This window comes from Sturnira hondurensis, unplaced genomic scaffold (assembly GCF_014824575.4).
Source record: "Sturnira hondurensis isolate 20B ecotype Veracruz unplaced genomic scaffold, ASM1482457v3 Scaffold0008723, whole genome shotgun sequence".
NCBI lineage: Eukaryota > Metazoa > Chordata > Mammalia > Chiroptera > Phyllostomidae > Sturnira > Sturnira hondurensis.
The window spans coordinates 5,228,893-5,364,055 of NW_028081354.1; the positions used below are offsets into that span (position 1 = coordinate 5,228,893).

General features: G+C 52.4%; 4 protein-coding genes across 5 annotated transcripts; 2 read left to right on the plus strand and 2 right to left on the minus strand.

Moving 5' to 3' along the window:
- Positions 1-9,285: 9,285 nt before the first annotated feature.
- On the plus strand, positions 9,286-85,531 carry DNAH1 (dynein axonemal heavy chain 1). Its single transcript, XM_037055722.1, has 78 exons — positions 9,286-9,372; positions 13,076-13,376; positions 14,405-14,477; positions 16,586-16,760; positions 17,202-17,358; positions 18,277-18,409; positions 22,526-22,687; positions 23,280-23,532; positions 33,692-33,849; positions 34,655-34,866; positions 35,461-35,759; positions 37,172-37,322; positions 38,091-38,284; positions 38,377-38,602; positions 39,161-39,280; positions 39,726-39,808; positions 40,885-41,026; positions 41,450-41,605; positions 41,995-42,193; positions 42,272-42,525; positions 43,069-43,281; positions 45,046-45,210; positions 45,705-45,826; positions 45,975-46,080; positions 46,675-46,854; positions 47,513-47,653; positions 48,236-48,399; positions 48,640-48,753; positions 49,472-49,660; positions 49,948-50,053; positions 50,727-50,840; positions 51,533-51,682; positions 53,175-53,261; positions 53,372-53,558; positions 55,609-55,700; positions 55,894-56,048; positions 57,167-57,344; positions 58,174-58,368; positions 58,457-58,576; positions 58,843-59,001; positions 59,155-59,259; positions 60,347-60,487; positions 60,607-60,767; positions 61,207-61,364; positions 61,719-61,892; positions 62,678-62,716; positions 65,301-65,479; positions 66,582-66,812; positions 67,507-67,703; positions 68,163-68,298; positions 69,209-69,417; positions 69,637-69,808; positions 70,729-70,920; positions 71,281-71,391; positions 72,123-72,308; positions 72,725-72,916; positions 74,142-74,309; positions 74,413-74,604; positions 74,836-74,967; positions 75,745-75,870; positions 76,496-76,615; positions 76,741-76,890; positions 77,017-77,177; positions 77,982-78,207; positions 78,329-78,524; positions 78,845-78,996; positions 79,426-79,622; positions 79,858-80,002; positions 80,214-80,372; positions 80,447-80,578; positions 80,908-81,078; positions 81,158-81,337; positions 81,406-81,582; positions 82,091-82,261; positions 82,421-82,551; positions 82,891-83,242; positions 83,555-83,789; positions 84,322-85,531. Exons 2-78 carry the CDS (start codon positions 13,110-13,112, stop codon positions 84,441-84,443), a joined length of 12,729 nt encoding a protein of 4,242 aa, XP_036911617.1. The 5' UTR covers positions 9,286-9,372; positions 13,076-13,109; the 3' UTR covers positions 84,444-85,531.
- Positions 85,040-94,693, minus strand: BAP1 (BRCA1 associated deubiquitinase 1). 2 transcript variants are annotated; one of them, XM_037055721.1, is made up of 18 exons: positions 94,541-94,693; positions 94,415-94,444; positions 94,251-94,305; positions 92,935-92,977; positions 92,330-92,462; positions 91,848-91,967; positions 91,308-91,369; positions 91,091-91,233; positions 90,742-90,820; positions 90,169-90,292; positions 89,734-89,881; positions 89,071-89,255; positions 88,461-88,594; positions 87,421-87,899; positions 87,142-87,302; positions 86,816-86,908; positions 86,614-86,686; positions 85,040-86,396 (listed from the first exon to the last, which is right to left on the minus strand). In XM_037055721.1, exons 3-18 carry the CDS (start codon positions 94,273-94,275, stop codon positions 86,263-86,265), a joined length of 2,136 nt encoding a protein of 711 aa, XP_036911616.1. In that variant the 5' UTR covers positions 94,276-94,305; positions 94,415-94,444; positions 94,541-94,693; the 3' UTR covers positions 85,040-86,262. The 2 variants fall into 2 exon arrangements, with proteins under 2 accessions (XP_036911616.1, XP_036911614.1); XM_037055719.1 differs by lacking the exon at positions 92,935-92,977.
- Positions 94,694-94,721: 28 nt separating this feature from the next.
- PHF7 (PHD finger protein 7) lies at positions 94,722-106,835 on the plus strand. The gene is made up of 11 exons (XM_037055723.1): positions 94,722-95,747; positions 97,302-97,410; positions 98,116-98,168; positions 98,566-98,657; positions 102,861-102,962; positions 103,542-103,666; positions 104,133-104,292; positions 104,851-104,957; positions 105,386-105,502; positions 105,932-106,049; positions 106,270-106,835. Exons 2-11 carry the CDS (start codon positions 97,367-97,369, stop codon positions 106,504-106,506), a joined length of 1,155 nt encoding a protein of 384 aa, XP_036911618.1. The 5' UTR covers positions 94,722-95,747; positions 97,302-97,366; the 3' UTR covers positions 106,507-106,835.
- Positions 106,836-122,007: 15,172 nt separating this feature from the next.
- On the minus strand, positions 122,008-133,434 carry SEMA3G (semaphorin 3G). The gene is made up of 16 exons (XM_037055724.1): positions 133,243-133,434; positions 131,407-131,567; positions 131,226-131,288; positions 130,858-130,977; positions 130,473-130,563; positions 130,248-130,364; positions 129,890-130,035; positions 129,548-129,662; positions 129,383-129,452; positions 128,943-129,087; positions 128,428-128,659; positions 128,242-128,333; positions 127,513-127,554; positions 126,543-126,771; positions 126,107-126,246; positions 122,008-124,818 (listed from the first exon to the last, which is right to left on the minus strand). Exons 1-16 carry the CDS (start codon positions 133,349-133,351, stop codon positions 124,378-124,380), a joined length of 2,313 nt encoding a protein of 770 aa, XP_036911619.1. The 5' UTR covers positions 133,352-133,434; the 3' UTR covers positions 122,008-124,377.
- Positions 133,435-135,163: the final 1,729 nt, after the last annotated feature.

Below are 135,163 nucleotides of genomic sequence, written 5' to 3' on the forward strand. Positions count from 1 at the left end.
AAGCATCCCTCCAGCCCCTGAAACCCAGAGATCAAAGGAGCCAGATCATCTGAAGGCCCCCAGCAGCTGGGGTGAGGGGGAGGAATACAAGGGCACTAACTGGTAATGGGGGAAAAAAACACAATAAAGATTAAATTAAATAAATAAATAAAGACAGCTCCCTCCAGCAGGGTCAAGGCAGGGGCCAATCGGAAAGGACCCCATCACAATGCCTCTCTCCTATCTGCTGAGTGAGCCAAGACCACCCCACCCTGCCTCAAAGCTAGAAAGTTGATTAGACAAACTTGGCTTTTCTCAGCCAAGGCCCAACTAGGAGTGTAATGTGTTGTCCGGGAAATCCTGGAGACCAGCCATCCAGGTGATCCTCTGCCCACCCTAACCCGGCCCAGTGTTGGAAAGGGCTAGACCCCATCCTTACAGGACCCTATCGGCTTAAAAGGCTCCTTCATAGGGTCTGAGGACCTCCATCACTACCAGTTAGCTGTGTGTTCTCAGGCAAGCCCCTTACTTCTCTGAGCCCAGCTCCCCATCAGAGACAGCTGGAGGAACAACTCTCTGAGCCCAGTCCTCCCCCGTGAGAGGTCTGTGAATGCAAAGCCGGCCACCACACTCTCAGCACAGCAGCCAGAGTGATGGGGCTGGCTGGGGCGGGGGGATGCTGTTCCCACAGGTATGGCCCTTGGCTCTGACCTCACCCCCCACTCCAAGGCTCTCAGCTCTCTGGGGCCTGCTCCTTCTTGGCAGACGGGCATCACTCCCGGGGATCCTTTCTACAGGGAGAGGAGATGGCTGCCAGGGCCACCGCCAAGGCCATCCTCCAGGACCCACGCTCCTCCATGCAAGCACATTAAGGGATAATTAAGTAAAAATAGGCCTTCTAACCAGTGTAGCTCATTAAGACCTAATTAAGTTAATTAGTTCCAGGTGTGAATGGCGCGGCTCAAGTGAGGCAGCGGCTGTTTGCTGTAATTGCATTTTCACAGAAGCCGTGGTGGCAGAGACAGTAATGGTGGTGGCAAAGGCGGTGGCTTCCCCGGAGGTCTGGAAGCCTGCCAGGGAATTCAGGAGACTGCCACTCAGCTGGGAGGGGGATGCAGCAGCCAAGCAGGCCAGGGACCACACATGGAGAGTGAACAGTAGCTGAAGGTTCAAGGTCAGTCAGGCCCAAGAAAACCTACTGCACTCTCAAATGTGTTCCCTCTCTGTCCGGGTGTCAGGGGCTGGGGTGTGGGGTGTACAAAGCCACCAACAGGCGTCTTTCCCCTCTGGGTGAGCAGGGTGGGCACACCATGGCTGGAACTTCTAATTCCCTCACATCACATGGCAGTCCTCAGAAAGACTGTAAAAGGACTTTGCTGAAAGGAAATATGTGACTTAGAGGCAGTGGGCGATTTGAGACCTCACATGCCCCAGGCCTCTGCAGAGGACCTGCGGGCCCAGTCAGTCTCTTGCCCCAGCTTCCTACCTTAGCTTCTGCGCCCAGATGACCTCAGTGTGTGGGACCGTCCTCCCTGCCTTGGTCACACTCCCATTCATTCATCCATTCAGCTGTCACTCACTGAGCATCTCCTCCGTGCCAGGCCAGGACCAGGGCTTGGGACACAAGGCTGGGCGAAACAGGTTGGACCCTGCCCCATGGTGCCTTTGGTCTCTCTGAGGAGGCAGACACACAGTTTTGTCATGGCTATGGGAGCACAGGGGGGCTTAACCCAGACCTGAGAGGAAAGACATCTCTGGACTGCAGCGAATACGATCCGAGAGAGGAGGAGCAGGCCCCTGGTATGTGACAGGAACTAAGTGGGCCTCCCTCTGGCCAGAGGGGCAGCATGAGGTGCCAAGTGGGGGAAATGAGGAGCAAAATCAGGCAGGATTGAGGGGCCAGAAGGAGTCTAAGCAGGGCTGCTGGGTGGAAAATGTACTGGTGACTAGCAGCTAAGAGGCCAGGGCTGGACTGTGGGTCTGGAGAGGAATGGCTGAGTGTGAGCGATGAGCAGCAGAGCTGATGTCAGCCCCCTAGGGAGGAGCCTTGGGAGTGCAGTTGGGCTCTGAGACATTCCCCCAGGGCTGGGACCAGGTGCGGGGAGTGAAGTGCCTAGGATGCAAATTCCGGGGGGGCTTACTCCCAGCCTTGTGTTCCCACCTGTGCCCTAGCCCCATCCCTCAGATTTGTCACTAAGAGAGACATCTCAGAAAGTGAAAGCCACCCCTGGAGACGGGGTAATAAAGTGCTAGTTCTGGGCAGACTGTCCCTACTCTGTCCTTCAGCCCCTTCCTGACTAGGGGGGACTGGGCGGGGGCTGGGATCGATACCTTAGGGTCTTACATGCTCTGGACAGGTACTCCATTTCCATTCAGGTGTTTGAATGACAGGCACCCCAGCCAGCTTGCATGTCTCTCATAACAGAGAGTTCCCTGCCACCTGCAAAGCCTTCACTTGGGTCTTTATAAAAAGCTTTCCCACCCTGGCTGGTGTAGCTCAGTGGACTGAGCGCGGGCCTGCCAACCCCTCGATCGTGGTTCGATTCCCAGTGGGGCCATATGCCTGGGTTGCAGGCCAGTTCCCAGTGGGGGACACAAGAGGCAACCATACATTGATATTTCTCTCCTTCTCCCCTTCCCTTCCCCTCCCCTCTAAGGATAAATAAAGATAATAAAATCTTAAAAAAAAAAACAAAAGCTTTCCCCTCAGCTAAAGTTCCCTGAGCCTACCAGTGGCCTCAGCTCTGCCTCCTACCTTCCCCACCCCTCAGGTTGGTCTGCTGATCTCCTTTCCCAAGACAGCTTAACCTGTCTGGGCTGGTGCGATGATTAAATGACATGTTGTGTATAAACCTCAAGAACACAGGCTAACTCCTCAGTTATGGGTTATTCACCCATAACAAGAATGAATAACTACAGAGGTGGACACTGTCCTTCTCCTGGCATGAGCTGCCCAGTGGTGCAGCCTCAGCCCAGACCCTGCATCCATCTGTTGGCCTCACGTACCAGACCCCACTGCTTCCCCCTCTGACATCCAGCGCAGGTGCAGAGCTAATCCCAGAGGGAGATGTTTGTGAGGAAGAGGAAGCGACATTTTCTCGAGATGGCCAAGCTGTGTTTCAATGTGGGGCCTGCCCTGTTGTTTAAATTGGTTCTCGGCTCATCATTCCCTCCCGTTACAGGTGCAGCCCCAGACCCTTCCTTGAGGCCCCTTGCTCCTCAGGTCTCATTCAGAGGGACCAGTGGTGACTGAGAAGGGGGGATGCAAACCCACCCCGACTGAACTGTCTGCCTGGAGGCACCTCTGGGGCCTGTTACCAGAGCCCACCATGTCTGTGGTCTGTCCGTGAGGTGGGAGTCTGTCCTGAGCCGGAGGGGCCTGCAGAACCCCAGATCCCATGGGTGGGGGCAGACCTTGCCGAAGCTCACTCGGAACAGGCTAGGTTCCCCCCAATGGGGGTGTCAGAAGGAGGGATGACCTTGGGGCCAGATTTGCATTTGCTTTGAGGGTCAGATGCCTTGAGGTCCTGGGTGCCCTGTAGGCCTGGCTCTGCCACTTGTTTACTGTGGTCTAATCGAGGCCAAGGCCCAGATTTGCTCTGTGCCTCGGTTTCCCCTGTTGTACAGGGGAGTTATCAAACTCCCGTTTGACCCATGCTCTTTCACATCCCAGGGCCACAGGGCACCAGGGGAGAGGGGCTGTTCACAGCTCCACTCACAGGAGGAAAAATGAGATTCAGAAAGAACAGGACGGCCTGGGCCCCAGGCCACTCCCAGGCCCACAGACCCAGCCACTGGAGGAGGAGGCTGCAGGGGTCAGTGGCCAGCAAAGCCCAGCCTTTTTGGCCTCTCCAGTTTTCTTTCACCTGCCCTCCAGCCCCCTCTGCTACAGCTCACAGCTCCACCCCAGCTGAGTGTGTCCTGAGGCAAGGCCCCCTTCTCCATACCCCCCAACTATGTCTGGTCCACAAAAGCTGGACCATGACCAGACAAAGGGACAGGGATGAAAGTGCTTGTTGTCATGACAACCTGGCGGTTGCTGGGACCCAGGGGAGGGGTTTGGATGTGTGCCTGAGCCCAGGCATCTGGACGACCTTTGAGCACCAGCCAGGGTGGCCCAGGGGCTCATAGGGGTCCCCCTCCAGAGCTGGGCATACAATGACAACCTCATCCCCTCCACAGCAGCACCTGCTCCCTGGGCCTCCCTGGTGGCCCCATTATCCTGCACCTGCTATCTCCCCCCACACCACACCTGCTCCCCGGCCCGGGCACCCTCCCCAAGGCAATCCCTGCCCATCCTCAGGCCCAGCTGCCTGCTTTAAAGGCCAGCCAAGAGGGGCTGTGGAACCAGGAGAGGTAGCTGGGGAGGACCCCAGTCCAGAGCAGAGGATCCAGCTGCCAAGCCAGCTCTGCCTGGCCAGCAGTGTGTGTGCCCCTGACAAAGTCTGTACTTCAGGGCCTCAGTCTCCTAACCTCTAAGATGGGAGCAGCCATTCCCTCCCTTGGGGCCTCCAAGACTAAGTTTCCCTTTGCTTGGGATGTCCCCAAAGCTGGTCCAGGGTGGGCAGGTAGGTTGTTAAAAGAAGAGGGAAGGGGTTGTCTCAGGCCCACCTCTGTTAGACCACCTGGAAACCTGATGCCCTCCTGCACAACTAAAAGTCACAGCTTGGAGGTAGAGATGACGTTTTCTACAGGCCCCTTCACTGTATAGAGGAACCGAACAGGGGACCCACCAGTGCCAGGTTCTTGAGGGAAGCTATGGGGGAAAGAACAGGACACTAGGGCAGGGACACCGCCCAGCCTTCCACAGGGAGAGTGAATGCTGTGAAAGGGTGGCCTGGGGGGATCTCTGGTGATCCCACAGTCCCGTTCAGGTGGGGAAACTGATCTGGGAACTCTCAGTGTCTGGCTCTCTGACACCACCTACCAGATGGGGAAGAAACAGAGGGGCAGGAGAAATGGGAGGCCCTGGCAGATGCCATCCTCCTAGAACAGGAAGGAGACTCCCGTGGGAACTGGTCTCTGTCTCGTGGCCCACATTCTGCTTCCTAAACCCTGCAGAACAGCCCCACATTCCGATATTACTCTGCTGCAACCTTGTCGCCACCTCAGTTTGCTGACCTGCAGTGAGGGAGCAGATTGTCAAGGAGACCGACAGCTCCAGATGCCGCCCTAGCGGTTGGAATGCCCCTGCCTAGTGCACGTGGGCCACTGCAGCTGCCTTAGCTCTGGTAATGAAGAATCCTTCTCTTGAACAAACCACCCTCCATCACAGAAATCTGGCAAGGGCAATGCTTTTTGCTAGATATGGAGGTATTTGGGGCAGGGTAACAGTCCTGGTGCCCTCAGGTCACTCTGTACAGGTGGCCCCAGTACAGGGCTAGGCAAGGTTTATATTCCCCACTGTGCAGATGGGAAATCTGAGGCCTAGCAAGAGACTTGCCCAGTAAGTTGGCAGCAGGACCCATGCCTCCTGCCTTGTCATGGACCTTTCTAGGGGTGGGCAAAAGGTCAGAACGGCAGTTTGGCCCCCAGACCCAGTTAACTTAGGATCCCTGGAGTGCAGGCGTGGAGGCACTTGGTGGGGCTCAGGGCTGAGATGATGAGGCCGCTCACTGCCAAGAGATCACTCAGCCAGTGCTCACCAAGCTCCTTGGGGTTGCAGGGAAGTCGAAGGCACTTAGAGCCTAATTATGATGAACAGCTCTCCGTGCGGCTTCTCAAGGCCCCGTGGAAATGTCTTTCGGAAGACATCACCTGGAGCTTTGGCCCAAGTAGGAAGGGGCTGGTGGGAATCCTTTCCTGGCAGCTGCTTCTGGAGAGCAGAGCCTTGGCATCCTGCGCCCTGTCCCTGGCGTGGTCTGGAATTACAAGTCAGAGGGAGGTGGACTGGGGAAGAGGGGCGTGTGCAGCAGACACCATCTCCAGGTAGTGGTTGCAATGTGGGTGCTCTGCCTCCTGGTCATTTCCTAAGGGCCTTTCTAGGACTGATGAATTGGCAGGGCTGCTGGGAAAGGCAGTAACCCCTGGTCCTATTGTTCAAGTCTACCCTCCAGTTGGGGACACAACAGTGACCACTGTATGGTTGCCTACCAAATGCTAATAACCATAGTCCTCCGGGACCCCTGAGGAGAATGTGAATGTGTTCTGTGGGCTGAGGGAAGGCTTGCTGAAGAGGTGTAGCCTGAGACGGGATGGAAAGCTGTAGAAAAACTGAAAGAGAGAGGAGATTCCAGCCGGGAAGCTGAACGTGAGTACATGTGGGAATGGGTTTTGGCTGGGGACCGGCATGAGAACTGGGCATCCATGGGCCAGTGGTTCTCAATCCTTCTCCTCCTCCTTGTGATCTGGACTGTCAGGCAGGCCATGTGGATCAAAGCAGGCCAATTGTCTCCATTTTTATTTATCAGGAAAAATTCTGGTCAGAGCTGCTGAGGCCAGTTGGCCAATGGCAGCATGAGGGAGGGTCAGGGGAGGCAGGGGGAGAGAGTGAATTCCAGACCTCACTCTGCCCTCTCTGACACACCTCATGCCTATGACTTGGTTTCACTTGGCGGCAGCTTAGAGCCCCTGGCCTAGCAACCCAGAGAGAGATCCTGGGGCCCCAACAGGCCTGCTGGGGGCAGGCAGAGAGCAGGTAGCTCCAGCCACCTCGCCTGGATGTCTGTTGCTCTCTGTTCCAGTGGGCCAGCCACGTGAAGGGTCTGTTCTGTCTCCCATTCACTTGGGACCTTTCATCTCTGTGGCCGGTGAAGCAGTGCTCCTGCCTCAGCATTGCCAGCAAGAAGGCACGGGGAGAGGGAGCACGGGTCTGTGATGCCCTCACACCCCTTGCCTGAAAGGCATGGTCTGGGGCAGGGCACCCTCAGCAGTCTGTCTGCCAAAGCCCTGAGCTTCCGGGCCACCAGAGATGGACAGAGAACTGCCCCCTACAAGCACTGGCAGAAACCTGTTCTCCCCTCATTTCAACAAGAGCAAATCTGACCTCCTTTTTAGCCTGTACAGGGCAGGAGACTGCCCTCCTGTCATAGGAGGGGCAAGGAGCTCAGGGTGGTCTCATGGCTCAGCTCCTTGTTCTTCTCCCAGGGAACAAGTAGATATGGTGGCCTCCAGGCAGGGCAGGGACACCAGAGCCTGATCCCATGCCCAACCATTGAATTAGATGGGGGCTTTAGAGGGTGGGCACCTGAGACAGAGACTGAGCCACAGTCTCCTGCCAGGGAGAGAGGGAGGCAGTCACACCCATTGTCCACACATGTGGAGGTATAAGGTGGAGCTGCCAGGGCTGCTGGGGAAAGCAGTCCCTCCCTGGTCCCCACTACTGAAGTCCACCTGCCAGCTCACGGGCATAACAGTGATCATTGCACAGTGGAGGATGAGTGACCCTGTGAGCTGACCCTCCTGAGAGTGCATCCTGTCTGCAGTGGCCTGTTTATGTGTCCAACAGCCATGGCCCCCATGATGTCACCAACCCACTGTGTTGCTTGGCAACTTTTCAGGATCAGCACTCTGCCCCTGTCATCCCTGACGTCCCACCATGGGCTGATGTTGCCCTGGCAACTGGATGGGTACTGCAGCTTTTTGGACAGCTGTACCCAGTATGGGAAGTGTCAGACAAAAGCAGGGAAGCAAGTGCCTCTCCACAGGTTGAGTGGGGTACACAGCCTATCCCCAGATCCACAGAGGAGTCAGGCTGCCCAAAACAGGGCTTTGGGGGGGTCTCTTCCCCCTGGAAGCTATAGCCACCCTTGCTTCCAATCCTCTTCACCCTCCTTCCTTCCTCCCACAGTACGCACTGAGTACCTATCGTGTGAATGCCAACAAGGAAAGCAAATAAAACCATGGTTGGGGCTCAGGAAAGGTTGCACCAGCATAGGGTCTTGAAGGATGGAAAGGAGTTGGCCAAGAGTAGGAGTGGAGACGTTCCGGACAGAGGAAGCAAAAGCCTGTGCAAAGGCTGAATCACCATCTCCCTCTGAGTTCCTGAGGCCTGGCCTCTCTGGCTCTCCAACTGAACAGACATTTTATGGCAGGGACAGGGTCCAGTTCAAATCTGGACATTTAGTGCCCAGCATAGGCCTGGCACCAAGCCAGCATTACTAAAATGTCAAATAGGACATTTATGTAATAAGTGAGGCCCTGTTACCTCCTCTAATACCAACCTGTCTTACCAAGCCTCAGTTTCCCCACCTATAAAATGGGACCAATTCTGAGAAGGTTCTGGGCAGGGGTTCTCAGGTTAAGGTGGGGTGATTTTAAAATTTTGTTTTGGTTTGTAAACCACCTCTTTTCCTTACAGAGAAATTTAAAGACTGGTAGCGTAGACATCTGTAAACCTTCAGACCCCCTAATTCTTGGACCACTTTTGCTTTATCCCCTAACTATATATTTTTTTAATTTTATTGATTTGAGAGAGAGAGAGATACACTGATTTATTGTTCCACTTTATGCATTCATTGGTTAATTCTTGTATGTGCCCTGACCAGGAATCAAACCCCCAACCTTGGCACATCTGGATGATTTTGTCACCAAGTGAGCTATGTGGCCAGGAGCTACCTATACTTACCTATATATCAATTTTGCAGAACTGCTTGAAAGGGAAGTCACAGCAGAAGACATTGTGACATTTGTCCTGAAAATTTTCAGTCCACATCAGCTAAGACACAGACAGTCTCCTATATAACCACAATACCATTATCACATCTAAGAGAATTAAATATAGTTTAATATCCAGGACAGGCAGGAGTATAAAAGCCTGAACCCATGCGAGGTCACTGGAGCAATGGGATGCCTGAAACTAGGGAGGGGGTGCAGGCACGCCCACCGCCCACCTTGAGGAGGCACAGGAGGAGGAGTTGCCACGGGTGGCTGTTCCGCTGAGCACCCCCTGGAGAGAACCAGAAGCCACCCTTTCAGCAATAACTTAGCCACTGGTCCTGCAGCTGTGGCTTAAATGCAAACTCCCAGTTTGTAAATTTCCCCTATTATTCTCCCCAAATTATTTACAAAGCTAAAAAAAAAAAAACAGGATTCACTGCATTTGGCTGTATTGTCTGCTATTTTAAAAGAGTCTGAGAGGGAAGAGGGACTGTGGGGCCTGGATCTGACAGCCTAGAGGGCTGACACTTTCCCACCCCTCCAAAGTGGCCCAGGTCCAGGAAGGGGAGGCAACAAGTGGGGGCGGAGGGCGGGGGGGGGGGGGGGGGGGGGGNCGGGGGGGGGGGCAGAGGGGAGGAACCAAGTTGCGGAGGGTGCGGGGGAGGCTGGTGCAGGCTTGGAGGTTCCAACGGAAGCTCCGACCCCACGGAGCCGGATGGTCCGGCCCCTTAGCAACAGGCCCAACCTACCTCCCTAGAGACCTGCCACCAGACGCGACGTTGCTTGGTGCAGCGGGTAGGTCTGTGGGGCGGAGGTTTGGCAGGGCGAGCACGGGCAGGGGGACCCCAAAAGGCGCAGAGGATGAATAGGCATGACAGTAAGGAGGACGTCCTCCCAGCCCCGGTTCCACATCCCTGCCCCCGAATTTGAGCGCAGTTTCCTGAGCCTTAGCAAGTGAGAAAGGAGTGGGCGCATTTTAAAACAGCGTTGGAGATAAAGTCCTGTATTTACCGGACCGGTTTTGGGGACCCTGCTCCTCTCTTCCTTCCTCCTTTGGAAGACCCAGGCAGGGAAGGAGCCGAGATTCTGGTCCTTATTAGCCAGCCACCCGCTTTCTCTCCTGATCGTGACCACATCCAGTCTCCTTAGTCCTCCGTGTCCCCATCTCTAAATTGGCAGAGTATTATGCCACCTATCTCACCAGTGGTTACAGAGATCAACCGCCTCCCTTTACTCACTCCATTCATTCAGTAACTAGGCAAACACTTTCCAGGCACCTACTCACTCACTCTCACACACTCACTCACACTCTCTCTCTCTCTCTCTCTCTCTCTCTCTCTCTCTCTATATATATATATATATATATATATATATATATGAAGGCTGTGTCAGCCCCGTGCTAAGTACAAAGGTTCTAAAGATCAATGTTACTGGAAAATTTCTGCATTTTCAGCCCTCATGCTCAGCACACAGGTGAGACAGATGTTTACATTTATAATAAGGGGAGATGTTCACGGGAGGGAGGAGTCTCAGCGGCAGGAACACAGATCAGGTCACATCAGGTGAGTGCTCCGAAAGGGCGGAGAGAGCCAAAGTCTGTGGGGTTATTAGCATCCACAGTATCATTTGCCAGGTGGCCCCACAAGGACAGAGACTTTCAAAAACCCTTAAGCCACAGACCTATTTGTCAAATGAAATCCTACACAGGACCCTGGGACCTGAAACATGAAGGAACAGGGCCCTTGTTGAATCAGGGGTGGGTGGCTTAGAGGCCCTCCTGCTTAGGCCCTTCTCCCCGCAGGTACACACTTTGCAGAACCTCAGGGTTCCTTGGTACACAGTTTGAGAACTGTGTAGTGGTGCTAGGGACACGGACCTTGGACCTTGACATCAGCCAGAGAGGAAAACTTCAGTTTCCATACTGGTTGTGTGTCCTTCATAAGTTTCTTACTTCTCTAAACCTTAGCTTCCTTGCTTGTGGACTGGTGATTAAAAAAAAAAAAACAAAACCCTGTTGTGAGGATCGAATACCCTGGTTCATCATGTCCATCCAGTGCAGTGCCTGGCCGGGGTGGCCACATGGTGTTGAATGTCAATGAGTTCAACCTGAAGCTTCCTCTAGCTCCAGATAATAGGGCTCTGACTAGGGCTGGTTGATCTGACTGGGGGGAAAATAACTTGGTTTCCAATTCCAACTGTGCCTCTTGCTGGCTGTGTGACCTTGCATAGGTTACTTAACCTCTCTGAGCCTTGTTTTTCCCACCTCTGAGCAGTGAAGATGGTCTCTGTTTCTACCTGAGTTTTAAATGAGATGATGCATGAACTACATCCAAACCTCTTAATAATATTTACCATTCCCAACACTGGATCACTCATGGCATCTTACTGGCCAACTCCGGCACACAAATGGTCTGGATGGGAACCCTCTTGCCAGCCATGCCCATTCCCATGAAGAGGCTACCATCACCCATGGGGCTGTGACAGAAGAGAGAGGTGTTTCTGTCTCTCTACCTGTCTGTGTGTCACAGGTCCTGTGGACATTGGCAATGTACAAGTGCCCAGAGCTGGAGGAGGGGGACTAGAAGGCAGCTGTTGATCCTTGTGAAGGGCTGAGGGACAGAGAGAAAACAGGACTCTGGGTTTGCAGCTCACACTCCCACCTTCCTTCTCGGGACCTGCCTAGACACTCCCCACCTGCTCAGAGGAAAATGTTGCAAAGGGGCAGCAAATCACCCCCATCACAGACTCCTTTTGCCATCAGTGACACTGGTTTCCTGGACATTTTTTGCATTTTTTGCATATCTCTGTCAATCCTTATAACATACCAGTGCAGCAGCTGAGCATATTCAAGCTTGTTTAGGAGCTGGGGAAACAGAAATGGGACGCTTTTCTGTGGAGCAGGGACCCTCGTCTCTCCAAGGCCTGCTCCATGTGTTCAAAGGTGAGGCCGAGATCTGTAGGTTTGCAGCCATGATAGGGCTGATCCTCAGAGGCTCCTCTGTTCTTCAGGGTGCTCTGGGAGGGGCTGGTGATTGTCAGAGGGGTAGACCAAGCTTAGCGTTGTTTTCAGTACCTGCCCTAGGAAGCAGCTGGCCACCAGGGAGTGAATTCAGAGAGCAGAGTTCTGGTGGGATACGGCTAGATAGAAACCAGAGCCCCATCTGCCCTCCACAGTCCCTCAAGTGGTCTTGCCAACTCACCACCCGCTTCTTAGAAATGGACTCAGCAGCTGCAGGCTGCTTCAGCATTGGGAGGGAGCTTGCTCCAAACGTTCCCAGCTGCCCAGCCACCTTTCAGGTCAGTCCAGGCAAGGTGCCCCTGCCATGACCCAACAGGAAACCTACACCAGCCAGTCTCAATGATGGTTCAAATGGACATGACAGGGACTGGAACACCAAGCCCAGAGAGCAGCCTGTACTGCAAGCTCCTGGCTGCCTCCTCCTCATATTCGGGGGGCGGGGGCAGGGGTGGGAAATGGAATGTGAAAGGAGGAGGGGGTGTTACTTGGACCAGGTCCCTATTTCCTTTTGTTAAGAGGAAGGAATTTGATTGAAATTTTTATTGAGATGATTGTAGACTCACTCACTTTTGTTTTTGCATCAGTATTATATGAAAACCTTTCTTTCCCCATATCTTTGTCCCATTTCTTGTAATGCTCCCCTGACCAAGGAGTTCCCCCTCCCCATGATGCATTCTGAAGTAGCCAAAAGCAACAGAGGCTTGGCAAGGACTTGTTCACCGACAATGAAAACTCTGCACACCCTTGACCTTGGGATGGTGGATGATTATATAACCCAGTGGCACATTTGCTACTCCTTTTGGGGAGAGAGGAGGGTATATGTTTTCTAAACTGACCTGACCCTGAGCAAAGTTTCTGGCAGTGGGATCTATGGCCCCTGGAGGGTCAGGGTCCCTCTGTGGAGGCCACTTAGTCCTCTGAATCCTGGGGTATGGTTGGGTGGCAGGAGTGGATGGGGGAGGCAGGGCACGGCCCCATCCCCACATGGGGAGAGGCAGGGCAACCAGCAGGGCTGGGCCGCTCTATTTGGACACTGGGGCTGCTGTGGGTAAAAGTCATTTGAAGGGAAACCAAACAGGGCCCTTTTTCGAGTGAGTGAGCTGTGGGCTGTCCACTTTGTCTCCCCTTGTGAGAAGCCAGGCCTTGCTCTGTTACATGGCGGAGAGCAGGTGGGCAAGTGCAGAAGGATGCATTGGGGGAGGGACATTTGCAGAGCTTCCCAGACTCTCTTCACTCAGCTCTGACTGTCTCATTTCTCACTGCAGCACGCAGGGAAGGCCTGTCTCCAGCGGGAACTTCCCTGCTCTGTGTGACTTTCCAGATCAGGCAGAGACCACTCCCTCCATGTTCCCTCTTCTCTTTCCATGCACAAGAGGATGTGCTTGATTCAGGTGGCAAGTGAGGCGTCCTGTGTTGTGGTGTCCCTAGGGACTGACAAGAGGCTGGCAAAGGCCCAATGATGCCAATATCTTCTCTTAGGATCTCTGGCTGGGCCATTGCCCTGAGAAACAGCATGGAACAGCCTAACACAGGAGGCTGCAGCCCTGGAAGGACCCCTCAGGACCCAGAATGCAGCCAAAAGTATAGTCCGAGGAGGAATCATGCAGGCCTAGAACATAACCCAGGACCAGATTCTGGGTCAGAGAAACCTCCTCCAAGCCCTTATCCCAACCCCCCACCTTTACCCTCCCGGAAAAGCACCGAAAAGAAGTATCCACTGATGAAGCAGCGTGGATTCTATTCTGACATCCTCAGCCCTGGAACCTTGGATCAACTTGGGGTGAGTGTGGCAACTGTTCCCTACCAAGCCTGAGCCCCACTTGTGGGTTCCATTTGCCCATCCTTCCATCCGTCCATCCACCCATCTATTCATCAGTTCATTTGTTCACTTATCTATCCATCCATCCGTCTATCCATCTGTCAATTTGTCCATCATCCACCCACCCACCACCCCTTTCATTCATCCTTCTGTTCATCTATTCATCTGTTCACTCACTCAGCAATTCATTACTGAGCACCTACTGCGTGACAGGCCCTGAACTGAGCACTGGAGACAGTGAAGATGAGATATCCACGTCTCTGTTGTCATGGAGCTATGGCTTTAGCAGGGAGTTACCTCCCTGCCCCCCGCTCTGGTTTGGGAGGGGGTCCTTGGATGAGGTGGCAAACTGCTGAGATCTAAGAGATGGTAAGAAAGCAGCTGGGGGCAGTGTCCAGGCAGAAGGTGCAGAAGGTACAAAGGCTTGGGGTCCCGGACAGAGCCAATGGCCATGTGGGGGAGGAGGGTATACTGTAAGGAGAGAGAGAGAGGCTTGGGGCAGGGACAGAACAGAGACGGGGTGGCTAGGGAAGAGTTCATGGAGCCCCACAGGCATCAGACAGCATTAGGAAGGGTTTAGGTGGGGGAGAGAGGCCAAGAGAGATAGGACAAGGACCCACTGATACCCACACCGCCTGGGGTGCCAGAGTGGCCCTTGAGAGGGGAGGTCCACACAGAGACCCCTGCTGACCATGCAGTACCTCTGTCCTGTGACTTGGTTCCTGAACACACACTAACAGTGTTCTCAGAGTGGGCAGTACAGGGCCAGAACAAGGTAGGGCCAGGGGTGTCCCAGGTGGTGACGACTTGTGGTCCACCGTAGCCCCCGAATAAGGAATTGTACAAATTCACTATTTCCGCCCTACCCCCATACCCCTGTGGTGCTCCCCAGTGGACTTGGGGAAGACACCTGGCCTTGGGGTGCCTCCCAGGTCCTGCCTGTCCCCAGGATGCTCATTCTGCCTTGGGGTTCTGGGGTTTGGTTCTAGGAAGTATGCCGTGGCCCCTGCGTGAACCAGAACCTCCTACGGCAGGCCGACCTTGACAAGTTCTCCCCAAGAGGTCAGTGCCCTGGAGAGCTAGGTGAGCAGGTACAGTTAGAAGCAGGGCCTCTAGCCTCAGGCTGAAGGTCTCAGTTTCCTCGAATGTAAAATGAGGATGACAAGAGATGAGGTGCTTTGTAAGGGCCCAGCTCACTGAACTGGGGGTTCACTGAGTGCTTTCCTCTTAGCAGAGCTGTGACAAGGGCCTTGGGGAACTGGGGTTGCTGAGAGCCATGGTTCCAGTTCCCTCCACCCAGCTGGGGGTGGGGGTAGGGCATTTACATGTATATTTAATGTAAATAAATACATCCAGGACTGCCTCCCCTGGAACAGGGCTTGGAGAAGGCCAAAACTGTGTCTGAACTGTTCCCCACTTGGGCCTCAGCCTCTAGAAGAGGGCCTGACGCAGGCCCTTGTGTCCTGGAGATGTTTCCTGGAGGGAAAAAAGACTCTTCTCTCTGATGAGTTTTGTAAGGACTGCGCCAGGTCTGCAGGGAGGGGGGGAGCGGGGCAGTCCCCCTTGGCAGAGAGAAGGATAGGGTGGCTCCAGGAGAGACAACAGCAAGGCAGGGCCCTGAGTGACAGTCAGGAATTAGGTGGGGCCCTCCCACCTGGCCGGCAGACAGGGAGCCTGCCCCCTTAGATCAGGCACAAATACCCCCTGGTTCCAGCTGTCTGCCAGTCCTCTCCAACCCTAGCGGAGGCCTAGCTCCTTGCTGGCACTACCCAGATTAGTGCTGTAGGAGCCCAAGGGCCTTATGGGGTTTGTGGACCTCCCAAAGTGGCACAGGAGATGTCACATGCGTGAGCATTTGTGCTGTGATCTGAGGATCCAGACTCACAAGTATATGTGGCCCAGAAAATTGTTACAAACCACAGATGTGAGAGCTGCGGGGTTACTGGGAACAGGGAATGATGCTTCTACCACCCATGGCAGGGTAAGGTCGGGCTGGTCAGCAGCTCTTCGACCCCAACCATGAGGCAAAGAGGGGAATGTTGAAGAAGCCTGCCTCAGGCTCATGGATGCAGCAGGGGCCAGAGGCCTCGCTTTGTTCTCCTCACTCTGGCTCCTTCTTGGCCCCTGAGATTCAGGGCCAGAAACCCATGATTCTGGGAGTGGAATGGTCTCACAGACCCACAGGCTCAAGAGCAGGTGCTTGGGGGTCTGAGAACAGCCCTCTTGGCCAGGACTTTTTGGTGCTGTGAGGCAGTGAGGTTTCCCCAGTACTTGACAGCTCTGGTGAGAGATGGACTTCATCTGAAGGCAGGTGGCCTCTGCTGAGCCTCAGAAATGATCAGGTCCAAGGAAGGTCACCAGGGCCTCCCAGGGGAGTGGAGGGGAGTCATCACCTGGCTATCCTGAGCCCAGCCAGCTCCTGGGGAAGGTGGCTTATCTCCTGGAGCATATTCCATACCTCATTTCCCATCTCGACGGTCTCAGTTTTTCTGGAATTTTCTGCTTAACAGCCTGAATCCTGAAAACACCTCACTCCCAGGCAAATTGGAATGGTCACCCTATTAGTAGGCCTGTATCCACCAGCTCCCCTCCCCTGAGACCTGGAGTGAAAGCCTCTGCCTGTCCTGGTCGTCTCAGTAGGATGTCCACTTTGTGACTTGAAAGTCCCCCGGGGCCCAGGGCAGGGTGCCCCTACTCTACACTATCCAGGATGCCTGGAGTCAATAAATGGTCCCAGGGAGTGAATGGTCTTCAGACTCATATGCTTTGGGGGGGCCTCTAGGGCAGAGGTAGCAGGAACAGATCCCAAATATGCAGGGAGCTACCACTTAGCCCTCCTGTCTAGTTATAATCCTCATTCGTGGTTTGATTTAGCATCTGGCTTGAGCAGTGGCCACTGGTGCTGGGGTCATGGGCAGCGTGATGGCTCTGAGCTTAGAACAGGATCTAACAGACCTTCTGGAGGCCCTCATCCCTCAGGCTTGCATTCCCTTGGGTGCCTGGTGCTATGTCTGGCTTCTCCTGCCACTGCCTGACCATAGGCTAGCTCTGAGACTCCATGCCCCAAAGCAGTGTGTATGCCCAATCCCTGCCTAGTGCTTTGTCTTAGAGCAGGGGTATTGGGCCCCAGCCGGAGTCTCTGCAGCTCCTGCCCCTTCCTCTACCTATAGTTACAACCTTTGAGGTTCCCGAGGACTTCGGGGAGCGCCTGGAGCGGCAGCGTATCGGGCCTACCACCCAGTTGCTCACCCAGGCTGACTTCCCACTGCAGGCCTACGAGCCCAAGGTTCAGGTGCCCTTCCTGGTGCTGCCAGGCCAGTGCCCTCGAAAGACTGAGATTGAGAGGTAAGGCTGGGTGGGCTGGGGGAGGGCCTGTCTTCAGAAGGCCGTGTCTTCCCAACTCAGGGTGAGGGATGGCAGGCAATTCAGTGACCATTCTCACACCAGAGGTCACTAAAATGAGCCTGTGTGCAAGTGTTCCAATCAAACCCACTAGTCCTTTGGCCTCTTGATATGAACAAATTGCTTTTCATGCTGTGGAACTGGAGAGGGTGATATTTGGGTCAATGTGGTAGAACTACCAGGCAGGACAGAAAGGCAATTGGAGCCCAGAATACCAGTTCCAGCCATCACACTACTCCCTGATGAGTCCCAGAGTCACAAGTTGCCCTGAAGGGGTCCCTGGGCCACATCCTTACTACCTCTACCCCGTGGGCTTTTGCTAACACCTACCAAGCCAGCCACCTCACACAAGCAGTCATGAGATTCCCTGTCTCCCTCCACCAGAAGGAAGAGGCTGTACCTGAGCCTGGACATTGAGCAGTTGCTGGCCAGAGAGGGCATCGACTCCAACAAGCTCATGCCCAGACACCCAGACGCCTACCACCCCCAGACCATCGAGCAGGGCAATGACCCGCTCTTCCCCATTTATCTCCCACTGAAGGTGAGCACAGCTTCCACGGAGGGCTGGTGGTCAGGGGGGTACATGATCCTGGCTGAGGGGCCAAACCAGAAAGGGGATCCCATGGCAATCACAAGTGCTTACTTGCCAAACAGGGCAACTGCATAATTGGAGCCCCGCAGGGGTCTCAAACATCCTAGCCTGAGACAGAGGGGCCCCAAGACCCATGGGAGGCTGATTCTCCACTGTTTCCCTGGGAACCTTGGTAGCCTATATGCTCCTTCCCCCACCCACTCCACAGGTACCAAGAAGCAGCCCAGCTGGACTGTGGAATATGTGCAGGCCTCCCTGACCACTGCTCTGGGCTCACCAAGATAGGGAGACCAGGAGTGGAGGAAGGCATCATTGCAGCCCCTTTTGGGCACTGACAGGCACACTGAGACCCAGGAGGAGAAAGGGGGAGGTTAGCCTGCTCTGGCTTTCACCCTCCTCTCCCCCTTCCCCTCCGTGGCCCTAAATGTGTCTTGCAGGAAGGCATCTGGAGTGAATCCATATGCACATCGCCCCGCTGAAGGTGGTCTCCTGACAACCCTAAATCTTCATCATTTCCAAGTCTTGGTGGGGTGCTCAGGGAAATCCAAGGGTCATCTCTTACCTTGGGCCTGAGCTGGATGACTCTGGGCAGTGGGGAAGAGAGCCCATATCCCACTGTGTCCCCAGGTACCCTTCTGCCTGAACCTTAGGGTGGCTTGGCTGGACAAGGATCCTGGGTTTCATAGAGCCAGAACTCACGGGCACCTGTGAGCAGCAGAGGGCGGGGCTCAGCTCTCTGGTTCCCAGTCTGCAGCACCTGCACCTGGGGAGGAGCCTATGTAGGCACCCCAGGTGCCGACGTGCCCAGACTCCTCAGGACCCATTGGGTTGGTCTGCCTCCTCCTGATGGTGGCTGCTTTCTTTCAGGTGTTCGACAATGAGGAGTTTGACTGCCGGACTCCCAGTGAATGGCTCGACCTGGGCTTGGAGCCAGGGTCTCAGGACAGGAAACCAGTCCCAGGAAAAGCCCTCCTGCCCACCAATGACTTCCTGGGGCATGGTGAGCAGGACCAGCCTGGTTGGGGGGCAGGATCCTGGTCTGTACCCTCCCATCCTCCCAGCTCTGCCAGGGATTCCTGGGCTGCCCTGGGGCTTAGCAGCCCTGAGAGATGAGAGCCCCACCCACCTTTTAAGACATCCCAGCTAGGATCCTGGCCAAGGGGCTGGTCACACAGAGGCAGGAAATGCAGGGGCCAGGGATGACGTTAGTGGGAGGGCTGGGGAAGGGACAGCTGGATGGTGTCTGGTCTTAAAAACACAAAACAACTTTGACTTATTGGTAATAAAAAACATGCACATGCATAAGGGGCACAGTTCAAGCCCTTCCATCTCACCACCGAGAAATCACTATTGCTCCAGTTCTAACTGGTGCCTGCCACCTCTCTATCACACACACTATCACACACACTCACACACTTGCAAACACACAGACACACCATCACACATATTCACAAGCATGCTCATTGTTGCACACCCATCCCACACACTCACAAACACATGCAGGCACATTCATATGCACATTTTTACCAACACACGCTCACCTACCATCATCCATTTGCAACCACTATCAAACCCACACACACATACCCACGCTGGTGCCCAGATTTGCTCTACCTTGTGTGTATTGACCCTGGGTCTGCCTTGTGAGCTGTGGAGACTCTCTCCAGCTGGCCGCTGCTAGAAACAGTACCAGGGTAAGCTTCCACAGACTCTACCCTGGCCTGTGTGGCTGGTTCTGTGCAGGTGTCCTAGAAAGCCTTGGTCATGGGGTTGGAAGTTGGAGGTAGCCATGCCCGTGTGCAGGGCTGAGGGCTGCTCTGCTTCCTGCCAATGGGTGGACAAACCACTGTAGAGCGAAGAGTGGGCCCAGTGGCAGATAGGAGTATAAGAGCCATGTTGGTTTTAAGACTGCTCAGTGTCCAGGGGGCCCTCAGTGGGTCCATTGAGCATGCTGTTAACTTTATGTTTTGATTTAAAATCAGGTTAATGCTGAAATCAATTTTTCTGAACTAGACAAGAAGCTCAGAATGTTCCCTTTATTTTTACTTAATTACAAAAATAATTTAACTCAATTGTACCCAGATCGCCAATTCCTGGTGATAAAACCAGGATGTTTGGGGCTGCATTAACCCTAAGTGCACCTAGTACCGGCTTCCCCAGAGTGCTTCTGTTTGCACCCCTTCAAACAGCTCCTGGCCTTTGAGGCAGGAGGAGGGACTCTCAGGGAGCATTTCTGCAGAGAACTCGTGTTTTCTGCTGAGGGTTTCTTATGACATCTTTTTCTTTACGCTGAGCCAAGTCAAGGTCAGTATTTTCAAAAAGGAAACTTACTAGGAAGGGAAGGAAAAGCAAAAACAGAACCAAAGCTAGTGAGGTATACTACGTACAGCAACCTCCTTTACTCATCTGTCTGGCATCAACCTCCAGGGAGTGTTTTCTGGGGATTCAGACCTTCTTCCTTCCTTGGTTCACTCTGTATTGCCCGCGTTTATTTTTTAATTATTTTTATTGATTATGCTATTACAGTTGTCACAATTTTGCTCCCTATGTCCTCCTCCACCCAGCACTTCCCACTCCCTCAAGCAATTCCCACACCATTGTTTATGTCCATGGGTCATGCATATAGGTTCTTTGGCTACTCCATTTCCTATACTGTACTTTACATCCCCGTGGCTATTCTGTAACTACCTATTTGTACTTCTTAATCCCCTCACCTCTTCACCCATTCCCCCACTCCCCCCTCCCATCAGGCAACCATCAAAACACACTCCATATCCATGATTCTGCTTCTTGTTGTTTGCTAAGTTTGTTTTTTAGAGTCAGTTGTTGATAGATTTGTATTTATTGCCATTTTATTGTTCATAGTTTTGATCTTCTTCTTTTTCCTAAATAAGTCTCTTTAGCATTCCATGTAATAATGGCTCAGTGATGATGAACCCCTTTAGTGTTTTCTTGTCTGGGAAGCTCTTTATCTGCCCTTCTTTTCTAAATGATCACTTGGCTGGGTAGAGCAATCTTGGCTATAGGTCCCTACTTTTTATGGCTTTGAATACTTCTTGGCAGTCCCTTCGAGCCTGCAAAGAGTCTGTTGAGAAATCAGCTAACAATCTTATGGGAACTCCCCTATAGGTAACTAACTTTTTTTCTCTTGCTGCTTTTAAGATTCTCTCTTTATCTTCAACCTTTGGCATTTTAGTTATGAAGTGTCTTGGAGTGGGCCTCTTTGCATCCATCTGTTTGAGACTCTCTCTTCTTCCTGGACTTGCATGTCTGTTTCCTTCACCAAATCAGGGAAGTAATTCTTCATTATTTTTTTCAAATAGATTTCCAATTTCTTGCTCTTTCTCTTCTCCTTCTGGCACTGCTATGATGTGAATTTTGGACCTCTTGAAGTTGTCCCAGAGGCTGCTTGCACTATCCTCATTTTTTGGATTCTTTTTTCTTCTTGTTGTTCTGATTGGGGTTTTTTTTGCTTCTTTATGTCCCATATCATTGATTTGATTCTTGGCCTAATCCACTCTATTGTTGTTTCCTGTAAATGATTCTTTATTTCAAATAGTATATCCTTCATTTATGACTGGATGTCTTTGATGCTGTTGAGGTCCTCACTAAGTTCCTTGAGCATCCTTATAACCAGTGTTTTGAGCTCTGCATCTGATAGATTGCTTATCTCCATTAAGTTTCGTTCTTTCTCTGGAGTTTTGATCTGTTATTTCATTTGATCCACACTCCTTTGTCTCCTCCTGGTGGCAGCCTCCCTGTGTTTGTTTCTATGTATGAGACAGAGCTGCTATGACTCCATGTCTTGGTAGTGTGGCCTAATGTAGTAGGTGTTCTGTAGGGTCCAGTGACACAGCCTCCTCTATCACCCACACTAGGTAATCGAGGTGTGCCCTTTCTGTGGACTGAGAGTACCCTCTTTTTGTAGTTGAGCCTTGGTTGTTGTTGGCAGGTCAGTGGGAGGGATTTACTCATGCCAGACAGCTACAAGGACTGGCTGTGACCACTGACCACCAACCTCAGCCCTCTCTGGAGGATCAGCTGTGTGGGGTCCCGGTGCCCACATTTGTTTTAATCCAGTATGTGTTGAGGCCTTCTCTGCCTGGCACTGTGCCATATGTATCTAACTTCTACAAAAGTTTATTGAGCACCTACTACACATACCAGTTTGCATTCTAGGTACAGGGATGCAGCTGTGATCAAGATGGGACAAAGTGGCTCCTACCCTTGGAGAGCTGACACTAGTGTGAAAAGGCTGACCAAGGACCAGGAGAGGATACATACACAACATTACTTAAGCTCTTTGAGGGACACAAGCAGGGTAATGGGTCAGAGGGTGCCTATAGCAAAGACACTTCTTTAGGCAGAGATGATTCTCTGATGAGAAACCACTTGAGCAGGGAACAAACCATTAGTGAGGTGACTTGAGTGAAGACTGTTCCAGGCAGGGGGCACAGCCAAAGCAAATGCAAAAGCGAACTCCAAAGTCTCAAGAATAGCCAGACATCCAGTGTAGCTGGAGAGAAGTAGTGTGAGGTGCAGTGGCAGTAGGTGAGCTGGAGAAGTAGACTTTCAGTGATGGGAGGCCCATCCAGACCAAACAGGCACTGAGGCCCCCTTGGAGGTCATTGCAGGACAGCAGTCTTCTTCCCTGCCCTAACCTGTCCTGGTAAGAGGGGTCAAGGGGCTCAACTGCCACAGACAGCCTATGGGAAGGGTATAAGTCACCCTGGACTTGGTCAGTTTGAAGGGGTCTAGCTCATACACAATGACCATTACAACTCGATAGGTCTCTGCTTCCTTGGGGCTTTCCTGCCTCCTCGCCCAGTCCTGCTACCTCCTCTCTCTTTCTCTCTCCCCCAATGGGGTCATGTAGAGTACAAAGGCAGAGAGGGCTACTCCTTGTGACTCCTCCCACTGCTAGGGCTTCCCCAGAGTCTAGCTTAGCTGGGAGGAAGCAGGGCCCCCACTCTGCTGGAGCCAGAGGTTACCCTCCTGGTGGGAGTAAGGCTAGACTAGTGACCTCTAAGACCCATTCCCAGCACCTGCTGCCCACATTGAGAGGCCCCACTCACCCCATGACAGGGAATACTAGTGGGTTTCCCTCCTGTTTCAGAGGACCCCAAAAGTCGGGAGCTGAAGTATCAGTGGTTCAATGTTGGCGTCCTGGACTATGACAAGGAGAAGAAGCTGTACCTGGTGCACAAGACAGACAAGAAGGGCTTGGTGCGAGATGACATGGGGAAACCCATCCTGAATGGAGGGGTCACTGCGGAAGGTACAAGCTTTCTGCCCCCAATCCAGGAAGACCCCTAGCTCAGGCTGGACCTGGCCTGTAACTAAAGCCAACCCCTCACTTAGGGCACAGTCTGCTCCTTTGGAATTTTCCCTTGTTTTGTTTGTCCTGTGGCTATCTGTTCCTAACCAGTGAGAACCAGAGCACCCACCCAGAGACCTCAGGAAGGGCAAATGGGCATTATTTGATATACCAACTCTGAGCAGCTGGTACTGGTATACCAACTCAGCATGATAGTGAGAAGGAGCCTGAGGCCCATTAATTAGGCATGCCCACTTTGGTGTGGTATCAAGGAATGGGCATGTAAACAGTCACCCCTGTATAGCTCCTTATTTGTGCAAAGCTCTTAACAGTTTTTAGAGCACTCTCACAACCATCTATGACAACCTGTGAGGTGGGCAGGGCAGGGAGTACCAACGTACCCATTTCACAGATGTGATGGGGGTCAGAAAAGGGGTAAACCCCTTGCTCAGTGCTACCGTGCATCAGCCCCAGAGCCAGGCTGGCACCCGGTGTTCCAACCCAGAGAGCCTGACTGACTATTCCCTTCTCTCTCGCACCTGCCTGGCACCAGGAAGGCCACCCCTCCTGATCTGCCAATACTGGGTGCCACGGATCCAGCTTCTCTTCTCTGCTGAGGACCCACGTGTGTTCACACAGCGTGTGGTCCAGGCCAATGCCTTGCGCAAGAACACAGAGGCGCTGCTGCTGTACAACCTCTATGTGGACTGCATGCCCACTGAGGGCCAGCGGCTCCTCAATGAGCAAAGCCTAAGCAGAATCAAACAGTGGGCCATGAGCACGCCCCGGATGCGCAAAGGGCCCTCGTGAGTACCTGCCAGACCTTTCCCCATGCCCAAACATTACAACTTCCAGGAAGCACTACCATGGGGTAGAGCTACCTTCATGCTTGTCTGTTTGGGGCTATCTTGCCCACTGCGCTATGGGCTTCTTGGACTTTAAATAATTTCCTGTTTACCTCTAGATCTTTCATTATCAATATGAACTGATGGGTTCTTACTTTATTCAAAGAGTTATAGTCTGTTGCAACCATTTCTTATATTGGTGTTCAAATTGTCCCAGATTTGTCCAGTGGGACCCCCTTCAAGGTGGTTCCTCTGTCCTTCTGATGTGTTCCTATTGTTCTCTGAGCATGTTTTTACTTCCTGGCGCAGCAAGAAATTCTGGGCTCATCTTGTACTTTCCCAGACCTAGCCCTGAAATCAGCTATTTCTCCAAGGAGCCCTGGTTCCATTTAGTGGGGAATAGTATTTAGAAGCCAAGATCTAGGCATTAGATGTGCTCATTGCTATTGGTAAATCATTGCTTTGAGGCTCTTAGACCAAACAAATCTGGGAAATATATATATATATTATCACATTATTACATTTCACTATATTATATATATAGTCTCCACAAACATTTCTGTCTCTATATCTATCTATTGATCTGTTAAAAACCACAAATTCAAAACATTTCAGAGATTTATATGGAACCATAAACAACCCCAAATAGCTGCAGCAAGTCTGAGAAAGAAGAACAAAGTAGGAGAGATCACAATACCTGACATCAAACTGTATTACAAGGCCACTGTAATCAAAACAACCTGGTACTGGCATAGAAACAGGCACAAAGACCAATGGAACAGAACAGAGAGCCCAGAAATAAACCCAAGTCTCTATGGTCAATTAATATTCCACAAAGGGGTCACCAACATAAAATGGAGCAAAAATAGCCTCTTCAACAAATAATGTTGGGAGAGCTAGACAGCTACATGCAAAAAAAAATGAAACTCTATCACCAGCTTACACCATACACAAAGATAAATTCAAGGTGGATAAAATACTTAAATATAAGTCATAACACCATAAAAGTCCTAGAGGAAAACATTGGCAGGAAAATCTCAGACATTCCACACAACAAAATCTTCATTGATATGTCCCCTAGAGCAAGGGACATAAGGAAGGAATAAACAAATGGGACTTCATCAAATTAAAAAGCTTCCAGGCCCTGGCTGGTGTAGCTCAGTGGATTGAGTGTGGGCCTGTGAACCTGACGATCATGGTTCGACTCCCAGTCAGGGCATATGTTTGAGTTGCAGGCCAGTTCCTAGCAGGGAACCCACAAGAAGCAACCATACATTGATATTTCTCTCCCTCTCTCCTTCCCTTCCCTCTAAAGATAAATAAATAAAATCTTTTAAAAAATAAATAAAATTAAAAAGCTTCTGCACGGCCAAGGAAAACAGCATTAAAATGAAAAGAGAGGACTTCCGCCAAGATGGAGGCATAGGTGGCAACACTGTGCCTTCTCCCACAACCAAGGTTGAATACAACAAAGGTTTAGTAAACAAAGACACAGCCAAAGAACAGAAAATTGAAATATACGGAAGTCCGACAAAAACAAACCATTCAACCCGGACCGGTAAGAGGGGCGGAGCCAGCAGTAGAGAAGGGTTGGGCAGGAAAGATCCCCCGACCCAGGCACACAGGCAGCTCAGACTCAGTCAGGGTGCGGGGCAGACTGACCGAGGTCGCACATTCGCGCACAGTGAGATGGACCACGCAGGCCCCAGAGGGCAAGGGACAACCCAGTGGTGGAGGGCTGACTGTTATATTTACAACCCAGTGGTGGAGGGCGGACTGTGGTCGCACATTCAAGTGCAGTCTGACGGAATGTGTGGGCCCCTGTGATGGTGGCAGCTGCCTTGGCAGCCGTGGGAGGCGGCAGATGGGACCACCATTGCTCCTCTTTGACCCCGCCCCCACATACAGCATCACAACCCAGTGACTGAGTTGCCCTGCTCTGGTGAACACCTAGGGCTCCGATCCTCATACATAACAGGCACGAACAGTCCAAAATATGGCTCAAGAAGAACTTAAAGCCCCAGGGCCGATAACTCTCAGTGACCAGGAAATAGCTAACCTCTCAGATGCACAGTTCAAAACACTGGTCGTCAGGATGCTCACAGAACTGGTTGATTATAGTCACAAATTAGAGGAACATATTAAGGCTAAACTAATTGAAATGAAGGGAAATGCACAGGAAACCAATAGTGATGGAAAGGAAACTGGGACTCAAATCAATGGAGTGGACCAGAAGGAAGAACAAAACATCCCACCAGAAAAGAATGAAGAAATGAGAATTCAAAAAAATGAGGAGAGGCTTAGGAACCTCCAGGACATCTTTAAACGTTCCAACATCCGGATTATAGGGGTACCAGAAGGGAAAAAGAAACAGCCACGAGTGGAAAACTTATTTGAACAAATAATAAAGGAGAACTTCCCCAGTCTGGCAAAGGAAATAGACTTCCAGGAAATCCAGGAAGCTCAGAGAGTGCCAAAGAAGTTGGACCCGAGAAGGAACACACCAAGGCACATCATCATTACATTAGCCAAGATTAAAATGAAGGAGAGAATCCTAGAAGCAGCAAGAGATAAGGGGACAGTCACCTACAAAGGAGTTCCCATCAGACTGTCAGTGGATTTCTCAAAAGAGACCTTGCAGGCAAGAAGGGGCTGGAAAGAAGTATTCCAAGTCATGAAATCCAAAGATCTACGGCCAAGATTGCTTTATCCAGCAAAACTTTCATTTAGAATGGAAGGATAGATAAAGTGCTTCTCAGATAAGGTCAAGTTCAAGGAGTTCATCATCACCAAGCCCTTATTATATGAAATGCTAAAGAGACTTATATAAGAAAAAGAAGATGAAAAATATGAACAGCGAAAGGACAGCAAACTCACAGTTATTAACAACCACACCTAAAACAAAAGCAAACCAAGAGGACAGCTAGATCAGGAGTGGATCCATAGAAATGAAGAACACATGGAGGGTTAGCAACAGGGGAGTGGGAGGAGGAGAAGGGGGGAGAAGGTACAGAAAATAGCATAGATGGTAGGTAGAAAATAGATAGGGGGGAGGGCGAGAATAGTGGTTTCCAAATGTTGTATCTGTCTTTATAGGTATATTGTTCTTTATGCCTTGCTTTTTTAAAAATATATTTTATTGATTATACCATTACAGTTGTTCTATTCCCCCCTTCATTCCCCTCCACCCGCACACCCCCTCCCCCACCATTCTCCCCCCCTTAGTTTATAACCACGTGTCTCAAGTTCTTTAGATTCTATATTTCCCCCACTATTCTCGCCCTCCCCCCTATCTATTTTCTACCTACCATCTATGCTATTTTCTGTACCTTCTCCCCCCTTCTCCTCCTCCCACTCCCCTGTTTCTAACCCTCCATGTGTTCTTCATTTCTATGGTTCCACTCCTGATCTAGCTGTCCTCTTGGTTTGCTTTTGTTTTAGGTGTGGTTGTTAATAACTGTGTGTTTGCTGTCCTTTCACTGTTCATATTTTTCATCTTCTTTTTCTTATATAAGTCCCTTTAGCATTTCATATAATAAGGGCTTGGTGATGATGAACTCCTTGAACTTGACCTTATCTGAGAAGCACTTTATCTGTCCTTCCATTCTAAATGAAAGTTTTGCTGGATAAAGCAATCTTGGCTGTAGGTCTTTGGATTTCATGACTTGGAATACTTCTTTCCAGCCCCTTCTTGCCTGTAAGGTCTCTTTTGAGAAATCCGCTGACAGTCTGATGGGTACTCCTTTGTAGGTGACTGTCCCCTTATCCCTTGCTGCTTCTAGGATTCTCTCCTTCATTTTGGTCTTGGCTAATGTAATTATGATGTGCCTTGGTGTGTTCCTTCTTGGGTCCAACTTCTTTGGCACTCTCTGAGCTTCCTGGATTTCCTGGAAGTCTATTTCCTTTGCCAGACTGGGGAAGTTCTCCTTTATTATTTGTTCAAATAAGTTTTCCACTCGTGGCTGTTTCTTTCCCCCTTCTGGTACCCCTATAATCCGGATGTTGGAACGTTTAAAGATGTCCTGGAGGTTCCTAAGCCTCTCCTCATTTTTTTGAATTCTCATTTCTTCATTCCTTTCTGGTGGGATGTTTTGTTCTTCCTTCTGGTCCATTCCATTGATTTGAGTCCCAGTTTCCTTTCCATCACTATTGGTTTCCTGTGCATCTCCCTTCATTTCAATTAGTTTAGCCTTCATATGTTCCTCTAATTTGTGACTTTGTTCCTCTAATTTGTGACTATAATTTACCAGTTCTGTGAGCATCCTGATAAATAGTGTCCTGAATTGTGCTTCTGAGAGGCTGGCAATTTCTTGGTCACTTAGTTATTGGCTCTGGGACTTTGAGTTCTTCTTGTGCCATCTTTCAGGTTGTTCGTGTCTGTTCCATAGCAGGATCAGAGCCCTAAAGTGTTCACTAGAACAGGGCAACTAAGTCGCTGGGTTGTGACGTTGTATGTGGGGGCGGGGTCAAAGAGGGACTCTGGCGTCCTGTCCGCCTCCTGCCGCCACGGCCCTCACTGGTGCCTAAGGGCAACTAAGTCGCTGGGTTGTGACGTTGTATGTGGGGGCAGGGTCAAAGAGGGACTATGGCGTCTGTCGGCTGCCTGCCTCCACGGCCCTCACCGGTGCCACAGTTGCTGCCGTCACCGGGTCCATGCGTTTCGTCCCACTGCGCGCGAGTGTGCCACCGCCGTCAGCCCTCGCTCCCTGGGGCCTGCGTGGTCTGTCTCACTGTGTGCGAATATGCGCCCGCGGTCTGCCCCGCACCCCAACTGCTTCCTGTCTGCCTGCGCGCCTGGGTCCAGGGGCCCTGTCCTGCCCGACCCTGCTCGCTGCTGGCTCCGCCCCTCTTACCATCCCGATGAACGGTTAGATGTAGTCAGACTTCCGTATAATTCAATTTTCTGTCCTTTGGTTGTGTCTTTGTTTCTCCAAACCTTTGTTGTATTCAAACTTGGTTGTGGGAGAAGGCACAGTGTTTCCACCTATGCCTCCATCTTGGCGGAAGTCTCCAATAAAATATACTTTAAAAAATAAAAGTTTCATATACACATATGTTCCATAAAATTTACCTTACTGATTATATTATTTTTACCTTCCATATCCTCATTTTTAACCAGTCAGAGTTGTGTGTTATATATATGAATTGCAGCTTTTAGCATTAAAAAGTGTCTTTGATCAGGTCTAATGCTTTTTACTTAAATTTTACTTTGTTTGTTATCAGAATTATAACCTAGCTTTTTTGTTGTTTCCATCTTCCTGATGCTTCTTTGGCCATCTCCTATTTTCAGTCTTTCTGGATTGCTTTGTTTTAAATAGGTCTCTAGTTCTCAGCATATTGTGTCTTTGTGAGTCAAATTGAAAATCTTTTTCTTATAATAAGTGATAGAGCTGATACATTTTATCTCAATTTTGTCATGTTATTTCATGTTATAATTAATATAACTATTATAATACAATGCAGTGTTTCTCTACATGATGTATTTTATTTGTTCTTTCACTTTTTAAATTTATCGTGGTGTTTAGGAAGGCTTGTTTCTTTATTTTAGTTGTTTCTTTTGTACTTAACCCCTTTATAATGCTCATAATTCTCTGCTTTCCTATTTAAGCTTTTAACATCTGATTTGTCCATTTTTAATGAATCTTCTAACTGCCTTCTATTTCCTATGCAATGATCCTCAATTTCATTCTATTTTTCTCATTCTTTTGTCCTCCCATTTTTAGTTGCTTTTTTTCTACTTAATAGTTTAACATATATTTTGAAACTATTTTATTTATTTATTTCTAGAGAGAGGGGAAGGGACGGAGAGAGGAAAATAAATATCAACACGAGAGAGAAACATCAAACATCAAACAAAACATCAATGTTGTATTAGTTTTCTCCTGTTTTGTCTTTCTTTTTGAGGGGTAGATGGCGACTTTTCATCAGTTTAAGTGTTCTCTCTCTTTTTCTTATAGTAGCTTTATATAAATATATTTACTTTCACCTATTAATTTCAGGGATTTGGAATTTTAATATGTTTTATTGATTATGCTATTACAGTTGTCCCATTTTCCCACCTTCACTTTTCTCCACCCTGCACACCCCCTCCCACCCACGTTCCCCCCTTTAGTTCATGTTCATGTGTCATACTTATAAGTTCTTTAGCTTCTACATTTCCCATACTATTCTTACCCTCCTCCTGTCTATTTCCTGCTACCATCTATGCTACTTATTCTCTGTACCTTTTCCCTCTCCCTCCTCCTCCCACTCCCCTGTTGCTAACCCTCCGTGTGATCTCCATTTCTGTGACTCTGTTCCTGTTCTAGTTGTTTGCTTAGTTTGTTTTTGTTTTTGTTTTAGGTTCAATTGTTGATAGAAGATTTTATCATCTTCTTTTTCTTAGATAAATCCCTATAGCATTTTAAATAATAAGGGCTTGGTGGTGATGAACTCCTTTAACTTGACCTTATCTGGGAAGCACTTTATCTGCCCTTCCATTCTAAGTGGTAGCTTTGCTGGATAGAGCAATCTTGGATGTAGGTCCTTGCCTTTCATGACTTGTAATACTTCTTTCCAGCCCCTTCTTGCCTGCAAGGTCTCTTGAGAAATCAGCTGACCGTCTAATGGGCACTTCTTTACTCTCTCCTTTTCTCTTGCTGCTTTTAAGATTCTCTCCTTATCTTTAATCTTGGCTAAGGTCATTATGATGTGCCTTGGTGTGTTCCTTCTTGGGTCCAACTTCTTTGGGACTCTCTGAGCTTCCTGGACTTCCTGGAAGTCTATTTCCTTTGCCAGAATGGGGAAGTTCTCCTTTATTATTTGTTCACATAACTTTTCCCCTTGTTGCTCTTCTTCTTCTCCTTCTGGTACCTCTATAATTCGGATGTTAGTACATTTTCAATGTCCTGGAGGTTCCTAAGCCTCTCCTCATTTTTTTGAATTCTTGTTTCTTCATTACTTTCTGATTGGATGTTTCTTTCTTTCTTCTGGTCCACTCCATTGATTTGAGTCCTAGTTTCCCTCCCATCACTGTTGATTCCCTGTACATTTTTCTTTATTTCACTTAGCATAACATTCATTTTTTTCATCTAATTTGCAACCAAATTCTTCCAATTATGTGAACATCCTGATTGCCAGTGTTTTGAACTGTACATCTGATAGGCTGGCTATCTCTTCATTGCTTAGTTGTATTTGTTCTGGAGCTTTGATTTGTTCTTTCATTTGGGTATGTATGTATGTATGTATGTATGTGTTTATTTTGGTCTTAGTGTACCCGTTACATGTGAGGGGTGGAGCCTTAGGTGTTCACCTGGATGGAGCAACCCAGTCGCTGGTTTGAGATGCTGTTTATGGGGCAGAGTCCAAGAGGGAACAGTGGTGCTTGCTCCACTCTTTGCTGGATTTCAGTCACTTCCCCCACTTCTCACAAGCAAATTGGACCCTTTTGGTGCTGATTTCCCTGTGGGTGGGCTTGTGTACATTCTAGGACCCTGTGGGTCTCTCTAATGAACTCTCCTGTGAGGCTGAGAGTTTCTCCCAGCACCTCAACCCCCACAGGTGCTTTCAGTTGGTGTTTTGAGGCTTTATTTCCCCTCGCTGGAGCCCTAGGTTATGTGGTCTCTCACACTGCCCAGTTTCACCTGGTTTATCTGTGAGCAAATGTGGGACTGTGCGGTCCACTAGCCACCTTGTGCGCCGCACCCCTTCACAATCCACCACCTTGCTGAGTCCATCAGCTGCTGCCTTGTGCTCCCGGGGTCCACCAGCCACCGCTTTGTCGGGACCCCTCTCTGCCTGGCTGCCTAACTCTGCCCCTCCTACTGGTCTGGATGAATGTGTCTACTTTAACTCCTTGGTTGTTGGATTTCCATACAGTTCAGTTTTCAGTCAGTACAGTTGTTTTTTGTTTATAAATTGTTGTCCTTATTTTGGTTGTGCGAGGAGGCACAGTGTGTCTACCTACGCCTCCATCTTGGCCAGAAGTTCTGGGGTTTTGGTTTTTTTTTTTCAAGATTCCTAGTTCACAGGGTGCCCTCCTCTGTTAGTGTAACAAACTAGTTTTGTTTTGTTTTTTAATGAATGGCTCTGTACGTGTGTGTGTGTGTGTGTGTGTTCGCAAAAAGAATTGGGTCCTCCAAGTTTTTTGTTTTATCTTTTAGGACTCTCATTTTCCCTTTTACTTCTTTTCCAATCACCTTCTAATCTCCGAATGACTACTTTTCCCTCTTACCTTTCCCCTTATAAGTCATACCTTTCAAAGAAGGTACCTTGACTGTGTGCACATTAGTTTCTCCCTTGTAGTCAGTGCTCTGATTTGCCAGCACTCTCGGTCGGTATTTCTGCAGGTGGGATGAACTTGTTCTTTTTGGCAGGACTTTAGATCAGTCTTAGGGCTACCACTCTTCTCTCTTTGCACAGATTTTTTTTTTTTGCAGTCTTCTCTTGTTGTCTATGAAGGCTTGCAGCAGGAGTGTGAGCACTATGTCACTGGGGTTTGATATTTATTTTTCTACTTAAAGATAATGAAAAGTTTGAGCATTCTTTCTATTCTAGTTGTGTTAAAGGTGTTTTTTGTACTTGTATGTATGTATTTATTTTTGAGAGTGTGCTAGGAGAATTGAACTGATGTACCTTAGTTGCCCAGAGTTCCATTTCTTGAGTGTTAGATTATTTAGAACACTTTTGGCTTCACATAGCTAAGACGCTGGGCTCAGGTTGGCTTAGACATCAGGGAAATATGCACTACTTTATATGTAACAAGAAATCTGATGCAGGATGGCTTTGGGATTGGTATGTTGGGGCTCAGTGTGTCTCTAGTGTGTGCTGGCTTCATCTTCAGGCAGAGGGGCAGCAGCAGTTTCAGAAGCACAGGTTCAGGGTTCGTAAGTCCTGCCATAGGTCAAATTCCCGAGAAGCAAAATATGATTTGGGGATTCTTGTGTAAGTGATTGATTTATTGATAAAGTCCTCTTAGGAGAAATCTGTAATAGAGAGAAGGAGGCAAGATGTGGTAGAGGAAGCAACAGGCAAAGATGTAGATTTAGAAGGAATCTAGCCCCTAATTCCATGGGGAATTCTGGAGAACAGATGACACCACAGAATTTACCCTGAGGGAGACAGGACAAAAAGGCTTGATTGTATATGTTTGCATCAGTTATTGATCATTGGAGGAAGCAGCACTTGAGCTTAGCCTGCTGAGCTGGGAAGCAGAGAAGCACAGAGAGAGAGCTGCAGGCCAGGGACTAAGTGAAGTATGTCCCTGGACGAGAGGAGGGCTCCTGGATGTCATGGGCCATCTCCCACCTGAGCCTTTACTGCATGTCACATGGGGCTCTGAGCCATACACATGCTGTCATTCACTTATTTATGTGTGTACTCAATACCTGTATACTAGGAGCCCTGAAAATGTCAGGCCCCATTCAAGGCTCTGCAGAAATAACCATGAGCTCGACATAGCCCCATGCACATACTGTCCTTCACCCTCTGCTCACTGACCAGAGGGGATCAGGAGTGTCAAGGCAGGGGATGTGCTTTGGGAGCATAAATGGGGCCAGCCTTCATCCAGAGAAGGCAAATATGCTCAGGACAGAAACCCTAAGGGAGAAGGAAAGCTGGTTAGGCAGAGTTGGGGCTGAGTTGATCAGGCTTGGCTGCCAGAGGGAACAGTGTGTGCAGAGGCTCTGAGGTGCCTGAGAGCTCGGTGCCTCCAGGAATTCAGAGGGGCTGCCTGTGGCTGGACTGGGTGGGAAGAGAGAAAGTGTCCTGTAGGGAAGGGGGAACAGAGCCAGCGAGAAGGGCCTCTTAGGTTCCAGGAAGAGGTTTGGCCTGATCCTAGGATTCAGGGGACCTAGGGATGGATTTTAAGCAATGTGATCAGATTTGCGTTTTGTGGGGAGTAGATTGGAATGGGCAGGGGTGGGAATGGGGCAGCCAGGCAGGGAGGGTGGCCCGCACTGGATGTCATTGAGAAGTAAGAAGCAAAATTGGCAGAGTCAGGGCCTGATGGGGGTGGGGGGAGGGGCAGGGTGGAAGAAAGAGGCAGCTGACAAGGGTAATGGAGGTCAGTGGCCCAGATTCCAGGCAGGAGTAACAGGGTATAGAGCCCCCCGACTCCTGTCTCTCCGGTCCCCATGCACAGGGTTCTGGAGCAGCTCAGCACTCTCTCCAGAGAAGTGAACCTAGACTACGAGCGCAGCATGAACAAGATCAACTTTGACCATATTGTCTCCTCCAAGCCTGACACGTTCTCCTACGTGACCCTGCCTAAGAAGGAGGAGGAAAAGGTCCCCAAACAAGGTGCGAGTATTGGGTAAAAGTGGTCTTAGGGCCACCCACTCAGCCAGAGCCCCTCCTAACCCTCCCTCTAGGATCTCTATAAACCCAACACTCACAGGCACTTATCCTGTCCCCAGCATTCGTTTCCCTCCTCTTCCTAACTGCCTGGAGAGCTGGGCGTGTTTTTAAAATAGTAGTCTGAATAGTGCAGAAATAGCAAGGTAAATGTGTACTAGGAAAACAATCATTCAGAAGTGGATAAAAAGGGCTGTCATGGTCTGATTTAGGACATATGTCCCTTTCTTCCTCCAATAGCAAGAATAGGTCAGCATTGCTGGGGCCCCACCGGACAGGTGGTGCACTGAGTCAAAAAGTAGGATGCCAGATGCCCCCAAGCCCTTCTTCCTTTGAACTCTCCAATCCCTGCTAATTTCTTTTCTTGGACCCAGCTTCTGCATGTGTAAAGTACCCACGAGGCTGGGTCAGGTATGGACGGGGGCATTCTGAGGGTCCCAGATGGTCATCAGGGATTGTGTGCAGAATGGGCAGGAATGGATGGGGAGAGGGTTTGCAGTTCTCACCCACTTCAAAGGGGTCTGTCACCTAGAGGGGCCTGAAGGAAATACATTTACTCACCCTAGAGCAGGCACCTCACTATGGGGCCTTAGGGCCACTCTGACAGGCTGTGGAAAAAGAGAGGTTCTGGGGACATGTGTGTCTCTTCCAGGGAGGAGGCAGGAGAGAAGCTGTGCCCCTCTCGGTCCTTCTTGACCCCTGGTATGTCCTAGGCCCATCTGACACTGGCCCTTGACCCCCAACCCCACAGGGCTGGTGAGTGTCCCCAAATACCCTTTCCGGGAGCAGAAGGAGGACTTCACCTTTGTGTCGCTGCTCACACGGCCAGAGGTCATCACAGCCCTCAGCAAGGTGCGGGCTGAGTGCAACAAGGTGACCACTATGTCCCTGTTCCATTCGAACCTCTCTAAGTACAGCCGCCTGGAAGAGTTTGAGCAGATCCAGTCACAGACCTTCTCCCAGGTATGTGGGCACAGAGTGGTGGCGTGCAGGCACAGACCAGGGGCCCCAGGCCTTGCCTCTTCCTATACCCGTGGGAGGCTGGGGTGGGTACCAAGGGGGTGTGGCTCACTTTGGAGAGAAAAGGAGAACCCATCACTTTCTATCCCAACCCTGGTGGCCTCTGAAGCAGAAGCAGGAACCCTGTGCACCCCTGTCTCTCCCTGAGGTTTGGGTATGAGAGAGAAGGGGTTCATCCTCATGGGAGACAACTGCCAGATGGCCCAGAAGAAAAGCTCCCCCTCTCTGCCTCTCTCTGCTCCATTCTGTCTCTCTCTCTGCCTCATTCCTACTATCTCTTTCCCTTGGCTATAAGGAAAGCCCTGCTTCGTTTCCCCTTTCTCCCTCCTTCCCCACCGAGCAGCCCTGGTTCCTGGGGTCACAGGAGGGTGTTGGTTGGTGAAGATTGACAGTAAGTTGGGGTTGGGGTAGATTCCTCTATGGTCATCTGAGTCCCGAAGCTGGCCAAGCACCCTAGTGCCTGGAGTCCCTGAGTATGGCAGCTGTGGACAGCGATTCCCTGGGGAGGCTGAGTGATGCTGTCTGTGGCCACTCCAGGTGCAGATGTTCCTCAAGGACAGCTGGATCAGTACGCTCAAGGTGGCCATGCGCAGCAGCCTGCGGGACATGAGCAAGGGCTGGTACAACCTCTACGAGACCAACTGGGAGGTGTATCTCATGTCAAAGCTACGCAAGCTGATGGAGCTGATCAAGTACATGCTGCAGGACACACTGCGCTTCCTGGTGCAGGACTCGCTGGCCAGCTTCTCGCAGTTCATCAGTGACGCCTGCTACAGTGTGGTTGACTGCACTGATGACATGGTCTGGGGCGAAGATCTCATAAACAGCCCCTACAGGTGGGGCCTGGCTGGGCTGAGGCCCCAGTGGCTATGGTGGTGCAGGGTAGGGGGGACTGGGGTGGCCAGGGTCAGGGTGCCCATCACTGCCAGGACATCAGGACTGCCAGGACTGCTGTCCTGGACAGCATGGGAGAGCCTTGCTCCCAGACCTGGTTTCTAGAGAACATGCCCCCAGCCCTGGCTTGCATTTCTTCTGTGACTTTCATTCTCTTCGTTAGTTACTGAGTTACTCATTCAAGAAATATTCTTTGAGCCATGAACCAGGCAGGGCTTTAGGGGACCAAAAGAGGCATGGCCCTTGTTCTCACAAGGGGGACAGACAGCAGGAAAATTAACAGATGCATTCATTACCAGTCTTGGCAGGGCCTGTGACAGACCCTGGGGAGAACGGGGCTTTGCCAGGGGGGTCAGGTAGGAAGTTACATCTGAACCAAGACTTGAGGCTGTGAGGAACCATCTGTGAGTTGTGGGGAAGATGGAGGGACCAACACGTGCAGAAGCACGGAGGGGAGAAAGAACTTGGAGAGTCAAGGAAGGAAGGGCCAGTGGCTGTGGCTGGTATGGGGAGGGCAGAGGAGGCTGGTCAGGTGGCTTGGATAAGGTGGCAGGGACCAGGCCAGATCACACAGAGCATCCTGGGGTCATGGTCAGGGGCCGGGTTTATTCTAAGTGTGGTCAGCAGCTATCAGAGGGGAAAAAAGATCCAATTTATATTTCAAAATGATGCTCTGGACTTGTGGGGGCAACTGAGTCAGAAAGAGAAGTCATACCAAGGCTTTTGCCATTGTCTAGACAAGGGGTGACAGAGCTGGGACTTGGTGGCACCGATTTGGGGCAGTGAGTGCCTGGGCAGCAGTGCTGTGGGCCTGGCCACAGCAGGATGTGCAGGGGGAGAAGGTGGGGAGGGGACAAGGCTGACTCTGGGGTTTACCCCTAGGACCAAATCCTGGGGGTAACTAGTAGGAGCCAGGGGACACAGGATGTTTATGATGGCATTAGATGCCCAGGTGGGTGGATGACAATCCAGAGTGCAGAGGGGAGGCCCAGCTAGGATCCAGGTTTGAGGATTGTTGTCATGTAGTGGGTATCTGAAGCCAAGGATAGTGGGCTCCCAGGGACAGTGAGGAGTCAAAAGTGCCCAGGGTCTGGCAACCTGTCCTGGTAGCTTCAAGACCACAGGGGGGGTGGGGAGAGTCTCCCTTTCCCTGGTGCCCGTGGAACTCTTGGCAAGTGGCAGGAACAGCAGGGCTTGTTTGGCTAGTCTGGATTTTTCCCTGTAGTAACTTGGAGGTTTCTGGGAGGAGCATGGAGGGAAGTCTCTAGCATGGAAAGCTCAAGATTCATCACGATAGCAGTAGGGACAGAGGGCTGGGCAACTGCCCATGATCAGCCTGGCCATTGCCCCACAGGCCCCGGAAGAATCCCCTGTTCATTATGGACCTGGTGCTGGACAGCTCAGGGGTGCATTACAGTACACCGCTAGAGCAGTTCGAGACATCTCTGCTCAACCTCTTCGACAAGGGCATCCTGGCCACCCATGCAGTGCCCCAGCTGGAGAAGGTAACCACAACCCACAACTCAAGGCCCAGGACACCTGTTGCCCTGCTGCTAGGGGCCACGATAGCCTCAGGGTGCTGCCCTGAGTATTAGAGCAGTTCAGCTTTGTCTTGAGCCTCCCTGGCTGCAGTGTGCTCACCCTTTCATTCTTGAGTAGCTCATTTCATCCTCACCATGGGCTGAATTGGGAACCATCAATGTCCACATTTTGCCATGAGACTCAGAGAAGTTAGCCTCGGTCATGTAGCTGCTAAATATCAGACCTGAGGCGCCAGTTGGGCACCTCATCCACTGCTGCCACAGCCATGTCTGACGCAGATCCCACCCTCTTGATCCCACCCAGCTCTGACCTCTGTCTTCAGCTAAGACGTGGGCACAGACTGACTTCCACACTCGAGTCAAAAGTTCCCATTTCATTACCAGATCTTTGCAGAGACCACACCCTTGGTCTGACAGCCTCTGTAACTCCGGTCCCCTTTTGTCTTCCTTGCTGGTCAGTCAGAGCCATCAGTGACTTCATTTTCCCATCTGTTTCTTTCCTTGGCAATGAGCTGAGTCAGGCACAGACAGAAGAAGACGATGCCTCTTGATGGATCCCATGGGGCTTCTAGCCTTGTATTGGTCCACAGCCCCAACCCTGCCCCCACGCCCACCGTGCTGTCTGTGCTAGGCCATACTGCTGCCCACTCAATCTTTGTATCACATTTCCAACCCCTCTGCCTACCTGCCTCAGTGCTCATCCAGTTCTGTGTCCCTCCCCCTATTCCACAGCTGGTGATGGAGGACATCTTTATCAGCGGTGATCCCCTGCTAGAGTCAGTGGGGCTTCATGAGCCCCTGGTGGAGGAGCTGAGGGCCACCATTGTCAACGCTGTGCAAAAGGCCATGGTCCCATTGCAGGCCTATGCCAAGGAGTATAGAAAGTACCTAGAGCTGAACAACAGTGACATCGCTACATTCCTCAAGTGCGTTCGTATGTCTAAGTCTATCTGTGTGTCTGTGTGATTGGCATCCACACCCTCACCACCCTTTGGCCCCCTGTGCCTGCCATCCACAGGGCCTACCAGGAGCACTGCCCATCAGCTGAGGAAGTACGTAAGGTGGTGCTCACCCACCTACAAGAGAAAGAGATTCTGGACAACTCGCTGCCCAGCAGCATTGTCATTGGGCCCTTCTACATCAACGTGGACAATGTCAAGCAGAGCCTGTCCAAGAAGCGTAAGGCCCTGGCCACTTCCATGCTGGACATCCTGGCCAAGAACTTGCACAAGGAGGTGAACAACGTAAGTGCCCACCCACCCAGCCCCAGTGACCACAGTAGCACATGTATCCTTGTGTAGATGGTAAACTCCCACAAGCAAGATGCCCCCAAGCAAGGTCACAAGTGTCTGCAGACACTCAGGCCAGTGAAAGGATTTGAAAGTAATCCTGCCTTGGCCCTGCCTGTCTGCAGGGAGCTGTCCCATAAGGAGGGGTCCCAGGAATGGGCTGCTGCTCCCTCCTTCTCTAGACTTACAGAGGCCTGGAAACCCCTCATAAGAACATTCTGAGATGGACCATTTCACAGGGCTGAGGGTGTGCAGGTTCAAGCCTCAAAAATGCCGTGTGCATGTGTGTGCATGTGTGTGTTGTGGCACAGGTGGCTAGGGAAAGTGAAGTGTGCTTGGTGACACCTTTGCCCCACCACAAGGCCTCAGCTCCTCAGGGAACTGGCTGCAGGATGTGGTAGGGAGGGGGCAATTACCTGTCTGTAGACACTGTGGATCAAGAAGGAGGTGCAGGTCCTGTGGAAGGCAAGGGAGAGACACTTGGGCTCCCTGGTGCCCTCCTCCCACTGCCAGATCTGTGAGGAGTTTCGCAGCATCAGCCGCAAGATCTATGAGAAGCCCAACAGCATAGAGGAGCTGGCTGAGCTTCGTGATTGGATGAAGGGCATCCCTGAAAAGCTGGTGGGGCTGGAGGTGAGGTGCATGCATGGGACCCAGGGAGTGGGGGCTGGTGTCCTGGATCAGGATCCTAGAAGTCAGGTGGTGCCCTGGACACTGGGGATCTGGGAGGTCAGGAAATAGGAGGCCAGAGGTAAGGTAGATACAGAGGACAGGAGGGGCCCAGGGGAGCTGTGAGGTTGGGTGCCCAATGGAGGTGCAGAGCTATGCTTCTGGGAGGTCAGAAGGATGTAATATATGGGTCAGGGGCTGAAGGTTGGAGGTATGGTGACCATCCCCCTTGGAGCTCTCATCTCAAATCTAGTCTTGCACCCCACATCTCCTTCCCCACCCCAGGCCTGCCCTCTCTGGAAGAGAGCAGTCTCTCCCCAGCACCCAACCACCTTGGGGAGCCCAGTTTCACCAGTGGCCACCCCCACACCAGTCACACATGCATTCTCACCACCACCTGTCACTGCAGGAGCGGATTGTGAAGGTCATGGATGACTACCAGATCATGGATGAATTCCTTTACAACCTCAGCACAGATGACTTCAATGACAAGTGAGTGGGAGCTTGGTCCCCACCCTAGGTGGGTGGTGGACAGGAGATAGGAGAGAAGGTGCCAAGCTGCAGTGGCTCTCAAATATCCTGTGGCCACAGCTGTGCAGTCACACCACAAATGTCCTGCTCAGATGCCAGAGGCCATGGCTCCAGGTGGTCTGGGACCAGGGCCAGGGTCAGGGTCAGGTGGCCAGTGGGGCAGAAGGAAATCATTTGAGCTCTTGGCCTAGGGACAATGCTGCCCCCAACCCTGTCTCCATTCTCTATCCCGTCAGCAGGGTCTCTTGTTCACAATTGGAGCCCTTTGCGTTCTTGGGAAAAGGAGGCTAAACCCTTTTCCAAGTGTTTTCCCAAGGTGGGCTTCTTTGGGGAAGAGCACTTGTCCTCACCCAGCTCATGGGAAATAGCTTCAGTCTGGAACTGCCTTACTGAGGCCCCTAGAGACCCCTTGCCCACCCTGCCTCACAGACTAGGGCTCCCTCCAGGACTTTGGGGGTTAGAGGAGATTGACATTCTCTCCTGGGAGCCCTGCCAAGAGCTTCAAGACTCCGACTTTATAGGATGTCCCAGTGCTCAGGATGGGCCTCCCCAGGGTCGACGCCTCTAGGCCAGCTGCAGGCGGAATCCCTGAATCCCATGTGAGGCGGGCAAAGAGAGTTGGTCTAATATGAAGGAAGCTGTCCTGGTGGCCCTGGTTGGTCACCAAGGAAATGCAAGCTGTTACTTTGACACTATTGCCACCCTGTTGCCCCGTCACTACACCGGGCACGTTGGATCTGCGCCTCCCTGGATGCTGACCACAGCTCCCAGACCACAGTCCCAAGGCAGGGACTGCTTCCCCTGCCTGGCAGACCCATACCCCACAGAGTGGCTGCCTCCCACCTCGCTTCTGCTTCCCAGTTGTCCAGCCCTGTCTAGCTTCAGCTGCCACCTGGATCCCCCATTCTCCCCTTCACCATGTCACTGCAGGAGCGGAGTGTCACCTAGGGTGGGGTCTCTAGGTGCCCCTGCCTGGCCTACCCACCCCATCATTTCAGCTGTGACATCCCCCCAATCTCCACCCCTACCCCATCCAGATGGGCCGCCAACAACTGGCCTTCTAAGATCCTCGGACAGATAGAGATAGTGCGACAGCAGCACATTGAAGATGAGGAGAAGTTCCACAAAATCCAGGTTATGGATCAGAACAACTTCCAGGACAAGCTGGAAGGGCTGCAGGTAGGGCTTGGCTGAGGCTCTGCTGGGACTGGGGCTCTGAGGCTTTGCTCTGCTCACACACACACACACACACACACACACACAACACTTCTCCAGGGTCAGGCCAGATGAACTGAAAAGCCAGAGGGGTGCCTGGGCAGCAAGCTCCAAAAGAATTCAGAGTATCATGGAGCCCCACCTGTTCTGTTTCGTCCCACTGGGCAATGAGCACAGTATTCAGGGCACTGGGTTCTTCTCTAATTTTGCTGTGTTACCACAGGGTGGTCAGCTGCCTTTGATGGGCCAGGCATCTGCTTACTCCCAGAGAAGAAAGTGCCCTCAGAACTGGGAGATGCTGATGCCTGGGGACCTCGGGCTCCCTGGATGCATGTGGGTATGGGTGGGGCCATAGAGGCCTCTGATTCCTTGCTCCTTGGCCCACAGCTGGTGATAGCTGGCTTCTCCACCCACGTGGAGATTGCACGAGCGCATGAGATCGCCAATGAGGTGCGGCGGGTCAAGAAGCAGCTGAAGGACTGCCAGCAGCTGGCCATGCTCTACAACAACCGCGAACGCATCTTTGGCTTGCCCATCACCAACGTAGGCCTCCTGCAGCCACCCCAGCCCTTAACCCCCAGGGTTTGAGAAATAGCCATGCTATTTGTGGCCCAATCAGAACCCAGTTGCCAGCTGGCAGGGCCTGGCATTTGGAGGGCAGGACCTGCAGAGAGGAGATAACCCACCCCTGGCCCTAAGGGCAAGGAGACTGGCTGGAACCAGGCAAGAGGCCTGAGGGTCAATGCAAGCCTTGCTCAGCTGCTCATAGCCCAGAGCCTTTGGGGACCAGAAATAGGGAGGACAGGGCCAAGTCCACAGGGACAGGATTAGGGAGCCAGGACCAAAGAGGGGAAGAGGACGCCCATTAATGGGCAGCGTGGAGAGAGACTTAGGAGCACTCCAAGGCAGCCCCGGTTCTTCTGCCCCTACAGTATGACAAACTGTCCAGGATGGTGAAGGATTTCCAGCCCTACCTAGACCTTTGGACCACAGCCTCTGACTGGCTGCGCTGGTCTGAGAGCTGGATGAATGACCCCCTGTCAGCCATCGATGCTGAGCAACTGGAGAAGAATGTCATTGAGTCCTTTAAGACCATGCACAAGTGTGTGAAGCAGTTCAAGGACATCCCAGGTAGGTGACTAAGCCAGCCCATCTCCTGCTTCCTTGCTGTGCTGACTACTTCTCACACCCACCTGCCCTACCCCGCAGCCTGCCAGGAAGTGGCCTTGGACATCCGGACCCGCATTGAGGAGTTCAAGCCATACATCCCACTGATCCAGGGTCTGAGAAACCCTGGCATGAGGCTCAGGCACTGGGAGGTTCTGTCCAATGAGATCAACATTAATGTCAGGCCCAAGGCCAACCTGACCTTTGCCCGCTGCCTTGAGATGAACCTACAGGACCACATCGAGAGCATCAGCAAGGTGGCTGAGGTGGCTGGCAAGGAGTACGCCATTGAGCAGGTGGGCAGCCAGCAGGCCCACCCAGGCCCTGCCTAATGGCGTAGGAGGATGACAGTACTGGGCCCCATCCCTGGGCTCCTTCACCAGGTCCGGGGGTTGAAGTTTATTCCGCTAAATGAGTTAGTAATGTGTGTGAAGAGCTTGGCACAGGGTCCACCATCCTAGTTATTGCTCAGAGGAAGTCTCAGGTTACTTCCTCTCCCAGGATTGAGTTGATAGCAGTACCCTCAGTTAACAGATGAATAAATTAGGACTCCGAGAGTTTCAGCAAGCGGTTAGGGCAACATAGCCAGTAGGGGCTATAACTGGGACCAGAACTCCTAACTAGCACCTTAAGTGTCAACATGCATGTATATATGCAAAACAGGTATGAGAGCCAGTTGGCCTTGAATTCTGATGAGGGCCCCTGGGGAATTTGGTGACCAGGGGGACCTAAGTGAAGGTCATGGCCAGGCAGATCCTGCTTTTCCCTGCCCAGTGCTGGTCACAGAGAAAGTGGGCCAGGTCCTTCCTAAGACCCAGCCTGACGTGCACCCATCCCAGGCACTGGACAAGATGGAGAAGGAGTGGTCAACCATCCTGTTCAACGTGATGCCCTATAAGGGGACAGAGACCTACATTCTCAAGAGTCCAGATGAGGCATCACAGCTGCTTGACGACCACATTGTCATGACCCAGAGTATGTCCTTCTCACCTTACAAGAAGCCCTTCGAGCAACGCATCAACTCCTGGGAGACCAAGTTGAAGCTGACTCAGGTGGGCCCTCCATGGCCTTCCTTTATTCATCCCCCACCCTCCCAGCCCCCTGTCTCCTAAGTGGCTCTCTATGGTGTCTGGGTGGGGTTTGAAGCAGTGAGGAGCCTTGCCCAGGTTTTTTCAGCCCCCAGCTCTCTGGCGGGACCCTCATGCAGAGGAGAGCAACTATAATGGGGCTCTCCATCTCTGAGGTGTGTCTGCTGAAGACAATTCAGGGTGTGGGAGTGGGCCGCAGGAGCTGTGGCTGGGAAGGGCATGAAGGCTGCCAGCAGAGCTCTGAAGGACTGCCTGGACTTGGGGCAGCTAGGACCTCCAGTCTCGGAACTTTCTGGACTGGACACCATGAGGCCCTGGGGTGCCTCAGTGACCTCTCTCACTCTATCTTAAGCTTCCCATTCCTATCTCACTTTGAGCTTGCTTGGGTTGAGGTCACAAGGGCACTGGGGAGTGTCCCTCTTCAGAACTTTCAGGCCAGAGGCAGGAGCTGTCTACAAAGCCCTGGAGGACTGCCCTGAGGCCAGGTTTACCTGTGTGTTTCTGAAAGTCCCTTCCCTGGAGCCTCCTGGAAGCTGTTCGGAAACCGCCAGTGAAGTTCAGAATCTAAGAGAGGAGGGCTTGTCTGTGTACTCCTTGAACTATCCAGAGATTCCTGAGGTAGTCATCATAGTCCCTGGGTTTCCCCTACACCTGGAGTTCCATCGCTACCTTCCATCTCCAGGGCAGCCCTCACTGATTCCCCAACACCTGCCTGCAAGGTGTTCCCACCACAGCATTGGTCAATACCTGTTAGAGTCCATCATTCATGCCAGGCCCTTGGTGATTCAAAGACAGAACTGGCCGTTTAGTGGACTGTGGGCTCCTTGAGGGTAGGGACCACATCCTGTTCCTCTCTATTTCTCCTGGGGCCCACATAGGCCTCACACAGAGCTGGCCATAGCACACATCTCAAGAGGAAGATAATGAATGAAAAAATGGGTGAATGAATGAATGAATGAGTTTGCATTGATAGGAAAAGATAAGAGATAAATCCTGAAAGGGAAATTTGAAGGCAGAATTTGGGGAAAAGTAGCCTGTTTTGAAGAAATCTCGTTTTTGGACTGATGTTTCAAAGTATTTTAGAGATCTTAAGTTCAAGTCCCAATATACCTCAGAGAATTCTGGGGTCTTGGACCCCGAGTCTGGCCAGGCAAAAAGGCTGGTTTGAACTTTCACGCACTGGGGATTTTTACTCTGTTACTTCAAAGTTTACTGGTTTGGAAGTGGTTCCTGTCTTGGGAAGGGTGGCTCCCCAGCTCTGCTAGAAGTGTTGGCATCCTGGGGGGGACTTGGGGTTTCTCTGGAGGGCATGCATAGTGCTGTGGCTGACAGCACCAGCTAGAAATTTCCCCACAGACAACAGGGAAATTTCTTTTTTTTTATTGATCATACCATTACAGTTGTTCTATTCCCCCCCTTCATTCCCCTCCACCTGCACACTCCCTCCCCCACCATTCCCCCCACCTTAGTTTATAACCACGTGTCTCAAGTTCTTTAGATTCTATATTTCCCCTACTATTCTTGCCCTCCCCCTTATCTATTTTCTACCTAATGTCTATGCTATTTTCTGTACCTTCTCCCCCCTTCTCCTCCTCCCACTCCCCTACAATGGGGAAATTTCTGATGCCCAGTCTCTGCCCAGCACTCTGGTATGGAGAAAATATCTAAGTCCTGGGGACAGAAGCCCCAACTTGGACGTTGGGTTCTAACAGTCTGTGCCTTGCCCAGGAAGTACTGGAGGAGTGGCTAAACTGTCAGCGGTCCTGGCTCTACCTGGAGCCCATCTTTACCTCTGAAGACATCAACCGGCAGTTACCCGTGGAGAGCAAACGCTACCAGACAATGGAGCGGATCTGGAGGAAGATCATGAAGAATGCCTATGAGAACCGGGAGGCAAGCTCACAGAGAGATGCAGTGGGGAAGCGGGGACCACCAATGGCCCTAGTCACGTTGTTGGGAGCCTCCTGGTCTCATCTCTCCCTGAACAAGAAAGGTTATAGAGCAAATTCAAGGCTTTGGTCTATGCCTGTGTTCCAAAGTGAGCTCTCTAATCATAAGAGATACTCCTTGGAAACACAAGAGTTGATGATTTTCTTTGCAGAAATTTGCGGTTCACATTAACATTTTAAAGGCCCTGATAAGTTCTGCAACAAATCAAACACCCTGGCTTAGTTTAATCCTATTTTTTTTTTGACCATGGACATTTTCCTGGGGGACTGACAGGAATGGTGGATGCAACCCTTAGCTCAGGGCCATTTTCCTGCCCTTGTTCCTTCCCAGGCCCCACTGAGAGTCTCTCGCCCATGTGGGTGCTCTTTGAACCCACCTTGCCTCCTCCCAGTTGGACCATTCTCACTTCCAGTTTCTCTCTGGCTCGGGCCATGCAGGTGATCAATGTGTGCTCTGATCAGAGGCTGCTGGACAGCCTGAGGGATTGTAACAAGCTGCTAGACACGGTCCAAAAGGGCCTCAGTGAATACTTGGAGACCAAGAGGAGCGCCTTCCCCAGGTAGGCACCACCTGGTCCACGCCCACTCTGTCAGTGCCTGCCCACGAGGCTGGGGCACCCAGGCTGGGTGCAGGAGTGTCAGTGGTACTGGGGCAGCTGGACCCCAAGGGGTCCCTGACCCACTCCTTTACCCTTATTCCCTTGTCAGATTCTATTTCCTGTCAGATGATGAACTACTTGAGATCTTGTCCCAGACAAAGGACCCCACTGCGGTGCAGCCCCACCTGCGCAAGTGCTTCGAGAACATTGCCCGGGTGGGTGACTGGGCCTGGGGCTCAGGACTAGGAGCACTGGGGCTCCTTCATAGAACAGCTCTTCCCTAGCCCCAAGTCCTCCTAGAAGGAAATGAGGTGGCAAGTAAGATTCCTGGCCCTAAGAGATGCACCTGGGGCCTGTAGGAGGAAGGTCAGCTGAAAACCCCCATCTCAGGGACTGGCGGTGGGAGGCTGGCTCTCAATTCATCCAGGGGAGCCCTGTCCCCACAATACACTGAGGTGCTGGCTGGGTTGAGAAACCCGTGAGGCCAGGGGCTCCTGACTCTCCTTGTCCTTATTCTTGCCGAAAAGAATAAGTAAGGCGCAGGCCTGTACAGAGTGGGGACTCACAAGCAGGTTTAGCCTCTTTCACCAAGCGGGCCAGCTGGGCCACAGCCAGGGGCAAGGCAGACCCATCCTGCCTGAATAGACAGTCAGAGGAGTCCCAGCCAGATAGATGTTCAGGTGGTGCTCCGTGAGGCAGAGCTCTCTTCTGAAGGTGAAGAGCACAGGCAGGTCATCCCTGGGGCTGTGGAGGGTAGAGCCTCTGGGCACACTTAGTATAACCCCCACTTTTACCCACCCTGCCCGCAGCTGCTATTCCAAGAGGACCTGGAGATCACACACATGTACTCGGCAGAGGGTGAGGAGGTGCAATTGTCCTTCTCCATCTACCCGTCCAGCAATGTGGAGGACTGGCTGCGGGAGGTGGAACGCAGCATGAAGACCAGCATACGGGACATCATCGAGAGGGCCATCAAGGCCTACCCCACCGTGAGTCACTCCTCCCACCCCAGCATAGCCTCCCAGCCTAGTCCTCCTTCCATTTGCTCCTTTCTCAGTGCTCTTTGCCCGAGCGTGGTAGCTGGGCTGCCTGCCTGACTCATCCTCAAGCTCCAGCCTTGAATGATGCTGCTCTCAGTCAGCCAGGGGATCTCCAGGGACAGGGGGTCCTTGAGGCTTGCCCAGGGAGGAATCTGAAAATACACTGCAGAAAATGAGACTTACTCCTAATAATAGTCACTGTTATGATTCAAGTGCTCAGTGTGTGCCAGGCCTGGGCTGGAACTTCACCCACATTTCCCCTCCCAGACCCACAGTCAGTAGTGGGGCTGGAGGTTAACCCTTATCCTACACAGTGAGTTCAGAGATATTTTATGCCCATAGGCATGAGCCACGGTTTGAACCCAGGGCTATATGTCTCTGATCCAGGGCTCCCAACCCTCTGCTTCAAGATCTCTTCTGAGGAAGTGATGACTCTGCCCACCCCAGAGATGCCCAGAGCTTAATGGCTTCTCTGCTTTTGAGGCGGTATTAACAACTTGAGCTCAGAGTTCAAAAGGCCAAAGCACAGATCATTTTTAAGGGGAAAAGTGTGCAGGGTCAAGGCTGGCAGCTGCTTGGGTCAGCCCAACTTATGTGATCTTCCCAGATGCCCAGGACCCAGTGGGTCCTGAACTGGCCTGGCCAGGTGACTATTGCTGGGTGCCAGACCTACTGGACTATGGAAGTGGCAGAGGCCCTGGAGGCCAGCAACCTCAGGAGCCAGCTGTTCCCCCAGCTTGCCCAGCAGGTGAGAGTCCAGGGGTCATCATTACTCCACACACACACACACACACACACACACACACACACCCCACACCTGGGAAAGCCCAGTTTCTGTGGGAACATTTCCCTGTATTTCCTTGAAAGAGGCCTTGGGTTGGATCCAAAGAGCAGAAGGTCAGACACCTCAGAAATGGGGGTCTCATGACCAGCCACCAGTAGGAGGAGAGCCTGAGGCCAGACAGGTGCCCCTCTCCTGCTAGTCACTGAGGGAGCCGTATCCTGCACCATCCCAGCCCTGTGCACTGGCTCCTCACCACACTCCTTCCTCGAGCTCCTCACCAGACTCTACCGCCTGGCCACTGAAGGCTCAGGTAGCACTGTACACTACGGGAAGACAGATGCCATGTGCATGCATCCATTCTTATTTATTTCCCTGCCAGACTTCTCATGTGACCAATGCCCTCCCTATGCCCCTCTCATCCAGGACTATCAGAAGCCCCCAGGATAGAGGGGTTGTAGCTGGCCAAAGCCCACCCTCTGTTCAAAGGAGAGAATGCCTACCCCTAGCGTGACTGTGCCTGCTGACAATGTCCCCCAACTCCTGCAGCTCAGTGACCTGGTGGCTCTGGTTCGGGGGAAGCTGTCCCGCATGCAACGGGCAGTGCTCTCAGCACTAATCGTCATTGAAGTCCATGCCAAGGATGTGGTGGCCAAACTGATCCAGGAGAATGTGGTCAGTGTGAATGACTTTGAATGGATCTCACAGCTGAGGTGAGGAGATGGGGCACCTAGCCCAGCCACTCTCAGGGTCAGAGCAGCTGCAGGCTGGGGCCAGGGGCGGGTAGAGAGTCAATCATTAATTACTGTTCCTGGCCCTCAAGGCCCTGGGACAAACTGGGCAGAGGTACCTGATGCCCTTTTTCAGCAAAAGAACCACCTTTCCTCAGCCGCATACCCTGCCCAGTGGCTCTTGGTCCCCTGGGCCAGGAACCCATTGCCCTGCAATTCCAGGTACTACTGGACAAATAACAACCTGTACATTCGAGCTGTAAATGCCGAGTTCATCTATGGCTATGAGTACCTAGGCAACAGCGGGAGGCTGGTGATCACACCCCTCACTGACAGGTAAGAGTCCCCCTTCCCGCGGGCCCACCCCCACTGGGACCCTTCCTCCAGCTCTGGCTGGCCCAGAAGAGCACAGACCAAAGGCAGAGCCAGTCAGAGCACACAGGGCTTAGAAAATGGGCTTCAGGTTTGAAACCAGTTCTGACTGTCACAAGCTGAGTGACCCTGGGCAGGTGCCGCAGCCCCTCTATGTGTTAGTTTTCTCTGTGCCTTCCTCAGGGTGGTTATGAGAATTTCGTGAGCTGATACATAAAGCTCATAGCTCAGGAAACTTTAATGGGTTTGAGTTTTACAAATTTTTTTCAGTCAAATCCTCCTTTCAATGTGCCAGAAGAATTGATCTTGAGAGAAATAATGGGCAAATTCCTTTATAGTGAACAATTCTCTTCTAAAGCAATCAGTCATTTCCTCTTGCCAACTATATTTAGTAGCAGATTTTCAAGTTGGGTTTTGAGTAAGGAAATTGAAGTGTGGCCACGGATCAGGCTTCTCAATGGGTTTCTGAGGAAGTCTCTGCATAGCCACAGGGTGGGGTGGGGAAGCACTGGGCAAAGGCCGCAATTTTGACCCCAGCAGCCAGGACTGAGACTACCTGGAGCCTTGAGAGGAAGGAGGAACAAGAGCCCCTCACCATCTGGAAACACGATGGGGAGGCTCCCTCTCCTGGTGCCTGTGGAGAAGCTGCATGGCCCATGCATACCTCCTCTCACTCCTGCAGGTGCTATCTGACCCTGACTGGTGCCTTGCATCTCAAGTTTGGGGGCGCACCAGCTGGCCCAGCTGGCACAGGGAAAACGGAAACTACCAAAGACCTGGGCAAGGCCTTGGCCATCCAGACTGTTGTGTTCAACTGCTCTGATCAGCTTGACTTCATGGCCATGGGCAAGTTCTTCAAGGGTCTAGCCAGGTGAGGCTGGGTATGAGGGTGGCACAGGACAGGGCAGGAAGGCTGAGCTGTCCTGGGGACCCTGCATGAGAGGAGCCTCACAGAATGGTGGAAGGGGCAGGAGGAGATAATGGGATCAAAGGCAGTGCCCCTGTGGGCAGTGGGAAGGGGTGGGGGGAAGCTGGGGTTGTGGCTGAGTTGGTAGGGATTACTATTGACTGTTTTCTCCCCAGTGGAGTAAGAGAGGTCCTTGGAGGTGCCAGGTGGGCTCTGAACTCACATCCATTTTGTGTTCTCACCCCATTTAGTTCTGGGGCCTGGGCCTGCTTTGACGAGTTCAATCGCATTGACATTGAGGTGCTGTCTGTGGTGGCTCAGCAGATCACCACCATCCAGAAGGCTCAGCAACAGCGGGTGAGCCATCCCCCTCCACGCTTCCCCAAGTCACCACCTCATGTCTTCATCTATACCCACCATACCCATGCCTTCATGGGACTCACCCTGCAGGGTGAGCAGCCAGGCACTGAGCCTGCCCTGAGGCCAGCCTCTCTCATCTTACAGGGGACTGGGCACTTCTTCCTCCCCCATTTTGGAGCTCTCCTGGGGGCTTTTGTAGCCAGTCAGGGAGCCCCACACCCCTATTACACTCTGGGGGAGCTCCCAGCCCAAGCTACTGTGGATGAAGGGGTCCCTCCCACAGAAAGGACACCTGTCCTTCTTTTACCCTCATTCAGAGTGGCCAACAGCCTTCTGAAAACAAGAGGTAAGAGGCTGGCAGGCACCCAAAGCCACTCAAATAGGGTGCCCTCGTTCCAGACAAAGCCCAGTTTGCTCAAGTTTGAAGAGAATCAGTGTAAGGAACTGGGTGTGGGAGATAGATTCATAAAGACTTCAGGCAACCAGGACCTAGGAGGCCACGGGTAGCCACTGGGACCAAAGGTCTTAGGCCAAATCCTGCGAGAGGAGCCAGCTCATGATCAGGGATCCATTCTGGGCTGACCGGCTGCAGTCAGGACAGGGGCATCAGCAGGGGGTGAGGGGCCCATCCAGAGAAGAGGCAGGTGAATCAACCCCTGTCACCCTGTAGGTGGAACGCTTCATGTTTGAGGGTGTCGAGATCCCACTCGTGCCATCCTGTGCAGTGTTCATCACTATGAACCCAGGATACGCTGGCCGCACCGAGCTGCCTGATAACCTGAAGGTGGGTTCAGGCCTGGAAGGCCACCCAGGGCACTGGGAGACACTGGAACATGTGGCCTGGGCTCAGAGATGCTAAAGAACTCATGCAAGGTGCCCTGGCTGGTATGGCTCAGTTGGTTGGAGCATCCTCCTATAAATCAAAAGGTCTTAGGTTCAGTTCCTGGTCAGGGCACATGCCTAGGCTGCAGATTTGGTCCTTGTCTGAGGCATGAGCAAGAGGCAGCTGATGGATGTTTCTCTCATACATTGATGTCTCTCTTTCTCTCTTTCCCCCTTCCCCTGTCTAAGCATGTCCTTGGGTGGATAAAAATAAAAAATTAAAATTAAAAAAAAGAACTCATTCAAAGCACACAGCCTCTGGTCATCAGGAGATGTGATTCCCTATAGCATCTCTCCTGCCCGAGGGTCATGAGACCCATCCCCAGCCATGGAAAGGAGGCCCCAGTCCTGTCCCCAGGCTTGCGGGCAGGTTCAGGTCAACACAAAAGACCAGTTTCTAATGGGCAGGGTGCTCCAGCCACAGGGGACTATAAGACTCAGCTATGGCGGGCATGCTACAGAGAGGGATCCAAGAATCTGCAAGGGAAAAAGGCTGTGAAGCTGCCCCCTGAGGACTAAGACAGCCCATAAAGTGGGTAGTGCTCTATGGGTGGAGGTCTGCCTCTCAGTTCACATGTGCCCCATGGACCCCAGGCACTCTTCCGGCCTGTGGCCATGATGGTTCCGGATTACGCCATGATTGCTGAGATCTCCCTCTACTCCTTTGGCTTCAACGAGGCCAATGTACTGGCCAAGAAGATCACAACTACCTTCAAGCTGTCCTCTGAGCAGCTCAGTTCCCAGGTGAGGGTGCGCCCCAATCAGGTTCTGGGGATCTAAGGACCACTGCAGCCCCTGGCATTCCTATCTCATGTAATCCCATGAGATAGGAATTACATCTCCATTTCTCATCTGAGGACACTGAGACCCTAAGCAACTAATTGACTAGGCTCACACAGTGCACAGGAGAGCTGGAGCAGGAGCCGGGAAGTGATGCCCACTCCGACTAGTTCTGATGCAGAGGAGGGTCGACCATTAGGAGGCCAAGAGCTACAAAACCCAAGTCTGTAGGTTAAGTGCACCTGGGTCTCATGCAGACAGTATGGCATAGCCATCCCCCAACCTGATCCTCCTGGAGCATGCTGAGCCCAGGTTCCAGGGACAGATGGCCTTGATCTAGGCACTAGCGCTGGTGGACAAGCTTTCCTGTTTGGCTCCATTCTCAGTCAGCCCTGCTATCCCCACCCCCTTGCCCTTTGCAGTGGCAGAGATGAGCCTCAGCTCTGTCTGCGCCCACATGCTAGCAGCTTAGTTTCTCTTTCCTAATAGTTCCAGATAATGTCTCTGGTATCACCTAATGGGCCCTCTCTGGGTGGCCTATTCATGCATGAACACCAATCACTGTGACTAAGGGAAAGCCATACTGCCTTTGGCCAGGTGGAACCAAAAAAAAAACCATAGGTTGGAGGAGATGCAGTCTGTTACTGGGGGGAAAAAACTGCCCACCACAGTATATCCTCGGTGCCTACACCTCCACACACCCTTCCTTCTAACCGTGCACTTTCAAAAATGCTTTCCACTTTATTAGATGCAGCTATTTCCACTTGGTTCTGTAAATAACCTCAACCCCTTCTCAAATGACAGTGACCCAAAGTCAAGCCCAGTCTCTTCACCCAAGTCCAAAATTTCCAGGAAATGCGCTGCTCTCTGGGTCCAGCTGTATTCTCAGGGTCTGGTACCATGGGGCAGTCTGATAAACTTATTCCCAGTATCTGCTCTATGATGGAGAAACAGGACCAGTGGGGAAAGCCATGGTGGTGTGACTGAAAAGGTGGGTCTGGGGAGATGTTACGAGAGAATCTTGGGAGGAAGCTCAAAAGCCATGAGGCCAGCTCATCCGTGACACACGTGGGAAACTCCTTTGTTCACTCTGTGAATCAAACTTGAGTGCCTTCCTGCCCTTGGCATCATGCTGGGACTGCAGGAATTTAGCTGCGACCAAGGCAGAGTCCTTACCCTTGGGGCCAAGAGTCAAGCAGAGCACACAGAATAAATAGCCTGGTAAAAGGAGAGGGCCACTGGGATGATGAAATAGAAGGTGGCAGAGGGGCCCAGTGGAGGGCACCTGGTCCAGGCTGGGGTGGGCAGGTGGTCTTGGATGACCTGCAGGGGTAATGACATTTTAGCTACCAGCTGGGCAATAGGCCAGGTACCAGGTGGGAGACAGAGTGTTCCAGGCAGAAACCCCCAAAGGGAGAGTTGCCCACCCACCCCTCCTCCTGTCTGTTGGCAACAGGATCACTATGACTTTGGGATGAGAGCTGTGAAAACTGTGATCTCAGCAGCTGGGAACCTCAAGCGAGAGAACCCCAGCATGAATGAGGTAAGTGCTATCCAGATGGGTGCCTGGGTGAGGGCCCTGGGAGGCCTCCAGAGTGGCTGGAGGGGCACCTGGCCTGGGCTACCCTGAAGGCTCCCTGGCCTCTGCTGCAGGAGCTGATCTGCCTCCGGGCCATCCGTGACGTCAATGTGCCCAAGTTCCTGCAGGAGGACCTCAAGCTCTTCTCTGGGATTGTTTCCGATCTGTTCCCAACCATCAAGGAAGAGGACACTGACTATGGCATCCTGGACATGGCCATCCGCAGGGCCTGCGAGAAGGAGAACCTCAAGGATGTGGATGGTGAGCCCTGGCCCCTGGGTGTCTGAGGAAGCGTTGGCTCCAGCCTCCCTGGGATCCCAAGCAGAGGGACAGAAACAGGCGGTCAGCCTCAGGTCCCCTCCCTCACACCTGGCCAAGTGTGCTGCAGGCTGGGGCTCTCTGTCAGGCAGTCCATGGGCGGGGCAAGGCCCCTACCCCTGGCTCCACTGGACCCTTCAGGTGATAGCTACCTAGAAAAAAATGCTTCACTCTCACACTCTACTTCTGACACCAGATGTGTGGGATTTTCCTACACCAACCAATTCCAACACCAGCTGGGTATCTTAAAATTCAATCTGACACTCATCAGAGTTAGCATAGACTCCACAGGTTAAGGTCTCAGTTCCAAAGACTGTCCCCACTTCAGGTACCACTTGCATGTAGTAGGTCCCCAAGTTGCCCACAACTTCTGCCTGACTTGGCCACAGATCAGAGGTTCCCATGACCCTTCCTCAAGTTTGATCATTGGCTAGGACAGCTCACAGAACTCAGGGAAACACTTACTCAAGTTTACTGGTTTATTATATAATAAAGGATATGGTAAAGGATACAGATGAGGATACTTAGGGCGAGATCCGACCCCGCAGAGTTGGGGTGTGTCACCTTCAGCATGTGGGTGTATTCACTAACCTGGAACCGCCCCAAACCCTGTATTTTAGGGATTTTTACCGAGACTTCATCATATAGTCATGATCAATTATTAACTCCATTTCCAGCTCCTCTCCCCTTTCTGGAGAATGGGAAATGGGCATGTAAGTCCCAAGTTTCTAATCAAGGCTCAGTTGTTCTGGTGACCAGCCCCCCCTCCCAGGAGCTTGGCACTGAGTTGCCTCGTTAGACCGAGAATTCCCAGCACTCAGGAAATGCAAAGGTCTAGGAGCTTCATGTCAGGAACCAGGGTCAAAGACTAACCGTTATAAAAGAAAAGGACTCCTTCCACAAGCAAAGCATGTTGCTCCCACCTGTGGGACTTGCTCATTTTCCTGTGGAACTATAACCCTGGCGTCATAGGAGCACTTGGGCGCTTCTGAACTGGCCTGTTACAAAGGCCACCATGCAGCTGGAAGGGCTGGAGGACACGCTGCCCTCGGTTAGACTTCCTGTGACCCAAACACCCTTCCCTGATAGAAACTGGGGACTTCAGCCCTGCTAGCATGTGGGCATGCAGCTCTTGTCCCCACAGCCCCAAGCTCGGAGGCCGTCTCCTCCTCACAGACCCTCCCAGGGAGAATGATGCTCCTCCAGGAAGTCACACTGGCCACTGTAAGCATACGCGGCCCTCCTGTATGGCCGGATAAGCTCATGCGGCCAGCCTGTTCCTCCTGCCCTCCATTGTTCCCTCCACAGGTGGCTCTGATACCTCCTGCTCTCCAGGCCCCAGCAGGCTCCTTGAATAAAGCCTTAAACTCTTCTCTCTGTGGTGGTCTTGGGTCAGCTTTGCCATCACTGAACAATGAGCCCTTGTCCTTTTGGCAAGGATGCCCAACCTGCAGTGCCACAACTCTCCTCACACACCCACTTTTGGGCCCAAGTGATGCTCTCATTTCCTACCCAAGTGGATCTGGCCTTCCACCTACGGTCGGCAGCTGTTTCTGTAGCCCTGGGCTTGTCAGTTAAAACTCCCGACTGACCCTGGGATTTTGCTTTGTATTGGCCAGTGCTTACTCCGGGCAATGCTCTCAGCAGGCCAACTGGGCAGTAGCTCTGGGGCTGGGGTTGATTGTGGGCCTGTGACAGCTGACACTGGGCAGGCTCACGTGGTCTGCCCCCTGACCAGTGGATGTTAGGGAGCAATAGTTTCAGTGGAAACAATGACTGGCTTCAATCAGAGAGTTCCTGCTCTCAACCAGGCTCATGCTTAGGGTTTCACCGTCCTTGCCCATGAGAACTATGGGGCCTCATTTTACAGATGAGGAAACTGAGGCTCAGGGAGTAAGGTGACCATCTGAGGGCTCACAGCAAGCTATCAGCAGAGACAGGACCTAAGCCTGTTCTCTGATTCCTGAGGGGTTTCTCTTTCATGTCCCCCCAGGCTTCTTAACCAAGTGCATCCAACTCTACGAGACCACAGTGGTGAGGCACGGCCTCATGCTCGTTGGGCCCACAGGCTCCGGCAAGAGTCACGTAAGTGCAGCAAAGCCGGGCAGCCCAGTGCCCAAACAGTGGGCCTGAGGGCAGTGCAGCCTCAGCAGGATCTTGGTCCCCTTTGACATGTCTTAGTTTTTAGAATACCTCCTGTCCCCTGGGGCCTGCAGCCCACTCCAGCCCAGCTCTCCAGGGAACCAAGAGGCTCACTCTTGGGTGCCTGTCTTCCCAGTGTTACAGAATCCTAGCAGCTGCCATGATGTTGCTGAAAGGGCAGCCATCCATCAGTGGTGGTGTATATGAGGCTGTCACTTACTATGTGCTCAACCCGAAGTCCATCACGATGGGCCAGCTGTATGGGGAGTTTGACCTGCTCACCCATGAGTGGTGAGTGACTCCTGACCCCCACACCAGTGACAGCCCTGCTCGCAGATCTCTGGAGGCTTTGGGCAATGGGCCCCTCTTCTTCCCCTAGTCCAGTGGAAGGTCTGTAGCTCAGGCTCTGGAGCCCAAAGCCAGGGACTCTACCCACCACTGTACTTCCTGGCTGAGTGACCTTCCTGGCCTCCTGGGCCTTGGTGCCTTCACCTGCAAAGTGGAGGTAAAAATGGCACCATTATTATGGTAAGGAGAAAATGAGTTTTAACACATGACAGATGCCTGGATGTTGTGGCACACACCAGGGGCTCAGTAAATGTTGACTTCTATCCTTGCCCCAGGGGAGGCTGGGGTCCCTCTCAGAGCCTCTTTTCCCAGGCGTGCATTTTAAAGGAAGTGTGCTGAGCTGGGGAAAGGGCAACTGGGCTGAGACCCTCCAAACATCAGCACCTAAGGGTCTTTTCTCTGGGGTAATTCTGTATCTCGACAGAAGCCTCCAGTCTCCTGCTGAGGGTGTTGCCTGGCTCCAGTGCTGTGGGAATGCAGTGGGGGTTGGGCACTGGAGAGGGAGTCACCTGTCTGAATGCAGACCTGTTCTGCTTCCCTTATTTCCAGTGAAGGGTCTCATCTACATCCACTCCAGGCTCCTGTGTGGGTGGATGGAGGGCCTGGGGAATCAAACCAGGAAATGTCCCCCTAAACCCCTTCCAGGGCACCTGGTACCTCTGACCCGAGCCTTCCTGGTTCTGAGGCAGGAACTAGGTACATCTCACAACTCATCGCCTGCCTTCTCTGCTTAGTCACTTCCCCCTTCCCCATCTCTTTCCACCCTCCATTTCTGCTGTTGCCTCTCTCTTCCCTTTTCTTTTCTGGATTCATCTTTAATCTTCCTTTAATATAACTTTAGTGGGGATTCAGCAGAGGGAATATAAGCACACATTTTTGTTACACCAAAAAGTCCTATTTTCCCTATTAAATTTTTTAAATGAATGAAGATATTGAAGAATGAAGAAAAAAAAGATCAGCAGAGCAGGGCCAACCTAGCAGCCAGGTTTCCTTGGGAGCCAGCTGTGGTTTTGGCCTTGCCTCCTTGGCACCTACAGCCCTCCCCTCCCTGGTGGCTGCAGGACAGATGGGATTTTCTCCTCCCTAATCCGGGCGGGGGCCACCGCCTCCGACACCAACAAGAAGTGGTACATGTTTGACGGGCCAGTGGACGCTGTCTGGATTGAGAACATGAATACGGTGCTAGATGACAACAAGAAGCTGTGCCTCAGCTCCGGGGAGATCATCAAGCTCACAGAGGTGTGTCCACCCGTCCCCTCACCTGCTCTCCTCTGCAGCTGGTGGGTCCGGAGGCCATACTATGCTGGCCAAACCTTGTCCCCCTCTACCCCTCCCTCTTGGGCCACAGCTGCATCTCAGGCAATCACCACAACCCACCCAGGCCTCGACTCCTAGCACCCTCCCGGTCCCTGAGCTCCCGCCCCTCAGCCATATCCTGCACAGCTGCTCAGTGCTGCCCCTTCTGCAGACCCACCTTCTGTGATGCTCTGAGCCCAGGGCCAGGACAGCTGCACACCACTCCCAGCTGCTGCTGCCTTGTGCCTCCCAGGCCTTCTCTCAACCATATTGGCCCAGTCTAGGTCACTGTTCTAGCAGTGTGTCCAGAGGCTAGGGCACAGACCTGACCACAGGGACACCCCCTGGTGTGTGAGGTACATCACCTACGAGTAAAAGCATTTCGCTATACCTACACTGAGCCAGTCTTTGAGCCCTTCTGAAAACACCTAGAGGTCAATGTAAACTTATGTCCATGCACACAGGTATAGGCTCTGTAGCAGAGCATAGCCTATTAGATTTCCTCAGGGCTCCAAGGACTTCCAAATGCCCTGACCCCAGGCTGCCCAGAGAGCTCCCAGGAGAGGACTCATGTTCCTCCTCAGGGAGGGCCACGTTATCAGCTGAGGACCAAGGGGTTCCTGCAGCAGCCCCCACCCCGGAACTGTTCCTAGCCCACAGCTGGCCTCATGCCACAGCTACAGGATAAGCACCCCTCCCCATGGCCCTGCAGCCCTTTCCTGGCCCGGGGGACTGGCACCTGGCCCACTCACACAGATCATCTTTGTTCCAGGATATGACCATGATGTTTGAGGTGCAGGACCTGGCAGTGGCCTCACCAGCCACAGTGTCCCGCTGTGGCATGGTGTACCTGGAGCCCAGCATCCTGGGGCTCATGCCCTATGTCGAGTGCTGGATGAAGAGGCTCCCTCCCTTATTCAAGCCCTACCAGGAGCACTTCAAGGCCCTCTTTGTCAGCTTCCTGGAGGTAGGTGAGGCCACGGTGTTCCAGGCCCAGGTGTGGCAGGAAGGTGCAGTGTCCACCAGTCACAGGAGCTGGGTGTCATTCCCTGCAGGACACCATCACTTTCGTCCGGTCTTCGGTGAAGGAGGTGATCACCTCAACCAATGGCAACCTAACCACGAGCCTCCTCAAGCTGCTGGACTGCTTCTTCAAACCCTTTGTGCCTAAAGAGGTACGGCTGTGAGCAGCAGGCTGCGTGCCTGCTTGCTGGGACCCTGTCCTCCTCCCCCGAGCTGCCTGAGGGCCCTGAATCCCAAGTCCAGCTTCCTGAAAGAGAGAACTGGATTGGCTCTCCTGGGTCACGGGAATGCCCAGTCCATTCCGCTGTAGACACAAAACTGTGCAGCGGAGACCAAGGGATGTCTCCCACCCGCCACCTTCCTCAGGTCACTCAGTACTGTTTCTGTTGTAGCCTGATGCTGTTCCCTCTATCCCCAGGGCCTCAAGAAAATACCCCCTGAAAAGCTGAGTCGCATCCCAGAGCTGATTGAGCCATGGTTCATCTTCTCCCTGGTCTGGAGTGTGGGTGCCACAGGGGACAGTGCCAGCCGCAGCAACTTCAGCCACTGGCTCAGGATCAAGATGACAGTAGAAAACGTGAGATGTGGCAGCCCCCAGGATGAGCTCCCAGGTGTGGGACACATATGCTGAATGCTGGGTGGTCTGGGGCTGTCCCCCAGGCCCAGGCCCCCAGTGACAAGTAGCCACACAAACTACTAGGCCTCACAGGTTTTCCCCCTGCTCCCACAGCTGACCATGCACTTCCCAGAGGAGGGGCTGGTGTTCGATTACAGGCTGGAGGATGCCGGCATCAGCAATGTCAATGATGAGGACGAAGAGGAGGAGGGCAAGCAGGTGACTGCAGGCCTTCCCTGAGGGAACAGGATAGGGAGGGTCCCACTGGGTGGGTGGCTCTGCCCCCAGATGAATAATGATTGGAGAGAGCAGATCACGGGGCTCCGGCTGGAGACAGGTGTACATCACCTCAGACCCATGGTGTGGTTATTTCCCAAACACGGAGGCTAAGGCTCAGAGCGGTCATACGCAGCTAGTCGTTGCAGAGGTGGACTTCAGTCTGGATCTAGAAGAGGTTAAAGCACCTCCCTTCTCAACCATACACACTGTCCCCTCCCTGTTGATGCTGAGCCTAGAGATTGGCTGCTACAGTGTTACTTAAAAGCCCCATTTGTCCAGGGCCTGGGCTCCCTAAGAGAGGGAAAGAGAGTCCACATGGCCTGCCTCAGTGTTCTCATCCCTCCTATAAGCCAGTGAGGATTCAGTGAGCCTTCTGACCTCATTCCAGCTTAGGACCCCAGCTCAGAGGGAGGAACAGGGGCATCTGAAGAGATGGTCACAGGACAGAGTCCCACTGGGAACCTCACAGGGCTCATTTGGATCTCACAGTCAGAACTGTCCCCAATGTGTAACATGTTGGTTTGACCATAGTGAGCACTCCCATCAAGGGAGGTCTGCAAGCTGGGTCAGGGCTGTGGGCGAAGGGATTAATGCAGGTAGGGATGGTGGGGGAGATGGGCCAGGTGACCTCTGAGTGTTCAGGTGATGCCAGGGTCCATGGTTCTGGCCCCCACACTCTTGTACAGGATGATACTAAATAGCAAATACCTTTTCATTCTGGGTTGTCCAATTCCCAGAGTGCCTCCTTCATGTAGAGACCTAGGGACTAGCAGTCCCTAGGGGACCTACCACGGGAGACCGCTGTGTGCAGAGCCCCCACCCCTGCCATTCCTGGTGATTAGTTCTGGAAGCCCCCTACCCAGGCAGAAGGTGGGGCACGGGGCTTCCAATTTCTGTCAGAAGCGGCCCCTCACTGGGCCTTCCTGCCAAGGCCCTGCAGTATAGCTCCTGGCCCTCCTGGTGCACTTGGCTAGGGATAGGGTAGGGAGGGGTTCGAGGCCCACCCCTGAGCCACCTGCGGTTCCAGGTTGCCTGGGTGAAGTGGATGGACTCTTCAGCTCCATTCACCATGATGCCAGACACCAACTACTGCAACATCATTGTGCCCACCATGGATACCGTGCAGATGTCCTACTTGCTGGGCATGCTGCTCACCAACCGCAAGCCCGTGAGTGCCCCATCATGCCCTGCCTCACCCCACACCAAGGCCCAGGTCAGGGTGGCTGGCTCCTCCTGTGCACTGAGCTCTGTAAGAGAGCTCTGTGTACACGACCCCCCCACTCCCAGGTGCTGTGCATCGGACCAACAGGCACAGGAAAGACCCTCACCATAGCCGACAAGCTCCTGAAGAACCTGCCACTGGAGTATATCAGCCACTTCCTCACCTTCTCAGCCCGCACCTCAGCCAACCAAACTCAGGACCTCATTGACAGCAAGCTGGACAAGAGGTGGGCACCCCTCAGTCCTTTCTAGACTCCAGTGTCCCCTTAGCCTGGCTGAACCAACCTCTCCACCAAATAATGCTTCTGGGTTTGCCAGAAACCTTCCCCAGGGCCAGGCAGGGGTGGGCTGGGCTCCCTTGAAGACTGTTCTGGAGACTTCTTCCATCAGAAATCCCTACTGGGCCCTTGCATGGGTGCTTGCCCTGGGCTGGGCACTTGGGCAAGGCCTGTTATCCACATGCCTTGGGGGTAAGACTCACCCTGAGGGAGACCAGACTTAGCGCAGTGTGGTGATCGAGGACACTCGGGATGGGACAGGGACTGCTCGAGAGGTCCAGCGATCTAGATGAGGCTGAAGTTAGTGAGGGCTTCCCAGCGGCTGCCCCTGGGTTCCCAGAGGACCTGGTGCCCATGGGTGCTGGGCTCACTTAGCCCCTTGGAATAGGCGGAAGGGTGTGTTTGGACCACCCCTGGGGCGTAATTTCGTCTTCTTCATCGATGACCTGAACATGCCAGCCTTGGAAACATATGGTGCCCAGCCGCCTATTGAGCTGCTGCGCCAGTGGATGGACCATGGTGGCTGGTACGACCGCAAGATCATCGGTGCGTGCCCGTCGGCTGGGGTGGCAGGGCGGGAGCAGGGCATGCCGGGCAGGGCAGGGCACTCTTCCACTGGGCAGTGTCGGCACAGGGCTAGGGCCCATGACAACGGTACTTTTAGAGGGCCCTCAGAAGTGTTTTAATTTATTTTAAAACTGGGGGGATGAACTTTTAGCTCAAAGAAAAATTTAATGTATATTAATATATTTGTCTTTATACTGATACTGTTGAAAATTATAATTTTGAATATCTTTTAATGGAGGGGGAAGCCCATAAACATAAAAATGCCCAGGGGCCATGGACGTCATACTGCAGCCCTGGGCAGGGCCCCCTCCTGACTTCCTGCCGCCACTCCAGGAGCCTTCAAGAAACTGGTGGACATCAACTTTGTGTGTGCCATGGGCCCCCCAGGCGGAGGCAGGAATGCCATCACTCCTCGGCTAACACGCCACTTCAATTACTTGTCCTTTGTTGAGATGGATGAGGTCAGCAAGAAGCGCATCTTCTCCACCATCCTGAGCAGTTGGATGGGTGAGCATTGGGCAGCAGTGGGGGGAGGCCGTGGCAAAGGCAGAAACCCAGCCCAGGTAAGCTACACCAAGGACAGCTGGGCAGCCACTGGACAGGGTGGAGTGCTGGACCGCTGACCTGGCTCCACCCCTTACTCGGCTATGTTACCTTTGTCAAATTCATGAACTCCTCTGAGCCTCAGTTTCTTCATCTGTAAAATGGGCAATAATGTTAGTGCCCACCACCCCAAGTCCTGAAGGTTAAGTAATACATTGCGTGTACAGCATCTAGCATGAAGCCTGGCCAGTGGTGACTGCTGAATATAATATATACATATGTACTCATATGCATTTACCTGTATAAGTACCCATGTATCTATTAATACTTGCCCAGAAACTCTGGTGAAAGGATGTTATTTTTGGAACTGAGGAAAAGCCATGAAGATAGAATAAACAAAATTGCCCTGATGCTTCGTGGGGCTTGGGGGAAAGTCCACCCCAGGATGGACTTTTCCCCCACCATCCCCCCTCCCACCTAACACATGCTCTGACCTGTGAATTCCACTTGGCGCTGTGCCAGATTATGCAAGCTAGGAGTCAAGATTCCCTCAGGCCTTCCCTCCGCTGGCCTTGCCTACTCTGCATCCAGGTGCTATAGGCCACATACGCCTACATGCCCAGCTTAGAGATGGGGACCATATTGCTCTGGACTGGGGGTTGGTGAGCGACTCTGGGAACAGTTAGCCAGGGTGGGTAGCAAGGGGCCCACCTGACTCTGAGCCCCATATCTCTCCCTCAACCCTCCAGATGGACTCCTTGGAGAAAAAAGTTACCGGGATCCCGTGCGTAAGTACAGGCCTAGATGGGAAGGAGCTCTGATTCCAGGGTAGCCCTGGGCTCCAGCTGGCTGTGGCTGAGGCAGGGGACCAGGGGCCACAGTGAACCATCCTCAGGATCATGTGGGGGGACCTTGGGCTCTTGCTAGAGCAAAGATTAGCACCATAGCTGACCGCCTCCCTAGGCTCATTCACCCCTTCATCTAGCCATCAGTCCTTCAGTGCCTGACACTGGGCTAGCATCTGGCCCATAGTAGAAGCCAAGTGAATGAGAGTTGAGTGAATGAATAAAGAAATCCAACAATCTTCCACCCTGTGAGAAGAAGACAAGGCTCTGGAGAGAGCTGGCTTCTCCAAGGAGCTGGCATGACCTTGAGAGCCAGGGGTGGTCTGCAGCTGGGGTCCGGCAGCCCTCATGAGGCAGCCTCACACAGGGCAGGTCTGTTGGTCACTGCAGCATGAGCATGCGCACTCCTGAACTCTGTCCCCATCTGATGTCCCCCTCTTCACCCCTCCCAGCTAAAATAGGCCATCAGAAGACAGACCCCTCTCTAGTCCTCCACATCCACTGCTTACCTGCACCCAGGCCTCCCTTGGTATCCTCCTTCATTCTCACCTATTCTATGGAATGAACTTCCCTGCTTCCCACTGAGGGCAAGCCCTCGTTTTAGGCCTGACTCTCATCCCCTGTTGTCTGCTTCAGGATGTGGCCCCACCTCCACCCCAACACCAGTAGTCCCTCAGGCAAGCACATCTCAATTTCTCCCATCTTTACAATGAGACACAAATCACCTCCCTTGGCCCCTTCCCACCTACCCTGGGCCATCAATACTCCATTCCTCTGCTTGCCTTGACTACAAAACTCCTGGAAAGCATCTCCTCCTGCTGGCACCAGCCCTCTCCTCCTACTCCCTTGAACCCCGCCACTCGCCCAAGGAGTGTCTTGTCATCGGGGGCCCCGTGTGGCCACCTCTCAGTCCTCACCTACCCTGGTAGTCAGCAGTGTTGGCCAAACATGTCCCACCTGTCTCTCAGGTCCCCCTTTTCACAGCTACCCCTTCCCAGATTGACTGGGGCTGGCTCCCCAGCCTCTCCCTCTAACCACACTCTCCCCGGTCGTTCTCAGCCTGCCCCAGCAAGGAAGCCCATTCGCGTGCTGAGGATGCCCCAGTGTGTGTCTTCCGTCCAGACCTCACTCCCGAACCCCTGAGCCCACATCTTCTCTCACATACTCTCTACTGGGTGTTCCTAAGTTATGGCAGCTCTGTCCTTTCAGTCATTCAGGACAAGAGTCTTAGTGCCATCCAGACTCCTCCCTCTCTGACACCCACATCAGTCAGGGGGTCCTGCTGATTCTCCCTCCAGAACCACCTCTTAGCCGCTGCCCATCCTCACTCACCCCTAGCAGCAGCCCCACCCTGGTGTCCCTGCTCCTGCCTCCACCCCGTGCATCCCTTCATCTATCTTCTGTCTGTCCAACCTCCATCGGCAGCCAGAGGGACCTATTCAAATACTAAATCAGACCACATTCTCCTCCCCCTCTCTCCCCACCCACCCCCATGCAGGCAAGCCCCAAGCCCCAACAGTGGCAGGCAAAGCTGCCCAATTAGCCCCTGCGCTCACCTCCTCCCGCTGGTCCTTAACACCCCAGCAGTGCCCACCTCAGGGCCCCACCCTCGCAGCCCCATCTCTGGAGCACTGTCTCCAGTTCAGGGCCTGCCTGCACCTCGCTTCTTCACGTTTCTGCTCGAGTGCCCTCCTCATTGAGGCCTTATGTCAGAACCCCCAACCCTGGCTCTCCCCAACCTCTCCTGTTACCAGTCTCTCCCCGGCACTTTCTGTCACCTGTTTCCTGCCCACATTGCTTGTGGGTGTCGGAGTCTCTTGCCCCACGAGCATGTTCTCTTGGTGAGGAGTGTCTGGGCCCAGCACCAGGAGCAGTGCCTGCATGTGTGGAAGAGCCGCCTTCAGAGCTCAGGAGCCCTCCTACCCATCTTGACGTTTTCCCGCTTCTAGGGGCTTCCTCTGCCCCGGGTCCTGCTGACAGAATTGGGGTTCCCAGCAAAGAATTACATAGTTTTCAAAAAAAAAAAAAAAAGCAAATACGTTGTTAGCAGTGAAGAGACAGGCTGGGTTGGCACAGCAGCTCCAAGGTGAGCCTGAGGGTCCTGGCTGAGCTCCAGCCCCACTACATTCACTGTGAAGCCTTGAGTCCATGGGGACCGTGTGACCCTCCCCATGCATGGCTCAGAGCCAGCATGTTCCAAGTCTGAGACACGGCCCCATAAGGCGAGAGAGTAATGGCCCACGCAGCACTGAATGCGTCCCAGTGCCCTGTGTGCGAACAGCCTATGTCAGTAATAAGGATGTAAAAGGGGGAAGCTCAGAGCAGGAGATTCCTCACTCTGAGGCGGGGGCATCAGGAAGTCCAGGCGGAGGAGACGCGCTGAAGGGTAGGTAGAACCCAAGCATGCCTCCTAAAGAAAGGGTGTCTGGGGGAGAACACAGCACCAACGAGGACAGAGGCTAGGATCTTCAGAGGCTGCACAGGGAGCTCCTGCCTGTGTGACCCAGGCTCCCTCCGATTTCCATAGCCGGGGCCCCCAAAATTGCCCACCTCACGGATCCCCTGGTGGAAGCTACCATCATGGTGTACTCCACCATCACCTCCCAGCTGCTGCCCACCCCAGCCAAGTCCCACTACACCTTCAACCTGAGGGACCTCTCCAAGGTCTTCCAGGGCATGCTCATGGCCGACCCAGCCAAGGTTGAGGTAAGAATCTGACAGACCCCTCCCCAGTGTCCAGGAGAGAAGTGCCCACTCTGCCCTCACTGTTCTCCCTGGCTCCCAGCTTCAGGTCTCCTGCCCCAACTCCTCAGTCTGGATGCAGCCAGGCCTAAAGGGAGCTGGGGACATGGTGAGTGCCAGGCCCCCAGGAGCCCTGCCTTCCTGCAGCTGAGCTCCACCTCACAGGTGAAGCCCATGCCTAGAATGGCAGCTGTGATGGGGCCACACAGAAGAGGGAGCCAGAGCAAGGCCAGGGAGGAAGAGGGCTCCTGGTGGAGGCCCTGGGTGTGCAAAGATTTGCGGGGAGAGTGAGAGGGATGCCTTCCAGGAATGAAAGGCACCTGGGTGGGAGGAGCAGGAAGTACAGTGGGGAGCAGGGTGTCACGTGTGCTGCACAGGCTCAGGCATACCCTGTGAGCTGCCAGGGGGAACAGTGTCCCAAGGAGATGGGGAGCCAGGGGATGTGTAGGAATCTGCATAGTGGAGAATTGGCTGGTCAGTGTATATGGACCAGAACTGACTGGTCAGGGAGAAAAAGTGAACAAGACAGAAGCCGCCCTGACCTTGCCAAGCTACAACCAAAGCTGTTGAGAGAAGAGGCTGGGGCTCCCTGAGGGTGGTCTAGTCACCCAGAGGGAGGTGGGGAAGCAGGGATAGAAGTGGCAGCAGGGATGAAGTTGGGGGCAGCAGTGATGAAGATTGAGGGTGAGATCAGTGGAATGTGCTGAGTGGTTAGATGTCGGGTACTGAGAAGGTGTAAAAAGAATCAGGCATTCCTCCCATGCTTAGAGTTTGGGGAGCCATGGGAGCCATTAGAGGGGAGAAGCCATGACCCGCTAATGGCTGGTCACTGGGTGCCCAGCAGGCAGTTGGCCAGCTGGGCCTGGAGCTGGGAGTGGAGACACCCGGGCAGTGCTCTGTGGGGCTCAGTCCTCAGTCCTCAGTCAGCAGACGTGCCTCCAAGCTGCTCCTGGAAATGGCTGGGCCAAAGAGCTGTGGCTCCCACTCACCTTCTGACTCCTGGTAGCTTGAAAGGTGGTTGAGGGCCCAGGGCTGAGGGTGGGCACTGATGCTGGGATGGCCACAGGACAAAGTGCAGCTGCTGCGACTGTGGTACCACGAGAACTGCCGGGTGTTCCGTGACCGCCTGGTGAATGAGGAGGACCGCGGCTGGTTCGACAAGCTCCTAGAAAGCCACATGGAGGAGTGGGAGGTAGCCTTCAGTGAGGTCTGCCCCTTCCAGCCCATCCTTTACGGAGACTTCATGTCACCAGGCTCTGACATCAAGTCCTATGAGCTCATCACCAGCGAGAAGAAGGTAAAGGGGCCCAGCTGGTCGGTCCTCTGTCCCTGGTGGGGGCCTCTTCGCTCTCCACCCCCGGGGACCTGAGCCCCTGCAGTCACCGATAACAGACTGGGCACCAGGATACTGGGTTAGAAGGCCAGCTCCGGGACTGCAGGCCCGCATTTACTTCTCCGAGTCCCATTTCCTCACCTGTCAAATTGGTACAGCTGGCCCTGCTTGACCCATCTCTGAGGACAAGTCTTTGTGATTCAACTGAGACAGGATCTGTAAGCAGGGACATGCTCTCCCTGTTTTGAGGGCCCTCATCCCACTCACAGAGGGCCAACAGAACCCCAAGGTCACAATCTGAGTCAAGACCCCAGGGAGACAGAAGAGGCCTGGGTCGGGGTCATGGAGCTGTGTGGCTGGAGAGCCTCCTGATGGTCTCTCTCCACACATCTCTCCCTGCTCCCAGGAGCTCCCACCAGGGCCCCAGGTCAGTACATCTTGGTGAGCCCCAGAGGAAGAAGGCAGGGCTCTGACCCTAACCTTCAGGACTCAATGTGTCCAGCAGGTCAAGCCTCATTCAGGCAGACCTGGCTTCTTAAAGCCCAGCACCCTTCCAAGCACAGAGGAGCAGGGCAGGCCATGGGCAGGGGTGTGCCTCCCATCAGGGGTCTAGGTGTGCAGGGACAGAGGGAGGACCCAGTTCTGCCCCTCCCCCCAGATGATGAAGGTGATTGAGGAGTACATGGAGGACTACAACCAGATCAACACAGCCAAGCTGAAGCTGGTCCTCTTCTTGGACGCTCTGAGCCACATTTGCCGCATCAGCCGCACCCTGCGCCAGGCCCTGGGCAACGCACTCCTGCTGGGCGTTGGTGGCAGTGGCCGCAGCTCCCTCACACGGCTCACCTCGCACATGTGAGGGCCCCAGGCATGGTGGGCGAGGGCAGTTGGTGGCAGACTGTTGCTTCCATCCATGTTATTCCACAGTGCTGGGAACAGAGGGCAGCTCTGAGCCAGACCCTCCCAGCCCATGGGCTTCTGGGAACAGGACCTGGGGTCCAAGAAGAGGCAGCAACAGTACCCTGTACTGCTGTGGAAAGGGGGTATACATGCAGTCATCCAGCAGGGATTCCGGGAGGTGGTGGCCATGGGTTTGCTCTCAGAACCAGAGCTGGGAGGATGGAAGGGAAGGGCATTTTGGGTCAAGGGAACAGCTCATACAAAGGTCTGGAGGTCAGAGAGCAGGCCAGGGCCTGAAGAGACTGCAGATGTGTCCAGGATGGGGGCAAGACTCTGAAGGGCCAGGGTGGTGTGTGGGCACCTATGAGCACCTCAGCATAAGTGTTGTCATCCCTCTTCTCAACTCATCTCCAGGGCCGAGTACGAGTGCTTCCAGATTGAGCTCTCCAAGAACTATGGCATGGCTGAGTGGAGAGAAGATATTAAGAAAGTCTTGTTCAAGGCTGGCCTGCACAGCCTGCCCATCACCTTCCTATTCTCAGACACCCAGGTGCCACCACCATGGGCAGTGGGCAGGGTCCAAGGTGGGCTGGATACAACCCCATGCAGTATGGCATCCTGAAAGGTGGTCAGTCCTTCCTGTCCAGGTCACTGTCAGTGGGGTGGATCCTAGGAGGGACAGTCAGGACAAGGGGGAGCCACCAATGGGTGGGTCAGGAGCATGAGGCATAAATCGTTATTGTGCCCCAAGTATACAGAAATCCCTGCACAATGGCTGACCACAAGCAGCACACACTCACTGGCCAACACTTCCCACCTCAAGGACCACTCAACTTGTGCCCAAGTCACGGTGCCCCTGGCTGCCCTCTTGGGGACTGCTCCCTCTAGAGCTCCCTGTGTGTGAGGCCACTCCCATGACTCTGAGAGAAGTGAGGTGGTGGTTTGGGGGCCTCAAGACAAATGGAACAGAGATTAAATCTGGCTGGTGGTCAAGGTTGGGCCATGGCTACAGGCCCAGGATGTGACCCAACCTGGCAAGGGCCCCTCTGCTCCTACTCCTGGGCTCCATGCACAGAGTCAGCCAAGGGAGAGTGTGCCCTGGCACTGGCCAGCCCTGCCCATGTGAGATGGGCAAGGACCCATTTCTACCTGTAGCCTGGTTTCTTCCTGCGAGCAAACAGGCATGGAGAGGCCAGAGAAGTGAAGAGGCAGATGCCACCACTCCCACCCAGGCTTCAGGGCCCCTCCACCACACACTGGTGATGTTCAGGGTCTCTGCCATAGGGCAGGCCTGGATGCCAGTCCTAGACCATGACTTGTGACTCTGGGCTTCTCTGAGACTTGGTGCCATGGCCTATAAAATGGGGCTGCTGTGAAAGTCCAGTGAGACCATAACTGTGGCGTCTAACATCCAGGAGCCATCTCCAAGGCTCATCCTCTTCACCCCTATCCCTCCCCAGATCAAGAACGAGTCCTTCCTGGAGGACATTAATAACGTCCTGAACTCGGGTGACATTCCCAACCTCTATACCCCGGATGAGCAGGACCAGATTGTCACCACCATGCGTCCCTATGTCCAAGAACAGGGTCTTCAGCCCACCAAGGCCAACCTCATGGCTGCCTATACTGGGCGCGTGCGCAGCAACATCCACGTGGTGCTATGTATGAGGTACAGGGAGCCATCACAGCCACACAGGGACAGCAGGGCTGGGTGGGGGTGCACTTGGGCCAGCTGTGAGGAGAAATGGCCTGGGCCTTGCCACCATGCCATTGGGTCCAGACTACTGTGTGTTGCATCCTGGCTGCCGTGCCATAGGACTATGCCAGGGCCCTGGGTTCCTGGGAATGTCAGTGTCTTAGGACCTCATTTGGACTCCTGGCCCTCCAGCCCCATCGGAGAGGTCTTCAGAGCTCGTCTGAGGCAGTTCCCTTCCCTGGTCAACTGCTGTACCATCGACTGGTTTAACGAGTGGCCGACAGAGGCCCTGGAGTCTGTGGCCACCATATTCCTGAATGAAATCCCAGAACTGGAAGCTACCTCTGAAGTAATTGAAGGACTGGTGAGTGTCTTGGTTATAAACAAATAATCAGGGGGAACTGTTTAGGTTTGGGCTTGGGGTCACCGAGGCCTGGCTAAGAGTCCCAGGCCCACCACTGGCAGTAAGCCTTTAGGTAAATGGCTTTACCTGTCCAAGCCTCAGTTTCTTCATCTCTATAATGGGAGTGCCACCAGGTCATCACAATGATGTAGGAGTTTGAGCACACAGTTATAGTTATTGTTTATCTTATTCCCTGCCGGCTTTGTGGAAGCTTTCTTCAAAGAACTCTCTGTCACAACCCAGAAACCACAGATGGGGGGCTAGAATTGTCTGGTCCAACCCAAAAGAGTAATGGCCACCTGAGAGCCAAGACCTAGGATGAACCCATTTCCCATTTCCCCTCAGCCTTGGGCCCTCCCATTTCCCCTCACCTTAGGGCCCTCAAAGAAAGGCACGCAGGTCATGGGGGCTATGGCTGGGCCGAGAGCTGGGAGATGCCTGGGTCCACATTCAAAGCCAGCTCTGCTTTCACAGCTCTGCTTTGAACAAGCCCCTTAACTTCTCTGGGTCATGGGTTTTTCATCTGCAGAATAGGTGACCTTGTCCTTGAAGCCGTGAGGTCATAGGAGAGAGTGAGTGTGAGGTTCCTGCACATGGGTCCCTTCTCAGGACCAGGCTATAGCAGAGGCGTCCAACCTTGGGGTCTCTGGGCCATACTGCAAGAGGAAGGATTGTGTTGGGCCACATGTTAAATACATTGTGACACATAATCACAAAAAAATTTCACAATGTTCTAAGTAAATTTATGAAACTTATGATTTTGTGTGGGGCCTCATTCGTAGCCATCCTGAACTGCATGTGGCCCACAGGCAGCAAGTTGGACACCCCTGAGAGTGGCTTCAAGGGCACCCTGGGACCCTCTCTGGTCTCCCATCCCACAGACCCAGGTTTGCGTGCATATCCACCAGTCGGTGGCCAAGAAGTGTGTCGAGTACCTGGCCGAGCTGGCCCGCCACAACTATGTGACACCCAAAAGCTACCTGGAGGTGCTCAATATTTTCTCCATCCTCATTGGACAGAAGAAACAGGAGCTTAAAACGGCCAAGAACCGCATGAACAGTGGCCTCGACAAGGTGAGCTGGGGTGGGGCGTGGCTCCGCCTGCTCTCTCCTTAGCCCCGATCCTGGTAGCCCAGCCTTGCCTTCCAGACAGCAGCCCACAGTGCATAAATGGCCGGCTTCCTCTCTCATCAAAAGAGCAAGAGCTGCTGGGCAAAAGGCAAGGCCAAAGCAGGTTACTCCACAAATTTCTCAGGGGACTGACTGCTCCCTTCTTCTGTGTCCACTGGTAACCTGGGGGCTACTGAAGCTGTTGGCAACAGCCTCTCACTCATAGTGAGGGCAGCCCTGCAGGGCCCTCTCGCCAGCCCGCTCCAGGCTCTCAGTCTGGCCACCTGTCACACCTGTTTTCCTCTTTTACACCCCCATCCCCAGCTGCTCCGAACTTCTGAGGATGTGGCCAGGATGCAAGAGGAGCTGGAGATCATGCGCCCTCTGCTGGAGGAGGCTGCCAAGGACACCGTGCTCACCATGGAGCAGATCAAGGTGGGGGAGCTGTTCTCAGTCAGTCCCTGATTGAAGTCTGACCCCGTCTCAGTATGCTCAACATCCCCATGCAACCCCAAGATCACTAGAAGTCAGGATTTCTTCAGCTTGATTAACTTGTCCATGCCATTTTCTCATTCAGTAGTCAGGCATTGCCCTGGGCAGGGGATACAGTGAAGAGCAAGACAAACAAGTCCAGACCCCAATAATCACAACATGGAGTAAGTGGCAGGGCTACCACAGGCAGCTGTGCAGACTCTGCCTGGTCTGTCTCTGAGAGCCTCCGAGCCCCACCTCCTGCAGGCATCACAGATTTGCATTTTCATTATGACAGCTTCCTGGCAGAAGTTCTGCTCAACAAAGTCAGTATGTTAAAACTTTTTCCAGCAGATGGAAAGATAGGGAATTTGGGGAGGAAGACCTTTCTCTGTATTGCATGGAGGTGCCCTGTGGGCTTAGGGGACCCTGCCCAATAGGGCGATGATGCTGAAGTGTGTAAAGCAAGAGCCCCGGGCCAGGCCTGCAGTGAGCACTCAGGAGTGGAAGGGGCTCTCAGCATTCCAGATCTCCACAGCTTATCACAGCGAAGAGGGCTCCTGGAGAACAGGGCATGCCAACCCTCATTGCCTTCCACCTGAGGAGACTGAGAGGCAAAGAGGAGAGAAGGGAGGAGGGCACACCTACCCCTCACACTGGCCACCAGCCGGGCCCTCGCTGCCTCCGATCCCCAGGTGGACACGAACATTGCCGAGGAGACCCAGAAATCAGTGCAGGCAGAGGAGATCAAGGCCAACGAGAAGGCCAGAAAGGCACAAATTATCGCCGATGATGCCCAGAAGGATCTGGATGAGGCACTGCCTGCCCTGGATGCAGCCCTGGCCAGCCTGCGCAATCTCAACAAAAATGACGTGACTGAGGTGGGCACCCAGGCATCTCTCAGAGCTCCCCTGGGCCTTTCTTTCTGGTGCCTCGGGTCCTGGTGCCCTGGCTTTCCCTCTAAACAACCCTTGGGGATCCTGTGCCAAAAGGTGAGGGTAGAAATAGGGCTTGAACCCAGCTACCTGCCCTTAACTCCTTGTACCAGCCCCAGGGCCCAGGCAAGTACAAGGGAGGGCTTTGGGCCCTGAGAGGTGACCATCCAGAACTTTGTGGCTAGGCCTGGGTACACAGGGGAGCAGTGGGCTGAGGCCGTCCTCAAGGTCTCTCTGACCGTGCCCTTTGTCTGTGGTGGTGGAGGCTTGGTTGGTGGGGCCCACCCTGTCTGGCAGCTGTCCCTACCCAGAGGTGCCCACACAGCAATGGATTTCCCTTTTTCACTCGGCCTGGCTCATAGGTTCGTGCTATGCAACGGCCGCCCCCAGGCGTGAAGCTGGTCATAGAAGCTGTGTGTATCCTGAAGGGCATCAAGCCCAAGAAGGTTCCTGGAGAGAAGCCTGGCACCAAGGTGGATGACTACTGGGAGCCTGGCAAGGGGCTGCTGCAGGACCCTGGCCGCTTCCTCGAGAGCCTCTTCAAGTTTGACAAGGTGAGCATGCCAGACACCTGGCCAGCCAGTGAGTGAGGGCCACCTAGCCGGACAGGGCGGCGGGAGAGGAGACTGCCCCAGCATAGCACTGGAATCTCTGTCCTGTCTCCCTCCACCTGCAAACACACAATCTTGTGGCCACAGAGCTGACAGGATCCAGATCCTGGCCTGGAAGGATTCTTTGACAGGGTGGGGTGACAGACATACTCACCAACAGAGGAGTATTGAGGAAATCAGGATGCAGACAGTCTTTTGTGCCCATAGGATGTCACCCTCAGTTACTACAAGGCTCTGCAGCCTGGAGATTCTCATGCCCTTTCAGCCTGTGATTCCCATGGCCTTGGCCTAGACCTTCACCATCTACTTGACCATTGCCTCTCCCTCAGCCTTAGCACTTGAGATTAAGCTTCCCCTGTATGTCTTTGCGTTTCTCCCCCTGTCTATCTGGGTCTCTCATTGTCTACGAGCATATGCTCTCTTAGGAGCTATTTCAAGGTTAGGTCAGCCCGGAGCCCACAGCCCTTCCAGAGGGCCCCTCTTCAGCCCAGAAGTTGGCTAGGGGGCAGCTGTCCATCCCATGAGGGCCACCCACTACCAGCTTGTGTTGATGTTGGGACTGCAGGCACTTTCCCAGGCTATACTGGAAGGTAGCTACACCTCCTGTGAGCTCCCCATTTCTCCTCCTCCTTTCGCATCAGCCTGAAAACCAGAGGCCTCACAGGCCTAATTAAGCCCAAATGAGGAGTGTTCAGGGCCAGTGCTCAGGCTCCCCTGGTCCCAGGCTCTGAGTTCTGGGAGTTCATGTACAGTGCATCTTCCTGGGCCCACCCAGAAGGACAGGATTGGAGTCGCCCAGGGTGGGACAGGAGTCCCCGGGGTGTGGTCAGCTCTTGGGATAGGGATTTTATCCTTGACATGATTTGTCTCTACACCTGCAAGGAAGCAAACCTTGTCTCTAAGTGAACTTTTAAATGAGGCCTGTGTATTATTGGATCTTGAGGCTACATCATTTCTCAAGAAATCTCCAATCATGTTATCTGAAATCCTGGAACAGAAGTTTCTCCTCTGCCCAGTCTTTTGGGTCATGTTTATTCCCTAAGGAGGACACCTCTACTGAGGTCTGCACAGGGCATGGGACACAGAACAGGATCATGGTATCCCTTGTCCCCACTACCCCATCCTCCCTGAGAAGTAGCCCCTTGAACCCCATTGTTCCCATGTCCAGGACAACATTGGGGAGGCAGTGATCAAAGCCATTCAGCCGTACATCGACAATGAAGAGTTCCAGCCAGCCGCCATTGCCAAGGTGTCCAAAGCCTGTACCTCCATCTGCCAGTGGGTGCGCGCCATGCACAAGTACCACTTCGTGGCCAAGGCTGTGGAACCCAAGCGGGTGAGAGCTGGGTATAGCTGAGGGGCGAGGGAGAGGGGCGAAGGAGAGGGGCGAGGGCTCCCCAGGACATTCAACAAGCTGGCCCTGCCTCCTTTGCCTGCAGCAAGCCCTGCGGGAGGCCCAGGACGACCTGGAAGTGACACAGAAGATCTTGGACGAGGCAAAGCAGCGCCTGCAGGAGGTGGAGGATGGCATCGCTGTGATGCAGGCCAGGTACCGGGAATGCATCGCCAAGAAGGAGGAGCTGGAGATGAAGTGTGAGCAGTGTGAACATCGTCTGGGCCGAGCTGACAAGGTACACACACCCCTCCGGAGAGGGCCTGTGGGCATAGCCTGCCCCAGACAGGGGCTAGAAGGGCTAGAAGGGCTAGAAAGGCTAGAGAGGCTAGAAGGGGCTAGGTGGTGGTGGGGGCTAGGTGGAGGTCCTGGAATGGCTGTCTGCAACCCCTCCCTGGAAGCCTGGGGACAGCACCAGGCAGGGACCCCCAGGCCTCCCAGAGCCCACCCCACAGGGCTTCCTCTGCAGCTCATCAGTGGTCTGTCGGATGAGCGGGTGCGTTGGCAGGAGACAGTGGAGAACCTGGAGCACATGCTTGAAAACATCTCTGGAGACGTGCTGGTAGCTGCTGGCTTCGTGACCTACCTGGGTCCCTTCACGGTAAGGAGCCCCCAGCCCTGTCTGGGACAACCTCACTTCACAAAGGGGCCCTGCCTTAAGGCCTCACCTCCTGAGGGGCAGCCTATGGGGCGGCTCTTCCCTTACTCACTCATTCAACAAGCACTTATCAGGGCTGGCCAGTATGTCTGTGTTGGTTGGAGTGACATCCTGTACACTGAAAGGTTGTGGGTTCAATTCCCGTTCAAGGCACTGTCAGGGTACTATGTAGGTTTTGGGTTCAATCCCTGTTTGGGTTGTGTATAGGAGGCAACTGACTGGTTTCTCTCATTGACATTTTTCCCCTTCTCTCTCTTTCTCCCCTCCTCTCTCTCTAAAAGTAATGAAAAAAAAAAGTCCTAGGGTGAGGAACTAAATAAAGTAACAAGCACCTACCAGGCACCCTGTCCGAGCCAGGTGCTGTCCAAGGCACGGGGGTGCGGCAGTGCACGAAACAGCCAGAAAACCCACCCTGGTGGGGCTGGCCTTCTGGTGGGAAGTGTGACCTCACATTTCCAGGCCTGCTGTGTGTATGTCATTCAATTCTCACAGATGCCCTGACAGATGGGCATTGTTATGATTACCCCTGCTTTACACGTGAGGCACTGAGGTTTATGGAAGCCAAGGAAGTTACCCAAAGCGGGATGAGAGCACAGGTGTCCAGCTCCATGTCTGAGCTCTGACCTCTGTGTACAACCGCCAAGTAATGGGGTACAGAGGGAGGCGGAAGGGTGTCCCAGGTGTGGTGTTGGGGTGGACCTGAGTCTGGTGTCTCCCCAGGGCCAGTACCGCACAGTGCTGTACAACCACTGGGTCAAGCAGCTCGTGATCCACCACGTCCCACATACGTCCGAGCCCACACTAATTGGGACACTGGGGAACCCCGTGAAGATCCGCTCTTGGCAGGTGCCTGCCCTGGGGAGTTGGAACAACTGGCCTGGTCCTGTGGCATCATGCAAGCTAAACCAAGATCCCCCTGTCTCTCTCCCACCCTCTTTCCTGCGTGTGCTCGGTAATGTCTCCTCTGAACCCACCCAGATCCAGCAAGAGGGTTGTGGGTAGGAGGAGAAATCTGACCACAGTGTGGCTCAGACGTTAGCTAATTGTGGGCGGAGAATTCAAGGGGTGCTTGAAGAGTGGGGGTGAAGCTGGGGAAGCAGTGTTCAGAGGAAGGGTTAAGAAAGGTTCCTAAAAGAAGTGGTGCCTCAGCTAGACCCTGAAGGACGGGTAGAGTTGATACAGGAAGAGAACCAAGAGGCAGTAGGCAGAAGTGAAAGGTATGCATAGTCTGGGAGGGCTGATGGACTGTGGGCCCCATGGAGATGGTCTGACTGAGTGAGGACTCAGTAGGCAAAAGGACAGAGAAGCCCAGTAAAGGGGAGTGTTGGGAGCCAGCCCAGGAGCACACTGTCACTTGTCCCCTAACTCCAAGAGGACGCAACATAGAGAGGACAGACACAGCCAAACCATGAGGTCTGGAGTAGCTGATGCCACCGCTAACACTGTTCATGTGGTGTCTGGTGCCCCACAGATCGCTGGCCTCCCCAACGACACACTGTCAGTGGAGAATGGGGTCATCAACCAGTTCTCCCAGCGCTGGACCCACTTCATTGACCCTCAGGGCCAGGCCAACAAATGGATCAAGAACATGGTAAGCCCACTTGCCAGGTGCCACCACCCCACCCAGCAGGCTTAGGAGGCACAAGAGGAGTAGCAGAGCCTCAGGGTGGCTCTCAGCCCCCACCCCACACCCCCAACCGGCCCCTACTCCCACAGGAGAAGGAAAATGGGCTGGACGTGCTCAAGCTGAGTGATCGTGACTTCCTGCGCAGCATGGAGAATGCCATCCGCTTCGGCAAGCCCTGTCTTCTGGAAAATGTGGGTGAAGAGCTGGATCCAGCTCTGGAGCCCGTGCTGCTCAAGCAGGTAAGTCTGCAGCCGTGGGTGTATGGGGAATGGACTGTTGGCCTGAACAGGGAGAAGGAGAGCCTCCCTCTTTTGCCACACTGGAGAAACCCAGGCCACAGTGCTTGACCGTCCCACCCACCACAGACATACAAGCAGCAGGGGAACACCGTGCTGAAGCTAGGGGACACAGTGATCCCCTACCACGAGGACTTCAGGATGTACATAACTACCAAGCTTCCCAACCCACACTACACACCTGAGATCTCCACCAAACTCACACTCATCAACTTCACCCTGTCACCCAGGTAAGCCCCTAGCCCCCGGCCCCCAGGATTCCAAGTATCAGCTCTGCCTTGGCCTGTCCAGCTGCGCCTCTCCTATCATCAGGCCAGGACTCAGTGGGTCTTTCCCCTGCTCAGAGGCTCTGCCAGCTTCCTCCCACTCATGTTGCCACCTTCTGGCCCTTCCACCAGCTTTCCATTACTTGCACTATTTCCACCTAAAACCCCCATCCCCAACTCATCCCGATCCCTTGTCAAATCCCCTCCCCTGCCCTAGCCTCCCTTGAGAGCATTAAGCCCCGCCTCAACCCTTCCCCTGCAGCTCGCCCTTTTCAGGCCCTTGTGCACTCACCCTCAGAGCTGTCCTGGAGCGCTGAGTCGGGGGCACTCTGGGGCACTGCTCCCCAGCCCTGTTTCCCACCCTTGCTGCTGTGAGACCCAGCTTTTGCTGGCCATCGCAGATCCCAGAGGCCTGGTCCATGCCAGTGGCCACTATGAACCTCTCCACAGAACAGGGGGGTGGAAACATCCTTAAGGACTGTCCCTCCTTGTCACCCACAGCTCCCTCTTGCTAAGAGGGAGTTCTTCAGAGACCCCAGAAGCTCACACATCCACTGCCTGCCCCTAACTGGGATTCCAGGCTGCTACCCAAGGTCTCACTGAGAACCAATCACTCTGAAAGCAGGCTCTGCATTACCCATGCAGCTTGAGATAGGCTAGACTTCCCAGGCCGATACCCACGGGAATCCCAGGAGCACAGATAATTGGAGGGGCTGGCCCTCGAGGCCCAGCAGGTATTACAGACAGGGTGTTCCCTGCCCCTGGCAGTGGCCTGGAGGACCAACTGCTAGGCCAGGTAGTGGCTGAGGAACGGCCCGACCTGGAGGAAGCCAAGAACCAGCTGATTGTCAGTAATGCTAAGATGCGCCAAGAGTTAAAGGACATTGAAGACCAGATCCTGTACCGGCTCAGCTCCTCTGAGGGCAACCCCGTGGATGACGTGGAACTCATCAAAGTGCTGGAGGCTTCCAAAATGAAGGCTGCAGAGATCCAGGTCAGCAACTTCTTGCCTCTCCGCACCTACCTCAGGCCTGCCCCCTGCCCCACCCATTTCTACTAGCTGCTCTTTGCCAGCCTACCTAGGCCTGACCACTTTCCCTCCACTACACCCCCAGGCCAAGGTCAGGATTGCAGAGCAAACGGAGAAGGACATTGACCTCACGCGCATGGAGTACATACCTGTAGCCGTCCGTACCCAGATCCTATTCTTCTGTGTGTCAGACCTGGCCAACGTGGACCCCATGTACCAGTACTCCCTCGAGTGGTTTCTCAACATCTTCCTCTCAGGCATCGCCAACTCAGAGAGGGCAGGTAGTCCTGGCACACATGCACATGTGGGCACAAATGCCAGGCTCCCACCCTAGCACAGATGGGACATGTGAACATGTTTTCACGTGGGCACGTGCACAAACTGACACCCATAGTCACTTGCATATGCTCTCAGATACACTCTACATAAGAACACACACACTCCTCCCTATCTTCCTCAGAGCCCTTTTACTAGGAACTCCAGATGCCCCACAGGGAGGCCCAGCCCTCCTGTGGCTGCTGTGGGGACTGGCTAGGCTGGACCGCAGGGCTCTGGCTTTCTCCCCCTCTCCGCATGTGCTGCATCACCTCTCTGCCTGCAGACAATCTGAAGAAGCGCATCGCCAACATCAATCGCTACCTGACCTACAGCCTCTACAGTAATGTCTGCCGCAGCCTCTTTGAGAAGCACAAGTTGATGTTCGCCTTCCTGCTGTGTGTCCGCATCATGATGAACGAGGACAAGATCAACCAGGTGCATGAGTAGAGAGGCAGCCAGGTGGGACAGTGGTCCAGGACAGATTGCCAGAGGAGTTGCCCTGTTGCAGGGCCTGAGAGAACAAGGTGGAAGGAAAGGCCAGGCAAGAAAACACAGCAAGAGCAAAGGGGCAAAGGCCTAAGGAAGGAAACACAGTTCTTTGCGTAAAAACAGCCAGGAGACCCTGGGTTAGTAGTGACCCAAGCAGTTCTATGAGTACAGGCCTTCTCAGAAGCTTGAGCGTGCCAGTGGGCACAGAGGCTGGCCTGAGCCTCCCAGCTCACATTCTCATGAGCCCCAGGTATTTTATAGTGTGTTGGAAAGCACTGCCAAGGCAGCAAGAGTGACAGCCACCACCTCACTGTGTACTGGGTGGGCTCACAGGTACATAGGGCCTGGCACCAGCCTCCTTCTGTCCCCTGCTAGAGTGAGTGGCGCTACCTCCTGTCTGGGGGCTCCATCCAGGTGATGACGGAGAACCCTGCAGTGGACTGGCTGTCAGACCGGGCCTGGCGAGACATCCTGGCGCTCTCGAACCTGCCAGCCTTCTACTCCTTCGCTGCTGACTTTGTGAAACACCTCTCAGAATTCCGGGCTATCTTCGACAGCCCAGAGCCCCACCGGTGAGCTGGGCCCCAAGGCGTGTTAGAGTGGGTACATTGAGGGGGTGAAACCCAGACACAGGAGCCTTCCGAGAGGCCACCTGGGACTGCCCTGCAGCTGTGGCCACGTCTCTTCCATACCCCCAGCCACACACCTCCAGACACTCCACTCTCCTTTGCCATCCAGCCAGCAGAGTCCCTGTGGCCAATGCCTTCCCATAGGTCAATTTTCAGGGAGACATGGGCACTATTACAGGGAACCCTTGCCTGGCATCTGGGATCAGTACCTGGACCAGTTCCAGAAGCTGCTGGTCCTGCGCTGCCTACGTGGAGACAAGGTTACCAATGCCATGCAAGACTTTGTGGCCACCAACCTGGAGCCTCGCTTCATTGAGCCCCAGGCAAGTGCTGCCAGCCAGTGCCACCTGCTAATCCCCACGTGGGTGCCAAGGGCCTGACTGCACCTGGATAGACCACTTTGCAGCTTTCATCAGGCCAGGACTCCTAGCCCACCCCCCAAAGGCTCTGGGAGCCCCCAGTTTGCTGTCCCTTGCCCAGGTCCCAGTGCCTCCTCAGCCCCATGTGGCCCCGGCATGTCTCTCTGCCCTGCAGACAGCCAACTTGTCAGTGGTGTTTAAAGACTCCAACTCCACGACACCTCTCATCTTTGTGCTGTCGCCGGGCACCGATCCCGCTGCCGACCTGTACAAGTTTGCTGAAGAAATGAAGTTCTCCAAGAAGCTCTCTGCCATCTCCCTGGGCCAGGGCCAGGTAAGGGTGGGGCCAGGAGGGTGATGGCCAGCCAGACCAGCTGATCCCACCACTCTGCACTTACACCCCCCCAGGGCCCACGGGCAGAAGCCATGATGCGCAGCTCCATAGAGAGGGGCAAGTGGGTCTTCTTCCAGAACTGCCACCTGGCCCCAAGCTGGATGCCAGCCCTAGAGCACCTCATTGAGCACATCAATCCCGACAAGGTACACCAGCTCCCTCTGCCACAGGGGGTACTAATGTGTCCACCCAGGACTGTGAGCTAAACAAGATGGTCTTGCAAAGTGCTTAGCCCAGCACAAGAAGTGCTCAGGAACTTGCCTCGACTACATTAATCTTCTCAGTGCACCCAAGTCACCTCACCACACCAGTCAGGGTGCAAAGCTTGTATCTCAGTGCTCTGTGCAGCCTGGTGTGTGCCCCCAGGGGTAGAGTCAGGCTGAGGGTGGCCCAGGGTCCCTGGGTGGGAGGGAGCCTGGTATTGGGGACACAGCCAGGTATGGGTCCTGATGCTCACATGGAACATGGCTACCAGGTGCACCGGGACTTCCGCCTGTGGCTCACCAGCCTGCCCAGCAACAAGTTTCCAGTGTCCATCCTGCAGAATGGCTCCAAGATGACCATTGAGCCACCACGTGGTGTCAAGGCCAACCTGCTCAAGTCCTACAACAGCCTCAGCGATGACTTCCTCAACTCCTGTCGCAAGGTGAGGTACACTTGGTAGTGCCCTGCCCCACATGACCCCGGCCTTTCCCCTCATGTCTCCTGTCCCTCACCTCTCACAGGTGACGGAGTTCAAGTCCCTGCTGCTGTCTCTGTGCCTGTTCCATGGGAATGCACTGGAGCGCCGAAAGTTTGGACCCCTGGGCTTCAACATCCCCTACGAGTTCACAGATGGGGACCTGCGCATCTGTATCAGCCAGCTCAAGATGTTCCTGGACGAGTATGATGACATCCCCTACAAGGTGGGCTGGGGACAGGCTGAGGGTGGGGAGCTCGGCACTTGTGAGGCCCTTACCCACCCACCACATAGGTCCTCAAGTACACGGCAGGGGAGATCAACTACGGGGGCCGTGTCACCGATGACTGGGACCGCCGCTGCATCATGAACATCCTGGAGGACTTCTACAGCCCTGAAGTGCTCTTCCCTGAGCACAGCTACAGCACTTCAGGCATCTACCACCAGATCCAACCCACCTATGATCTCAACGTGAGCACAGCCTGGGTTCTGGGGTACTGAGAACCACCTGGTGCTGGGTGAAGAGATGTGGCCCCTGCCCTGCAGTAGCTCCTTCTCATTGATTAATCCAGCCTGAAAAGACAGTCACTGCTACCTGAGGGCACTCAGTGAGGCAGGGGTAAGGAAGGAGCAACCGGACCCAGCCCACATAGTCAGGGGTCCTCCTGAAGAAGCTCTGCTTCAGCTGAGATGTGTGATGAGCAGTCAGGGGCTGGGTCAGGCATTCCAGAGTGTGGAAACAAGGGAGTGTGGCAGGTTTGAGCAGCCCAATGAAGGAGCAGGAAGAGCTGGATGGCACTGAGAAAGGGGCTGGGAGGGAGGCAGAAGCTGCCCCCATCATGCCTCAGGGGCCATGAAGTCCCAAGAACAATGGGGTTACAACCAAGGTGATGGGCGGGGGATGTGTTTAATTGAAAGGCCACCCACAGGCTGGGGATAGAGCCAGGCAGGGGCTTCAGCTATGCCTCTCTACCCACAGGGCTACCTCTCCTACATCAAGGGCCTCCCACTCAACGACATGCCTGAGATCTTTGGCCTGCACGACAACGCCAACATCACCTTCGCCCAGAATGAGACTTACACTCTGCTCAATGCCATAATACAGCTGCAACCAAAATCATCCTCTGCGGGCGGCCAGAGCAGGGAGGAGGTGGGGCATAACCAGGGGAAGGGACCCAAGGGTTGGTCAGGGCTAACCTCCCACCCACTGTCCTGCCTGCTCCCTTATGGGAAAAAACTCTGTGCATGTGAGATCCTATGAGGGTTGTGGGGACCAGCCCTGACCCCCAGTATCCCTTTGTGCCTACAGACAGTGGAAGATGTGGCCCACAACATTCTACTCCGGGTGCCTGAGCCCATCAACTTGCAGCTGGTGATGAGCAAGTACCCTGTGCTGTATGAGGAGTCAATGAACACAGTGCTCGTACAGGAGGTCATTCGGTAATCCCCCTATCCCAGTCACCCCTCACCACCACCAGCCCGGAGTCAACGAACCAGAGCTAAAGAGAAATGATAGCAAGAGGTACTATGGTACAGGTGCCATACCAGGTGCTAAAATCCATCCTCTAAATCCAGCCACATTTTTATTATTCCCATTTTACAGATGGGTAAACCAAGGCCCCAAAAGATTAAGTGAACTAAGGTCACGCATTCGCTAAAGGCCAGAGCTGGGATTGGTGCCCAGGCTGTCCAAGCAGCTCTGTGTTCTAGCCCCTGTTTTCTTGTCTATGGCCTACAACTGAAGATTGTAGGTACTGCTACACAGCCCTGGCCCCATAGGTACAACCGGCTGCTGCAGGTGATCACACAGATGCTGCAAGACCTGCTCAAGGCGCTCAAGGGGCTGGTGGTGATGTCCTCGCAGTTGGAGCTGATGGCTGCCAGCCTGTACAACAATGCTGTGCCTGAGCTCTGGAACGCCAAGGCCTACCCATCGCTTAAGCCACTGTCCTCATGGGTCATGGATCTGCTACAACGCCTGGACTTCGTGCAGACCTGGATCAAAGAGGGCATCCCAGCTGTTTTCTGGATCAGTGGATTCTTCTTCCCCCAGGCTTTCCTGACAGGCACCCTACAGAACTTTGCCCGCAAATCAGTCATCTCCATTGACACCATCTCCTTTGATTTCAAGGTCTGGACACAGCCAGGGCCAGGTCAGGTGACAGGCTGGAGTATAGCCTGATCACTTACTTCTGAGGCCACACCTGTCTGGCGGCCATGGGACCCTGGAGCAGGGGTGGGGGAAAAGGAGAGCCAGCCCAGAAGAGGCCATGAGCCCCATGGAAATCCCGAAGGCAGGGTATAGACCACAAGCTACTAGCTAAAATAACAAGTGGCAGGAAGGCAGGCAGAACTCTCAGGAGGGAGCTTGTGCTTCGGAACCAAAACTCTAACCCAGATTCTGGGTACTGATGCGTGCGGGGCATGTCTGCACCCACCACAGGTGATGTACCAGTCAGTGTCGGAGCTCAAGAAAAGGCCTGAAGAGGGGTGCTACATCTATGGGCTGTTCCTGGAAGGTGCCCGCTGGGACCCCATGGCCTTCCAGCTGGCTGAGTCTCGGCCCAAGGAGCTATACACGGAAATGGCTGTTATCTGGCTCCTGCCGACACCCAACCGCAAGATTCAGGACCAGGCCTTCTACCTGTGTCCTATCTATAAGACGCTGACCCGCTCTGGTACGATGCCCAGGGCAGGGAGCCTACACCACAGATGGGGGCCCAGGACTGGGCCAGCCCAGGCCAGATAGGCTGACCCAGGTTAGGAGAACAAGATGGCAACAGAGGTTGGTCAGCAGTCCTTGGACCAACCAGGCAAGGACAGAACCTGGCAGCAGCAGGCAGGGCTTATCTACAGAGTGACTCCTGAGCTCACCACCTTGCTGCCCCCCTCAGCAGATCCACCCTGGGTCCTGGGAGCCCCAGCCTGATAATGCTCAATGTGGGTGACTGAGGCCTAGAGAGGGGGTGGGCCTGGCCTGGGTCCAACAGGACATGAGTGGTACAACTCTCCCATTGCTGCCTGTCCTGAGTCAGTGCATTAACCCTGGGGAGGCCTGAGCCTTGGCCAGACCCACTCACCAAGCGGGCTTCCCCTTTGGTCCGCTTGTCCCCAAGACTCCTTGTCCCCAAGTCTGCCAAATCCATTGCCTTTACCCTGTCCTCCTCCAGTTGTGGCAACTTAACCCCCTCCCTTTGTTGCTTGTTCCAGGTACACTATCAACCACAGGCCACTCCACCAACTACATCATTGCTGTGGAGATCCCCTCTGACCAGCCCCAGCGACACTGGATAAAGCGCGGTGTGGCCCTCATCTGTGCCCTGGACTACTAGACCTGGACAGAAGGGAGGGAGCCATTAAAGCTGAGTTTTCTGAGCACTCCAGCTGAGCCTTACCTGCTTACATAAGGCCACTTCCATACAACACACTGCCAGGGAAACAGTGAGGGTGAGGGGCTACAGCAGCCCCAAGAGAAAATGTGGCTAGTGATGGGGAAGAGATGACAGGTAGCACCTTTAATCTGCTGGACCTGCGCAGGTGCAACAAGAGGAGAGGCGAACCCTCCAAGGTCCCAGCGCCCCTCGAGGGAAAGGACACCAGAACTAGAGGCAGCCCTGCCTCAATGCAGAGCCCCATCACTCCAGGTTGCAAAGCTATCAGATCTGGTGAAAGCCATGGCCCTCTCTTCCCAAACTGCACCTTGCACACAACTCTTCAGAATCCACAGCCCACCTGAGGTCTCTCCTCAGCTCAGGTCCTAAATCCCAGGCCTAGGATCCCAAGAATCTCTTCCCCAGAAGGCTAAATACTCAAGAATGTGTAAGGTCTCATTTCTGGTCACTGGGCCTTGGGCCCAGGCCTGGTTAGGTCCTCACTCCCATCTCAGCCTAGAGTACAAACCTCAGGCCAGCAACAATAGGAGGGTTCATTTTTTTAGGAGAGTTTTATTCACTTATCGATCCAATATTTACAGGGGTTGAGGAGTCAGGCTGTGCTCCATGCAGAGGCAACTGCCATGCCTGCCAACTATCCCCCAATCCCCTCCCAGGTCACTATGTACAGATAAGGGGCCTCCTTAGATCTCCTTCTAAGCCATCTGGCAGAGGCCATAGGGCTGTATTTGGGGGCCGAGCACCAAAGGCAGTGCTAGGCCCATTACTCCTTGGTATCAGGCCCTCTGGGAACATGGGGGCTCCAAATGGTCATCTTGGTCCTGCAGTCCCCCACCCTGAGTGCCTTGCAGAGGCTGAGGAAGCTGGCGTGGCAGGGAGAGCTGAGTGGTGCCAGTTTCCTGCAAGCAGCCCTGTCTCTGCTACCCCTAAGGGAAGGGAGACATGGTAATACTGAGGAGATGGGCAGAGGCTCCTCTGAGCCCCAGGCTCCAGGGACAGAGTCCAGGAACCCAAGGCAAGCCCACTGCCAGGGCCACAACACTGAAGGCAAAGAGCCCCAGAGCCTTGCTCAAGGGGAAAGCAGGCTTGACAAGCCTGACTGGAGCTAGCAACAGAGTTTACAAGCCACCAAACAGCTCAAACACTCCTTTCTGCTCAAGCCTGGGACTATAGCAGGTTGCTCACCCCACCCACACTGGGACCCCCCACTCCCAACCCAGCCCAGAGTCCAGGTCCCTGAGTTTAGAGCTCTCCCAGGAGGAACAAAGAGCAGACCTGGCTTCCTCACAACAGAGACAATGGTGGCTGGGGCTTCAGCAACAGGCCCATGCCCACCCAGGTCCCACCAGGACAACTGTTCAGAGAGAACACATTAGTCAGGAAGCCAGCTATGTCAACACAGTGGTGGCAAGATGGGCCAGAGCCCAGAAAAATAGACGTCTCTGTAGGTAAAATATATATTCTGCTACCCAGGCAGAAAGGCCAAGTCCTGCAGATCCACAGCCAGCTGTGGAGGAAGCCGCAGCACCTTACTGTGCCCCAGCTCCAGCTGCTGCTTCCTGAGCACTATGGGCTTGACCTGCCCCACCAGACCCTAGGGGCACAATGCAGGAAATCCTGGGCTGGCTTCCATTTCCAGGGTCTGAGCTCTCTGGCTGGAACTATTCGGTAATACTGGGAAGTGGGAAGTAGGGCAGGGAAGGGGCCCTGGTGAGGGCCACAAGGCAAGAGCAGGCTGAAGAGTCAGGGCCAGTAGTCCTCACTGACGCTTGGCCTTGTAGGGGCGTGAGCGTTTCCGCCGATCAGGCTTCCGCTGCTTGTGGAGCCGGCCAATGCTGACCCCTTGGCGCCGCCGCACTGAGATGTTCTGCTCCACCAGGTTGGCCAACATGCCTGCAGAGGGACAGAGGCCCTTGAGTAGGTAGGTAGCTGGATGCCCAGCAGCCACCTGCTCAATAGGCCACAGACTCAGGCCAAGAGCTGAGGGTCTCCTGGGCCTCCCTCAGCTCCGCGGTCTGTTCAGTCCCTAGCAGAGGCCTGACAAAGCAGGAACCTGAGGAGCATAGCCCTCAGGAGAGCATGCCAGGTAATAGGCAGTGTGGACCCTCACCTTCCTGAGCCAGCATGGAGATAAATGTGCAGATGAACTCATCATAGTTGTGGGTCCTTCTCTGATCATCAATCTGTGGGGAAAATGGGATGAGGGCACTGCAGCCGATCTCCAGAGAGCTGCCACCAGCTGACCTCGAGAGGTCGCACCTCTGGGATGGCAGTCATAGGCAGAGGACCAGGCAGTGGGAGAGATAACCCACCTTGAATTTCTTCCTCTTCTCTACCTCTTCCTTGAGGCAGGCCTCATAGTTTGCAATCTCGGCCTCCACACACTTCAATAGTGCCAAAAGCTCCTGCCAAAACCCAACGTTGTACCCGTGAGGGGGACTGGCCAGCACCAAAGCCATAGTACCAGGAAGGAGTGAGATGCAAAGATAAACAGCCAGAGTGCCTGGAGCTTACTGAGGCCTCTTCCACCACCCAACCCAGACAGGCTTCATAGCCACCAACCTTCCCACCGAAATTCCAGTCAAGAACCCAGTCCTTCCCCCTGCTAGGATGAGACAAGAAACCCACAGGAGCTCACCTTGGGTGAGTACTTCTCCCCACTCAAGGGCTCACTGGGCCTGACCAGCCCAGACTTCTCTCTGCCATCTACAGCTTCCACCACTTCCTTCTCCTCTGGGCTGCCAGCCCCCTGGCTGCCCAGGCTTGGTCTGATTGAGGGCGAGGAACCCTTCCCACCCTCTGGGAAAAGAAGGCAGGAGAAGACCCATCAGAGTGCAGGACACTTGGTGCTCACTTGGCTACCTCCCTCCTCCATCCTTGATACACCAAGTGGCCAGTGAGCCAGCCCAAGGCCCACCTGTCAGTGCCAGGGGACTCAGCACACCATCCTCAGCCAAGTGCAGCAGACCTGTACTGATGACAGGACCCAGGTCACGTACAGCACGATTGTAACGTATACAGTCAACACGTAGCAGGCTTTCATCCTCTCCAAAAAGCACCTTGGAGATATGGGAGGTGACAGGGCTGGAGGGCCGCGTGGGGTTGGCTGAGCGGATGGGCGAGCGCAGTGGTGAGTTGAAAGCGCTGCCGATCTCGGAGGCTGTGTCTGTGCTCTCATTGCTGGGGGTGGGTGAGGGCTGCGAGTGCGTGGGTGCTGCCACTGCCGGACTCCCAGCACCACTGCTGGTCTTGATGGAGAGGGGAATCGAGAGGTCTTTCTGGGACTCTTTGAGCTTCTCAGCCAAGACGTTGATAGTGTTGGGCTGCAGCACCGACAGCTGCCCATCCCCAGAGCCACTCAATGGCACTGGCTTCCCTGGCCCCTTTCGCTTGTACCTGTGGGGCCCAAGGAGAGGTGAGCCAAAGGAGTGGGCCAGGTAACCACACACCCAGCAATGCCTAGAACTGTCTATTAAACACACCCTAACATCCAGGGACTGACCCTGCAGCTCCTCTCTCAGTCCAGCTGCCTGACCCAGCCATGCCCAGCCTGGCACCCTAAGCTCTGACAGCTATGGCCACATATCCTCAAAGGACACCTCTATTCTAGCTGCTAGCCTTTTGCCAATGCCATGTCTTCTAGCAAAGTACCCCTGCCCTATCTCCTCCTTCCCTGCTTCATCCAATTCTTACAAGGCCTAGCCAAAAGGCAACCTCCCAACAGGACATGTTTTGATGTCTGGTTAAATGGGCTCAGCCCCCTCCCCACCCACCCCAGCTCTTCAAGTTTCTTGGGACCTGGAGTCAGCCTCCTTCATGCCAACCTCCCCCAGGGACCTGTACTCAGCAGGTGCTCAGCACTGTCTATCTGCTGAGGCGTACTCAGACACAAGCTGGAATATTCAAGATAGGGTCCGTAGCACTCAGAGCTTCCAGCCTTACAGAGCTGAGGCTGACCTGATGGCGGAGTTGGTGTTCTGCACATCATCCTCTTCATCATCCTCATAGTCATCCTCATCGTCTGAGTACTGCTGTGGTGGGCGGACTGGAACTCGGCTGCGGCCCACACCTGCTGCCAAGTCTTCTTCCTCCTGAGGCAGAAACCCAGGGCAGCCCATCAGCAGGGGTCAGTCAGCCCAGGCTGGACAAAGCAGTCACAGCCAGACAGGAAGCCAACATGGCTCTCAGGTCAAGTCCACAGAACCCTCTAGGTATTCCAGAGCCCACCCTTGGCTCATAGAAAAGCTACTGCCTACCCATACCACCGGCCTACACAGGGCTTCTGAGGGAAAGAGGGCCCTGAAACATGTGCCTTCATCTGGCCAGCAGAATCCAACCCATAGAGTTGTACCAAGGAACATGACCTCAACATTTAGGCCCATAGCCATGCAGCTGGACTTAAGGTCAGAGGAGCTCTCTCTGCCTCCCTAAGCCCCCTGCCTTGTTGGGTGCTTCCAACTATCAGAGGAACCAGGATAATGAACATCAAGAACCACCTGAGGAAAATGCCCGTGGCAGCCTTTCAAGAGAATCCTGGAGGGAGTCCTGGGGGGCACTCCCAGCTCACCTGCATGGGGGACTTAGCATAGTTGTGATTGTCGAGGAAAGCTGGCAGCCGCTGGACAATGGGAGTGGGGTTGGGGGGAACACCATTGAGGCTGCTCCCTGAAGGCTTCACCACCAGCTTGGGTTTGCTGGGAGGACTGTGGGTCAGAGCTTGTGGGCATGTACCGGCCACCTCCTCCGCACCATCTGAGAGAAGGAGCACGAGCAGGACTTTTAGCTGGCTTCTCAAGAAAAGCTGTCCCCAGCCCAGTCTCCCCACTCCTGTGACACCGCATTGCTCCCCCTCCCTTCCCAGGAGGGGACAGCCAAGCAAGCTGGTGGGATGGAAGTCATTCATGGGCCCACAGCGAGACAGGAGAAGAGTAAAGTGGAAAAGAGAGGGAAGCAGAAATTTTAAAAAGCCTCTAAGAAAACCAGAAAGGGATATGCACTACAGAAAAGGCTCAGGGGCCTTTGGTAATGGCAGCCCTTTACAGTTGCATTTCTTTAGGGAAAAACTGCTCTCCATGTTTGGAAGGGAGAGGGATACAAGCATTGAGGCTTCAGGCCTCCTGTAGGAGCCCATGACTCACTGCCCAAGTGCCTCCATAGGAAAAGACTTGCTCTGTTTGGGTCCCCCAGGTCAAGTGGCAAGGCCCACAAGAGGCCCTACAACCCCGAGTACCTGTGTGGGTGCCCTCAGTGGGCACTGGAGCCCTGCTTGCCTCCAGAGCCACAGGGGACTTGCCACTGACTGGTTTGGTCTCCTCAGGCAGCTGTGACTCTTGTGACTTGTGGGTCTGAATCAGCTCTGGTTGTGTTACCCTGATCAACTGAAAACAGAATCCAGGGCTCAGAAGAGAGAAGGCAGCCCCAGCCTCTACCTCAGACAGCTTAAGAGCCTTGGCTCTACCCACTCCCTCGCAAAGAAACAGAACAGTGAAACCCAAACCTCCTTTAGGAAAATGACTTTCCCTCCCCACCCCAAGTCCCACCTTTCCCAAAAATGGTGCAAAAGAAGCAGTGGTTGGTTGAAGCCCAGATCCACGAGGGTGATTTGGAGAAACAGAGGCCCCAGTGAGAAGATAGCTGGGAAGGGACCAGGCAGGAGGGTACCCACCTGCTGCAGAGCCTCCAGGACTGTCTGACGATTCACCTTCAACACATGCAGCCTAGCCTCATACTTGATCCTGCGGTCAGGCACCACCGCCATCAGGTTGAAGCGGATATCATGGTACGGCTCCCTGCAGTCACAGCTGCAGCTGTGAGAGCAGCTCCCGCCCAAGCCCCACCATCAAGTTGAGGCAGATACCCTGTCAGGGCTTCCTGAAGTCACTCCTACCGCCATATAGGCACAGGCCCTATGGTAGGCAGGCAGCAGCTAACCATGCACACCAGCCTCCTGAGCTGGTAACTTCCAATGAACTATTTGAGGGGCCAAGCAAGAAGTGACCCAGCATACCTGGGCCACCCAGGGTTCCACCAAGGTTCCCCCTCCCCAAAGCAGGACATAGGCAGCCTGGGCAGGAAACATGGCAATGAGTTGGGAGCCAAGATCTAAGTCTGACCTTTTCAGATTCACCATGTGGCCTTGCACAAGTCACCTGGCTTCTTTCTGCCTTGGGTTCCCTTTTCTGTATCCCTACCAATGGGGACACAGGTCCAGAGGATAGGGGAGGCACAGGGCCCTTACCCTGCAGTGGCAAGGCCAATACGCTCCATGATGACCCGCCGGGCCTTGTCTGTCCACTCCTCATCCTCCCCCCAGGGCCCTAAAGAACACCAAGACAAGGAGTCAGCAAGTGGGAAGCTCTGAGTTTGATCAAGCCAAGAGTAGGCAGGAGGATGGAGAGTAGTTGAGCCAGGGAGTCAAAGGGCCAGTCAGGCAATGCAGTGCAGGGTGCCATCTGGCCAAAGCCAGATGTCCTAAACACCCATCCCCCATCCCCCACCACTGAGTCCCAAGCACCTGAGGATACAGGACCCCGGCTTTTAAGAGTTAAGCAGAGAAACCCAAACAGCCCCAAGCTCAGAGTGCCTACCATGGTCAATGGGGTAGACCTTGAGCCCATCCAGCTCAAAAAGCCGGCCTGTGATAGGCACGTAGCTGACAAAGTGGAATGCCTCCATGGTCCGCACCGCACTAAGGCCATTCTGCTTCTCTGGAAGGTGGCGTGGCTCGGGTCTGGGGAAAGATAGAGTCAGGACCCAGAATGGGACAGCCCTTCCTTACCCCCACCCCCATCAGCTCCCACACACCTGGCATGGCTATTATGTGCCTTGGCCAACTCGGGGGCATTGCCAATCGCATATCCTTTGCTCTAGAGGGAAGAAAATAAGCCAGATCAGAACAACTTCTCAGATGAGCCTCTGGGTGGGAAACAAAGCTCAGGAGAGCAGGCCTGGAGGTGCTCCAGGAACCTACAGAAGCACAGGTGGACTCTCCTAAAGGTAGAAGAGAGCTCTGGAGCCCCAAATAGATGAGCTCTAATGTCCTTGCACAGTAATCAGCAGACACTGGGAGCAATGTGGCCTATAAAGTGCTGACAAAGTCCTAAAATGATATCTATTAAGCAATGCTCCTTCCTTCCTTAGGTTTGTCTCTTTTCCTTACAATGGGCCTAGAACCAATTGCCTTACACAATTAAGAGTCAATGTAATGTAATGTAATGTAATGTAAACATTCACATGAAAAATGAAAAGCCTCATAGTGCCAAATGTCATATGGCAGCATCAGCAGCCCTGGAGGCCAGATCTGCCCAGCCAGTGGTGACCCAGGATTAAGGCACTGTGGCCTACCTCAGGGCTGAAGCCTTTGGTGAAGTCCTTCATACGACTCAGGGTGGGCCCCAGGTCCACATTGCTGCAGTTCAGGAGCACACTCAGCAGGGCATGAGTGGCGCAAGAGTTGGGTATCAGCTGTGAAACCAAGAACAATCACCCATACACAGCATCCTCAACTGAAGCCCACATTCATCAGGAATGGGGACACAGAGAGGGACAGTCATATCTGGACAACCACCCTCATCTTTGCCCAGTATTTGTTTATTTAACTAAATATCCAATGTCTGGGGACATGGAGAGTGGATTCAGACCCCAAACTGCTCTAAAGAGTCTCCCTTTTTTAATGAATAAGAGCTCAATCCTTCTGCCAAGGGACTTTTACAACCACCATCCTTGGTGCCTGCCTATCTCCTCTCCCTGCCTTCTCCCACTTCTACTTCCCAAGCAAAGAAAATGTCAGCACCCCACCCTCCAGACAGAACACAAAGCCAGCAGACCTGGTGGGCAAAGAACATATTATTCACAATATCGTCATCAATCACAGATGTATCATCCACCAAGGTAGAGACCTTGCGACGGGACCGGCGCTCTTCGATCCATTTGAACAGGAAAATGAATCCATACACGGGGCTGAGGAAAGCAAGAAGCAGAGCTAAACCAGCCAAGTGGAGGAAGGCAACCAATATTCCCTTTTTTCCCTCCCCATATTCCTCTGCACTGTGTTACTGCAGACCACTCTGCCTGGTTCTAGGAATTGTATCTCAACCCCTTGTGGCTAAGGGCAAGGGAGGACCTGGAATGCAGATGACCTGGAATGCAAGCCCCAGGAGACAAAGCTTGTGTCTCTGGTAGCAAATGCTGTCTCAGTTTCCTCTCCCTGCCCCCAAAGGTTGGTGGAAAGTCAATGATGGGTAAGACCCCTCACAGCAGGGGCCAATTTAAGCCAGACTCAATCACTTAGGAGGCCTTCATGGAAGGACTTGGGGGGGTGGTGCTGCAACAAAGAGCAATGGACTCTGGTCCCTGGGCTTTGTCAAAGCCCAAGTCCCCATGTTCTCTGGCAGAAGCGCTTCCTGCCTCTAATCCTCTCTAGCCTGAATACCTGATGGGGAGGGGTGCAGCTCCTTGCCTTGCTAGAGCATGTCCTGGGGAAAAATCTGGCATCACAAAGACTTCCTGATAAACCTGTGAAATCTGCTCTGCTAAGAGTGCTTTCATTCATATGTTAAGGGTTCCCGCAGGAAACCCTAAAACTCTGTTCCTCACAGACTCTGACTCATACCAAGCCCTCAGATTTCTTTGAAATGTTATCTACTGTTTGATCCTTGCCGCCCTGTATTCCTGTGTATTACAACCCAATAAAAGCCCCTGGAGGAGGGAGCTCAATACATTTTTTTCCCCTGAGAAACTGGCCACTGCTCATGGCCTTTTTCCTCTGGGGAAATGGCCACTTCTCCTCCCCAAGCAGATTATATCATATCTCAGTCATGATTACTCTCATCCATGGCGGCTGGGGGTACTTGCGAGGAATGTCGCCTCCACACTGTGTTACCACTCAGGTGCCCTTCCTGGAATCCCAGTTCTCCCCTGGTTTCTGCCAACACTGCCCAAAGTGCCCCTGAGCCCTGACAACCCAAAGCCTGCCACAAGCTGTCTAAACATCAGCTCCTGGCTGTGGTTCTCCAAGTGTCCACCCAGTATCCTTATGACGTACATGGTTCTGTGACAAGAGAAAAAAATCTGAAACCAATGGCCCAGGACAGGATAGGAACGGAAGATAAAGCAAGAACAAAAAATCTGATGAGGAATTTAAACACTATTTCTCACTTGGGGACCCCAAGACCTGAGCCAAGGAAGAAAATGAACACCCATATCAGCCCCTTCTTTCCTGGGAAATAAAAGCAGACTCAGTTCAGTCACTGCAGCAGTTCTCCACACCTCTATTCTGCAAGACCACCAAAACAAGACCCTACGGTTGGTCACCCAGGAGGGGCCTTGTAGATGCTACACACAAACCAATCAATACAAGACCCTTCTGTGGACATTAAAGGCATTAGTGCACCGGCACACTAAAGCAGTAATTAATAAATTTCAGCTGCACAAAAGGCACTGTGGGGTCTGCGTATAGAGAAGAGCCTGGCTTCCTGCTCTAAGACCAGAAAAAGCAGCTGAACCAAAGGATGGTTAGAACTTGCAGGGGTGCGGGAGGAGGTGCTACTACATAAAGGGAAGTGCTGAGGGAAGACTGGGAGAAAACAAAGTAATTTCATCAGGAAAACACCCAGAGGAGGGATGCTTCCTTACACGAACTTTTACAACTTAGGGTTCCTGATACTATCCCCCTTGAGAGGAACTCTTCCCCAGATCCTTCCCGAGCCCTCGAGTTGTAAAGGGAGGTCCTGCCGCCACGCCACTCACCCCTGGCACTTGCTCTGAAGGTCATAGATCTCCTCCACTTGCACCCCTTTGACACCTGCGATCGGGGAAGGAAAGAAGTCGGGAAAGGCAGCTCCTGGCCGTGCGGCGAGGGCGCAGGCGTGGGCCCCCACAGCCCCGGTCCGGAGGGTAGCAGAGACTCTTACCGAAATCTTCCACCAGGAGGGTGAAGAGGCCTGGTAGGGCGACAGGAGGAGCAGGTAGTGGTCAGGAAGGCGCCTCCCGGGCCCACCCGGCCTCCCCAGAGCCCGGCCAGCCGGCCCCCTCCTCACCAGGGTCGCTCTCCAACTCCAGCCAGCCCTTATTCATCTTCCCACGGGGCGGCCCCTCAGCGCCATGTCCAGGCCCTCCCGACCCACCGCCGCCCCCGCCGGGAGCCCCCGACGCCCCCGGGGCCCCTAGCCCCACACACAGACAACGGGCCCCTTTGCGTCACCCGTCCGCGCCGGTGGCAACGTCACAACAGAGCGACGGTCTCCGCCCCGCCTCTAGGTTCGTCTTCCGCGGGTTTGACTCCACCGGCGAGCGAACAAGTCCGGGGCGAGGTAGGGGGCGTGGCCACACGAAAGGCGGGGCGCGCAGTGTGTACGCGCTTGGCGCGAGAGAAGGGGGCAGAAGTGTGTGGAGGGGCAGGTGCGCGGTCGTTAGCGCTCGGCCGTTAGCGGTTCGGCTCTGGCAACCGTCCGCGTAGCCGTAGTCCTCGGGGCCGCAATCTCCCTGGGTCGTAGGCCGCATGACTCGGCCCCCGTTTGCGCACCCGCCCCCTTCGCCGGCGCAGTCACCGCGCGGGGCGGCCGCCCTTGAGGCACACACAACGAATAAAGCTCCGGGACCGAATCGCCCTCGGCCACAACTGAGCTGGCGCCCCCGGCCTGGAGCTGCGGCCCGTGTGGTATCTTGAGGAGTGAGCGGCGGAGGCGACCTCCTAACCGGCCCCGCACCAGCCTCTCCGCAGGGGCGACATGATCCTGGTCTGGCCTCCGCGGGATGCTCCTTGAGCCCTTTCGCTGGCCGTTACCTCCTGGGGACGGTTGTGGCCACACCGACACGTATTTTCCAAACCAATCATTGTTTATTCTTGTGGCGGCGGGGCCGAACACGCTTGTTTATTTTTAATTTTCTCAACAAGCTCCTACCCAGCCTTTATCCAGCGAAACAATTTGGTAACCGTTTCAAAGGGGCTTCGCAAGGATAGGAAATCTCGGACTGAGCCGCTTGAGTAAGCGCCCCCTGGCATCGACCCTCCTTCAGTACTTTGAAGATTGTGGCGTCTTCCCGTAACTACCAGTGTGCACAGAACCCATTCCAGGAACGTCTTAGCCCAGCGATGCAAAGAACTGAGGTTTCAAGGTTTTGTTTCTATTGCTAGACAATCGGGGTCCCTCCCCACAACTCGGAACCGTTCAGTAGTCACCTCACGTGAATCCCCTACTGCACGCTCTTCTCTCCTCTTCCAGCCTGTCCAAGTGCTTTTGTTGAGTAAGAAGCCACCCAATGTCATTGCTTCTGCAGGTGCAACTCATGGGTTAGAAGAGGAATGGAACAAACCCAAAGAGAGGAAGGGGGTGTAGCCTTAGTAGTTGCCTTACTGGTTGTGTTCAACAGGCGCTTGAAGATGTTCACGGCTCCCCAGCTGTGCAGTGAGGACATGGGTGCTGGAGTGTGTATCCCTGGAGTGACTTCATTCACTCAGTTCTCCTAGGAAATACGGTCCTATTCTCCCCTGACTAAACAGATCTTCCTTCATAGGAGTGGATTTTACTTATTTTGTCCCCCTTCCCTTTTAGGGATTCCCCCTGGCCAATGAAAACTCAATTTGCAATCCGCTGACGTTGGTGGGGGGAGTAGTGGCAGGTGTCTTCCCCACAGTTAGGCATTTTACTCTTGGCTCAGAGCTAGACAAAGGTTGAGAACAGGCCAAATCTCAATGGCCACCTGAACCTGGTGAAAAGTGGCAGGAGCCAAAGGGTAGTTTGTCAGTGTTACCTCTTGTCTCTCACTAGAGGGAGTTGTTGCTTTGGACAGATGAAGTCTCACAAGCTCCTCCTGGGAAAGAACTAGCTAATCTACCCTTTACTGGTCAAAATTAAGGTGCCCATACTTGGGGATGAAAGGAGCCTTTTTTTCATGCATGCAACCTCATGGATTTAGTAGGCACAAAGAAAACAACCATTTAGCCAGTTCAGGCAATGGTTCCAAGTTCTTACACTGCTGTGTGAGAGCAGTACCTCTGACCATAAGCAAGTGCCTCTCTGTGACCTCTGTGCTTCAGTCTCCTCGTCTGGAAAATGGGGATAATAATGTCACCTGTTGCATGAGAGTTTTGTGAGTTAACACATGTAAAACATCCCTCACCAGCGTGGCATCTTCCCATGAAGTGAAAGGTTGATTCCTGGCAGGGCACATGCCTGAGCTGTGGGCCAGGTTCCAGATTAGGGGAGGGGTGTGAGAGGGAACACCTACTGGGGAATGAAAAGGCACAAGCTACTAATGCATTTAACAACCTGAATCATCTCCAAAAATCTTCACTGCGTTGACTGAAAGAAGCGAGACGCAAGAGTACAAACTATATGATCCCATTTATATGAATAGGCCAAAGTAATCTATAGATCAGTGATTATCTCTGAAGGGACTGACCGGAAGATGGCAGGAGGGAACTATCTAGGGTGATGGGAGTATTTATTTTCATTCAGACAGTATTCACATGGAGATATGCACTATATATAACATGAATGCTTTCTGTAGTATGTAAGTTATACTTACATACCGATGAGAGCACACTGATGTTTCTTTCCATCTCTTTCTCCTTCCCATCCTCTGTTTCTAGAAATAAATAAAATCTTTTAAAATTTTCTAGAACAATTATTGGCACAATTTAATAATTATTGGCTATTACTAGTATTGACACTGGGTGGGTCCCTTATATTCTGTTGTATGGGTTGGGAGGTGAAGTGCCCTATTGCTTTGACCCTGTGGAACTTGATAATTAACTGTAGCATAAAATTGCTAACCAAGCCCTGTTTATTTCTATAGCTAGAAGAGCCTGTATTCTCATAATAATATAGAAGAATTAAGATAGGAGAGAGAGGCTGCAGCGAATGAAGACTATAAAAGAAAAGAAGAAGGAATGTCAAAGATTGAGGTAGAGTAGGTGACATAAGGGAGTTTGGGATAAATTGTTCAATGGCCTGTGGTTTATGCTGTACTCTTTCCCTCCTTTGCATGGTGTTGGGGGCTAGGGTTGGGTAGTATGCAAGCACACACCACTGATAGTCTGGAAGCTGCCCAGTAACCTGTCCTCCCAGGACTTTCCGTAGCAGCAAAGCACTGGCTCTTGAACCCTACTGCCTAAGTTCCTATGCTGGGTGTAACACTTGCTAACAAGTGACCTGGGAAAGGTTACTTCATTTCTTTATGCTTCTGTTTCCTCATCTGGAAAATATGCATAATAATAGCACCCACTTTTTAAAACATTCTGTAGATTCACTGAGCTAACACATGTAAAGAGCCAAGAATAATGTCTAGCAATATGAAATTCTTGATCTTAGTATCATTTTATTATGCTTTGTGAATGTGATAGCACCTGAGATTCAGAGTAGATGACAGGAGAAATAGTAAAAGGATGTTTGCTCCTGCATTCATTTAGTCAACACAGGCACCAGGAACAGAAAGATGGTTACTATCTCACACAATTCAGTAGGTATGCTTTGTACTTTCGAAGAATATAAAATAGAAGAACTGATATCTTAGCCTTCAAATATTCTGGTACTTCATCAGACCCATGGATGGCATTTTGAGGGAAATGTTACACGGGATGTTGACAGGATCCTTCTCCCTTCTCATATAGAAAATCTGCCAAGATGAGAGGGGTGACCCAGAGGAAGCCATCTTCAGGGCCTGGTAAGGAAGACTGGAGGTTTTATGTGGCTTCTGCCTCCCAACCACAGTGAAGGCCACCTGCGTAGGGCGACAGACATGCCCCTCTCACTGCCAGTTCTACTTCCCAGATTCTCTAAGATTCTGAAGAACTCAGGGTTTATCATTTTTTAATGTCACATCCAAAGTTCAAGAAACAAGTTAATTAAGTCCACGTAAGACCAAAAATATGAAGTGAGTAGTTGTAACCAAGTCCTTCAAATGTGGCCAAAATTATATAAAGACCTAATTGATACCAAATAACACTTCGATCCAACCTTCCTCCTTGTCAAAATGACCCTGTTTCCAATACTCTACTCCTCCTGGTACTTAGAGAGGCGGTTACATTCTCAAAGTGAATTCTTAACATTCTCTATTCCAGTATGCCTGCTATGCCTTCAAGAACCTGGGGATCCCGAAAAATTAGGGGAATTTCTTCAAAAAGACAATCTCAGCATGCACTATTTCTGTCTTGTGAGTACAAGTCTCCCTTTGAATGTCTCCTGGCTTTTGCTCTACAGTCTGTTCTCTGGTTTTGCATCCAGCCTCAGATCCATAACCATTTGTTTTCCTTAATAGCTTTTTTCTTTTAAAATCTGATTTTTAAATAGCAATAGACATACCAGGTATAAAACCCTAACAGTATAAAATATGTACAATTAAATGTCCCTTCCAAAAACAGTATGTCTCATTTTTCTCACTCTTCCTAGAAGCAAATGCTAGCAACAGTCCTTTAAGTGATTTTTCCCAATTTTTCTATTAGATATAACTTACATACTACAGAAAGCACTCATGTTATATATAATGCATATCTCCATGTGAATACTGTCTGAATGAAAATAATTACTCCCATCACCCTAGATAGTTCCCTCCTGCCCTCTTCCAGTCAGTCCCTTTAGAGATAACCACTGATCTATAGATTACTTTGGCCTATTCATATAAATGGGATCATATAGTTTGTACTCTTGCGTCTCACTTCTTTCAGTCAACGCAGTGAAGATTTTTGGAGATTGATTCAGGTTGTTAAATGCATTAGTAGCTTGTGCCTTTTCATTCCCCAGTAGGTGTTCTGTGGTATGCATATATTTCAATTTGCTTAGCCGCCTGTTGAGGGACATTTGAATTGTTTCCACTTGCAGGTTATTATCAATAAAGCTGCTGTGAACATTCATGAACAAGTCTTTTTGTGAATACGTGGTCACTTTTCTTGGACAAATACCTAGGAGTAGAATTACTGACTGTATGCCAACTATATGTTTAACTTTTTGTGAAGTTGCCAAATGACTTTCCAAAGTGATACCAGTTTACACTCTATGAGTTATATACCAGTTATACCACTGGCAATTTATGAAGTCCCAGTTGCACAGTATTTTTGCTAGAACTTCATACTGTCATTCTTTTTTGTTTTGTTTTAAGATTTTATTTATTTCTAGAGAGAGGGGAAGGGAGAGGCAAACAGCAATGTGTGCTTGCCTCTCTCATGCCCCCAACTGGGGACCTGACGGGCAGCCCAGGCATGTGCCCTGATTGGGTATCAAACTGGCAACCCTTTGGTTCACAGGTGGGCACTCAATCCACTGACCACACCAACCAGGGCATATTTTCAGTCTTTTTAATTTTAGCCATTCTATTAGGTGTGTATTGGTATTGCTCTGTAGTTTTAAATTGCGTTTTTCTGGTGTCTTAAGATGCTGAGCTTCTTTTCATGTACCTATTGGCCATTTACATATTTTCTTTCATGAAGTGTCTGTTTGTCTTTTTAATTGTACTTACTTATTTTTAGAGAGGGGGAAGGGAGGGAGAAAGAAAGGGAGAGAGACATTGATGTGCGAGATAAACATCAACCAGTTGCCTCCTGCAGGTCCCCAACCAGGGACCAGGCCCGCAACCCAGGCAGGTACCCTGACCAGGAATCAAACCCACAACCTTCAGGTCCATGGAGCGACGCCCAGCCTACCAACCCACACCAGTCAGGGTGGTTTTGTCCATTTTAAAAGCTAGGTTCTTTTGACTGAATTCATTATAATAGTTCTTTATGTATATTCTGGATACAAATCTCTTTTCAGATATGTATATTATGACTATTTTTTCCCTGTTGGGTTGCCTTTTCATTTTTTAATGGTGTCTTTCAAAAAAAAGTTTTTAATCTTGAAGTCCAGTTTATCAATTTTTTCATCTATCATTAGTGTTTTTTTGTGTCTCCAAAGAATTCTTTACATATGCATTGAATTATCTTGGTGCCTTTTTAAAAATTAATTCACCATCTATATATCCGTGTATCTAAATGACCTATTTCATGTTATTGATCTATTGGTCCTTATACCAGTACAACACTGTCTTGATTTTTGTGGCATTATAGTGTTTTGAAATTAAGGATTTTGTAGGTGTTGCAGTATTTTCCAAGATTGCTTTGACTATTGGGTCCTTTTCTTTTCCATATGAATTTTATAGTTAACTTTTAATTTTTCTTTAAATTAAAAAAAGAAAGCTTTTCAGGACTGTGGTGTGGTTTGAGATGGGGAATACAGTGAAGAGTAACAAACAATATTGAGTCTGCCAATCCATGGACGTGATACAGTTCAACATTTACTTGGGTCCTTTAAAATGTATCTTAGCAATGTTTGTTTGTGTGTTTGTTTGTGTTTAGTGAAGAACACTTGCACATCTTTTAAATATATTCCTAAATATTTTATGATTTTATGCTATTTTAAATTCTATTTTAAAGTTTTCAAGTTTGTTGTTGGTATATAGAAATGCAGTTTATATCTGTACATTGATTTTATATCCTTTAGTCTTGTTTAAATTCACATACTAATTCAGTAGTTTTGGGTGTTTTTCTTTTGTAAATGCCTTAGGGTTCCCTATGTACACAACTATGTTATGTGTGAATAAAGACAGTTCTACTACTTCCTTTCCAACCTTTATGTTTTTTATTTCTTCTTGTTGACTTTCTGTACTAGCTAGGACCTTCAGTCTAGTGTTCAGCAGAAGTTATGTGATGAGTGTCCTTGTGTTCAACATCAAAGGACAGTATCTAATTTTTCACCATTAAAATATGCTAACTGTGGGTTTTTCATGGGTTCTTTTCATTAGATTGAAGAGGTTCCCTTTTATATCTAGTTTGCTGAAGGGTATTATGAATGTGTATTGAATTTTGTCAAATACTTTTTCTGCATCTATTGAGATGATCATTTTTTTCCTTAATTTGTTAATGTGACTTGTTATATCAATGGAAATCTTTAACGTTAAACTAACTTTGCATTTCTGGTATAGACTCTGCTTGGTCGTGATGTTTTATCCCTTTTATATGGTGCTGGATTCAGTTGTTAATATTTTGTTTCATTTTTACATCTATGGTCATGAGAACAATTGGTCTGTAATTTTCCTCTCTTGTAAGTCCTGTCTGATTTTGGTGTCAGTACTTGGTTAATTTCAATGCATGTATAAGCACATACATTTTCAACATAAAAATAAACACACTATACACAGTGTTTTTATTGGTATTTTGGTTTTTTACTGGCCATTTCATATACAACATATCGATCTAGTTTTTTCTGTTTAATAGCTAATCGGTATTCCATGGTATGGATATGCCAAAAAGTATAAAAACAAATCCCTTTTAAAGGACATTTAGATTATTTCTAATCTTTCACTATTAATTTTTCTGTTTATAGAAATAATATATGCTCACTGTAGAAAACAATAATACTTATAAATAAAAGAGAAATCGCTCATGTAGTCCTAAAGCCCTGAGATAATTAGTTTTAAAATAAATTTAGAGTTTTAACTCTAATTGGGAACATATGTTTCTAATTTAAGTGCCCTCAAGTTGTCTAACCTTGTAGGGTCACCTCCTCTCCCATGTTAAAGTAACCCAAGTCCCCTTTCAGCGTGATTCCTGCAGGAAGTTGAGTGCGCTCCCCGGCGTGTTTGGAAGATTCCTACAGTGGGTCTGGGGTGCTGACATTCTTCCAACCGTGTTAGGGCAGTCAGAGCTAAAACGTGTTTTTAAAAAGTTCAGTTTCTCTCCTTTCACTTGAAAGCAGAATGTCTACAGGGAAAATATTTTAGAGCCTTGTTTCCCTTCCTATAGAGAACACACTCTGAGAAGGTATTTGTTCTATGCCAAGGGGGCAGCACAGCAGAAGGGGTAAGAGTGCGGGTTCTGGGGGCCCGTGGCTGTGGCTGTGAGACCCCAGCCACGCTTACCGTGCTGCAGTTCAGTGGCCTCCTCTGCAAGGTGAGGATCACAACAGCATCTGTATCACCACAAGGTCATGGTGAACATACAATGAGATCACACACACGGAGTGTCTCCCCAACACTCAAAAGCAGTCCTCAGTAAGTGAGACGCAGCAGAGCCCAAAGGCGGTTAAGAGCAGAGTCTCTGAGTTTCTGCAGACTTGAGCCGGTCACATCATGTCTCCTATAAAATGGGGATGATGATAGTACCTATATCTTAAGGTTGTTATGAGGGGTAAATGAGTTCATATTCGAAAAGGACTTAGAGCGTCCACGTATAGTCAATACTATGTAAGCCTTTGTTAAGTAAATTACCCTGTAAATGCGTATATATTCCGGCAGGCTCTATTTCTACCCTGTCCTCTCCACCGCACTGCACTTTTTCACCGGTCATCAATATTGACAGCCTGGTTCTGTGCACACTCCTCCCCACAGATTCTGTCTAGCAAGCTGCTTCAGCGGGGACAGACTAACAGAGGTTTCCATGGATTCCTGCCTGAAGACATCAAAAAGGAGGCAGCCCGGGCTTCTAGGAAGGTTAGAATCCCCCTGGAATGGGGGCCTTGGGCAAGACCTCCTTTCACACCTCCCTGACTGTCCCTGCTTCCTTTCTTTTTCCTAGTTGCTAATTTAGAAATCAAAGGACTCCTGGATTTCCCAACTGCTCCTTCTCTTAAGTTCCATGCTTCTTTAAGGCGTAGTATTCTAAGTAAGGAGAGGGAGTAACATCCGGAGAAAACAAAAAAGAATCAGTGCTGCCTGAAGCTGCAGAGTTTTCAGGTCCACTGAGGAAAGGGAAGGGCTGTTGCTTCTCAAGATTTCCATTCCAGAGAATGATGTGCCACAGAATGTTGTTTGTCTTTCTGCGGGTCCTAAGCACTGTCTGGGATCTCGTTTGCAGATCTGCTTTGTGTGCAAGAAAAAGGGAGCTGCCATCAACTGCCAGAAGGATCATTGCGTCAGAAACTTCCACCTTCCTTGTGGCCAANTTTCAGGTCCACTGAGGAAAGGGAAGGGCTGTTGCTTCTCAAGATTTCCATTCCAGAGAATGATGTGCCACAGAATGTTGTTTGTCTTTCTGTGGGTCCTAAGCACTGTCTGGGATCTCGTTTGCAGATCTGCTTTGTGTGCAAGAAAAAGGGAGCTGCCATCAACTGCCAGAAGGATCATTGCGTCAGAAACTTCCACCTTCCTTGTGGCCAAGAAAGGGGTTGCCTTTCACAGTTTTTTGGAGAGTACAAGTGGGTGATGAAGGGGAAAAGTCGGGTTGCCCTTTTGTAACTGGCTATTAATTAGCCATTAATCAAATCAGAGTTCAGCTTGCACCGGCCTGTTTTGCTTCACCAGTAAATCTGTCCCTCTGTTCAACAGTGAGAGTGTCTTGACTTGGCAGTTCCACAAGGGTTACTTCTTGCTTCCTGTCCCCTTCTGAAATTACAAACAGCTGAGGTTCTTAGACAGCTGCTCAGAACGAAGTGGGGCTTTCAGGAACGAGAAAGGCTGTAGAGATAGTCCCAGGAGCTTTGCTGAGTGGGAGAGCAGCTGTGAGAAAGCTGTTTTTCACCCTCCTCCTCCTCCCCTCCTCCCACCCCATGCACTGAGGTTCGCTGGGCACCAGCCTGGGCAGCTGATTTCCCTCCTTAGGCCAGGCAGCTGGAAAATTCCATTAATGACAAATCAAAACCGAGTCTATTTACTGTGTCACAGATCATTTTGTGAAAAACATCGTCCAACACAGGACATCCAGTGGGGGAATGTTGGGAAGGAAGGCTGCGTCTTGTGTTGTGAAGACTTATCCCAAGCAAGTGTTGAAAACATCCAGAGTCCATGCTGTAGTCAAACTATCTACCACCGCAAGTGCATACAGGTGGGGCTCCCTCGGCCGTGGGGACCTCCCACAACTGCCCTAGTTCGAGCACCCTGGGAATGCTTAGGCAATCTTGACTGGAGGCCGGTACACGGGGCTGGTCCCAGGGATTCAGATGAAAGTCAGCTCAGTCCCAGGTCACCCTTGACCTGTAGGACCTCATTCACAGATAAGATTTAGACTGCAAAATCCTCAGGATAGCTAGAGCAAATGAGCTCATCCTAGAATAAGTTACGTAGCCTCCCAATCAGTATTTTTTCCTTGAATGGAAGGAAAGGGAAATAGGTATCCAGGTACCAGAGTCTTACTGGGCCAGCACTGCCAAGCCCCATGGCCAGAGGTGACAACTAAGGTATTTCTGGAAAGTCTCTTGAGCTTTTGGTCCCTGGTCTGGCACTGGAATTTGCAGCCCTCATCCTAACCACCCCAAACTCCTTTTCCTGGAAGCCCCAGTCAAGCTTTCTTGGGAACATCCTCTTTGTGAGATGAAGGTGAAGTGGAAATGAGGTGATCAAAGACTATTTTTATAAACAAAGTTTTTCCATGTTTCTCTTACAGAAATATGCCCACACATCAGCAAAGCATTTCTTCAAATGTCCGCATTGTAACAATCGAGAAGAGTTTCCTCAAGAAATGCTAAGAATGGGAATTCATATTCCAGACAGGTAGGGGAAACCCTGAAGCAAGAATTGAGCCAGGGAGTGGTTGCCTAGATACCCAGAGGAAGTAAGTACATGGTGAAGAGGGAAGGGGTGGAAGGAGAGCTTTCCAAGTATCAAAAGAAAAGGAGGGGGGCCGAGAGGGTTGGAAGATAGGCGTGTTTCTGAAAAGGGTGCTTTAGAGATCAGAATTCCATGAGTCGGGTGGGTTCTTGAATTCCACTGGGAAACTAAGGAGCCCCCGTGTTCCAGTCGTCCTGCTTCGTCCCTCTCCCACTGCCAGGCCACCGCCCAGCCTTGCTGACATTATTCAGGCAGCCGGTTGGACTCTCTTGCTGTGCTAGTTTGAGTTCTTCCTAGTTCCTCCCAGGTGGACAGTGGTTTCACCCACCAGTTTATGTGTCCCTTACTCACTGTTTCTCCTCTCACTGCAGAGATGCTGCCTGGGAACTCGAGCCAGGGGCTTTCTCAGACTTGTATCAGCGCTATCGGCACTGTGATGCCCCCATCTGTTTGTATGAACAAGGCAGAGACATCTTTGAGGATGAAGGGTAGGGAAAGGCTTCTGGCTTGAAAGACCTCTCATCAGTGCCATCTCAGAGTTAGACCTTGGCACAGTTATTAAGAGCAAAAAAATCATTTTTGTCTGCAGACCTCAGGATGAACACAATTGCTAAGTCCCATTCTTGAGCAGCCTAGGACTCACACGGGTGTGAGCAGATCTCTCTGCAGGATCTGCTTCTCCTTGTGCCCAATGGAGAGGCACTGAGGGCCAGTTCCTCTCCAAATCCACCCTTCAAGTGTCTGTGCCTAACTGCAGCTTCCTGCATCAGCACACAGCCACATGTCCATCGTGGGTAGAACATACAGTGAAAAATGCCTGGGAAACCTCAGCAAAGGCCTACCCTGTAATGAACATCCCAAGAGTGGTAGTTAGTGCTGTGTGTGTGTGCCCACAACCCTTCCTTGTCTTCCTGTAGGAGGTGGAGCCTCATTCTGTGTGCTACATGCGGATCCCACGGAACCCATAGAGATTGCTCCTTTCTTAGATCCAACAGTAAGAAATGGGAGTGTGAGGAGTGTGCACCTTTGCCTGAAGTCACAGGTGAGGCTGAGGGATGGTCTGATCTAAAAACTGGGGACAGGGTGGAGGAACCGTGGTGCCTGAGAAAGGAGGAGGGCGCACCACCAGTTGGGGAGTTCGAAGTGGTGCCTCCAGTTTGGGAATTAAAGTGGCTGTGGTGGGGCTTAAGAACCAGTACCTGGGAGAGACAGACAGAGGGCTGAGTTGTCCTCTCGCACCTTTTTTTCACCACAGACTGAAACCTCAGGTGACATCCCCTGCTGCAGCAGCACCTTCTACTCGGGGGGGGCAGGGGGCGGGGGTGAGCATTACTGCAGAGACACCAACCTGGAAGAGAATCTGGGCCCTTCTCAAACTGATTGCCCAGGACCTTCCTTACTAATGAAATCAGGGTCCTCTGGCAGCAGGAGGGTCCACTTCTGGTGGTCCAAGGGTGTCAAAATAACTAAAAGCTGCAAAAAGTACAAATAGTGGCTTCTAAGTAGTTGTTACCAAGCATATTTGGGTACAAAACTTCCTCCAACAAGTTTGGGGTGAGACCACTTTAGAACTGTGAGACCAGGAAAGGGGGCCAGCAGTGAGACTGTGGACCAAAGAAAGAGAAGTCCCAGAGGCGTTGAGGACTGCGCTGTTCCAATGCCAGGCACAGAACGTGTATGTGGCTACGACAGCTAGCGTCTCTGCTCTTTTGGCCTGATTCCCAGGGGGGCTTTTTTCTCTTCTTCCCCCAAGATTCTTCCACTCTAACATGGTTCCCATGTGCCTCTTCTTACATCACCCAAGTTTGTAATCCAAATAAAGGCTTTCTCTCCATCGATGTCTCCTTAGAAATTCATTCTGGATTTTATCTAGCACAGTAAGGAATCCGGAGGATAGAGTGAGGGAACAGAAAAACTATAAAATTCAGTGACATAAATGTAGCACTTTCCATTTAGAATATAGATATGTTGCTTTGGAGGGAGGCAGTTTGCAGGGAAATCAACTTTACAGGGACAGAGAGTTCATTATTGTGCAAATAAACACACAGGTTCTCATTAGGGAGGTAAGCCAGCAGAGAAGTCCACACTGGACTGAGAAGAGGCCACTGTTGCAAGGCTTGGGGCCCCAGACTCAAACAGGCCAGGGACTGCCATGCTCACATGAAGCGGAAGGAACTCCACTAATTCCCACAGCATGAGTGAAGACACACCTCCACACAAACCCTCTCTCAGCCTGGTGGCTCAGGCATTTCGGGTAGGTAAGGGTATCCAGCCAGGACCGTTACCTCAAGTAAGGCAGCTAGGATGAGGAGCAGCTGAAGACCTTGGGAGCAATTGAATACAACCTAGCTCACATGTGGGGGGGTTCCCCTGTGATTTTGTGGGACTTGGATTAGTGGGACAAATTCAGGACTATTGCCAGAAACTGAATTCTCAGGGTCTCACTGGGTCATGGCCACTAGTGGCAAAGGTCGGGGTTCTTGGTTCAAATATTGCTGACCCCTGGAGACATGTCAAGTCGTGTGTGGTGCTTGCCTTCAGATTTGACTGGTTTTCCTTGGAATCACACAGCAGGAATGAGGGGTTATAAATTGTGTCTTTTCGTATTAAAGTATATAGGCAAAGTGATACAGACTTTTTAAAAAATCTTAAGAAGCACCAAAAGGATTATAATGAAAAAGTCTCTTGACTTAGCCTTCCTTACTGTCAGTCCTCTTTAAAGACAAAAACTTCTTACTTTTTTAAAGCCATGTCTTGATTTCTTAATCTTTGACATTATTCACTTCCTATTACATAAAGATCTAGCACTTGTAAGCCTTCTCATTTTTATTCTCTTTTAAAAATTGCATCACAATTTTTAAGCCAGGCAGTACAGCACAATTATTTTCTCTCCCCTTTACATTTTAAATATATTTTGTTGATTAAGCTATTACCATTAGCCAATTTTCCCCCTTTGCCCTCCCCTGCCTGGTACCCTCCTTCCCTCCAGCGATCCCCCCTAAATTCATGCCCATTGGTCATGCATATAAGTTCTTTGGCTACTCCATTTGCTATACTGTTCTTAATATCCCCCTGTCTATTCTGTACCTACCAGTTAGTACTTCTTAATCCTTGAACCTTTCCCCCATTCTCCCTCTTACCCCTCCCAGCTGATGGCCCTCCAAATGATCTCCACATCTATGATTCTGTTCCTGTTCTGATTGTTTGATTCATTTGTTTTTTAGATTCAGTTTTGATAGTTGTGCATTTGTTGCCATTTCAATGTTCATAATTTTGATCTTCTTTTTCTTATACAATTCCCTTTAATATTTCATATAATAAGGGCTTGCTGATGATAACGCCTTTAGTTTTATCTCGTCTGGGAAGCTCTTTATCTGCCCTTCCATTCTAAATGATAGTTTTGCTGGATAGAGTAATCTAGGTTGTAAGTGCTTGCTTTTCATCACTTTGAAAACTTCTTGCCAGTCCCTTCTTGCCTGCAAAATACTCTTGAGAAATCAGCTGACAGTCTTATGGGACTTCCCTATAGGTAACTCTCTACTTTTCTCTTTCTGCTCTTAAGATTCTCTCTTTATCTTTAATCTTTGGCATTTTAATTATGATGTGTCTTGATATGTTCCTGTTCCTGTCTAACTTGTTTGGGACTCTCTGTGCTTCCTGGACTTGTATGTCTATTTCCTTCATCAAATTAGGGAAGTTTTCTTTCATTATTTTTTCAAATAAGTTTTCAGTTTCTTGCTCTTTCTCTTCTACTCTGGCACCTCTATGATTCAGATGTTGGTATGTTTGGAGATGTTCAGAGACTCCTTATTCTATTCTTTTTTTAAAATCTTTTTTCTTCTTGCTGTTCTGATTGAATGCTTATTTTTTCCTTACTTCCAAATCATTGGTTTGAATCTTGGCTTCATCCGCTCCACTGTTGGTTCCCTGTGGATTTTTCTTTATTTCACTTAATGCAACCTTCATTTCTGCCTGGGTCTTTTTTATGCTGTTGCAAATCCCAATGAGTTCTTTGAGCATCCTGATAACCAGTGTTTTAAACTCTGCATCTGATAGGTTGTTTATCTCCATTTTATTTAGTTCTTTTCCTGAAATTTTGTTCTGTTTTTTTTTATTTAGGCCATATTTCCTTGTTTCCTCAATATTTGGCAGCCTCCCTGTATTTGTTTGGGTAGTGCTACTTTGACTCCCTGTCTTAGTAACATGGCCTATTATAGAAAAGTCACCTATAAATTGTGTGGGCCAGAGCCTTAGGTAGTTGCCAGGGTGGAGCAACCCATTTCACCACTTTGTGCCTCTGTGTGGAGGAAGGCTCAGAGAAGGGACAGCGCTGCTGCCTGTCCTCTGGAGATTCCAGAGAGGAAGGTGTCTCCCTGGCACTTGCCCCCTTGCCAACCACTTCACTTTCTCCCCTCTCCCTGTATGCCACTTGTGCCCTTCCAGCTGTTGCCCTTGTGCTAAATCCAAGTGGGGGTGGGTCTACATGAGTCCTAAGTCCATTGAGGGCCCTTTAAGAGAGAGAATCCCACAGTTTCTTCTGCCTCCCTAACCCTCACTTGTGTATGCAGCCAGAAGTATAGGGGTACTAGCTTCCTGGAGCTGGAAACCTGGGCTGGGTGGGTGGTCTGGGATCCCTCACTCCTGAAGCCCAGGCATGTGCCGTGAATGGGAATCAAGCTGGTGACCCTTTGGTTTGCAGGCCAGCACTAAACCAACCCACTGAGCAACACCAGCCAAGGCTATCCCTCCTGATTTTTATCTACCATATATGAATGTGGCATCGCCTATTCCACCTCCCTTCCACTCCTCTCTGTGCTTCTGCTTCCACCCCTCCTACCCATCTGGATGAATGTGGCTTCTTTAAATTCTTGGTTGTCAGATTTCCATACAGCTCAATTTTCTGACAAACCTGGCTGTAATTTTCACTGTAGTTGTGTGCAGAGTTGAAGCGTGTTTACCTATGCCTCCATCTTGGCTGGAAGTCTCTCCTGTACAATTTTTTAAGTGAAATGAATGTTTACTTCATTTGAAGTAAAGTACTTCAATGAATGTTTCCTGTTATTTGCTATATAACAGGGGTGTCAAACTCATTTTCACTGGGGGCCACATCAGCCTCATGATTGCCTTCAAAGGGCTGAAATAATTTTAGGACTGTATAAATGTAACTACTACTTAACTGATAAGAAGTTGAAATTACATTCGGCCCTTTGAAGGCACCCCTGAGACTGATGTGGCCCCCGGTGAATATGAGTTTGACACCCCTGCTATATAACAATGAATAATTCTTCCCAAATGTTCCACATGATCAATTGCTTCAAAGTACAGGCATCAATCAGATCACCATCAGCTGTACTTCTTTCCTGGAAGATCTCCCTCCAAGAGCTTACTCCTGAGCTGGCTGCTTCCTGGGCCTACCACACAAATATCATCCTAGGCCTCTGCATGACTATGCCTTTGTTCTTAATATTCTCTCTCTTGAGTTTGATGACTCAGTGCTGTGCTTCCTAACCTGGGCATCCAAGGACACTTTGTCAAAGCTCTGCAAGTGACGATAGCTTTTTTTATATAGTTTTTTTAAGTATATTTTATTGATTATGCTATTACAGTTGTTCCAGTTTTTTTCTCCCCTTTATTCTCCTCCTCCCAGCATCCCCGCTACCCTATAGCATTGCCCGCTTCTGAGTTCATGTTTATGGGTTGTACATATAAGTTCTTTGGCTTCTCCATTTCCTATACTATTCTTAACCTCCCCCTCTCTGTTTTGTACCTACCATTTATGCTTCTTATTCCCTGTACCTTTTGGACCCATTCTCCCCCTTTCCCTCCCCACTGATAACCCTGCATGTGATCTCCATTGCTGTGATTCTGTTCCTGTCCTAGTTGTTTGCTAAGTTTTTGCTTTTGTTTTTTAGGTTCAGTTGTTGATAGCTATGAGTTTGTTGTCATTTTACTGTTTGTTTTTTTATCATTTTTTCTTAGATGAGTCCCTTTAATGTTTCATATAACAAGGGCTTGATGATGATGAACTCCTTTAACTTGACCTTATCTGGGAAGCACTTTATCTGCCTTTCCATTCTAAATGATAGCTTTGCTGGATTGAGTAATCTTGGAGTAATCTTGAGTAACCTTGCCTTTCATAACTTCAAAAACTTCTTTCCAGCCCCATCTTGCCCTCTAAGGTTTCTTTTGAGAAATAAGCTGACAGTCTTATGGGAACTCCTTTGTAAGTAACTGTCTCCTTTTCTTTTGCTGCTTTTAAGATTCTTTCCTTATCTTTAATCTTGTGTAATGTAATTATGATGTACCTTGGTGTGTGCTTCTTTGGGTCCAACGTCTTTGGGACTCTCTGAGCTTCCTGGACTTCCTGGAAGTCTATTTCCTTTGCCAGACTGGGGAAGTTCTCCTTCATTATGTTTTCAAATATGTTTTCAATTTGCTCTTCCTCTTCTCCCTCTGGCACTCCTATGACTGGGATGTTGGAATATTAGATGTCCTGGAAGTTCCTAAGCTTCTCTTCATTTTTTTGACTTCTTGTTTCTTCATTGTATTCTGGTTGAATGTTCATTTCTTTCTTTTGTTCCAAATTGTTGATCTGAGTCCGGATTCCTGCCTTTCACCATTGGTTCCCTGTATATTTCCCTTTATTTCGCTTTATACAGCCTTCACCTTTTCCTCCATTTTGCAACCCAGCTCAGTCATTTCTGTGAGCATCCTGATTACCAGTGTTTTGAACTCTGCATCTGATAGGTTGTCTATCCCCTCATCGCTTAGTTCTTTTTCTAGAGCAGGGGTGTCAAACTCATTTTCACCGGGGACCACATCAACTTTGTGGTTGCCTTCAAAGTGCCAACTATAATTTTAGGACTGTATAAATGTGACTACTCCTTAACTAGGGGCAAGGATCTCAGCACCACTGCCAGGTAGAAATGAGGTGCTGGGTAGGATAAAACAAGGTGAAGGGCTGGATTTGGCCCACGGGCCTTGTGTTTGCCATCTGTGTTCTAGAGTTTTGATCTGTTCTTTCATTTAGGCCACATTTCTTTGTGTTGACACACCTGTTACATTGTAAGGGGCAGAGCCTTAGGTATTCACTAGGGTGGGGCAGCCCATGTAGCTGTGTCGTGACGCTGTCTGTGGGGTAGAGGTCAGAGGGAAAAGTGCTGTTTGCTTGGCTCTCGCCCTACTCTCCATCACTTCCCCCACTTTCCACAAGTGGATTGTGCCCTTTCAGGTGCTAATTCCCATGTGGGTGGGTTTGTATATATTCTAGGATGCTGTGGGTCTCTCCAATGGACTCTGGTGAGACTCTTGTGGGAGTTTCTCCTACTGCTGCAACCCCTATGGATATTCACAGCCAGAAGTTTGAAATCTTTAGTTCCCCACACTGGAACCCTGGGTTTTGTGCTCTGTCTCACCCCCCATTTCTTCTTCCCAGCTTATCTGTGCATGAATGTGGGAATATCCAGTCTGCCTCCTTGCCTTGCTGTGCGTCCTGGCCCCATTTCTGCCCCTCTTACCAATCTGGATAAATGTTTCTTTAACTTCTTGGTTGTTGGACTCCCTTTGTTGGAATCACTTTGACTTTCTGGCAGTTCTGGTTGTTTTTTTGTATTTAAATTGGTTGTTATCCTTCTGTTGATCATGCAAGGAAGCAAAGTGTTTCTACCTACGCCTCCATCTTGGCCAGAACTCTGATAGTTTTTTTAAAAGATTTTATTTATTTATTTTTAGAGAGAGGGGAAGGGAGGGAGAAAGAGAGGGAAAGAAATATCAATGTACAAGAGATACATCGATTGGTTGCCTCTCACACACCCTCCACTGGGGACCTGGTCTGTAACTCAGGCATGTGTCCTGACTGGGAATCGAACTGGCGACCTTTGAGTTCGCAGGCTGGCATTCAGTCCATTGAGCCACACCTGCCAGGGCTAATAGTTTTTCATTGTGGATTTTCATTTCACAAATTATATTTTGTTTATCCTAAAGAAACAACTCTTGTAGTAATCATTTATAACTGAAAAACATTTTTAATATTAAGGCTTTAGTTTTTTTATTAATTTTTTAAGATTTTATTTATTTATTTTTAGAGAGAGAGGAAGAGAGAGAAAGATCAATGTGTGGCTGCCTCTCACACACTACTGGGGACATGGCCCACAACCCAGGCATGTGCCCTGACTGGGAATCAAACCAGCAACCCTTTGGTTCGCAGGCCAGCGCTCAATCCACTGAGGCACACCAGGCAGGGCAGGCTTTAGTTTCTTCATCTCGAGTTTCTATAACTTGGGTCTCCAGGCATATTTTCAAACATCTGGAATAGTATCTTTTCCTTTTAAAAGAGTAATTTGGTATACTAAAGTGTGAGAGACATCATCTTAACTGAAAGTGATTGTCCCCTAACAGTTTTTTCTGGACTCCAGCTGCAGTGAGTAGGAGATTGAGTTTGCGGCAGGAGTTTGGGGATGAGAGATGCTTTTGTCACCCAGACATGTAGTTGCCCAACCTCCATGTGCATTTGATTCACATAGACACCTACACACACCTACTAACTACAGGGTCCAGCACAAATAACACCCCCTTTTTATTACAAAATCTTTTCTTACAAAATCATAAGCATGTAATTCTGTAGTATAACAATACCCCACTCAAGCACAACACGTGACATTTTAGGTGAAATGTTCAAATTAAAGCTATAAACTATTATACCCATTTTATTACCCTATCAACCTCACTCAAGCAGGCATTACTTCATCTAGACCCTGGTATTTCTTAATCTTACACCTTTACTCTCCATTGATGTTAATGGCCAACCTCATTTTTATAGGCTTGAAAGTCCAACTTTGAAATGTTCTGTCCTTCATTTAGGCCTAAGTATAACCAATTGTTCTCTACTAAATTATTGGGCTTTTTTTCTGAAATAAACTTTTAATTTGGGATAGTTTTAGATTTACAGAAAAAAATGTGAAAAAGCACAGTGGATCCCTATATATCCCAAGCCCAGTTTCCCCTATAAGTGACATCTTATATTAGTGTGGAACATTTGTCACAATCAGTGACCCAATATTTTTTAAATATATTTTATTGATTATGCCATTACAGTTGTCCCATTCCCCCCTTCACTCCCCTCCACCCTGCACACCTCTCCCCCACCATTCTCCCCCTTTCCTTCATGTCCATGTGTCACAAGTTTTTTAGATTCTGTATTTCCCATAGTATTCCTGCCCTCCCCCCATCTATTTTCTACCTACCATCTATGCTGCTTATTCTCTGTGCCTTCTCCCCCCTTCTCCTCCTCCCACTCCCCTATTGCTAACCCTCCATGTAATCTCCATTTCTATGGTTCTGCTCTGGATCTAGCTGTCCTCTTAGTTTGCTTTTGTTTCAGGTATGGTTGTTAATAACTGAGTTTGCTGTATTTTCACTGTTCATATTTTTTATCTTCTTTTTCTTAGATGAGTCCCTTTAACATTTCATATAACAAGGGCTTGGTGATGATGAACTCCTTGAATTTGATGTTATCTGAGAAGCACTTAACCTGCCCTTCCATTCTAAATGAGGGCTTTGCTGGATAGAGCAATCTTGGCTGTAGGTCTTTGGATTTCATGACTTGGAATATTTCTTTCCAGCCCCTTCTTGCCTGTAAGGTCTCTTTTGAGAAATCCACTGACAGTCTGATGGGAACTCCTTTGTAGGTGACTGTCCCCTTATCTCTTGCTGCTTCTAGGATTCTCTCTTTCATTTTAATCTTGGGTAATGTAATTATGATGTGCCTTGGTGTGTTCCTTCTTGGGTCCAACTTCTTTGGGACTCTGAGCTTCCTGGACTTCCTGGAAGTCTATTTCCTTTGCCAGACTGGGGAAGTTCTCCTTTATTATTTGTTCAAATAAGTTTTCCACTTGTGGCTGTTCCTCTTCCCCTTCTGGTGCCCCTATAATTCAGCTGTTGGAACGTTTAAAGATGTCCTGGAGGTTCCTAAGCCTCTCTTCATTTTTTTTAATTCTTGTTTCTTTTCTGTTTGGTTGTTTCTTTCTTCCTTCTGGTCCACTCCATTGATTTGAGTCCCAGTTTCCTTTCCATCACTATTGGTTTCCTGTGCATTTCCCTTCATTTCAATCAGTTTAGCCTCCATATGTTCCTCTAATTTGTGGCTAAAATCAACCAATTCTGTGAGCATCCTGATTACCAGTGTTTTGAACTGTGCATCTGAAAGGTTGGCTATTTCTTGGTCACTTAGAATTATAGGCTCTGGGGCTTTGAGCTGTTCTTGAGTCATAATGTTTGGTCTGTTTGCACCTGTTATGTATGAGGGGTGGAGCCTTAGGTGTTCACCAGGGCCGGGCGACCCAGTTGCTGGGTTGTGACGCTGTATGTGGGGGTGGAGTCAGAGAGGGGAAAAAATGGCGCTTTGCTCTGCTCCACTGTCTCACATTTCTGTCCCCTCTGTGGCTTCCCACAAGCAAAGTTGGCCCCTCTGGTGCTGATTCCCGGGTATGTGTGCCAGTGTACTCTCCAGGACCTTGTGGGTCTCTCCAATGAACTCTCTGTGAGCCTGGGAGCCTCTCCCGGCCCCTCGACCCCCAGAAAATCTTTCCAGTTGGTGCTTTCAGGCTCTAATTCCCCGTTGCTGGGTCCCTAGCCTGCAGGGTCTCTCTCACTGTTCGCTCCTTCGCTTGGTTTATCTGCGCGCGCGAATGTGTGACCGCAGTCAGCCAGCCGCCCAGTGCCCTCACTGGGTCCGCCTGTCGCCACCCCATGTCTGGGATCCACGAACTGCCTCCTTCTCCACTCTGGAGTGGGTCGGACCGAACGATCTTTCCAGCCCGACCCCGCTCCGCCACTGAGTCTACCCCTCTTACTGGTCTGGTTGAGTGGATCATTGTTGTCGGACTTCCGTACAGTTCAATTTTCACTGTTTTGGCTGCGTTTTCGTTTCTAAAACTTCACTGTCTTTAAATTTAGTTGTGGGAGGGGGCACAGTGTTTCCACCTATGCCTCCATCTTGGCCAGAAGACCAATGACCCAATATTGATACATTGTTTTTAACTAAAGCCCATACTTTATACAGATTTCCTCAGTTTTTACCCAATGTCTTTTTTCTGTTCTAGTATCCCATCCAGGACACCACACCGAGTTCAGCCATCATATCTCCTTAGGTTCCTCTTGGCTCTAAAAGTATGTCAGATTTTTCTGGGTTTCGATGACCTTGGCAGTTGTGAGGAGTACTGGTCAGGTATTTTGTAGAGTGCCTCTCAGTTGGGTTTGTGTGATGTTTTTCTTATGATTAGACTCAGGTAATGGTTTTGGGGAGACAGACCACACAGTAAAGTGCCATTTTCATCACACTGTATTGAAGTTACACACTTGCAACGTGACTTGTGGCCATTGATGCTGATCTCAATCATCTGGCCAAAGCAGTGTTTCTGAGGCTTCTCCACTAGGACACTGCTCCACTTCCCGCTTCCGTGCTGTGCCTTTTGGGAGGAAGTTACTCTATGTAGCCCACGATGAATGAATTCCCCTTCCTTCCTTGAGGGCAGAGCATCTACATAAATTATTTGGAATGCTTCTGCATAAGAGAATTACCTATTTTCTCCCAGTTATTTATTTTTTAATCATTTGTTTATATCAGTATGGACTCATGGATATGTATAAAATACTCTGAGTTATAACTTAATACTACTTTTTTTTATTTTATTGCTCAAATTGTTCTAGCATTGACCATTGGGAGTTCATGTGTCCTTTCCACATGTTCTCATTATTGTGCATTTGGTTTTGTTTTTTGAGTACTTCTGTAGTTTTTGGCACTTCAGGATGCCCCAGGCTCATCTTGTATATTTTAAATACCTGTTTTCACAAATGACATATCTATTAGAATGAATTACTGTTTTATAGCTTAAGACCTAAAACAAATAGTTCACTTGGGGAAGGAAATAGATGTTAATAAAAATTTTCTGACGTACCTGTTCTTGTTTCTCTAGTTCTTACCTTTATAGGAACTATAAACTAGAGCCAGAAACCTCAGAATCTCCTTCTGCTTCCTTTCATGCTCAGCAACCCTCTTTCTCGTCAATTTGACTGTTTTTCGAATGTTTGCCTGCTCCTCCATTCCATTGCCAGTGCTCAGCTCAGATGCCTGTGCCTCTCGCAAGACAGCAGCGAAGGCCTTCTGTCTGCGTAGTTGGTTGCTGCCCGTGTCCACTTGCTTTGCTGACACACCCACCCCTTTCCCTTATGCTAATTGTCATAAAACATCTGTTAGCTCTTCACTTAGGATGGCCCCTGCTGAGATTGGCATCCAAGGCCTTCCACAGATGTGGTCCCATACAGCTGCATCTCCCAGGACACCCCACCCCTGGGCACTGTGCCCTGGCTGCCCAGGAGTACAGGGCCCTCAGCATGGGGCACACAGTCTGAAGAGCCCTAACCTCTGTCCTCAACCTTCTGAACCTACCATAAGGTCCACTTCTTCATTCCTAGGTATTCTCATTGGACTCTGCTCATAGTTCGTTCTCCATCTGGTCCTACAGTTGTAGATATGTCTCTCCCATTAGATTGGAAGCCCCTTATAGACACGGCCTGTTTGTCTCATTAACCTTCCTTCCCCTCGTGGTGTCTGGCTCGGGACACCACATTCAGAGGCAGTTTGATATCTGCTAATTTGACAGACATGCTTGTACCCTGTGTATTCATATGCCTGTTGTTTTGCTTTCAAACACCAGAGGGCACTGTTACCATGTTGAGGAGGAAGATTATAATATAATCCTTAGACCTGGAAGGTTGAGAACCGCTAATGAAAAGCTTGCTTCTGATTTGAGATGAACAGGGTTTACTGCTCTTCACTAGTTCTAAACACATCTTATTGAGTTTATTCATGAATTGTGCTCCTGTTGGGTTTGGAGATTAGTATGAGATTTACTAATGACACTTCCATCGCAGGTCAAATCCTCAGACAGGATTGCCTTCATGGTCTCTCCATTCCCAAAGCAGCCCTTCCAACCCCAGTTGCCCTCCTCCTACCCAAAAACTGAGGGATGGGTTGTTTGTTTGTTTGTTTGTTTAGAGAGAGAGAGGGAGAAACCCATTGATTTGTTGTTCCACTTATTTATGCATTGATTGGTTGATTCTTGTAGGTGCTCAGACCAGGGATCAAACCCACAACCTTGGTGTTTCAGGACAACACCAGGGCTGGGTGGTGGTTTAACAGCTTTAATGGTCTGTGAGCAGGATGGGAGGCTGTTAAGAGAAACAGCACCTACAATGGCCTCAGGGTCACTGCAGCAGCGCCCTGTGTGTTCGCAGGCTGGCTGGAGGTGAGTTGCTGCACCATGGGCCCCCAGGTGTGAGAAGGGTCCATAAGCCAGGGAGCTCCATTCCAGAGAAGTTGATCGGCTATTTGCAAAGGTCTCATGCCTGTACATCTTTTTTTTTTCCCAAAAAAGCAACATGAAAATTTGAGGCCATAAAGGAAATACTTTATATTTTCAAGAAATAAAAAAAACTTGTCCTCCCTTTTCTCTAGCAAACCCCCTCCAGCCCTAGGGTCCCTGAGCAATGGGACAGTGTGAGGCCCGGATGGAGGGAGTGAGGCCCAGGAACTCTTCCCCTTATCTGTGGTAAAACGTGTGCCTTGATCCTTCCCTGTATGTCTGCCTGATAAACAGGAAGGCATCTCGCCATCAGTATCCATCCCTCTCAGAGCATCTGAGACCTGTCTGGGCCATCAAAGCCATCCCCTGCTTCCAGAGGCATTCTGGAGGGGACTCCAGCCTCACCAAAAACAATTCCCCATTGTGTTTCCCTCTTGGAAATCATAGATTTGTAAACAGTCCCTTACATTTAGATAGGTCCTGCCCTGGCTTTGTGCTGGTGTGTTATTTTTTTTCTTCCTTGAACAATGTCCTTTCCAGTAGGGCCAGCCGTTCACACAATTGTCTGAGACCCTTGCACTACAGGAAACAGCACCAGATTCTTATCAGCTGGTGGAGGGGGGTGGTGGGCAAGCAGATTGAACAGATGAGGTCATGTCCATAAAGCAAGCTGCTGGTCTGCCATATCATTCTACTGTACCTTTATCTGTGAGAGCAGAGCCTGTGCCCCTTGTCCTCCTAACAGGACAGTCTGAGTTTTGAGTGGCCTTAGCATGGTCCCCTCCATATGATGAAAGAGACCTGAACTCCGCTTCACTTTGGAATCCTTACCAGCCCACAATTGTCCCCTCCCCTGGTCTTCCCTCTCTACCCAATAGGCTGCTCATCACAGTGAAACATACCTCGTTGGTATAGATTAGGATACACTTTAGTCATCTTCCTCCCCAGGGGAAAGAAGTCCAGATTGGCCAGTCACCAGAGTGCCTCTCGCCAGCAGAGTCCTGAGTATAAGCTACTGGCTGGCTGCTGGTGGCCTGGCGTGAGGACGAGGACAGGCATCCTTTGAGAGGCCCCCTCCCTTGAGACTGCAGTGTTTCCCATCCTCAGTGGAAAATGATTTTTTTAAGGCTGCATGGAAGAACCAGGAGTTTCCTTAATGAAAATCCAACATGGAAAGTGAAAGGCCTCATTAGGACATAATCTCTAAGGGACAGGGGCCCAGCAGTGGTACCCATGGCAAAGGTGGCAGAGGTCGGGCAGCGGGAAGTGGGCACAGGGCCACAGCAGCCATGGCCTCCTCATCTGTGCCAGCCGTGTGGGTGAGTCCGGAACAGGAGCCAGGGTGGGGGGCCCAACAATCCCTGATCTCTTATCAGGTATTATATCTGAACCTAGCCCCACCCATTCATTCTCTCTCCTGTGCCAGGGCCAAGTCTCAGGAAACCCTGGGGATCTGATCTCAGTGTGTGTTGAACTTTCTCCTTGCAGGAGCCCCTGCAGACCAGGACTTGGGTAAGGCTGGGGTGGATCCTTAACTCAGATGGAAATTGGAGTGTTTCCTAGTTCTAAAAAGGAGATTTGGCTGGCTGAAGAAGATTCAATTTGCTGGGCTAGCAGAAGCATGCAAGCAAGTTTTCAGGGTCCACCCAGCTCTCACTACATCTGGGGCCTCTGCCATCTGGAGAGAATAGCCTGGCAAGGGGCAGGCCAGGCTCCTGATGGCTGCTGCCAGCCTGCTCCTCCAACTGGGAGATACTAAGTGTGTCTGGTCCTGAGCTGGGCTTAGCTGAGTGAAAGGGAAGCACAGAAGCCATTTGAGAAAGAGAAAAGGGCTGTTTCCCTCCGTTACTCTGCCTTCTCCATGCCTTCCCACCCTTTCTCAGAAACTAGTCTGTGGACTGCAGGACAGTCACAGGCTTGGGGTAAATTCCGGCCCTCCACAGAGGGCCATGCCAGACACAGGGGGAGCAGGCAGTGAGCTGGGGACGCAGGTCAGGAGCGGAGGGCACTGTCCAGGCCCAAGGGTCAGCAGCCTGGCAGCCTGGCCCTGAGTGGCAGGTCTCATAGGCCATGGGAAGCCAAGACACGGCTGTTCATGTGGGAAGCCAGGTCCTCTGAAGTTCACAGGCTTTGAAGGCAGAGATTAATAAACTCACACATTAAGGGGAAGAATCTCAACAGCAGTTTCCCAAAGCACACTCTTCAAAACATTAGAAACCTGAGATGGTGGCTGTTCTGTGGGGACAAGGGTTGGGGGACCAAATGTTCTGGAGAACTGTGTAGCACACAGTAGGCGGGCAAATTAAAAAGAGACCATCACGGGCTGCTCAGGGATGTCACGGGGCAGGCAAGCAGGCAGTGCGCAGCCCCGTGAGGCTAAAGAGGCAGAAATCCCTGGGTTTATTTGACCATTTTGCAGGATAATTGTTCCATGGGACGCTGTTCTGAAAAACACTTGACTACTGCCTTTAACAAAGACCTTTCCAGCTCTCAATGTGTTTGGGAAATCATAAAACAGGGGCCTGAAGACCAGGGGAAGTATGAGACTTAGAGGAAAAAGCTGGCAGAGGAAGATAGAGTGAAATCCCTGAGGCAGGAAATGGGGCTGAAGATGGGAGGAGGGAGGAGGATGGGGGCCAGGGAGAAGCACATATCCCCGAGGGGGCTTCAAGGCACCGGGCGGCGGGGGAGGGGGCACAGCAGTGACGATGGGAGCAGAGGTGCTCTGTGTGCCCCAGGGAGAACCGTGTGTGAGGGGCGAAGGGGGCCGTGGCAGTCACATTCACGCGCCCCTCCCAGCCAGGTGCTGTGCCAAGCGGGCGCACAGATGATGCTCCTGCATGGGTGGTGGTGGTGATGGCTTGGGGTGAGGTGACTGATTTGCAGGTCTGAGTGTTTGCACAGAAACCAGGGGACAAATCTAGGGGTCCCAGGCTGCAAGGTGGGACTGGTGACTGACCTATTAAGCCCCCCTAGTCTATCACATGGAGTAAGGGGCCCATCCAAGCAATAGGCTAGTCTCTCCGCTGAGGAGGGGCAATGTCCAACCCACCATTTCTCACCTCCCTCCATCCCCAGTGCAGGCCGCTCTTTGGGCACCAGCATAGTGTCACAAAGGAGTGGGAGCCTTCTGCAGCACACCCAGTGGGCCAGACTCCTGGGGCCTCCCCTCCTGCCCAGAAACCGCAGCCCCCACAGCATAGCCCGGCCCCCCAGACAAGAGCACAATGACCTTAATAAACGCTGGTATGTGGTTTGAGATGAAGACAGGCACCAGGCCAAGGGCTGCTGTCACAAATGTCAAGTGTTATTGTGAAAAAGAAGCAGAGCTGCCTACGTGCCCAGCTGCCCTTTGCCAGCAGTTTTTTTTCTGGCTCAAGATCTTCCTGAAGTTCCAAGAAGGTCAGTCTCAGAAGCCCGAAGGGCAGGATCTTCCTACTTTAATAAGCGATCTCAGCGTCATAGACAATGCCCTCTGACTCCTTCCTTCCCTTTATGCCCACCCTCCCTTCTGGAAAATACCACCTAGGGAGACCTTCTCCCTCGTGGAACGGGTGGGGAAGGCTCTCCATTTCCAGTTCACACAGATGGGATCAGTCAATTTAGTACAGAAATACACAGATACAATAACCTAAGTATGTAATGTAAATATTAACTTCATTCACTTCCCCGCAGGTTCTGTGTGGCAGACCACTGTGCTGCCCTCACTGGAGCTCAGGGGTGGTCACGACAAAGTAACAATAGTAATTAGAGGAAGTATGTTCTGAAGACAGAGAAACCATAAAGCCCATCTCAGTATACGAATACAAAAATAGAATTCATACATAGAGGCATCTCCAGGAGTTATAACACATAGTACCATGGGGGGGTGGGAGTTGGTAGAATCTGTCCATAATTTTCCAAGCGCAGGTATTTGCTGCAGGATTTTCAGCTCCTCCGTCCGTCTTTCAGAGTAGCTTCCCTGAGGGACCCCACCCAGAGCCAGCCACACCAGGGTCCAGACTACAGACCCCTGAGGGCCTGGCTGCTTCTTCCTGGCTTCCCTGGGGAGAGGGATAGCGCTGGTGGCAGCTTTGACACCATTCCTGGGGCTCTGTGCACTCCCCTCCCCCTCCTCCGTGGCCTCTCTCCTGCTCCTCTTCTCCAGCTCCCCTGCCCACAGTCCTCCTCTCCTCTGCTTTTACCTGCTCACAGCCCAGCCGTAGCAACCCAGGCCACGGCTTCCCAAAGTGTTGTCAAGTTCATCTCAGCACCTCTGGCTCACGGACTGTGCCAAGGGTGGAAGGAGGGCCCATTTCAGATTCCAGCTGGGGGTGAGGGGGCTGGCCCGGATGGAATCCAAGGCAGCACAGTCTGGGTTTGAGTTCAGTGGGACAGGAAGCCCTGTCTTTCCTTCTATCATTTTTTCCCTCCTTTTTTCATCTTGGTTTTTTAGTGGAGGGACTCTTGAACCTGATGCTCCTGTCTCCCTCCTGTTGGTTTTGTGCGTTACTAACGTGTTCACGGGCAGGATGGGAACAACTTTTCATTCAGTCCTCCCCTCCTCCTTTGCTGATGCTCCTGTCTCCCTCCTGTTGGTTTTGTGCATTACTAACGTGTTCACGGGCAGGATGGGAACAACTTTTCATTCAGTCCTCCCCTCCTCCTTTGCCCTGCTCCCAGTCACGGAAAGGCATTGCCCCTGATGGCAATACACCTGCCTACACGCACAGACAGAATGCCTCCGTCCTGGCCACCCGAGCCTCAGCCCCAGCAACCAGCACGACTTAGAGTTCTTAGCAGCTTTTTCCCCTTAAAAGAAAAAAAAAAAAAGGCTTCATACATGAACCATTCAAAACCAACCCTTATTTAGCAGAAACCAACGATTCCAGGATGGAAAACATCTGGCCCTCCCGGGGGCTCCTGAGCTAATTGATGCCATCTTGAGTCCTTAAGCATGTCTGCTCCTGGGCCCCAGAGCCCAGCCTAGGGTCTCCCACCCTCTCCCCCACCCCAGAAAGCCTCTCAATCCTCTGTGTCCCTGGGCGTAGCCCTACCCCACCCTCTTGGGTCCTGCCCACCAGCTGCAGCTTGCTCTCAGAGCTGCCACATTCCCACCCTCCCAAGCTGTGGGTGTGCTTGCATTGCCCCGGGAAAGACAGCCCACTCCTCCCCAGCTCCCCTCTCCCCATCTCTCGTCCACAGAGATGGAGCTGCCATTCTCCTAGAACCCATCCTTACCCTGCTCATCAGCATGGAGACCCTGATGGTGGGGAGGGGGGACACTATCAGGAGGGATAGGCATCCCAGGAAACGTGGCCTGACAGCTCAGGAGCCTGGGGAAGGGGAGTCAGGCTGTGAGGCCCCTCTGGTTTATGATGTACGGCCTGAGGCCCAGCTTGAGCCCAGGTTGCAGGGAACTCTAGCAGTCTATGCTTCTGTGATTCCAAGATGGAGAACAGGCAGTGGACAGTGGCAGGTGACCACCAAGATATCAGGGCACAAAGCGGGGGACAAGGGGTCTACCTTCTCAGCACTTGCTCTTTCCCTCCCTGGCTCAGTCAGTGAAGGTCTTCTTCACCGGGGCTGGCTAGCTCAGAGGCAACCCACCCCCTCTGGCTGCTTAAGGGCCCGTGGCAAGCCACTCTAGGGGTCGCTCAGAATGGCCATTGTTCTGCAGCTGGGAAAGAACTTCCCAGTCCTCTTGCCTCTGGGCACAACCAGAAATGTGCTCTGGGGACCACCTCCGAGAACACATAGCAGGCCCATCCATATCACCAGTGGCCAGGGGTGCTGGCTCCATCTGGAACTAAGAGCAGAAAGGTGCAGGGAACAGGCGCGGGGTCCCTCCATCAGGCCCCCAGCCTTTCCTGTAGCGGCCTAGTAGGGGTTTAGGGGCAGAGACTCCCATCTCTAAGAGGTGATCAAGCCTGCTGACCCCCTCTGCCTTAATTGGGTGGGTGGGAGACACTAGGACTGATACAGGGCCACTGGCCCATCCCAACCACCCCCTCCTTCACCTTCTACGTGGCCTCCACCTCCCGGGGTGTCCGATTTCGCTCGGCCTGCACTCGGCTCTTCACCTTCTTGCCCAGCTCCAGCCCTGCCCAGCTCTTGCCCTTGGCCTGTTTGCCCCGGCTCCGAGAGGAGCACCACATGCGCTCACAGTACTCATCCACCCGGGGCAAGTTGGCGAAGCCGATGAGCTGCAGGATGTCCTTGTACCAGGCCTTGGGCGGGGTGGAGGCCAGGCTTCCCTGGGCAGGGGGCTCCCCTGGCCTCTGCTCCCCAAGGAGCAGGCTCTTGAGCTGCGCGGCCACAATCACCTCCAGGGCCAGGCGGGCCACGGTCTGCGAGAAGCCGTGCTCCAGCGTAGTGCAGGTGTAGGTGCCCTCATCCAGGCGGCTGAGCCTGCGGAACAGCAGCCCCTGCTCCGTTTGCTGGATTCGCTCATCTGTCTTCACCTGCAGGGCACCAGGAGAGGATGAGGGACAGGTGGAGCGAGGCACACACCACCACCTTCTCTGCACCCTGCTTTTCCAAATGTGTCACCTCAGGGCCCAGTACTTGTCCATTCGCCCCTTCCCGGGAAGGGACCAGCAGCTTGGTAGGCTTAGCCTCCAAGCTAATTGCAGGCAGGGCTTCACCTGCCCATCACCCAGGACATGGCCTGCAAAGGAGGCTTTTCAAAAATTTGACTGGTTTCTCCCCTAGGCTCTGGGACACCTGTCTCGGGTTTGGGGAGCCCCAGCACACATCCCATTGCACTGAGGGAGTAAGAGGGTATTTATGGGCTTTTATTCAGGGGGATCTATAACCCCAGCCCCAGGACTAGAATTCTCCTCACTCTACATGGTCTGCACTGATCACTTCCCCCACAGCGAGGGGCCCGCAGCCCTAGCCGGGGGTGGGCAAAGTGCCCTTCACAGTGTGGGAGGTAAGAGTGCTGTTCTGACTCTGGCCCAGTAGCTGTCTGGGCTTTAGTCTACATGTCTGTACGTTGAAGCTGGCCTGCTTGGGCAGTGAGTGCTGTGTAATTTCATCCCATTGCTTCCCCTGCCCTGGCCCCAAGGGGAGTCTCTCAGTGCCTGGCCCAACAGCTGGCCCAAGGCTGGCCTCCCCCAGTTCCCAAGCAGGAAGGAGAGGCCCTCCTGTAATCAACCCACTCCCTCCTCCCCTGCCTGTGGGAGCTCTTGAGAATGGTTTCTCACCCTGCCCCACCCACACCCATCCTCAGGCCCCAGACAGAAGCCATCTCTGGGGCTGACAGGCCTTTCTAGATGGGGTAGGGAGGCCTGGGCAAACAGTGGGACTCCAGGGAAGAAGTGTGAGGCCAGGCAGTGGGGGGGGTGGGGGTGGGAGCTGATGGCACTGGCCAGGGGCACAAGCCTGAGGCAGAGGAGGACTGAGAACCCCTGGGGAAAGGTCCTGCAAAGGTGAGTCGTGTGTGTAGGCACGGGGGCTCCCTGACGGCACAGACCTGCTTCCTTCTCTTCTGTCTCTGCCACCCACCTCCCAGAGCTCTGCTCAGTCTCTGGGGAGTTGGTGGGTTCCCCGTCACTGGAGGGGTTCCAAGCAGACAGCGAGAGTGGGGCACCTCTTTCCAGGCGCCCGAGGGGCCTAACACATGGTTTTCTTCCGTTGAACTTGGCAGGTTCCCCTCAGAGCTCCTTTCTAGGACTCAGGACTTGGGGTTCAGGGAGGGATAGGACCTTAAGGCAAGTACAAACTAGAGGCAAGGTCCTCACTCACCTGGTCGGGCCCCTGGTCCCCCGGCCTCTGCAACAGCCAGCGCACGGTCGCCTGGGGAGACTTGGGCAGACACTCCAGGAAGGTGCTGTTGTGCTCTGTGCCATAGACCGTGGTGGTTGCCACGAGTCCTGCAGCCTCCTCTGTAGGGAGGCAGAGGTGGGCTCAGCCCAGGAACTACATGTGGGGCCCCTGACTCCCACAGTCCAGGAGCCCCCAGCAGTGTTTAGGGACCTCAGTGTCCATCAGTCCCTAAACCAGTCACTCTGTCCAAAGACCCTACACCTATATACTGACAGAAGCCACATGGATAGGGAAACTGAGGACAAGTTTACAACAGGACAAGTCTGAGGCCTCACTTCGCAGGGGTTGAGCCCAGGCCATCGGGTGAGTGGGAACCTTGTGCAAGCCCAGCCGGAGCCCAGTGGCCACCACTCACCTTCCTGGCTCTGGCCCAGGCACTGCAGGGCAGGGTTGCCATGACGGATGTCCTGCCGGCGGAACCTGCGCTTGCTGGTGCCAGGCCGGTAGCGGGTACAGGAAGCGCCATCCCAGGCACAGTATGGGTCCCGGGCCAGGCAGCACTCTGCACAGGCACTGCCGTAAGTCTCACACTGGTGCAGCTGCAGCCGGGCCACGCCCAGCCTCGAGCCCACGTACAGCACTTGCTGGAGAGGGACCCAGGTAGAGCCCACAGTGAGCCTGGGCTTCCCCAGAAGCAGCCAGGCACTCAGCCTCCTTGGGTTTTCTGAGATCCCTGCCACTTTTAAGCAGTATTCCAGAGCCTCTTGGGTGCAGTCACAGAAACGAAATGTTTACCACCCACAGGCTGTACTAGCAATCCTGTGCTAGGACATGTAGGGGATGGGGCAGGCCTGGGGCCTTTTCTCAGAGGGGCTTGGGCTGGCCCCACGCTCGCCCTGCTTCTGACCATTGCCCTCCACCCCAATGGCCTTTATCCTGACTTGCCTCTGACCTCAGGTGCACTCTGCTTTAAGCAATCCCAGTACCAAAGTCGGGATTTACCCAACAATAAACTGAGGCAGATAAACTTGGGAAGATGGTATTTGCCCCTTTCAAAAGGATACAGCAGGCAGGCCTCCAGGAAGTGACTTCCTTGTTTGATTTCAAACCTGGATTTTGTTCTCCAGCACCCTGTTGCCTCCCCTAAGGGACAGGGATCTCCCCATGTCTGAACACGACCTCACTTACTCAGGGCCTCCCACTGCCCACCGGCTCCCAGCATGGGAACCTCAGCTCCTGGCTGCACTCTCAGCCCTCTTTGCAGGGTCTAGTCAGGCAGCCCAGCGCCTGCTGCAGGGGCTTTCCAGCAGACACTGGCAGTGCTCAGCAGGCTCCAAGCCAGGGGAGGGAGGGCAGAGGCACAAGGAGGGTGCAGCTACTCTTACCCTTTTGACGGAGATCTCCATCTCAGTGATGGCTGTTGGCACCTGGGGAAGGAGCAGGGTATCAGGAGAGGGGTGTTGGAAAGGTCTCCACTGCACCCCTGCCTTCAGCCTCCTTTAGCCCCCAGGGCCGCCTCACTCCCAGCCTGGGTCAGTGCAACTATGGCTGGACAGTCTTTCCCAGAGGTCAAGTTACAAGAAAGGTCCCCTTACCCTGGCTGGCCTCCAAGCAGGAGGCTTGGCTAGAAGCACAAATCTCCAGTGTCCCCCCACACAGCCCTGTTCCCCGGCAATGAAGCGGCTGTCTCAAATCGCCCAACCCAGGTTGGGAGACGTGACAGTCCCCCAGACACACCACGTGTCTGATTCTTTACAGGGAGGGGCCCGTGGAACCCCTTGGGCTGAGGGGGAGCTCTCAGCCACCCCCTCACAGGGAATTGTGCTTATCAGGGCCTTGTCCAGGGGGTGCTCACCTTGGCCATCCCTCCCTGCGTTCCCCCAACTTTCAGCTCACAGACTTCTCTGAAGGCCCCTCAGTCATTTAGAGGCATCAGCAAGCCCTCTGCAGCCAGGAGTGTGTTCACTTTCAACCCCCACTGGCTGCAAGTTCAGGAAAGACAGGCCCTGCCTGCCTTTACTCCTGCACTTTGCTCCTGCCTCCCTAAAGCCAGGGCTAGACCCAGGGATGGGGCTTGAGGGGATGGACCCCATTAGCCCCCCCTCCTCACTCACCTTAAACACCTGGAGCTCCTCCAGAACTACCTCCTCAGGCTCAGCTGAGCCCCCAGACTGAAGGGCCATGACCTTGAGCACTGAACCTGAGTCTGAGGCAAGGAAGAAGGGGTCAATAGGAGAGGAAAGGACAGCCTGGAGGCCAGCACACCTCCCCATTCCAGCCACCTTACTCAGCCCACCCACCAGTCCCCAGGAAGATGACATCATAGGTCCCGTCCTCAGCCTCCACGCGGTCCACCACGATCTGGCGCAGCTGCTGGGCCAGGTGGGTTTTGACGAAGACAGGGCGGCCCTGCCGAGGCCGCACGGACCGAAACATGAGTGGGTGGGCTCGGGCAAACTGCAGCACCTCATCTGGGTAGTCCTTGGTGCTGCCGAAGGGCCGTCCGGGCTGTGCAGTCATCTTGCTGGGGCACTGTGGCAGAGGCAAAGGAAGCACCTGGGACCCCGGGGTCACACATTCCCCACCCCAGCCTGTTTCCACGCCCCACCATCTGGGCATGCCAACCTTGGAGGGACTGCTCTCACTGTGTGAGAGGCTCCTCGGTGTGGCGAAGGCTCAGTGCGGTGCCTCACCGCACCCTGACCCCTAGCTCAGAGCTGCTATGGAGCTGCACGCAGCAGACATAATGATGTCCCAACGTACAGCCCTCCTGGCGTCTGCTCCACCGTCTTCCCCCGCTGAGCTGGATACTCACCATGCCAGGGCGGGGAAAGGGCACCTTGCCCCCATAGGGCCCCCACTGGTGCTGGAGACCATCTTGGTGGGCAAAGGGCCCCTTGAAGACCTCCCAGATGTCAGCCATGTGATACAAGCAGACTGCAAAGCCCTGGAACACAGCACTGCAGAGAGAGGACAGTCAGGCCCAGGTGGCCGTCATAGGTGGGATGGGGGTGGTCTGGCTCTTTGGGCAGGGCAGAGGGTGACAGGTGCCTGCTGTCAGGAGAAACTGAAAACAAAGACACCCAGGCAATGGTAAAGATAGGGAGACAGAAAATACAGCCACAGAGTCACAGAATCAGGGTCAGAGATAGGGACCCAGGGCAAGGCTGGGGTTTGGAGGCAGAGGCTCAACAGAGGAACCCAGGGTCCAGAGGCCTGGCCTGAGTCAGGGAGAGGGGAGGCCAGTGTGCCCACCTGACCGTGCTGAAAAGTGCGTACACCTCGAGGTTCTTCCCTGCCTTGGGCCACAGCAGGAACACGTCCTCTGGGAGACAGAAGACCACTGCCAATGTCCCCCACTCACTGGCCCAAAGCCCTCCTGACTCCCGCTCCCAGGCCTGCCCTTGGCCCTGCCCTTACCCAGCTGGTCAAAGTGGGTCTCGGCACCACCAGGACCCGGCACTGAGCAGACCAGCCTCGCCTTGAGGAAAGTGCTCCACTTGTTCACCAGCACCCTCTGGCCACCAGCATCATTCTGTGGGTTGGGGGCTCAGGGTCAGACAAGGACAGGACCCTGTCTGTCCTTGGGTCCCAAAGGACAGACAGGCCCCTCCTCCAGCTCCTCCACCCTCACCCTTTGGTGGAGAGGCACAGACCCGGGCCCCCTCACCTCAGCTTCTCTACTGGTGAGGGTGGGGACAGGTTGCGGGAGAGGAGCACAACAAGGACTGAAGACCCTCACTGCCCCTCCCCAGCTCTCACCACGCAGACACGGCCCACACGGCTGACAGTGACATGGCCTGGGCTACCGTCTGGTGAGGGGACAGTCTCCGAGAAGAAGAAGTACACCTTGTCATCGTTCTGGTCAGAGTTGTCAGCGATCCGGGCGGCCATCACAAACCGAGGGTCTGGGTGCGGGGAGGTGATAGGATGAAGCTGGTGGGGGAGCCTTACCAGGGGGACAGGTGGCTGAACACAATGGGGACCAGGAAGAGGTATGGGCTCCCCCACTGGAGGCTGGAGTCCCGAGGGGTGGCGTGGGAATGGGCTGCCCCTCCTGCCTCCCGCCAATGCGGGCAGGCCCCAGTCAGCCTCACTCTCAGCAGGCCCCTGGACTCACCGTGCAGGAGGCTCTGGTCAGAGTCAGAACGCAAGGCCGGCCGGGGACCCCCACTCCGGAAGATCATGGCCTCTCGCCCCAGGAAGTCAGCAGTGAGGCCAGTGTACAGCTCCCCACCTGGAATGCAGAGTTAGGGGAGGAGGGCCCAGCCACCTCCTTCCCCAATGGCATCAGCCAGCTCCCACCCTCCCAGTGCCCACCCACACCTGGGCATCACCCACCTACCTACATAGGTGCTGGCGAATGGACGGCTGGGCTCATGAGGGCACCGTCCCCGCCCACTTTCAACACTGCGGGGCTGCAGGTGGAGCACGTGCTGGGGGAGAGGGAGGGAGGTGTTACCTGGGAAAGTACTGTTAGCCCGCCACCCCCCCCCCAGCCCCCAGCAGTGGCCGTCGCGTGCAGCTGGAAAGTGGGGGTGGGTGAAGGCACCCTTGACTCAAGGCCAGGCCAGTGGGGTCAGCTCTCCGGCACAAAGGCGCCTTTCAGGCCCCTGAAACCTCTGCCCTGACCCAGGCTCAATGGGGAGTGTTCAGGCAGCCTAGAGGAAATGTCACTGCTTCCCAGTCCATTCTGGGCACTGCTCCCCCCGCCCCCCGCCCCGGCTCACCTCCCCACGGTGCCCAACCACGATGAGGGCGCAAGTGGGATGGAAGGCCCCAGTGCCACATGCCAGCAGGTGGGTTCTGTTGTGAGGCTGCAGCACCCTCACGAAGTTGGCACACTCCATCTGGGGGAGAGAGGGGCCGGAGTGAGGGGCTGCTCACCATCTCATCAGGTTCTGATGCTCAGCCCTGCCGGGCCGGGATCAGCTCAGCCCAGCTGTGGGGGTCTAGGGTGACATCCCTCATGGACCTTCAAGAGCCCTCCATTTCTGTTTCAAATGAGCCCAGTACAGGCAGCTGGAGGAATAGCCAGCCGCAGGCTGTTCTGGGGTGCTGGTCAGGGTTGGGGACCGTCACTTCTGAGAGCACTCACCGAAGGATCTCTTCCCTTTCGAACACACTCCTCCCTCTGTCCTGGCTGCGGCGGCCACAGCACCTGAAACACAGCCTAGCTGACCCCTGGCCTCACAGCCTCAGTTTCCCCATCCAGCCCCCCATCCAGAGTTGCCCGGCTCTCAGACCGACAGACCCTCTCTCCAGTTATCCCAGCTCACCTCCCTGGGGTCTGTCCATGTCCGGTCCAGCTGCAGAGAGTAGATGGCATCACGGCCCCCCAGAAAGAGGCGGTCTCGGTACTCATCCAGGTACATAGCCTGAAGGTCCAGGGAGCCCCGGGGACCCAGAAAGATGGAAGAGCGGTTGGCAGACAGGAGGTCTACAAAGGAGCAAGGGAGGGGGTTAGGGCTCCCTCAGCCAAGGTGTAGAAGTGGGGGTCCCAGCTGTGCATGCACCCCCCCACACACTCACATCTGGAGAGTGTTTCCACCCACAGGGCTGCTGGAGGGCTTCTGGGAAACGGCTCCTGGGGGTGGGTGGGATAGGGCTCTGAGCCCCACCCAGAACAGCCCACCCAGGGGCCAACTCCTATCCCCTAGGCCCTTAGCCCTCCATCTTTCAGTTCACATCTCTTCCCAGTGACCCATCGGTGTTCTACGCAACCCCCAGGGGAAATGGCTCCCCCCACAGAACTTATGGCAGCAAGCTGGGGCTAGGGTGGCTGAGCCTGAGCAGTGTGCAGGTGGGCAGGCAGGGAAGAGGGTTCCCTGCAGAGGGAACACCTGGAAAAGGCCTGGGCATGAAAGAGGCTAGGTATGACCAGGCCAAGCTCCTGGCTCTAGTCCAAGGATGTGGCCTGAGAGAATTTTCTCCCCCGTAGACCCTTTCCACCCAGGCCCTAGGGATGGAGGGTGGCTGTCTGCGGGCATTGGTTGTAGGAGTCAGAATCCTGAAATAAATCCTTGGGGTGGGGTTAGGGAGTTGGGGGTGATGGGTGGGCAAGGGGGCAGACAGCCAGAAGGGTGAGAAGGGACCTTGGCCACCCCTGGGAAAGCCAAGTACCCCATGCCTTCCCAAGGGTCATCCTCAGTCCAGCACCCACTCCATCCCGAAATTCATCAATGGTCTCTTCCAGGAAGTCCTCCATGGCCGATAGTACTTTAGAAGGGATTTGCCCTATATAGGCTTTTTCTTATAGCCTGAGTTCCCTCCAAAACCAGAGCTCCAAGGGCAGGACCACATTCTCCCTCGCACCAGATCCCATTTTCAGACTCTCCAGAGTGGAGCCCTATCTCGCCCCTCATACTCTCCAGAGCCTGGGTCTCCCCCCTTACACCAGTGTTCCCAGGGAAAGGGGATCACCCCTCCGGCCTCCCTAAGAAGAATCTGTGGAAAGCTTGTGTCTCAGGGACCTTTTCCTGTGTCCTGTCTCTACAGATTTAGAGGAGGCCTGTGCCCACTGCAGCACAACACATCAGGTTAGATCTACAGAGGAACTCCTGGGCTGGGATGGAGAGGGAGGAGTAAGGCCAGCACTGGGACCAGAGGGCTGCAAAGAGGCAGGCGGGTGAGAAGCGGAGGCTGTGGGGACAGGCTGAGGGGCCCATTGCCGAGTGAGGAGGAGAGGGACAGGGTCCTGCTCCCCAGCTCTCTGCCCTGGGCAAGGAGCCCTCCCTGAGTATAGACAGCTCCATCTGCCCCGTCTCTCTCTGCCCATCTCTGCTGAGGTGGCTCAGAATCTCCACTGGTCTCTCTCCTTTTCTCAACAGTCCCCCAGGTTTTCCTCTGTGTGTCTCTGCCTCTGCCACCTCCACCCTGGACATGCCTCCAGGAGCTGTCCCTTGCCTCCTCCCCAGTGCAAGCCTCTGGCAGCAGCCAGAGGAACACCATCTCCTGAGAATGACGGGGAAATCCTTCCCATGGGCTGTGCAGGGAATGACTGCATCCCTCCAGCTGGCAAAACAGCCCAGGTGGCTGGGGCTCCCACAGCTGAGGGTGCTGCAGGAACCCAGATTCTCGCGGATACGCAAAGGAATAGGGCACATCGTCCGTACCTCGGTAGGAGAGCCGCAGGCGGGGCACGCTGGGGCCGGGACTGGATCTGCTCCCGCGGAGCAGGAGAACCCCCAAAAGGCAGCAGATGGCCCAGGCCGAGGGGCTCATGCTGGGGGACCGAGGGCACAACGCTGCCGGTGGAGTTACCCTCTGGTCCCACGGCTGGTTGAAGTTTGCTCCCTGGCCGCTGGTTGTGCCACTTATAAGGCAATGGCTCCGCCCCGTCCAGGGCCAGGAAGACGGAGGAGGAGGGAAGGGCGAGAGCCCGTTTTGCACCTGCACTGACTCTCTTCATCCCGACTGCCTGGTTGACGCCTCTGATTGGCTGGTGCCCGGGTTCCCTCCATTGGGGAGACTCCCAGCTGCCGTGTGAGTAGTTCACGCAGAGATGTCCACAAACCCAAGTCTCCAGGCTCTAGCAACATGTCAAGGGGAAGATAACCTGGAAGAGAGGTCCGGAGTCAGACATCAGAGGTCACGGGGCTGAGTGAGGGTCTGGTTGGGCTCTCCTTTGCTCTCTGTCCCTCCAGTGCTTTGACAGAGACATCCCTGCTTGCCTCCCACCCCCCCACCCCCCCACCACCCCCTCCCCCCCGACACACACACACAAACTCACTCTAAGCCCCAGTCTCTGATATCAGCAAGGTCCAGCCCTTTGAGGCCTTGGGTTGGCTCCCCAGCTTCCCTGCAGGGCGTGTGTGTGTGTGTGTGTGTGTGTGTGTTTGGGGGGGGCAGAAGTGACACGGGAGGGGCTGGTCATTTCAGCCAAGGGAGCTCCATGTTTTGGATGGAGGCTTGAGGTTTGCCACACTTCACAGATCTGAGATGGGCAAGAGATGAGTATCAAATCTCCAGGCCCCATCCTAGCCCACTGGGCAGGGTACCCTCCCATTGTTCTGCCTCTCTCAGCCGTTCAGTTCCTTCCTGAGACTCAGGGCTCAGGGTGTCACTCAGGGAGGGGTGAGTTCTTCCCAGAATCTCCCCCTGCCCCATAGACCCTATGCGTACAATCCCTCCAGAGTGAGAGTGAAGCTGGGGTACTCGCATCCCCATTCCCTCTGCCCTGAGCTCAGATCCAGGGGGCAAGAAAACCACAGAGAGGAACATGGAGGAGAGGAGACCGAAGGGCTGCAGTGAGGCAAAGCGAGGGTCTGCCGAGGGCCCCCTGTCCTACAGTAGTTCTAGTCTGTGTCCCCCAACAGCTGCCACTCCACCTGCCCCAGGCCCCCACACTCGGAATCTGAGGCCCTGGGAGCAAAAAAGTTTTCAACCTTGAGCCAGAGTTGGAACTCCCAGAATTCTAGAAACTCCTGCAAATTATGCCTCCCTAATGAATCAGCCCAAGCCCTCAGACTGTGGTCTCAGATTGAGAGCTCAGAGAGGGAAGGAACTAGCCCCAGGCAACACAGCAGGCAGAAAACAGGCCCCATCCACCCTGCCCTTTCCTGGGATTCTTTTTTGCTTTGGGGCCCTTGGGGATGTTACTTGAACCCCACTTCTCCTCCCCATCTCATCCCTGGAAGGTAAAGAGGTCGGCCCCTTGAGTAAGCATGAGAGGGACCCAGGAATCTTGAACCTTGTCTGCTTGCCCCCACATCCCCCTGACATACACATGGCTTCTCCCAGGGGGCACTCTGACCTGGAATTGCACAAGGCGTTACTCAGGGAGGCCAGTGACAAACCTCAGACCACATGTCTCTTACTCCACTGGATAACTTTGGCCAAACCCCTTCCTCCCTCTCTGGGTCTCTGTCTCCATCCAGGGCCAGGGACCAGTCACCTTGGGTTTAACAGACTGTGTAAATTGATGCTTGAGCAGGGACTGCCATGATGGTGATTATATCCTGGTCCCACAGAGGGGTGATGCCCCTCTGCTTCCAACTCCCTGGAGAGATGTTCCAGGAGATAGCCCGGGATGGG

Excerpts from the sequence above, each read along its gene's own strand:
- PHF7 (XM_037055723.1), top strand. The coding sequence starts at position 97,367 with ATGAAGACTATAAAAGAAAAGAAGAAGGAATGTCAAAGATTGAG. Across the intron at positions 97,411-98,115 it reads AAGGAATGTCAAAGATTGAG|AAAATCTGCCAAGATGAGAG; the intron begins GTAGAGTAGGTG and ends CTTCTCATATAG. Across the intron at positions 104,958-105,385 it reads GGAATTCATATTCCAGACAG|AGATGCTGCCTGGGAACTCG; the intron begins GTAGGGGAAACC and ends CTCTCACTGCAG.
- DNAH1 (XM_037055722.1), top strand. The coding sequence starts at position 13,110 with ATGGAACAGCCTAACACAGGAGGCTGCAGCCCTGGAAGGACCCCTCAG. Across the intron at positions 46,855-47,512 it reads CCATCAAGGCCTACCCCACC|ATGCCCAGGACCCAGTGGGT; the intron begins GTGAGTCACTCC and ends TGATCTTCCCAG. Across the intron at positions 58,577-58,842 it reads AACCCTTTGTGCCTAAAGAG|GGCCTCAAGAAAATACCCCC; the intron begins GTACGGCTGTGA and ends CTCTATCCCCAG.
- SEMA3G (XM_037055724.1), bottom strand. The coding sequence starts at position 133,351 with ATGAGCCCCTCGGCCTGGGCCATCTGCTGCCTTTTGGGGGTTCTCCTG. Across the intron at positions 130,036-130,247 it reads TGACCAGAGCCTCCTGCACG|ACCCTCGGTTTGTGATGGCC; the intron begins GTGAGTCCAGGG and ends CCCCGCACCCAG. Across the intron at positions 128,660-128,942 it reads CCTTTCCCCGCCCTGGCATG|TGCCCCAGCAAGATGACTGC; the intron begins GTGAGTATCCAG and ends CCTCTGCCACAG.
- BAP1 (XM_037055719.1), bottom strand. The coding sequence starts at position 94,577 with ATGAATAAGGGCTGGCTGGAGTTGGAGAGCGACCCTG. Across the intron at positions 90,293-90,741 it reads ATTGGCCTTGCCACTGCAGG|GGAGCCGTACCATGATATCC; the intron begins GTAAGGGCCCTG and ends CTGTGACTGCAG. Across the intron at positions 86,909-87,141 it reads GGGAGAAGTACTCACCCAAG|GAGCTTTTGGCACTATTGAA; the intron begins GTGAGCTCCTGT and ends GGGTTTTGGCAG.